Source organism: Amblyraja radiata, chromosome 12 (assembly GCF_010909765.2).
Source record: "Amblyraja radiata isolate CabotCenter1 chromosome 12, sAmbRad1.1.pri, whole genome shotgun sequence".
In the NCBI taxonomy this organism is placed as follows: domain Eukaryota; kingdom Metazoa; phylum Chordata; class Chondrichthyes; order Rajiformes; family Rajidae; genus Amblyraja; species Amblyraja radiata.
Genome location: NC_045967.1, coordinates 35,998,225 through 36,142,403, shown reverse-complemented (window position 1 = coordinate 36,142,403; position 144,179 = coordinate 35,998,225). Strand labels below are relative to the sequence as shown.

Here is a 144,179-nt window from a genome sequence, read left to right as displayed (position 1 = left end):
CAGTACAGTGGCAGAGACCCAGGTTTGATCCTGACTATGGGTGATGTCTGTAGAGAGTTTGTACATTTTCCCAGTGACTGCATGGGTTTTTTCCCCAGGTGCTCCAGATCTTTCTACTTAAGATGCTGAGACTTAATTGTCACACAGAGCAATGTGATGAGAGTCACATCATTCAGCCACTCGGTACCAGTAGCATAGATTTATTTTGGAACTGGGTTCCACCTGCAAGGAATAGAAATTGTAGATGAGAAAGGAATTATCTTAGAACAACTGCAATAAATTCCCCCATCTTGAATTCAGCTTAGAACATTTTCAAACACTTTACACTGAATTTGCATAAGGAGAAGCTGGACGAGTAAACGTACAAGTATCTAAGCTCTTCCATAGAGCAGGGAATAGTTTAGCTCATGGTGCATCAACTAAATGTTTCTTTTTATGACTGGAGAAATAATGATTGAACTGAGATACGTGGTGAAGGTTGTTAAAATAATATAAATGTAGATAAAGATTTATTATTTTTATTCTTAAAGATTTAAGATCTTTGGTGGTGGGTGAAGAAACCAAATAGAAAATTATTAAGCTTGAATAAGGTTAACTATTAACATAATGTTTTTCCCTGCCAAGTCTATTGATCATAAGGCATCCTTCGTTGTTGATTCGTGAGAAGCAGAAAGTAAATGTGCACATACAGTAAGCAATTGGAATGATAAGTGGCATGTTGGTCCTTATTGCAAGTGGAATTAAGTATATAAGTAAAGAATTCTTGCTGACATTATTCTGCACTTTGCTGAGACATACTGTGGAGTACTTTGTGCAGTTTTGTAATCTCAAAGATGTAATCACTTGGATTTGAGTTAGTGGAATGAAAACCCACTTGATTCATTGCTGGTATAAGGTTTGCCTTTACTTTCTGGAGTTCAGAAGAATCTCATTGAGGTGCTTCCTCAAGTTGAAGTATACGGAGCCATGGAAAAAAGTTTCAAGAAAATGCGTCAGATATTTAGGATGGAGATAAGTAGGAATTTCTTTATTGGTTGAATTTTCCGAGGAGCTAACAAAATGTATCAACAAGGCAGTGCAGTAGATGTGGTTTATATTGTTTATATGGGCTTAAATAAACTATTGGCAAATTCTCGCATGGCAGATTGATCAATGTGGGAACAAATAAGGTTAAAGCCCATGGAATCCTGAGCACATTGGCAAATTTGATCCAAAATTGGCTTGGCAATAGGAGAGAGTGTTTATAGAGGTTTGTTTTTGTGCTTTTAAATGGCTGTGACTAGTGATATGTCATAAGGATTGTGCTTACTGCTTGTAATATGCGTGAATGATTTGGATGTGATATGACCCCAAATTATGTGGTCTGACCACATGGTAGACATGACCAGTACATTTGCAGATCATTCAAAGTTGCTGAAGTTGTCGATAGTATTGAATTGAATACATTATATTAGCCAAGTATGTATACAAAAGGAATTTGCCTTGGTGCTTTCCTCGCAAGTAACAACACGATATACAGTAAACAATTAAGAATAAAACATAATAATTTAAACAAGAAGAATGAAATAAAATATCAGAGCAAAAGGAGACTGCAGACATTTGGTTGTTGAGTGGAGCTACTGCTCGTGGAAAAAAAGCTGTTTTTATGTCCGGCTGTGGCGGCTTTGACAGTCCGGAGTCGCCTTCCAGAGTTGTTGGCCAGGATGAGAGGGTCAGAGATGATCTTACCTGCTCGCTTCCTGGCTCGTGCAGTGTACAGTTTATCAATGCAGCCAACAACTTTCTCGGCGGGTCCGAGATGTGCTTTCCCGTCCTCACATGCTGCTTCCTGTCTGACCGGAAGCTGGGATCCACTGTCAGAGGGGTTCAGGCACAGTCAACTGGGAGAGTTTGGAGTGTAGTAGCTCTGGCATAATGGTGTTAAATGCAGAGCTAAAATCCACAAATAAAATCCTTGTATAGGTCCCCTGGTGTGAGGAAAGAGTTAACAGACATGGTTGATTTAGACTAGGGATAGAAATAAAACTTAGAAAGAAATGAGGTGTCAGCAGAAGCCAGACTGCTAGTAGAATAGAAAGTAACGATATAAAGAACAGAGAGAAATTCTAGATAAAAAGTAGCAAGTCACGCTCAACTACGCATGCTTGATGAGATTCCATGAATATGTACACACACCTACTATGACAAGATGCCTAATTTAAATGCACATGCGATGCATGATAGGGGAGGTGTCTTTGACGTTGGGTGGGCGTTCCACGACATTCTCGTGGGAATCTGGGCTTTATGTTATGATTGGAAGAAGCTCAATGGGGAGAGATGAGAATGTGATAATAATGAAAAGAAATGTATAAAGATAGAAGACATCCCGATCCTCGGTGTGCCTCTAGGGGACATCAGCGGAGAGGCACCTATTCTGCAGAATATGAAATTAATAAAAACATTTCTTTGCCTGAATTTGTCTCAAGAGCATTTGTGATTTTTGAATCTCACACCTGGCGTTGGACCTCGCCGTCCCCCTTTTTTTTGTTAAACATCTATTTCCTTCAGGTGTTTTTTTTTAATTTCCCCCTTACCATTTCCATACTTTTTCGATATCTGCCATGACCCGTTTGATGTCATCCTTCGCCCTGCTCCTGGTCTCAGCCCGCACCGATCTGCCAGACATGTTGTGTGTGTGTGTGTGTGTGTGTGTGTGTGTGTGTGTGTGTGTGTGTGTGTGTGTGTGTGTGTGTGTGTGTGTGTGTGTGTGTGTGTGTGTGTGTGTGTGTGTGTGTGTGTGTGTGTGTGTGTGTGTGTGTGTGTGTGTGTGTGTGTGTGGCAGAGTCTGAGGGGAGAAGCACCGGCTCCAAGAGCGAGCAAACGCGCGGACAGACGGACGAAAGCAACGAAAGCGGAATAGGTGACATTTCGGGCCGAGACCTTTCTTCAGACCGACAATCAAGAGAAAGGGAAACGGGAGATATAGGCATATCTTCCATTCATTTGTCCTTAGTATCGTCTATATATCTTGTTCCTCTATCCCCTGACTCAGTCTGAAGAAGTCATCTATTCCGCTCTATGATCGTTGCTTTTGTCCGTCTGTCCGCTCGTTCGCTCGCCCCTGGATTAAGTAGCGCAGGATAAAGCTGCAAATTCACGCACAGGATGGAAACTGGAAACTGAAAAGTAGGGGAACGGCGTCCCCCTGCGTACCCCCCCATTTCCTTCACTGGTTGCTTCTCTGAACACATTCCAATCAGTGCTACATCTTGGCAGGACAAATCAAAATAGGACGTACATGGTAAATGGTAGGGAATTGAAGAATGTAGGTGAACAGAGGGATCTGGGAATAACTGTGCACAGTTCCATGAAAGTGGAATCTCATGTAGATAGGGTGGTAAAGAAAGCTTTTGGTGTGCTGGCCTTTATAAATCAGAGCATTGAGTATAGAAGTTGGGATGTAATGTTAAAATTGTACAAGGCATTGGTGAGGCCAATTCTGGAGTATGGTGTACAATTTTGGTCGCCTAATTTTAGGAAGGATGTCAACAAAATAGAGAGAGTACAGAGGAGATTTACTAGAATGTTGCCTGGGTTTCAGCAACTAAGTTACAGAGAAAGGTTGAACAAGTTAGGGCTTTATTCTTTGGAGCGCAGAAGGTTAAGGGGGGACTTGATAGAGGTTTTTAAAATGATGAGAGGGATAGACAGAGTTGACGTGGAAAAGCTTTTCCCACTGAGAGTAGGGAAGATTCAAACAAGGGGACATGACTTGAGAATTAAGGGACTGAAGTTTAGGGGTAACATGAGGGGGAACTTCTTTACGCAGAGAGTGGTAGCTGTGTGGAATGAGCTTCCAGGGAAGGTGGTGGAGGCAGGTTCGTTTTTATCATTTAAAAATAAATTGGATAGTTATATGGATGGGAAAGGAATGGAGGGTTATGGTCTGAGCGCAGGTATATGGGACTAGGGGAGACTATGTGTTCGGCACGGACTAGAGGGGTCGAGATGGCCTGTTTCCGTGCTGTAATTGTTATATGGTTATATGGTTAGTACAGTCAAAGCAGGACTGTAGGTTGTCCACTTTTTCATTGTTCTGACTACAGGCTGAGCAAATTTTAGTTTCTGCCTGTAGGTTGGAATAAGGTGAACTAAACAATGATCAGAGATTCCCAGAGCCGCACGGGGAACAGAGCGATCTGCGTTCTTGATTGTAGTATAACAATGATCGAGTGTGCTCTCCCCTCTGGTGGGCAGGTAACGTGATGTCTGTAATTTGGAAGCTCTCGGCTGAGGTTAGAGAAGTTGTCTTAGGCTAAACGGTGATGCAAATGTGTTGGTGAAGAATAAGTTCTCAGGAGGAATGGACGGACCTTGTCGGGCTAATCAAAAATCCTTAAAAGTGTCAGCGCAGATAAATAATATGACTAAGTTGGTTGATGAGACGATGGCCTTCATTAGCCAAGGTGTTGATTGAACGAGCAGGCCAGTTGTACTAAATTAATAAAACATTGGTCAGATTCCAGCTGGAGTACTGCAAGCAGTCTGGTCGCCACACTATTGGAAGTGTGTGATAGCGATAGAGAGAGGACAGAGAAGATTCCCCACGATGTTGCTTAAGATGGAGCATTTAAATTTTGAAGAGAGATTGAGGTTCTGCGGAGGAGTGTAATTGAGGTACATAAAATTGTGAAGAATATAAAGGATCTGCAGGAATTCCATCCCAGATCAGGTGGATCATATTAAAGAGGATAGATTTAGGATGAAGGTTAAAAGATTGAGCTCCTTTCAGTAACACATTGGAGACAGGGCAACATAGCCAGCCTGTAGTACAATATTGTTTTACCTCTCATGGTGGATGCAACAAAAGATATGATCAGCAGAAGCTGAAAACCCTTATGTTGCAAATTTAACTCATAAAATATTAGATTGCTATCAAACATTGTACTCATTAATAGAATAAACTTTGCAAATGCTGCCCTTTCCCTAAAGGAAAAAGTGAAGTCTAAATTCTCAACAGAAAGCAAATAAAAGGTCAGAAATGCTAAAAGATATAAACATTTAATTGGTGTAATGTCTTCTGTATGACCCTGTTGTGACTAGCACAATGAATACACGTCCGACATCTTGTAAGAAGAGTTTATTTCCAACAACTAACAGAAACCTCTGGAAGGTCACATGTTATCAGTCACGAGGCACAGGCACACTCGCCAGTTTCTATTCCTGGCCTCAAGGGGCGCTGGCATTTACATTACATTTACATTACAATTGGAAAATATTTGCATGTGGGAACACAAAGACCTTTACCACTAAAGGGTTTTTGGCAGAATCTTGCAATCTGGAGTCTAATGTCCTCCGCTGTACATTCTAAAATAGAATTGTGAAATGTCACAAAGCCTGAGATTGAGGCTAGTGTTCTTATTGAGTCAGCATGAGAGACCATGGTCTGGAGCAGTGCACCATACCAAGCCATGTGAAAGCAGCACTTTCCCTGTGTCACTGGGTTACAAATCTGGCTCAAGAGCTATTCTCTAGTTTGCAATGCTGAGATCTCTCTGGGTGTTATAGACATAGAACTGCAGCACAGGAACGGGCCCTTCAGCGCATAATGTGGATGCCAGGTTAAACTAATATCCTGTCCCTGCACGTGATCCATATCACTCCATTCCTTGCATATCCATGTACATATGTAAAAGCCACTTAAATTCCACCACCACCATCCTTGGCAGCACATTTCAGGCACCCACCATTCTCCGTGTAAAAACGTGCCCCACACATCTCTAGTAACCTTTGCCCCTCTCATGTTAAAGCTATACTCTCTAGTTTTTGACATTTCCAGGCTGGGTTTTGCAGAAGAAGAGGATATGAAATAGACTCAAATGTGGACCAACTGTGGTTGAGTATTTTTAGACCAAGAAATTTAGTTGTCAGTAACTAGGAAAAAAATTACAATTTACTTGTACCTAGTCATTTATTATTACTGAGTAAAAACATACAGCTGAAGGAGCTTAGTGAGTGAGGCAGGGTGATTCTTCAGTAAGTGTCTACTTTGGTGTCCCGCTACTTTGATGCTGTATATAAGGGAAATCCCTAATTCTATCCTATTTCTACTTTTTCTATATTGTTAATAAACATAATCCTCATAAATAAAGATTAAACCCGAAATGAATAAAGTGTTATTTTTTTTTTTGAATTTCCCGATGTTCGATGCCCCGCTCCCGGAAAACCGCATGTTAAGTGTAAAAATTCAAGCGGCATATTTATTTAATGGGGGATCTATCTGAAATTAAAATACTTTTAAATGGTAGGTATTAATAATTAAAATATTAATCACCCTTAAAAATATTCCTCTATTCTTGATAAAATTATAAATCTTACCGTTTTATTCAAAAATGTATTGTCCCGACGAGTGGAGTAATTTACCATCACTCACCTGTGTTGAGCAATCCCTCATGGATTTAAATGGCATAGACGCGCACTTTCGCCCTGAAAAGACCGCGGAATTCAAAAGGCTCTTACCATGTGAATTTCTCCTGATTCTCGGGACGAGAAGCGAGTGAAAACTCTTTTTGCTGCATAACGGGTACGTACCTTTAATCAGCGCCATCTCCGAATGGTGCTGAACTCTTAGAAAATAAAAAAACTTTAGTTCTTTTTCGATTTGTACTGGAGATGTGTTCGTGCCATGTGCCATTCGTCCAAACAATATGGCCAGGCATGGCCTTCCGGCGAGGCCATGCTGGGCTAAATGCTTGGGCCACCATACCCCTCACGGCCACCTCCGTAACTTAACCCCCGATCCCTATCCCTATCTAACTCCATCTCCAGCTAATCTATTCTTCCCTAACCCTAACCCTAACCCTAACGCTAACACTAACCCTAACCCTAACGCTGACGCTAACACTAACCCTAACCCTAACCCTAACCGTCACTTACCCCCGATCTCCCGGACTCCAGTTCCAAGCTCCATCTCCAGCTCCAGCCGGACACAAAGGCCTGTTGCAGCCATCACCTTTTTCCGTGACCCGATTTCCATCTTCATGCTTGGCCCCGGCGGTGGGGCGGGGGTGGGAGACAAGGGCTGAAGAGCGAAAGAGTCCAGGAGCGAAAAAGACTACAAAAAGTTATGACCACTGCCCACTCCATCACTGGTTTTGACCTCCCCACCGTCGAAGGGATCTATCATAGTCGCTGCCTCAAAAAGGCAGCCAAAATCATCAAGGATGGATCCCACACCATCCTGGCCACACACTTATCTCACCACTGCCATCAGGAAGAAGGTACAGGAGCCTGAAGACTGTAAAGTCCAGGTTCAGGAACAGCTTCTTCCCCACAGCCATCAGGCTATTAAACACAACGAATAAACTATGAGCTCTGAACTGCAAAAGACTATATTATTATTTGTTATTTGCACTATATTTGTTATTTATTGAACTTTTTCTTTTTTTTCCCCGTTATCTACAATGTTTACATATTCACATATTCTGTTGTGCTGCAGCAAGAAAGAATTTCAATGTCCCGTCTGGGATATATGACAATAAAACACTATAATGTGTAAAATAATACAACAATTACCATAATTATCAATTGTAATTGATAAATGAACAGTATGCCTATTGTATATTAACAGTGCCTATTGATTTGAAGTTAGTATTGTTTTAGAGGAAGTTGGTGAAAAGTTATGTGACGGTTACCATTATTGCTGATAATCACCACTTTTTTCGGTAGCAAACTGTTACGAAGGTTTAAAATCAATGCGTTATACCGAAAACGTTTTTTTTTTGTGATTTATTTGAGGAAGATACAATAATTTGAAAGACTGCAACAATTTGATTTTATATTCTTAAATCAGTAATATTTTACAGTGTTGTTCATTATGTAAATGCAATGGATATGACCGAATGCAATGGGCAACCTGGAAAAAGAAGAGGAAAAAATAAATTAAATTCTCTAAAAGATTGCGCCAAACATATTTTTCCCATAGTAGAGATGTTCATCTATGTGAAACAACATTCAAAGTTGCAAAAATTTTTATTTTCGGGTTTCCATAAACTTAAAGGTAGACACTTACTGAAGAATCACACGGCAGCATTTGTGGAGTGCAATAGACAGGTGACATTTTCAGACTGAAGAAACATCTTAACTCAAAACTTCATCTGTCCATTTCCGCCTACAGATGCTGCCTGAGCTGCAAGATTCCAGCATCTGCCACCTTTTGTGTCTCTATAATTACTAGGTGATAGCATGACAAGTAAATAAAGATGTAATCTGCTTCATTCTAGCAGGTCAGCAAGAATTTAATAATATTGCTGGTGCTGCAAATTTGAAATAATGGTCTTGGGCTCAGATTTCCATTGGACGGATGAATTGTAATGGAACAGCATGCCCTGGGCAGTGTAATGCAGCACGGGACCTCTACCAATATAGCTGACTGGCTTTAACATTAGCAATTGCTCAAAGTCTCTCAGGGCCATTTAAATAAAAATAATGTTAAAACATTAAACCATTAAAAATCTTAAAAGTTGTAACACTCAAGCTGCTTACGTATTTTAAAACATTCAAATTTACTTAATTCCACCAAGTTAGAAGATCTATTTACTTTTCTCCTGGCATCTGATTTCTTCCATTCAATGGCCCATTGGACTTGTATCAGGTTAACCTAGTGTGGGGTCAACAGATGATTTTCCAGTCGCAAAAGAGGAAAATCTGTGGAAGTTTGCATCTCCTTGAACAACATCAGAGCGGCATAGGGATGCAGCGGTTGAGCTGTTGCCTCACAGCGCCAGAGACCCGGGTTTTATCCTGATCATAGAAACATAGAAACATAGAAATTAGGTGCAGGAGTAGGCCATTCGGCCCTTCGAGCCTGCACTGCCATTCAATATGATCATGGCTGATCATCCAACTCAGTATCCTGTACCTGCCTTCACTCCATACCCCCTGATCCCTTTAGCCACAAGGGCCTCATGGGTGCTATCTGTACGGAGTTTGTACATTCTCCCTGTAACCACATGGGTTTTCCCCAGGTGCTCCAGTTTCCTCCCACATTCCATAGATATGTAAGTTTGTAGGTTAATTGGCTTCTGTAAATTGTCCCTAGTGCATAAAATAGAATTAGTGTAAGGGTGATCATTAGTCGGCAAGGACTCGGAGAGCTGAATGTCCTGTTTCCACACTGTTTCTCGAAACAGAACTAAACTAAGCTAAACTAAACTAAACTAAACTAAACTAAACTAAACTAAACTGAACTAAATTGAACATGTAGTCTTCCTACCAACACCCTGCATTACAGCCTCTATTCATGTGTAGCTCAGTTATCCTTATACATGTCTAAATTAATTTATCCATACTTCATTTTTACTTTAATCAAACTGGATTTTTAATTAAGCCATTAAAGGTTTTGTACGGTTTATACCTTGATGTAAGCAAGAGCTCTGAAATCCTGTTTTCATGGCATTTCAACGTATTATACAAGTTGAAACATTTTCCAGGCTCGTATATCATGAAATATGTTTGACAAGCAACTTTTCACAATCTGGACTGTTCTCCTGCTTTCGCTTTGCAATTAAGGAAAAAGAGGAGGGGAAAAAAAACTGACGTACTCCCTTGCCTATGTGAATTTATCCCTGAGCCACAAAACCATTGATGAGACCACAACTTGACCAAAAACATAGATTCAGTTCTGTAGTGTTTGTCTACATACTGTACACTGAGACATCCATGTATACACACACACATATCGTGAACACCTACAAACATTCTGGCCCCGGATGATCCATAGAGGGTCCTTCTGTGAATTAAAATCACTGAGATGGAATGAATGTCCAGAAATCTGATTCATATTGCAGGTAGAGAGCAAACTTAGTGAGAGTCAAGTTCCTGTGTGAACTAAACTTGTCCAAGTAGACCATGTCATCAACATCACATTAACTCTGGACAAGTAGGAAGAGATGTAGTGAGTTTGGACTTTGATCGAACATGAGTCTGATTGTCCACTAAAAGTGGGAGAACACAGTAATTTCCAAAACACTGGGCAAGGTTTGTTATAGTGAATCGTAATGCATTTTCAGTGAGTCGCTTGAAAAATTCTTGCAGTTCTCTGGGAGATTGGATTGATAGCACCTTAAAATGTTTGTTTTCACGCTATGGTCTTCAATCATGTTGAAGATAACCCAAAAATTTGACAGGATGACATGTTTGCCTCAATGTCTTCGGCTTTATGTTTTCCTTGTGATCATTGATAGTGCAATCTACAAAGTTCCATGGAGATTTCTGAATGTCTGCAGTAGAAAATAATTTTGTGGGCAAAAATGCAGGGAATCTATTTCTCTAAGAGTCATACAACATGGTGACAGGCACTTGGTTCTAACTCGTCCATGGTGATAAAGATGCCCCATGTAAGCATTGGGACATTGTCCCATTTGTTCACGTCTGGCCTATATCCTCTAAATCTTTCCAATCCATGTAGCATAAAGAAGAAAATGTGCAGAGATTTATAAGGATGTTGCAAGGACCCGCGGGCCTGATAATAGGGTATGGTTGAGCAAGCTGGGACTGCATTTTTTGGAGTTTAGGAGGATAAGGGATAATATAATGGAGGTGTATAAGCAGGGAATTCTAACCTTCCTGACCATCTGCTGCCAGGGAAAATATGTTTTGATGGGCTTTGCAACAGCCCATCCCATTATTCCACTTCCATGCAAAATTATCTGTACACTCTTTACATTGAGCTACAGAGTTAAATGGAAAGAAAGAAGAGCAGATTAAATATATGGTGCAATGAAAACACTTGCATAAAATATTTAATTGTTCAACTTAAAATTTACATACAATTATTTTTATTCTGAGATTATACACTCTTTGTCTGAGGCTAGGGGAATCAAGAACTAGATGGCATAGGTTTAAGGGAGAGGAGAAGGATTTTAAAGGAATTTTAGGGGTAATATTTTTTGCCTTTTTTGACATCGGTTCAGATCTCCATCTATACTATTTTCTCCATTGGTATGCAGATGTGTGTCTCTAATGAAGCACTCTATTCATAATGTATATGAAAAAGTATTGAAATAAGAATTTAGGAATTTCCTTGGATTACAGTAAAATTATATTTTGCAGATCTAATATAAATATCAGTGACTAATTGAATAACTAACTGATCGAATAAATTGCAATCTTATTACATCTTGGAACTTGCTTCCATTTAGACAGAGATAATGTACAATTTGAAGATTGGTCCTATCAACAAATATTTCCCCTGGCATCAGATAGTCAGGTAGGTTATAATTCCCTGCTTGCTCTCAGAGAATCATAGATTGCAGTCGAATTATCTTAAACTTAAGTTCCTACAAGCATCTTAAAATCCTAATTTGATTAAACTAGGAAATGCTTTGGAACTGTTTGTGATCAGCTAAATTAAACAACAAGACCTCATAAGAAAATTATAATTTTCTCAAAGGCATCAGTATAATCCAATAAAATATCAAATCCTGTTTAAGGAGTGTTTCATTCGCAACATGGCCTTTCCTAAACATAGTGTCATCAGTGTTAATGCTAGGCTTTGGACAGCTACAGTATATTGAAGGGTGAAATAAACATTGAACATGATTGATGATATAAGGTAGTGGGAAGGGGTGAACAGCATGCATTACACAAGACCATTATCAACCAATAAGCAATGGTTAACTTTTTATTGTTTGAAATGCTTACCAATTGATTAATGCATTAGCTATGACTCAACTAATACAGCTCTCCCCCTTATATCTGTTGTGCCTCCAAAAGAGGTTAATGATATATAAACTCAATTCCTGTTAGTATTTCATATGCCACAATCAGTGAGGTACATACATGGAATGCTAACAGCTTCCACGTTAAATCATCAGCAATGGGCTCAAATCCCACTCCAAAGGCCTGAACACAAAAATCTAGTTACGGCACTGCAGGAATGCTGCATTGTTTGGTGGACGATTCCTCTAGCTAATGCTCTTGCAAGTTGATGTAAAGATCCCATGGAACTATGTTGAAGATAAATGCAAGTTGTCCTTCGTATTCTGGCCAATAGTTACCCCATTAATAATGTCACTAAAACTGTTATCTGGTTATCATTATATTCTCCAAATCTGAGGAAGGACATTATTGCCATAGAGGGAGTGCAGAGAAGGTTCACCAGACTGATTCCTGGGATGTCAGGACTGTCTTATGAAGAAAGACTGGATAGACTTGGTTTATACTCTCTAGAATTTAGGAGATTGAGAGGGGATCTTATAGAAACTTACAAAATTCTTAAGGGGTTGGACAGGCTAGATGCAGGAAGATTGCTCCCGATGTTGGGGAAGTCCAGGACAAGGGGTCACAGTTTAAGGATAAGGGGGAAATCCTTTAAAACCGAGATGAGAAGAATTTTTTTCACACAGAGAGTGGTGAATCTCTGGTACTCCCTGCCACAGAGGGTAGTCGAGGCCAGTTCATTGGCTATATTTAAGAGGGAGTTAGATGTGGCCCTTGTGGCTAAGGGGATCAGAGGGTATGGAGAGAAGGCAGGTACGGGATACTGAGTTGGATGATCAGCCATGATCATATTGAATGGCGGTGCAGGCTCGAAGGGCCGAATGGCCTACTCCTGCACCTAATTTCTATGTTTCTATGTTTCTATTACTATCTATGGGAGCATGCTATGTGTCATTTGGCTGTTGGGTTCCAATATTGGGGCTGTGTCGGAACTTCACAAGTAGTTTGTTAGCCAAAGAGCCTCCTGTGAAGTCCTGAGGCTGTGCAAGATGCTGTAAAAATATAATATTTTTCTTTTTTTTAAATCAACATATTTAAGATGCAAATGCACAAGGGATAATCTATATAACCAAAAGTCTCATCTTGGCCACTTCCTGTCTGCGCTGTATATTGATTTTAGAAAAATCGCTACCCTATATCGCTATGATGTTTGGCCATCTTACTTACAGTCCCGAGGATCTTTCCGATCGATTAAAAATATAAAAGTTATGAGTGTTTAAAAATCCTTGAGATCAGCTGATTGGTCCTTTCGCCTCTCAATCACCATGATGAAGGTAACGCCCCTTGCTTGAAATGAATTGAAAAAGCAATGAATAGTTTGGCCTGCCCTGTGCTTGAAACTGCAAAGGAAATGGAAATGGAAATGGAAATGGAAATGGAAATGGAAATGGAAATGGAAATGGAAATGGAAATGGAAATGGAAATGGAAATGGAAATGGAAATGGAAATGGAAATGGAAATGAAATTAGTTTTTTGGCCTGCCCTGTGCTTGAAATTGAAATGGAAATGGAAATGGAAATGAAATGAGTTGTTTGGCCTGCCCTGTGCTTGAAATTAAAATGGAAATGAAATGAAATTAGTTGTTTAGCCTGCCTGAAACCACTCATTTCGGCCCACAAGGCCCCTAATAGCCGAGAAACCAGTCCCCTTTGCCCAAAATGCCCGTATTAGCCCAGGAGGACCATTTTGGCCCAAAAGGCCAGTGCCAGTCCAGGAAAAGTCCAGAAAAACAGCCTTTCGCTGAGATTTCACTCAGGTTTTTTTTAAAGATCCCCTTTCGGCCCATCAGGCCTGTACTAGCCCAGGAGGAGTCCCCTTGGCCCATCAGTAAGTATTCCCCCTGCAAGTATTAAACCTCACTCCAGTATTTTTCTCCCTCCCTTCATTGGCTCCCTGTGAGATCCAAGCCAGAAAATACATTCCTCCTTCATTGCTGTGACCTGCAGAAAAAGATGAAACATTTCTAAAATGGATTCTCCACCTTCTCCCCCAGTCTCTCACCTGTTTTGGGCAGAATTTCTGGCAGTTTCTGAGCTGCCAGCCCACCAGCCCTGAGTGATTGAACTGCCAGCACACCAGGCCTGAGTGACTGAGCTGCCAGCCGATCAGGCCTGAGTGACTGAGCTGCCAGCCCACCAGGCCTGAGTGACTGAGCTGCCAGCCCAAGATTCCATTCGGTCCACAATGTCCATACTAGCCCTCTGGAAACCAGTCCCTTCGGCCCACAACTCCCATACTAGCGCTCTAGAAAGCCCCCCCCCCCCACTGGCCACCAATGTTGGAATTGGTGGATAGGTGGAATATTGCGTTGGGGTACCAGCCCTCCCGTGTGAACATGGGACCCCACTTAGTCTAGTGTGACTTGAAAGTGACTAATTATCACAGTCACCATCATTAACAAACAACGTTTCAATGAAAGTAGCTCTCACGAACAATGATTTACTATTGACACAGCTGATGATACCTGCAATATTGAATGCCAATAATCCAAATGGCTGCAGAGACTTTGAACTGCTACTGGGAATAAGCATTATGAATAATCAGAATTCCGAGTATCTGCCCATACACATCTCACAACAATTTGGCACAAACACAATTTTTCCAGCTTACAACATACTCTTGCCCTGGTGAGAATGTCTCTTCGAAAGTGAACAAAATGTGGACTTATTGCTCATAAGTGTTACCAGTAAATCTGAGACCTAACTACTCGATTCCGCTGTGCTTCCAAAATATGTTAATGATTTATTAACCTCGATTCCTGTAAGTATTTCATGTTCCTCAATGAGTGAGGTACGTGAAATGCTACAACTTCCACATTAAATCATCAGCAATGTGTTTCTTGAGTTAGTTCCTGGATTGGAGCCAACTGTACCATTCAGAACTTGTACTCAATTATCACCAGTTAGAGTTATATCTTTGTAAACAGAATTCTAGCATGTTCTTGGGCAGCTTTGTAACACAGGGTGAACTACTAAGCAACTGTTTTATTATATTTTATGTGACAGTGCTTTCTTTGGCCAGTAAAAGAGTGTGTAGGGAAAAGAAAAACAAGTTTGTATCTTCCACACACACTATACAGAGAAGATTTTCTCACTTACTTCTGTGGAAGATCACATTTAAGCTTTTGCAAATGTTGTGATCGAACCCATATTTATAATGCTGCTAGCACCTATCGCCCATGAGAACGTTGCCAGTATAGTTTGTCCCATGATGCAATGCCACAGGTCAGGTAGTAACATGTCAGTAGGTGCACAACTCTGACAATTCAGATATATGGGAATCGCATTGTACTTGAGAAAGGAAGGATATGCCTGGAAAAGTTGAAAATCCTTTTAAGGAGGCTGAAAGTAAAAAATGATGCAAGAATAATAATAATAATAATAAATTTTATTTAATGGGCGCCTTTCAGACATCTCAAGGACACCTTACATAGTAATCGGAATAAAAACATATAATCGGAATATAACAAGTAATAAAGACATCACAGAGACACAAATTAAAAACAAAATTCAATCCAAAAACAGAAAATCAAAAACACAGTGTGAAGAGATGGATTTGATGTTCATGGATTAACAATTTTGGAATTAGACTAATCGAGCAAATTGCACAAATTATGGAGAAGGTTAGCCAGGGAATTCACCTCCATCATCAGGACTGCGATTGACATCCCGCTGTAGGCAGGCGTAAGCTTAGCGCTGGAGGAGCTGCGTAATGTGGTCAAAAAACACCAGAGGGCATATCCTAATGCATTCCCCATCATAGACAGAAACTTCAACGGGGCTAGTTTGCAGAATTCACTTCCAAACTACTACCAGCACCTCCTGCAGCACCAGATGATGAAACATTCTCAACAACTGCTACTCCACCATCAACTATGCCTTTCACTCCATCCCTTTCCCTCACAGTGTAAAATCAGATTACCAGGCTGTGCTACGTCTTCCCCTTTTCCCATCAGTTTTATACTGCTATGATGTGGTTACTGAGTATTTCTGATTATTAAATTATTGTATTCTGGATTATCGTATATTTATTTATTGTGTTATTGTGTCAATGGGCCTGAAAAGCTGCAGCAAACAAGAGTGTCATTGTTGCATTGCTGGTACTTGTGACAATTAAACACTCTTGACTCAATATGGAAAGCAGGGGGTTTTGTTTATAGTAACAGTTCACGGGTTATTATACATATATATGTATATAATACACACACACATATATATATATATGTGTGTGTGTGTGTGTGTGTGTGTGTGTGTGTGTGTGTGTGTGTGTGTGTGTGTGTGTGTGTGTGTGTGTGTGTGTGTGTGTGTGTGTGTGTGTGTGTGTGTCTATATAACTAAAAGTCTCATCTTGACCACTTCTTGTCTGTGCTGTATACTGATTTTTGGCCATCCTACTCACAGTCCTCCTACGCTGAGCCAGTCCTGAGGATTTCTCCGATCGATGAAAAATAAAAAAGTTATGAGTGTTTAAAAAATCTCGAGATCAGCTGATTGGTCCTCTTGCCTGTCAATCACCATAATGAAGGTAAAACCCCTTCCGGGGAGGCAGGACTATAAAACCCCGGATGCCTGGACATGAGTCAGTTACAATGGATGATCGCGTGGGAGAGGCCACAAATGTGATTCTAAGCTGTGAATCAACTGAACTGTGAGTCTGCAATATACTTGCAATAAATGATTTGTTAGCCCTTAATGAAAATGCAATGAGCTGTTTGGCCTTCTCTGTGCTTGAAACTGCAATGGAAATGGAAATGAAATGGAAATGCAATGAGCTGTTTGGCCTGCCCTGTGCTTGAAACTGCAATGGAAATTAAATGAAAATGCAATGAGCTGTTTGGCCTGCCCTATGCTTGAAACTGCAATGGAAATGGAAATGAAATGAAAATGCAATGGGCTATTTGTCCTGCCCTGTGCTTGAATCTGCAATGTAAATGGAAATGAAATGAAAATGCAATGAACTGTTTGGCCTGCCCAGTGCTTGAAACTGCAATAGAAATGGAAATGAAATGAAAGCCAATATCTTACAAGGTGGATGATTTTCTGATAATCTTTTGATAAACATTGGTCTACCCCAGTGCCAACACCCAATACACGATAAAAGAAACACTTTCTAGGCTTCTTCTTAATTTGAATAGTTATTGTCTTCAGTTTGGGTCAGAAGGTCTTGTTTATTAATCTTCGTCAGTTGGCTTGAAGCAACCATATTAAATGTAACATGGATACATCATATTACACATTACTTTTAATGAAATTCAAATGTGATAACTAAGCAGCAATGATAGTGGTTTATATAAGCATTTTATGAGAGAACTATTTAACCAAGCATTTTTTATTCCACGGTATTTGAGAAATGTTAAGTGATTTTTATTTCCCCATATCAAGAATCAGTTGGATGTATATAGTGTCTTTAATGCAGTGTAATTCCCAAGGCACAGGGGCACAAAGGTAGCCGGGCAAGAAGAGAAACGTCGGTTCGCTGAACAATCCAGGGGTTCACCTGGATCAAATGTTGGCAAATCTGGTGACTCGTACAAGGAATTTCACTGTGTTTTGGACATTTGACAATAAAGCACTATTGAACTATTGAACACCAAGGAGATAATCTAAAAACCGACATTTTACAAAAAAATTCACATTAGAAAGTCTTAGCTAGATCTAGAAGAGGTGGGCTTTCAAAAGTATCTTAAAGGAGAGGGTATGGATATATTCAGGCTGGTAGATAGACATAAGAGGTGGACCACAGCTTCCAGGGTATAAGATTCAAGGATGGCTGAGTTAATATTGCAATGGGGAAGTCCAACATGACACTCCACTGCCTTGGAAACGTTTTTAGTTTTATTTTAGTTTTAGTTGTTTTAGTTTTAGAGATACAGCACAGAAACAGGCCCTTCAGCGCACCGAGTCCACACCAACCAGCAATCCCCGTACACTAGCACTATCCTAGTGAAGCCAATTAACCTACAAACCTGTACGTCTTTGGAGTGTGGGAGGGAACTGGAGTACCCAGGGGAAACCCACGCAGGTCACGAGGAGAATGTACAAACTCCATACAGACAGAGTGTGTAGTCAGGATCAAACCCGGGTCTCTGGTGCTGTAAGGGGGCAACTCTACCACTGTGCCACTGTGCCACCCAAGTAATGGAATCAATAGTGAAAGTATAATTAATCTGTGTCTTTATTTCTTTTCACAAATGCTCTAAAAACACCAAGGCAGTATTTGAGATGACAGAAGCTGAGGGGAATTCTAAGTTCTTATCATGTTACCACCAGGAAACAAGATACAGATGAAACCAAGGCAGCAGTCAGAGATAGATCCTTCTGGAGAAATTGTTTCTGGGGAGGCTAATAAGAGAGGAACTAATGGGGTAGCAACGTCACCTGGCTGGAATGCACAGCAGAGATTTTGATGGGAATAGGTATGACTGGCATTGTCAAAGGCTGCATAGATACCAAGGAAAATATGGATAGACAAAACCCAACAATGACAAACAAGGACAGAGTCTGAAAGAATAAAATAAGGTAACCAAATTTCTCAGCTGTATTAATATGGTGTTATTTGCTTCTGTAATTCTTCCATCCATCGCTTGACTGAGATAACTAACATTCCTCCACCGCCGACCCTTCTCCTCATGCAAAATGTTAGCTTGTCTGTTCTTTGGCCAGAAGCCGACAGGTCTGTGTGTTTCTTGGTAATGTGCTTGGCAAGGATGAAACAAGGAAAATAAAAACACCTTTCATATTAAACTGTAAAATAATAATTCACAGAACATTTCAAACAGATCTAAGATTCCTACCTATCTGCACTTGGCATAGTTACCAGAAATTAAATATTGAGAGTGGTACAGCCTGTCTCATGGCACCTATTTCCCAAACCTCCCTGTGAGTCTTATCAATGCCCAAGAAATGTGGCCATCCCATATGAATCTGTTTTGATATCACTGGGAAAAAATGTATCCACAATGTACAGGAATCTCAGATCTTCAGTACATTTTTTTCTAAATATTTTTAAAGTTATGCCAATCAGTTTAATAACCACAAAATATCACAGTAAGAGCCAGTTCCAGGCTCCAGGGATTATGCTTTATTGTGAAAGAGGACCCTCTGTTATAGAAGGAGCAATATTGACTAGAGCAAAAACAAAGAACTTCATTCACAATTTTGGACAGAATCATGAGATGTTCCTTTTCTACTGAGCACGTAAATTGGATGTCAATTCAATGACATTCATTTAAGAAGATACATAAATGAACTGGTGTTGCTTAGCAAACATGAAGTGTTTCAATTAATTATTAAACTTCTTTTTTTTACTATAGACAGTTGTATAGTCTGAATTTGTTGTGCTTCTTGTGAACAGGACATACTGGGCAATTTTTCACATTGTTGGGTAGATTTTAGTGTTGCAAATGTACTGAAACAGTCTGTATAAAGGTGCAGCTAGTTCTGGAACGTAAGTCTCCTTGACATTGTTTTGTCCTCCAGTCTTCAGTGAATCCACTACTGTCTTTTCTTGATATTGCATGGTGTGAATCAAATTTCTGGTGACCACATTCTGTGAGGGTGGTTCATTTTCTGATGAAGCCACAATGAATCATGCACTCAGATATCTAGCCCCACATGATTGAGAAATCTTCACCTTGTCTTTACCACCCCCACACTGGGCTCTAACATTGTTAAGAGTGGGGGTGTTTCAGAGCCTCTTACGCATTAACTGTGCAATTATTCATCACCATTCATGACTTGACATGGCACAACTGCAGTTGTAAGATGATATAGCTCTATCTATTGCATTCAGTTTTATATTTGGTGTGGCAAAGTGGTGTAGTTGATAGAGTTGCTGCCTCACAGCGGCAGAGACCAAAGTTCAATCCTGATCTCAGATGCTGTCTGAATGATGTTTGCATGTTTTCCTTGTGACCATGTGGATTTCCTCCAGATGGTTCAGTTTCCTACTATATCCCAAAGACGTGCGGGTTTGTCAGTTAATTGGCCTCTGCAAATTGCCTTGGTGTATTGGGGATGTGAAAGTGAGATAACATGGAACAAGAGTGAGCAGGTTGGTGTGGACTTGGTTAGCCAAATGACTTGGTTCCATGCTGCATCTTGCAATCAATATACATGTGGTCCTGGGTTGCAGATGAAGCAGGTAAGCACCTCATTTTCAGGTACTTTGGGTGCTTCTCCCAGTATGTTATTCCATTGTTCTTATGAAACCAGGGTTCATCCCCTGGCTGGACAGCAACAGTAGAGTGAGCGATATGTGGTGTATAGTTCTACAGCTGTTGATGGTTCACATTTATGCATGTTTGCCCATTTTGTAGCCCATTTCATTGCTCTACCAGGCAATATAGTGGAGGGTGTCCTTGGTTTCGGGAATCATTGAGCCAAAGGTTCAAACATCATTGAAACAAGCCGATTCACATGAATCCACTACTCCTCACATTTCCATCAACTTAACCCTCCCACCCACCACCACCTACCCCCCCCCCCCTTCCCGTCCCTCCCCTGCCCACAGGGATCCTATCACTCAGTTTTGCAGTGGCCAATTAACCTTTTAACCTACGTATCTTTGAGATGTAGGAAGAAACCGCAGCACTTGGAAAAAACCCACAAGATCACAGAGAGCATGTGTACAGACAGCACAGCCAATCAGGATTGAATCTGGTTACTGTGCTCTACTAGCTACACCACCATGCCAAACTACTGACATACTTCCTGACATGGTTCAGGAAGTTCCTAATGTAACATTCTATATAACAATAAATATAGCATCCTTTGGAGACAAGATGCCAGAGGGAGATTGTAGGTTTCTAGTCTGTGCTTTAGAGTACCAGGATTGTTTGTGACCCACCTTGGCGTCAGTTTTCAGCTCTCACCTGCTCACTGGACTCATATATATGGCTGAAAATTATTTGTAACACTGAATTTGCACTATTCCTGTTTTACTACTAACTATTTTATGGGGGGGTCCCAGAGATGTCAGATTATATCAAAGTAAGATTGCAACCATACTTCCCAGTTATATACTAACCCAACAAAAAATATCTTGACTTCCTTAGCAACGGTACACGTATCAGCTAAAATTGACCAGGAGCCTGTGACTGGAGCCAAGCTCCAGGGGGTGGCAAAATCAGTTCTGTCCTGATCAGTAGATTCTTAGGCACGTTTCTCTTTTCCACAGAAGATACCAATTGATCCATAGTGCACATATTTGTTCATCATGTGAGTCATGCATTAATTTTCTCCAGAAATCTCTATGGCAGTTCCTCCCTTGTACGACCACCAAGCTGAGATTGACATAACTATAGAAGTCATCTGCAAGCCACCACAAAACCTATTTAAAGACACAGCTTTATCAACACTGAGGTATCTTCATAAAATGCCTGAGGGGGGAAAGCAATGGACATTATGAGGGAAAAGAGAGAGGAGGCTGAATCTGCAGCTTGAACTTCACCACCTAAATACCTTCTCCTAAATCTGCCACAATAATATTTGCCCCTAAATCTTTAAAATGGCCTCAAGATGCAATCGTCTAAATTACCTAGAACTTCCAGTGAACAGTCAAATACAACTCATGTCATTGCCAGATATCCCATTTAATGCAATAATTCTCCCCATTCATTACACTTTCAGTGCATTCACGTTTATTGCCTCGTGTGAATTATGAAGCTGTCGTCATAGTGTTTTGGTTTGTGTCTAAAGTATTGTAAAACATAAATGTGTGTTTCTCCCATCGATTTAGTCAAGGAGAAGGGAATTGATGGCAGGATACTGATCTGTGAGAGTTTATTGAAACAAACAAAAGCTGGAGGAGGTTCAGCTGCAACAGCAAGTTTCAAATCAAGGCGACTCTTAAAGCAGTACAGCAGCTTAGAACAAATTGCTTTATTTTATTTTATTTTATTTTAGTTTAGTTTAGTATATTGTCACGTGTACTGAGGTTCAGTGAAGGCTTTTTGTTGCGTGCTATCAAATTAGCAGAAATTTGTTGGTGCGGCAGCTTTTTACTGTAGATAGGCACATGGAAGTGCAGAGAATAGAGGGATATGGATCTTGTCCGAGCAGATGAGATCAGTTTAACTTGGCATCTTGTTCGGCATAAATATTGTGGTCCCGTGCTGTACTGTTGTATGTTCTATGGATGATTATCAAAGTGATGGGTTTCACCAAAAAGATTTAAAGTGTTTGAAGGATTTTCAAAGGGAATATGAAAGAATTAGAGCCACAGCAACCAAGTGGGTGAATGGAGGGAGCATGGGCACGAGACCAGTGTCATATGAACATTGGTTGGGGAAGATAGCAAGACAAGACTGTAAGGGATTTAAACATAAATGTTTCACATTTCTGCTGTAGATGCTAATGGAAGTTCACATCTGCAAAATGATGGGTGAATGGAGTCCCGGTGGGGAACAAAACCCAGATGGCAATAGAGAGATGATTAAAAATTGTAGTTGCTTATGACACACATCGTGGCGGTGTCTGTTGGTCAACATTCTCAGAAAGACAACACAGATCCTATCATCTTGAAAGCAGTTGAATGGGGCTAGCAAATAATGAATAGAACAACAGGCAAGAGAAGATTTTGAAGTATTGATTTAAATGTTTTGTTTCTTGTTTGATCATCAATACGACAAATCAATCAACATATTTTTGAAGTTGTCGTTCAATAAATCTATCCCAGTATTGCCTCAATTATAAATTTCTACTCAATGGAAATTTCCATCATTCAAACATTTTAGGCAGGTGGAAGGAAGTATACCAAAAGAAGATGATTCCTTGTGCTGAGGTCTAGTCAGATGAGTGCCATCGTCTATCCTATTTAAGGTGAACAAATGAAATTATGCCATTCTTGCAAACTGTTAACCTAAATGCTGACGTCATTCAGACTTTATGTCACGTCCTGGGTCACTGGATTAGTATTTTTTTATTATCATTGTTAAACACTTCTTTCCTAAAATATGTTATATAATAATTAAGATAGAGTGTTTGATTTTCTAATATCATCACATCAACTCCTTAACTTATTTTATTCTACATTTAGAAGATTTCTGCTGACTATAGCTCATCACCACATTCCTAAAATTTGCCAAGAGCCCAGAAATGCAAACAAGTCATCTCTCAAGCACACCATCAGTTAATTCATTGAAATTGTCATGCAATAAAAGATATTATTATTATTATACATGGACTGAAATGTATACCTGGACAATTTCTTACAATGACAGGCAGATGCCACGTTTGTACTTGTATTGGATACACTTGGATACAAATCTGGGTAGTTCTGGAGCATATATCTTTGGCAATAGATTTGAAATTTCCTTATGAACTTACCCAAACAAAAGATGTGACGTGGAGACACAAGGAACTGCAGAAGATGGAATCATGAGCAAAACACTAAGTGCTGAAGTAACTCAACAGGTCAGACAAAATCTACGGAGGGAATGGTTAGGCGATGTTTCAGGTCGGGACCCTTCTTCAGACTTTTTTACCCTAATCATAATCATAATCATAATTGACACTGACTGCCACCTTCAATTACAGCCCAAGTGCGGAGGGAAATCCACAGTGCCAGTTGAGCGTTTTCTCTTTCCTCTTGTGTTCATTCACCAAGTCCCAGAATATTCCAGTGGTGGCAACATTGGCAGTGGTTTAAAAGTTGAATGATGAATCCGCATCCAGAGATCAGTGAGATTGTCAGGTCAATGAAGTCAACTCCCCCGTGTGGGCCCAATGGCAGTATTTTTACCTCAAAATCAGAAACTCTGAACTGTCCAGGCAACAAGATCTCAGCTGACTCTCAGGTGGAATACTGATGGAATATTTCACTAAGTGTTTCTATTGAGATGATTTGTTTAAGTGAGGCCCTGACTGCTCCATTAAGTGGATGTATAAGATGCTATGACACTTTATCAGAGAACTGAAGTAGCTGTATCTACCTTGGGCTGGACAACATTTATCTTTTTATTAATGTCATTAAAACCTTTGATAAAGAGGCTTGGACCTGAAACATCTTCTCTGTTTTGCTTTCCATAGATTCTGTCTGCCCTGTGGAGTGCTTCCAACACTTTTTCTTTTTTATTCCCAAATTTCCAGCAGTATTTTTTAATTTTTACTGAAACCTTAATTGGTTTATTACCTCTTTGCTGTTCGTTTGTTGCTGCATTTATTTCATTACTGTAAATAAGCAAACTGTACAATCTGGAGTTCAAGATCATCTTTAATCAGTACCCATATTATAGCGGTACAGCAGGTCGTTAGATGTTAGTTCACTGTTACCGCTTCCAAGACTGACCAGTATAGGAAGTGGGTGTTAGTATGAATCATACAGTAAAGTGGGGTTAATGATCCTATTCTACTATGATTGGTTCACATGCAACAAACCAATCTACAATTACAATAGTGACTCTGTTTCAAGATTTAAGAATGGCCAGAGTGTGTGAAAGGTGTTAAATAAACACATGACACGCCTTCCCCGCCTTTTTCTGAATCAAATAGGGCTCAAGGCCAATAACCAGGGTTCCTCACACTTCTCCCTTCATGTATAGGATAAGTTTCAGGTATACATAATGCCATGGTTTTAATCGTGATAAGTAAATTGGCACTGAAATGCATTCCATTTCAATTAGTTGGGTCAGAATTCTAATTGGCAACTATGGTGTTTACATCCAGGGAAAGCACAATAAAGGGAAGCTGGAAGTAAGCTTCTCCCTGTCTTAAAACTGCAGCTCTTGTGTTTTTGTGATCTCATTGCAAGGGCATTGATAAAAGTAGTAGATGTTCGTGAATGTATTGGTGCAGGAAGAACAAATGAGAAACAGTACACTAAGCTAGATATCTATGATCTAAACTGAACAAACCTCATGCATACACTCTCCCATTATGTCATCAGCTCATAAATGATTGCACAAGCTATTTTCAACTTTAACTACCGAGTTTAATTGCAGGGCAGTTCTCACTAGCAAAAAGCCAAGTGGGGAAATAGGTTTATTTCAAAAATCTCTAAATACTGTCTTTCTTTAAGACTACCTTGTTTTAATTGCCACGTTCTGTAGGTAACATTGCATTTACTGTACGATGTTTTCAATGCAAAACAGTGCTACATTTGCATCTTTTTGCCTTAGACACGTGCAATTACTTCATCTATATCCATTTAAGATTTATTTTCTCTCTGATCCATTTAGTCCCTTATTTCCCAAGGAATATGTAGTTTCCTACCTCATTCTACCAAAATGAACCTTCAATCTTTACTATATGAAATTTAACTGATCTGCAGGCTAGTTTATGGTTTTACAGTACAAGAATGACATTACATTACATTAACAACTACATTAACAGTGCAGTGGCTCCTTCCAGAATGCCAATAATCTCTGGTTCAGGTGAAGGACCCATTATCTAAAGCTTTCCAGTCTTAGGCGGTAAGCTAGCAATTCACCTGCACTTTTTCCCATGTGGCCTCCTCTGCTTTGGATTTGCCTCCTCTTTTGAAGATAATCATAACTATAGCATCTCTGAGGCTCCGCGATACATAGCTCCTCTTTCCAGATAGGGACCATGAGACTATTTCCATATTAACTTCCTCATTAAATTTGTGGTATTTCTTGCTGTCATGAGATTACATCTTGCAAATTTCTCCGTCGCTGCCTGTTGAAATTACATCATGTTCACTGATCAGAAAATGTCGCTCTTCTTGCAGATCACATTGGAATTACATTTCCTTTGGCAGCATAGATTTGGTCCATTCATTTATAGTTTATGTATCACAAACTGCATGAGAGCAAAGACCATCTCAACACACAGTATGAATTTGAGATAACTCTTAAATTAATGCATGCCTTAACCCCTTCTCCAGTCCATCCCTGTTGTAATTTACCAACAGCCCCTTGCAAAAATATGACATTATATTGGTAAAGCGAGAAACGATTCCAGCGTGTAATCAATAATGGAAAACATTGATATTTGTAAAACAATTGCAAGGGTGTAAAATAGAGGAATGAATACCTGCCTAATAATTATTAATCTAAAACACGCTGGCAGAATGTCATGTTTGGTATCTTTTGTAAATGCTGTGGTACCTTGATAATGAAAAAAAACTAAATTCTTTACATAACCTGGCGATGGTGCTGAGAAAACCTGATTCCACTGAGATAAATGCACTTCATGGTCTTCAGTGGTTTACATCACATTCCCAGCCTCCCATGACAGTAAAAACAATATTGCCAACTACAAAAATAGCCCTCACAATTGTGATCATGTGACACAGGGGAGAAGGAAGTGAACAACTGTGTCACATTTAAAGCAATTTTCTATGACACTCCCCTCTTCATCTCCTCTGGAGGATCCCTAGAACCAACAGAACTTGTTGAATGAAAGTAAAGATCCTGTTGGCAGTGAGCTCAAAGCATATTTTGAGCGCAATAACAATATTTAACATAGAAACATAGAAAATAGGTGCAGGAGTAGGCCATTCGGCCCTTCAAGCCTGCACCGCCATTCAATATGATCATGGCTGATCATCCAACTCAGTATCCTGTACCTGCCCTCTCTCCATACCCCTGATCCCTCTAGCCACAAGGGCCACATCTAACTCCCTCTTAAATATAGCCAATGAACTGGCCTCAACTACCTTCTGTGGCAGGGAGTTCCAGAGATTCACCACTCTCTGTGTGAAAAGGCATTTGGATAGGTAGGTGGATACAACAGGTATAGAGGGGTATGGGTCAAATGTGGGCAATAGACATGCTGGGCCAAAGATTACTGGGCCTTTTTCTGCTCTACAAGACTGCGACTTTATGACTAGGCTGTTTATCCTGCAATATAACACAACCGCATTCTCTGGAAATGATCCAGAATCCAGATCATAGAACTGTACATCACAATGTTTGTGCCAAAACATGATGCCAAATTATACTAATGTTTTCTGCCATCGTGCGGTCTTCAGTCTGAAGAAGGGTCTTGATCCGAGACGTCCCCTATTCCTTTTCTCCAGAGATGCTGCCTGACCCACTGAGTTACTCCAGCATTTTGTGTCTTTCTTCTGAATATAAATCTGTTGTTTTGACATCCTTTCATGATCTGCCTACATACAGTGTATTTTTCTCTATCTCCCACTGGCTCTTGGTAGACCTATAATAATATAACCACATCATACTGATTGCACCATTCTTAATCCCGAATAGCACCCATATGGCCTCACTGGATAGGCCCTCCAAGATTTCCTCGGTGCATCCATGACATTCTCCCTAGCCAGTCATGCAACTTCCATCTCTCTTATATCCCTCTCCGTCACATCTGAAACATGTGTAACTTCTGCCAATCCTGCCTTTCAACCAAATATCTGTAATTCAGGTCATTAACTCATATGCTTTACCCATAATACTCCTTGCATTAAAATAAATACATTTCAGATCAACATTCCTGCTGTCCTCATTATCCTGAACCTGACTCTTTTTTTCTATTAGACTCCAACTTGTCCTCAATCACTTCACCAGCTGACATATAGCCCGATGAACAACTGTGGATCCAATGTAGTGACCAGTTTGATAGTCATCCTGATCTCATTACAAGTTTTGGTGTTGAATCAACATTTGGATTATTGTGTCAGAAGGAACTGCAGATGCTGGTTTAAAATGAAGATAAACACAAAAAGCTGGAGTAACTCAGCGGGACATGCAGCATTGCTGGAGAGAAGGAATGGGTGATGTTTCGGGTCGAAACCCTTCTTCAGACTGTTTCTGGACTGAAACTCAAAGGAGATTCAGTGTCTTGGTCAACGTTTATTGAATTTAATACTTCAACAAGTCTGCTTTGGTTTCAATTCAGACACAACTTCATAATTGTGTGTTTAAGAAGGAACTGCAGATGCTGGAAAATTGAAGGCACACAAAAATGCTGGAGAAACTCAGCGGGTGAGGCAGCATCTATGGAGCGAAGGAAATAGTCTGAAGAAGGGTTTCGGCCCGAAACGTTGCCTATTTCCTTTGCTCCATAGATGCTGCCTCACCCGCAGAGTTTCTCCAGCATTTTTGTCTACTTTCATAATTGTGTGGTTCACCAATCAGACTTGCTTCATCTGTAGCAAACATTGTTGCATATACACAAATACTTTGGATTTAGACACCAATTTAAATCCAATATATCCCTATGATGCCTCCTTCCACTGTTGTGAGCTCAACTTGCCAGTGAAGGTAGGAACGTGAATTGATCATTCTGTTTGAAACTATATTCCTTCTGTTAGTGTAGGAAGGAACTGCGTATGCTGGTTTAAATCGAAGGTAGATACAAAATGCTGGAGTAACTCAGCGGGACAGGCAGCATCTCTGGAGCGAAGGAATGGATGATGTTTCAGGTCGAGACCCCTCTTCAGACTTCTGTTTCTGTAACAGAAGACTTCAGACTTCTTTCTTCTGATAGTGTCATGGTGATGTTTTGAACACAGCTGTTTCTGTTCAACAAAGGAGAGCAAACATCCTTGAAAAGGGCTCATGCATGTTCCCAATTTTCTCTCCATTTTGAGTTCTGCAGGCATACTTCCAGTGATTCTGTGCTGAGCCTCAGCAGGAATTTGACCAGATGATGTTTGATGCTGACTTTCAAATACCCTTCTTTAGAGAACTTTTTCCACTATTTAACTAAACTCTTGGCTGCTTCCCCCAAATTGGATGATTTGAAAATGCAAGTAGATGTTTGATATCACATTGCTTCATAAAGTTTGTGAACAGTTTGTGAATAAAGTTTGTGAAACAATGGTGTGGGAGGCAGTTGTCAGTAATAAACTATTTAAACAGGCCATAGCATGAAAAGATGCACACCACAGTGACACAGCTGTAGAGCTACTGCCTCATAGCGCCAGAGACCCGAGTTCAATCTTGACCTTGTGTGCTGTCTGAATAGAGTTTGCATGTTCTCCCAGTGATGCATGGCTTTCGTCCGGATGCTCCAGTTTCCTCCCACATTCCAATTTATAGGTTAATTGGCTTCTGTAAAATGTCCCTAGTGTGTAGTGTAGAACTAGTGTGTGGGTGATTGTTAGCTGGTCAGCATGGATTCGATTGGCTGAAGGGCCTGTTTCCATGCTATATCTCTAAACTAAACTTGGGGGAGGGGGAACCTTCAAAACCTTCATAACTTTTGTACTATTTCACCGATCGGAACAAAACTTATTTGACTTGCAGCAGAGGAGAATGGTAAATAAGGTGGCGAAAATTCATAGCGCTATGAGGGATTGTTTTTGCGCAAATTTAATTACAACGCAGACAGGAAGTGGCCAAGGAATGTAATAATATATAGATAGATTTTGTTTGCTAACCAATACTTCAGTCACTGTCCAAACAACTAAGAAACAATGCTACTAGCAATTGCCTTCAAATCAACGATTCCTATTTGTTTAGTGAGAAGTTCAGCCAAAATCTTTTCTCGCAAAGAAGCAGATATTACCATTCAATCCCATGTTTGATGCACTCCCGTTACATGAAAACTCATTGATGTTTGTTGAATGGTTTCAGTTCCTCATCTGTACGCCAGTCAAATTCCATCCATGCTATTAGGTTTGTTCATAAACACTTGGAGCCCTAACATTACTGAATATGGGTTATGATCTCCTCTTAAGGTAAAGGACCAAGTAAAATCTGATAGAATTTCTTGATTCCAAATGCCATTCCAAGTGCTTCCTTCTTGATTTTCACATAATTGTGCTCACTCTTTCTAAATGTTCAAGGAGAAGATGCTTTCTCTTACCAATAACTGAAAGAGTCGTAGTCATATAGCATGAAAACAGGACATTCGGACCAACTTGCCCATATCAACCAAGATGCCCTATCTACATTTGTCCTACCTGCCCGTTTGTCGCATATCACTCTAAATCTTTTCTATCCACGTACCTGTCTGAATGTCATTTAAATGTTGTTGTAATACCCTCCTCAACTACTTCCTCAGGCAGCTCATTCCAAGTACCCAACACCATCTGTGTGAAAATGGTGCCCATCAGGTTCCTATTAAATCTTACCCCTATCACCTTAAACTTATGGGTTTTCATTCTCCTACTCTGGGTTAAAGATTCTGTGCATATACCCTATTTATTCCTCTCATGATCTTATACACCTTTGTAAGATCATCCCTCATCTTCCCATGCTCCAAGGAATGGAGTCCTTGCCTACTCAACTTCTCCCTATAGCTCAGGCCCTAGAGTCCTGGCAACATTCTTGTAAATCTTCTCTGTATCCTTTCCAGCTTGACAACATTTCCCTATACCATGGTGCCCAGAACCGAATACAAAACTCTAAATTCGGCTCACCAACATCTTATATAACTGCAACATGACTTCCCAGCATCTATACTCAGTGCCCTAACTGATGAAGGCCAATGTACTGAAAGCCTTCTTGACCAGCCTATCTAGCTGTGGTGCAACTTTCAAGGACATATGTACCTGCACTCCTAGATCTCTCTGCTCTACAACACTCCCAGGAGCCCTGCCATTCACTGTGAAAGTCCCATGAAAGAAGTTTGACTTCTCAAAATGTAACACCTCTCACTTATCTGTATAAAACTCCATTAACCATCCCTCACCCCTCTTGTCAAACTGAACAAGATCCTGCTGTCCTCCATTGAAAGGTTCACAGTCATCTAATAAAGGACAATTATGTAAAATTGAATCACCAACATTTTGTCAGAATCTTAAAGAGAGCTATTTAAGAGAGCGATTGGCGGCGGATGTACTGGTTAATGAAAGTATGAAATTTAGGCATCATGCCTGAACCATAGTACCGAATGCCGGATGTAAACCCTTCCAATCAAGATAACATTTGGCTGTATGCCAAGGATCAACAAGCAGTTTGATATAATTATCTATGTACAATGGAACAAATATAGCCACCCGGGCCACTGAATATCCAAACAAGTAATCCGTTAAAGAATGGAGGCAAAGGAAGGAATAATTCATACTCTAATCTAAACAGAACAAATAAAAGTTAAGATGTTCTTCTGTCATTGGTCAACATAGGGAAAGAATAGGAACATCGAACATAGAAGAGGACAGCACTGGAACAGGCCCTTCGGCCCGCGATGTCTGTGCCAAATATGATACCAAGATAGACTAATCTTATCTGCCTGCTCATGATCCATATCCCTCCATTCCCTGCATATCCATGTGCCTATCCAAATGCTCTTAAATGCCACAGTCATATCTGCCACTCCTGGGAATTCATTCTAGGCACCCATCACCCTCTGTGTAAAAAACCTGCCCTGCACATCTCCTTAAAACTTTGCCCCTCTCACCTTAACATTATGCCCTCTAAGTCTTATATTTCCACCCTGGGACAAAGATTCTGACTGTCTAATCAACGATCAATGTACACATCGCAATGCTGTTAACTAGACATCATGGTCTTACTTGAGAATGAGTGGCAAGCAACAAAAGTAAAGCACTGGTGAATGCATTAGAGCATTACAAGCACATTGCAATTTGCCTAGAAATAATCATGTTAACTGCTTCTAGTTGTTTACATGCACACAGCAATGAGGGGAATCATTGGATACTTTCTCAATGGAGTTTCAGCTATTGACTGACAGTTATATTTCTGCAGCTTTGAATAACTCAGTTATCAGTCCACGAGTAAAAAAAGGTCGGCATGGAAAAAAATGATACTTTTTACTCGGAGGTAGGTCGTAGGTAGGTCGTAGTAGGTCGTGATGTTCGTAGGTAGTCGTAACTGGTCGGAGGCATTTGAAGGTAATAGCTCCGGGGTGAAAAAAAGGTCAGTAGAAAAAAAAGGTCATTTAAACAGCAGAACGTCACCTATGTCACTCCAAGGCATGTTCATTCATAGCTGGAGAGTTTTTTGGAGAGGAGACTTGTGTTTTAGAGATGGCACCAAAAAGGCAGCAGCGCAGGGGAGGGCACAACCCTAAAAAAAAACGGCCATGCAGGTGTTTCTCACCCAAGAGGAGGAGTGGCAGGAGGTGATGCCACAGGAGGTGATAGTGCAGGAGGAGGTAGCCCTGCATGAGAGACCCCTGGAGGAGGAGACCAGGGTGGTAGTATATGTCTCCACCACCATCCTTCACTGCCTCATTTGAAACATAGAAAATAGGTGCAGGAGGAGGCCATTCGGCCCTTCGGGCCGGCACCGCCATTCATTGTGATCATGGCTGATCGTCCCCTATCAATAACCCGTGCCTGCCTTCTCCCCATATCCCTTGACTCCACTAGCCCCTAGAGCTCTATCTAACTCTCTCTTAAATCCATCCAGTGACTTGGCCTCCACTGCCCTCTGTGGCAGGGAATTCCATAAATTCACAACTCTCTGGGTGAAAAAGTTTTTTCTCACCTCAGTCTTAAATGATCTCCCCTTTATTCTAAGACTGTGGCCCCTGAAGTACTGGAGATGAGGCATATAAGGAAAAGAAAGAGACAGAGTTTGTTGAGCACAATTAATTTGGTCAGGCAGCATCTCTGGAGAAAAGGAATAGGTGACATTTCAGGTCGAGACCAGACTTCTTCAAAGTCGGAAGAATGGGCCTCAACCCTAAAAGTCACCTTTTCCTTTTCTCTAGTGATGCTGACAGACCCACTGAGTTACTCCACCATTTTGTGTCTACCTTCGATGCAAACCAGCATCTGCAGTTCCTTCCTATATAATTTGTTTGGTGCCAGGAAAGGAACACCCACAAGGTGTATCCACACTAAAATAATGGTCCAAAGACAACCAATAACATTTCAATTTGACTCAGGAGCAACCTGGACCTAGACATTGGTTGTGAGATGACATATTTAATCCAATGAGTTATGCACAAGCCATGGACAACAAGTCTACAGATGAAGTGGTTTGGAGATGCTCAAAGAATGAAGAGAGTTATTTCATCACCTGAATGATGTTGTGTTGAAACTTGGAAGCAGTACAGTATAATAGATAGGATTGATAAAAATAATTTACTTCATGTCAAGAGTCAAAAGTGTTTTATTGTCATATGTCCCAGATAGGACAATGACATTATTGCTTGCTGCAGCACAACAGAATATATACACATGCACACATACTCAATAAATAAACAAATATAGTGCAATAATAATAAGTCTGTTACTCCATCAGAGTAACTCACAGAAGTGTACACAGATGTTTTTCAAATAGCGACAAAACTAGGAGTCAAGTACCATCTAATCCTTAGAGTGAGGAAACAGTTGGTAGTAAACTCATCCAGGCATGCTCCAATAACTGTAAAGGAGGAAATCAAAGCCAAATTGGAGAAATTATTCCGCAGTAGACACATCTGCCCCTATGTATTTAGCTCGATATGTCTTGAGAAATCAAGCAGCAAGCTGAGATTTATTGCTCCAAAGTTTCAGATGAATACTAGAGAAAATGCAGACACAGGGAAAATCTCCTAAAATTATTATGACATCCAACCATTTTGGATAATGGTTTGAGATATAAATTGTGGCAAGTTCCACAATTCCAGAGAACCTATCTGTACACATACTAAAAAATATGCTTACAGAAAACGAGAATAAATAAAGTTAACTGTTGCTAGAAGACATGCCTTTCTTCACCCAGGCACACCCCCTTTCCCATTGGATGTTTTTGGTGTATCTGCCAATAATATGTTTGACTTGTTATTCGGCATGTTTTTCAAAAGATGCTTTCTCTGCACAAACTACCAGCTTCATTCAATACCTTTGCTATTGGCCTCGAATAGTACCTAACCCAATGAACATGCCAACTTTGAATAAACCACAAAACCCAAGCCCAAACTTGCTGCCTTGACTCTCCACAGCAAGCAGCCGGAAGTGGCAATAATTCCACCCACGGGTATTGTGCAGTTGGTACTTGCAATCAGTTCTGAAACTATGTGTCACAGTATGCACTCAAAAATAGTGCGCAATTGTATATTTAAAGATACAATGATCTCTTATAAGATATACAGTACAGAGAGTATTTCTCACACCGTTCAGTATATTATAAAATTTATGCATGTGACTCCCATAAATGTAACTGCATCAATAAAGTTTGTAAATGTAAAATGGCAACAACAATTACAAAATACAATCAAACTCCATCCCAATTTGTCACTCGTGTACTTTGTGATATCATTATAAAGTATCTCCATGTGATCGTGGATTATAACCCTTTACTGATGGTGCTGGAATATATAGGGTTTTTTTACAGGAACTTATTAATACAGTTGAGGCATCAAAAATTATTTTGTTCCAATTCAAAATAAACGTCGCCTTACAAAATGGTGCAAGATAAAGTGTTGAATATTAGTTTGTAGAATATATCAGCACAAGATATAAGGATACCTCAAGTTCCTAATGTGGCTTTCTGTTTGAAGGCTTGAAAGAAAGGGATGGGCTTATATTGAAAAACTCCCTCAGCAAACATTATAAAATTAATATATGGAATGAAACAAAGGGCACTTTAGAGGCATTTTTCTTCTCTTCAGCATGATGTGTTGTGACGTGTTCAGTTTTTATGTATCAAATAACTGCCAAGAATTCTCTTATCCAGGAAACCAAAATATACTCACTAGTTTTATTGTCCATTTATGATTTTTTGAGCCAAAGCAGCATTGTGAATTTAATCTTCTCCTGAATCAAAAATTATAGGTCTTCGAATCTTGTGGTAAACATTAACTTTCTTCAGGTCGGAGAATGTGTCATATTGCAACATTTAACCTGAGGTTAAGGAGCATAGAAGCAAAGTTTTATGGGGAGAGATAAGCAGGGTTTTTTTTTAAAGATAACCTAGACTTAAAACGGAATTCATACTGAGGCACCAGATAAAGCACTTATAAAAGGACAAAACACCTGACTCTTTCAAAGTGTCTAGTGAACAGCAATGTCTGAGTTCTGTTTGTATTTTGATAGCTTGCCTTGTAGCAGACTTTACTGCTCTGGTGTTACATTGCACTGATGTTTGGATTTTCCAACTTCACTACTTTCAAGATGTTGTTGCAAAGCATTTGCCGAAATTAATACATTTTAAATATCAATTTATTTTGGGCAGCAACTTATATCCTTTCTTATAGGTAATTCTGAAAATAATATTGAAGGTAAGAAATGGTGCCAGCCTCCAATATAAAAATGAGATCAGAGGTCACTGACAATGAGAAATAAATCTCAGTGGCTATTGAATCGAGTAGATTACAGATAGGGTAGACAGGGATCATCTACCTCCATGGAGATAGATCAGCAATCAATAGGAATGGCCACTCATTGAACCAAAGAGGTTCATGGTCAATTATGACAGTTCTAGACCTCACTGTAGCATTGATGCAAGTGCACAAATAATTCCTGCTATGAAGTTAGCATTTAACTAAGTGTTGCATCAAGAAGTCTAGGAAAAATTGAAACCAAATAGAGGTCTGGATTTGTAGTTCAAGCTCAAAGAAGAGGAAATACCTACCTGAGAACATGAAGCAATGCCATGAGTACAGGAACTTCAGTGATTCAAGTTGGCTCACTACCATCTTCCCAATGAGTAATAAATATTGGCCTCACTTTCTATAAGAGAACATAAAAAGGCTGAGGTGAATAACTTGGTACTTCTTTTGGCATCCAATTATCAATGGCAAAAATAAATGAGATGTAACTTGGTTTAAAATGGTGCTTTCAGAATTTAGGGAAAATATGTTTATTTTAAAGATTAGGTTTGTACGAAGCAGTGGTTTTTGCAGTGCATTTCCCGGGATGTGTGATTCATTTTCATAGGTGTGGTGGAAATAGATTTGTCTTTTTCATATACTTCACTCAAGCTGCCCATTGTTGACATAAACAGCCTGGCAACAAAATTTGTAACGACGAAAACTTGCCAAATCTTTCTGGGTGTTGCTTTTGGAATTACAGAAGAGTATAGGTAATTTAATTGAATTTACATAATGCTTTACAAATTATAGTTAATGACTTAGGTAGAAGCTGATAGGAAACTTTTGATAGAATACCTAACCATATAATCCTGTGACTAGAAACAAAGATAAGACTAGCAATATTGAATGTCTCCTCTCCCGCAACCACCACCTATATCTTCAGGGAATGAAAAAGACTACACCCATGTCTGTTTATACTGTTTTATCTTAACCCTCCAACTATTTTGACATTTATTTTTAATTGTTCTCATGCTATTCCTAGCTGACTGCTGATGATTATGTCTGATAATAGTTTCAAAAGTAGACTGATAAAAACAAGATATTCAGTTTAGATTTTAATCTTATTTAGATTTACGGATCTAAATATTGGATTTTTTTAAACCGGTGCATCAAGTTTTCAGATAGTTGAAATTCCACTGTCTATTATCTCGAGTCCAATGCTTAATGCGGTTTTCATGTGGGATACTTTAGCAGAATTCTGCATTCTTATTGAATGAGCTTGTCAGATGTACTTTCCTACTTCATTGTGAACACTGAATCATTTTCCACCATCTTTAATCCAGCTATTTTAAAAGCCATCTTTATAAATCTCATATCTTATGATGTTGGAACTAGGAATCATTTGGTTTAAATTTGAATCTTGATGATATTGTGAAACTGTAATACCTGTTCAATCACCTGTTAAATACTTCCACTACATTTCTGCCCATTAAAGTCATTAGCATCTGAAATCTGAACAAACCTTTATATTCTATTTCTGAGGATTTTCCAGCCATTATTGTATTAAATGTCACAAATAGGGTTACATTTAAAGTATGGCACACAATTTCTCAGATGTAGTCTCATTATTAAGCTCATCAGAGGCATAAATTCTACATAGTTCTGCCATGTTATTGCAAGATGCCATACAAATGTATTGATTATGTTCATTTTCATTATGTTCGAAAATAGACACAAAAAGCTGGAGTAACAGGCAGCATTTCAGGAGAAAAGGAATGGGTGATGTTTTGGGTCAAGACAGTTCTTCATTATGTTCATTTGAAATATCGTCTACTGACATGTAGGTGAACACAACTCTGGAATTCAAGTAACAATGAACTATGCAATAACTAAAATTAAACTTACAATTTGATACTTCCTTTTTAAATGTATTTTTATTCTCACATTATTATAGCAGGAATGAAATACTTAAAAGACTAAGGTGCCATGGCATTATTTAGAAACAAAGAAGAAATCATATGCCCTTCTTGTTTAGCATTGGTAAATAGCCTACTATGATTGACGCAAACAGCAGCTATTAATGATATACAATGCAGCTTACTCACTCAGCAAACATACCGCCTCATTATCAGCTAGTCACAATCATTTCAGTATCAATATCAATCTCCAAAGCATTATTCATTATCCTCATAAGAAAAGTCACATCTCAATGTAATCATTTGTGGGTTAAATGCTTTGACAGTTTTCTTAAAGTCTTTATGGTGACTTTTAATTGGTCAAGTTCTAATTTACAATCTTCATGTCTGATTCTTTTGATTACCTTTTACCATATAAGTTATTATACGTGCTGTGATTTCCTGCTCATATATTAAGTCTCCTGAAAGATGCAAGAGGGCAAAGTTCCACAAGATTGAGTCATAGAGAGAGAGTCATACAGCACGGAAATAGGCCCTTCAGCTCAACTTGCCCATTCCTACCCTATTGCCTCTATATTATTCCCACCTGCCCGCGTAATACTCTTGTCCATCTAACCTTTCCTATCTATGTACTTTTAATGTTGTTATCGTACATGCCTCAACTTCCCTCCTCTGGCAGCTCTTTCCATATATCCACCACCCTCCGAGTAAAGAAGTTACTCCTCTGGTTCTAATTAAATCTTTCCCATCTCAGCTTAAACCTATGTCCACTGGTTCTTGATGACCCTACTCTTGGTAAAAGACACTGTGCATTTACCCTATCTATTCACCTCACGATCATATGCACCTCTATAAGATCACCCCTTCTCCCTCTGCGCCCCAAGGAATAAAGTCCAAGCCTGCAGAACCTCTCCCTATAGCATAGGCCCACAAGTGCTGGCAACATCCTCGTAAATCTCTTCTACATGCATTCCAGCTTAACAAAACCTTATGTACAGCAGGGTGACCAAAACCAAACACAATACTCTAAATACAGCTTCACCATCATCTTGTACAACTGTAACCTAACATCCTAACTGCGCCTCCTCCTTTTTCCCTGGAGTCGCCAACATAGTCCACCTTGGAAGCAACAGCAGATGAGAGGGGAGAGAGCCCCACGATGATTTCACACAGTCTGTCAGTGGGGTCACACTGAAGAGATAAAACGTGAGCCACAACAACAGCCATGTGAACCGGTGAAGAAGGGCTCGTTGTTGCACATCGGCGCATAGATTTAAAGTGGAACAACGCAAAGTGCTGGTGTCTCAGCCGACTGAATCAGTCTGAGGAAGGGTCCCGATGTCATCTATCCATGCTCTCTAGAGAAGCTAGTACTCTAAACGGGCGAGGGGATGGGTCGGCAGGTCCGTCCACTATATCCGACATCTGTTATAAGGGGGCTGTTAAAACAAGGATTTACTGTATTGCCTTAGACAAGATGGGATGCATAGTTAATTCTTACACGATGGAGGGACACGACAGGAAGGAGCATTCACCGGACGTGTTAAGGTACCTTTCTTAAAATAGACAACTCACAAAAGGTTAGATAAACCAACACAAGCTTTACTGATCATTAGCTGGCGAGAGTGCCAGGGATACAAAGTCAAGTATGCAACAGATACTTAACCCTTTTGAGCTACCACTCTAATGAACAAAGACAGACAGCATCTTTTTATAGTATTTTGGAAACATAGTCACATGTATATACAGAGTAGCAGCAATGATGTTTGATACCAATCAATAGTAAGATTAAACGAGAACTTACCAGTTCGAAGTTTGATCGTCATTTTATGAGGAGTAACGTTGAGGGATTACGTGAAGAACCCGCCTGGACGCATGCGTGTCATTCTTCAAAGCAGCGGTGTGAAATCACAGATAACAGTAATGACTGAACATAATAAGATTAGAGAAGAGGATACCAGTTGAACTTTATGATCAAGGGTGGGAGCGGAGGGCACGTAATCCCTCAACGTTACTCCTCATAAAATGACGATCAAACTTCGAACTGGTAAGTTCTCGTTTAATCTTACTATTTTACTTCGGAGTCATGTGAGTGACTACGTGAAGATTTCAAAGCTCTGTGATTTCATGCCGTGGAAACGAGTCCATGCATCACATCTGCCTTAATTGACTAAGGGAGGAATTGTGTTAACATATTTAAACATGAATCCGACATTGAAAACCCATGATAAATTTATTAACAACAAATTATAGCCCCTATTTCATGGGGTGAAATCATAATGCAGAACTTAAAATTGTTTCTGCAAAAGTTCCAGGTTTAACCACTGGTTTATAGTAGAATTGTTGGAACGTTTTTTCCCTAGACCATCCTGCTGTCTCCAGGATTTGGTCCATTGGTACGTCCAATTCCACAGCTGCCGATGTAGCTGCAGCCCTGGTGGAATGAGATTTGAATATGTTAGTATCCACCCCAGCTGTTGTTAAAACCTGTTTCAGCCATGTGGAAATAGTTTGAACTGACACCTTTTTGTGGGGTTGTTTGTGGCTGTTTAGTAGTGCCATCCCATTGCCTCTGATATTTTTGGTGTTCTCTATGTATAACAATAAATGTCTTACTATACAAAGACGATCACCTATAGGGTAAGCCCTAAATTCTATTTTGAGGCCTGATGATCCCGGTCTGTTCTGTTTGACTAATTCGTGAATATGAAAAATTATATTTCTTGTTGAAGAAGTCATATCGTCCAGCCTTAACTTATGTAAAGACTGTACCCTTTGTGCTGAGACCAAAGCCATCAGCATTACTGTTTTATGCGTCAGTTTTTGCAGGGACAGAGCTGTTGCTGGAGACCAGTTCCTTAGCAACATTAGGACAATACTCACATCCCATATATGACTCACATCCCATATATGAGAGTACCTGGCTCTTGGGGGATTGGTATTAAAAATTCCCCTCATAAGTTTGGTTATCAGGGGGTGAGTCCCAACAGAATGACGCTCTGATCCTCGCCATAGATATGCTGAAAGGGCACTTCTGGCGCAGTTTTTAATGGCACTATAACTGAGCCCCTCGTCATAATGGAGGCCTGCCAGGAATTCCAGAACAGACGTTATGTTCATCGTGCTGTAAGTGATGTTGTTTTTGAAACAATATATCTCCCATTTCCTGATGTATACCAGATATTGTTTTTTGGTGGACTGCCTGTGGGCCGCTGAGATAATGTTCAATGTTCGGTCCGTCAGTCCCAGTTCCAGTAGAGGTTTCTTTAGACTGTACAAATTAATAAGTTTGTCGTATTATGACATGGATGGCTATCCCCCGTTACGGGATGAACCAACAAATCTGGTCGTTTCAGGACGGTGATACATGGTTCTAAGACCATGTCGAGAATCACAGGGAACCATGGTCGAGTAGGCCAATCGGGCATTACCAAAATACCAGATGCCGAGTCTTGTTGTATTTTGCGTAATACCCGACTGATGAGGCAGAAAGGAGGGAATGCAGAGAAAAACAATTTCCCCCAATGCAGCGAAAAGGCATCTATCACTGATGCCCCAGGGTCTGGTTCCCAAGAAACATAGTTTGGTAACTGGTGATTGAGTCTAGATGCAAATAGATCGACATCTGGTGTTCTGTACCGTGCTACAATATCAGCAAATATTTTTTGATCCAACATCCATTCGATGTTTTCATTGAATTTGTATGACCTGGTGTCTGCCACTGAATTGAGGTTACCTGGTAGGTAAGTAGCTGATATCCAAATATTTTTCTGAATACACCATTGCCAAATTGTATTAGCCAGATTGTCACATGATGTTGATTTGATTCCACCCATATGATTAATATATGCCACCACAGTGGTATTGTCAATCTGTAGTCTAACATGCTGGTGATGCATTCCAGAACAGTATGATTTTAAGCCATAGAACGCACCCAACATTTCCAGGTAGTTTATGCCAAGTGTCTGAAGTAATGATGCTTCCTGTGCATTCCATCTACCTCCACAGCTAGAGATGGAGTTGGTAGCACCCCAACCAAGCGCACTGGCATCAGTTTGTAGCACCACTGAGGGGTTGCTGACAATGATAGGGCTGGAACAATGCCGAATGTTGTCCCTCCACCATTTTAATTCCATACTTGCTTTGATTGGTAGCTTCATTGGTCTGTCAAAATGACCAGCATTAATTTTGAGTGCTTGGATTTTTGCCCTTTGTAAATTTTGGTAATACAAAGGTCCAAATTGTGTGGCTGGAAAAGCAGCCACTATTTTGCCAATTACCCTTGCTACCAATCTAATAGATGGTTCACTGATGTCAATGAGGTTGTTGCAGGCCTCAGTTAAGACTGTAGCCTTGTTCTTTGGTAAAGTCACTGACATGTGAACTGGGTCAATTGTGAACCCTAAATAATCCATTATGGTGGAAGGCGTTAGTTTAGATTTAACTGGATGGATGATAAACCCCAGTTTCTCAAACAATTGTTTGGTGGCTGATACAGCTAGTTTAGCTAATTCCAAAGTTTTGCCCACAATTAATATATCATCCAGGTAGGCCATGACCATATGTTTTTGTTTCCGAAGAAACGCTAGGGCTGGTTTCAAATGTTTGGTAAACAGCCTGGGGGCTGATGTTAACCCATTGGGTAGAGCTCTATACTGCCAGATCTGCCCCATCCAGTTGAATTTTAAATAACGTCTGTGATCAGTCCGTATAGTCGCTGAATAGTAAGCATCTTTTAGGTCGATGCTAGCCATGAAGTAGCCTGTGGAAATCAATTGTTTGGCAGTAACAAAGGTTTCCATTTTGAAATGAATATACTGCACAAATGTATTCAATTTGGTCAAATCTATGATGATGCGACAACCACCATCTTTTTTGTTTTTGGTAAAGATATTAGACACAAATTCCAGAGAATCGTGTTGGTTTTTTTCAATAACCCCCTTAGCGTGGAGTCTCACCAGTTCAGCATGTGCTTCCAATTTTTCTTTTCGTGAAAGTACGAACGTTCGGTTCGGTACATGCTGAACTGGGGGGCTATTTTTGTGCACAAATTCAATGGTATATCCCTGGATACTGTTTAGGATATAAGTGTCTGTTGTTAATGCACTCCATGCCTCCCAAACGAAGTGTAATCTCTCACCGATATGTGTATTATCCACACTTCCTATAATTTGTAAGGGACCAGACCCACCTACCTCCATGGTTACCAGTGGAAAGTTTACTTCTTCCTGTGTAGTCTTCGAGGTGGTTGAGGCGCCGGTGTCTGGGTTTGGGTTTGGGGTTTGCGCATTTTCCACGAAGGCCGGTCTGGGCCATGGCCTAAAAAAGACCGCTGTCCTGTATGTCCGGCATTTGAGCTTTCACCAGCTTCTGATTGTCTTGCTCTGCTGGTGGGTGCGTAAGGGTGCTGTCTTTGAGTGTAGGAGATCCTTCCTGTTGTCGCCTTTATGAGCCCCAGGGTTTTTGCCTCCTCATCGAGCTCCTTAACCTGTTTGGACAGGTTGCCCCTAAATAATAATATTGGTGGCTTTGTGTCTCAAGGTTTGCACAGGCCTGCGAACTTCGGATTTAAGGCAGGTCGGATGGCATTCTTTCTGATACTATTGATCTCATACTGCGTATTGCAGAAGAGTGCCAGTGCATCCTGTTGTTCTAGCGACATTTCTTTCTCATCCACTGTGCGAGCGATTGCTGTGATCCCTGCTGTTAGTAATTTTAGTACTTTCTGGAGTTTTTCATCCAGGCTTCTAACTCCTGCTCCGACGTGTTTCCAAATACAATTGTTCACCACTGGAACATTCAGGGACACACAATTTCCTGGTGCCAAATATTTGGCAGTGGTGTCCATCACAGCCTGTTCCTGTAGTTGCTTGAATGATAGGAAATCAATGCTGGATGCTAGTTTTTGTTCTAGATTTTTTCCAGTCTGATCTGGCTGTATGAATTTGGACACCATGTCCAGTAGGTTTTCTCCTTCCTGCACCCCCTGCACACTTGTTGTTTGTTCAGCAAACCCCCCTTCAGGGTCAGCCCAGAATTGACCCCCAGTACTCCCCTCTGACGAGGGAGATGCACTGTGCAGCCCTACGTAAGGTGCTGCTGTGGGTGTTTTGTATAACCCATGGTGACTAGACTCCATCTCCCGGAGTCTGTCACGTTGGAGCATCTGCTTCATAAGCCGCTCCATTCGGCTCCAGCGCTCACGGTCGCTGGCCGCTCGCGGCATCTCCTCAAAGTCGGACTCATCAGAGTCAACGGCTCTGTTAGTTTTCCGTTTTGCCTTCCCGCCCGGCCGCGGTGTTGTTCTGGCCGGCGCGGGGGCGAAGTCGGGCACAGCTGATCCCACTACTGGTGATTCTAGTGCCATCAGCCGCTGCTGGCTGCCCGCAACTCCGCGGTCCTCCCCAGCCAGCTTTGTCGCAGCTCTAGTCGACTTTTTGGTTTTATCCATCGTTTTCCCACCTGTGAAACAGTACGGGAAATAACAACGACCGCAGAGTAACTCGCTTACCTGTCGGTCTCGGCTTTTAAACTTGCCGCTACGGGGGAACGTCGTTCCACCCCGCCTGTCGTTTCGCAATGCGTGTAGCGATATGACACGCATGCGTCCTGGCGGGTTCTTCACGTAGTCACTCACGTGACTCCGAAGTAAAATCACAGGCTCTACCCATTCAAAGTATACTTGTCACTGATACAATACACTTGTCATCTTGTGGTTCTATCAATCACAAACTGTTGATCACATTAATGTCAGCTACCCACAGAAGTTCCTGTTTACAGAGACTACCAACTCCAAAGGAAATACATCCTCTCCCACCATTGTAAATGTCTTTTACTTGGGCATAACAGGAAGCAGCTTGAATGTAGGCCTCCAATTTCATGATTCCCACATCTTTGCAACTTCAGCTTACTCAGAACACAAAGAAAGTCAAATTATTCCTTACTTAATAAAATATCTTACATTATAATTTATCATTAATTAGGATATTCTCAGACGTAAAGCCATCTGTGGCCGCTCATGGAATTTCAACTGAGCTCTTGTAATTTTGGCGGACCATTGGCTGCCTGAAAATCGGTGTTCAACCTATACTTGTGTTTCATCTCAGTCAACGCCCCAATAATTCTGATTCAAGCAAGACTTTCATTCCACCTATATCGCCCATACTTGTGCTTATGACAATAAAGTTGACTTGATTTATCCAGTCCTCTGTAGAAATCAGCAACACAGATCATAGGTTAACTATGAATAATAAAGCCATTTAAATCATTTAACTTGTCCAGTGAAAAAGACCCTGGAAATCCCCAGTTACTTGATTCCATTAAAAAATACATTCATTCTTTTGTTAAAATAATTCCTAAGTTTCTCCCACCACTCTTTTAAGTAGAAATCCATTTGATGTATTCGTCATTATGTGAATCATCTGATGTTCGCAACACAGTTACCCTTCACTGGTTTGAATCTATGTTCTACTCCTAAATATTATATTGCAGTAATTTTCCATATTCACCTTTGCTATTTCAATAATCACACAAATATCTCAAATACAGGAAGATTATGAATGGCTTCTTCTGTTTGGTGTCATGACTCACATAACTGGTATTGAGAGTCAGATGAGGTGTTCTCACTTGTGTCCTGTAACTCTGACTGAATAGCCATGGAAACTAGAACATTTGTGTGGGCAATAGAAAGACCGCATTCACAGATTTCTGCAATATTTTTGGTGATATTCTAATGTATGAGAAGAATGAACTGTGGAAGATTAACATATTCTTTAGGGAAAGCCAACAATCCAGTTTGTTAGATAACTGCACAAAAGACTATTCATTGTATTTGATATAAAGTAATCCTGCCTTGCTTTGGCTGATGAAACCCATCAATGTTCAATGTACAATGTTCAAATCTACATCAGTTTAGTTTAGTTTAGTTTATTATCACAACTTGTACCGAGGTACAATGAAAACCTGTTTTGTAGGATGCTATACAGTCAGCGGAAAGACTGCACATTGTAGAATCAGGTTAAAGCATATAACGGTTAGTGCAAGATAAAGTCCAGTAAAATCTTACTAAAGATAGTTCAAAGGTCTCCAGTGAGGTAGATGGTAGGTCAGACGGATGGAAAAAGAACATGAGCTCCAAATGAGAGCAGAGAGGAGAGGTGAAGATATTTTATGAAGCAGGCCTGCTGTCAAACGTTTGTTGCCTCTGACTCTCCAGTATTGGACCAGGTAAAGTTGGCCTCTTGATCTAACACGGAATCTGGCCTCAGTTCTCCATTGAAACCTAGCTTCTGTGCGAGAGACCCACAATGGTTGTAGACCTCCAATGCATAGATAAATCCAACAAAGGAGAAGTCAAAACATGTGATACAAACCATTTAATATCACTACATGAACTCTGTAGACTCCGCATTTACATGCATCAAATGCACGGATGACTCAAAACAAAAATATACACGCAGAGATCCCAATCACTATTAAGACTAATTATCTTCATCCAGTGCAAAAACGTCGCAGGATGCAAAATAATTTGGAGTCTCAATCCTTTATTCTATGAGTTGTTACAATATGATAGGAAACATGTCAGATATTAACAAATGTATGTACAACAAGTAGTTATAAGATGGGATGAAATGCATCCAGAAATTTGAAATGCCTCAAGCTGCTTCAGTTAAGAGATGAAATGGATTGTAAAACTGAGATAACAGATAGAATGTCACAAACACTGCCTCAGATCCTTGTTCATCTGAACTTCAATATAATTGAGTAAATGGTTTCCTACCATCTGCCATCTGTTCAAATATTTATACATAAATAATTATGACACCATAAAGCACAACAAACAGAATGTCGTTCATTATGGGTTTATGCCATGAACTGAAAAAGTTTAACATAAATGTGGATTAGAAGTAAAGTATTAAGTGCCAATTATTATTTCAGAGATATTATTAAAGCTCTATTTTTAAGTGGAATTGGGTGCACTTGTTAATACTGTGGATATCTAAGTAACCAGATGATTGACAAAGCTTGCTTCAGGTTGATCGTTAAGCAAAGATATTGGAAGGAAAACAAAATCAATTTAAAGAAAATCCGCAGGAGAATAATGAACTGAAATAAATTGATATCAATCAGGATCTCGCCTAACACGTGTAATAAGTTCTAACCCAGTGAACTGGAGTGGGGATAGGATGAGCATAAATAACCTTTATTTAATGATAAAAAATTACTGACATCATCTGTTACAGAAAGCAGCAACGAATGGAGTGCAAAGTACAACTTGCACATAAAACATGAAAGCATCTTGCTGCATGTTGAAGAAATTAATTTGTCTGAATAGTTGAAATTAGAACTGAACAATTGGCTTCATCACCAAATAAAGTAGTTAATCATCACCACATCAGTCTGAAGAAGGGTCTCGACCCGAAACGTCACCTATTCCTTCACTCCATGCTGCCTCACCCGCTGAATTTCGCCAGCATTTTTGTCTACCTAAAGATTTTAAAACCTATGTTTTCCCAATTATTTCTGTTGGCTAAATTATGTTATCTAAAACAGGTTTAAAAAAAGAATCACCCTGAAAAATGCTGTGTTGTTCTGTGCCCTTTTCTGTCAGCAATTACCTCCTCAAGGATCATCGAGGTCACCTGGGCCACAATTAATTCAGGGCCAATGAGAGCGGATGACTTCTCAGATGCTTACCTGTTTGATGCAGTTTAAAAATATATTGCTTGATCCCATAAGGTGGTTCCTTTTAATGAGAAGACAGACTCAAAATGCTGGAGTAACTCAGCGGGTCACACAGTATCTCTGGAGAAAAAGAATGGGTGACATTTTTCAGGCAGTCTGAAAAAGGGTTCCGACCCAAAACGTCTCCTCTTCCTATTCTTCAGCGATGCTGCCTAACCCGCTAGGTTACTCTAGCATTTTGTGACTATTTTCAGTATAAATCGGCATCTGCAGCTCCTTCCTACTCCTTTTACTAAGAGGTAAGTTAATAAGAGCAAGTCAGACTGACTACTGATAACAATTAGTTATCCAGTTATGACCAAGAATTTGATTCCAGTTTGAAAGTGGCACAGACATACAGTGAGAAGCATTCTTCCATGGAGAACGTTACAGACCTCAAGACAGGTGCCCTCAAGCAACAAATTCACTGCCTGGATTGCTCGGGAGAACATGCAGGCACCCAGCTGAGCAGTGATCGAGATCTCTGGCAAAGTTTTATATGCTATACAAATAGAGCACTTTTACATTCAAAAACATCATGTACTGAAGCCTAGGAATGAGAAGAGGGGGAGGAGGAGGAAGCAGCAAGAACAGAATGTGGAAGGTAGGGTACACATTGTCAGCTCCATTATGTCAAAATCCATGTGATGAAAAATATAACATGGAAAGCAAATAACTTCAATCTTGACTCCCCATTGACCAAATGACAATTTCTTTACATTTCTTCTGGCTTTTATCAACACAATATCCTACTTTCACCAATGAAAGGAGTGGGGTTGTATCCCTTTTCCCTGCACCTGTAACTGGGACATGGCTTCCCTTTTTCCCCATGGCTTCTCTCCAGCCAACACATACAAAGGACCACCCTCTGCATTTGTTTACATGATGGTTCCACTAAACACATTTTCTCCATCTCGCAACCTTCAGCATTCCAAGGAAACTATGGCATAAGGAAACTGGAGTACTGTGTCCAGTTTTGGTCTCCGAATTTGAGGAAGGACATCCTTGTGATTGAGGTTCACGAGATTGATCCCTGGGATGGCGGGACTGTCATATGAGGAAAGATTGAAAAGACTAGGCTTGTATTCACTGCAGTTTAGAAGGATGAGGGGGCATCTTATAGAAACATATAAAATTATAAAAAAGACTGGACAAGCTAGATGCAGGAAAAATGTTCCCAATGTTGGGCGAGTCCAGAACCAGGGGCCACAGTCTTAGAATAAAGGGGAAGCCATTTAAGGCTGAGGAGAGAAAAAACTTTTTCACCAGAGAGTTGTGAATTTGAGGAATTCCCTGCCACAGAGGGCAGTGGAGGCCAAGTCACTGGATGGATTTAAGAGAGAGTTAGATAGAGCTCTAGGGGCTAGTGGAGTCAAGGGATATGGGGAGAAGGCAGGCACGGGTTATTGATTGGGGACAATCAGCCATGATCACAATGAATGGCGGTGCTGGCTTGAGGGCCGAATGGCCTCCTCCTGCACTTATTTTCTATGTTTCTATGTTTCTCCCTACTATGTTAATCTCTGCTGCACAATTTCTGCTCACAAATGACTGCTGCCATTTCCTGGATCAGTAATTTACCTGTGTAATGAAGGTTGCCTTTGAGTAGCACTAGTCACCTGTGACATCCTGTTGAAAAACTGTCCAGATAGTAATGAATGCATGCAGCAAACATTTAAAACAACAGCAGCATCAATTTAGCATACAGTTTGCATTACAATTAATGAATGTGAGTTAATCATATCATGTGCAGTAATAATTGCAGGTAGACACAAAATGCTGGAGTAACTCAGCAGATCAGGCAGCGTCTCTGAAGAGAAGGAATGGGTGATGTTTCGGGTCGAGACCTTCGTCAGACGTAAAGCAGACTTCATTTTAAACCAGCATCTGCAGTTCTTTCCTACACATGTAATAACTGCAGCCCATTTCAGTTAATATCTGTGCATCCCCTTGATAAATTTGTGTTTCTGTTATCTGACTTTACTGGGCTGGTCCCTGAAACTTTTTTTTTTCTATTCATGTTATAGCATTGTAACACAGTGTTCTCAGGAGTCCTCTCACCAAATGATATCAGCTGGAATATGCCAGCCCCTGGGCAAAGCTTTTCACTGTACCTCAGTACACGGGTCAATAAACAAAACTAAAACTAGTCAAAGCTTTTCTGAGGACCCAACAAAAGGACTCCACAAGAATGATTAGTTTAGTTTAGTTTATTGTCACGTGTACCGAGATACTGTGAAAAGCTTTTGTTGTCAACGGGAAGACAATACATGATTACAATTGAGCTATCCATAGTGTATAGCTACATGATGAAGAGAATAACGTGCAGTGCAAGATAAAGTCCTGTAAAGTCCAATTAAAGATAGTCCATACTGATTATGAAGAAACTGCCTCTAAATTAAACTTTGTGAATGCACTGGGTAGAAAAGATCCCCTCATATTCTAGGGATGATTGGATTGTAGATAATCTTGACACATTGCCAGCAAATGCAAAGTATATTTTCATTGCAACATGATCTATGTATTTCAGGAAGAGGAAGCCAAGCGCACCTCTGAATAACAGTGCAGGTACTAAAACTGCTGCAAAAAGACAAGAAGGATTTTGTTTGAATGTGGGAAATTTCATCATGCTAAATAGGAAATGCCTTTTCCTCTCTTTTACAAATCCTCAAATAAATGTTCTGCTTGTGGTGTAGATGCCGAAAATAGTACTTATCCTTTACAACTGATACCTTAGATTATGAAATGAGAAGCAAATTATGCTCCTGACATCCAAACAACATCCAACTATGTAGTATAAAGAGTCCTAGTAAAATGATGGCGAACAGCTGCTGGCTGCACTGCATTTGTTGCAGCATTCCAAACGCCCATGGAGCACACCAAAGGGCCTGTCCCACGAGCAAGCGACTACATGTGGCAAGCGCGACCTAACCAGAAGCGGGGGCCGCGTGGAGGTCGAGTGAGTGACATGAAGTTCGAGCGAAGTCCGCGGGAAGTTCGCGCGTGACGTACGGCGTTGAGGTGGCTGCGGGCCGGCAGGCCGTTGCCGCGCGGAAATTTTGAACACGGTCAGTTTTTCGGAGCCCCGCGCAATGTCGGGACCAGCTCCACACAACTCCATATGGCTCCGGCGATCGAAGTGGGACCAGCCCCACGAGGCCGTACGGCTCAAGCGACCACGTTAAGTCGCGCTTGCCGTATGGAGTCGCTTAGGTCGCGCTTGCCGCATGGAGTTGCTTACTCATGTTAGTCTGCCATCTATTCCATAACATCATGAACTGAAGGTTCAGGTACATTTCATATCTGGACCGTCGGCAGTCATAGTGGACACATCAGTATGTCCCCATTCACATGAACTCGGTTACTGACTTTAATAAGAGTCCAGTCCAGTTTTATTGTCATATGCCCCAAAACGGAACAATGAAACTCTTACCTGCAGTAGCAGCATAACAGGCTATAAACACAGTACGCAATAGATAATAGAATAAACAAACAAATAAATTAAAACAAATATATACAAATGTGTAGAGACCTGACTGAAGTTAGAGCCAGCCGAATAGAGCATTGCCCTAACTTTCCCAGGGCTTATAGGCTGTGTGTATGGTTACAATATGGTGGACGCAGCTGACTGCCACAGCAGTAACAAATTGTGCAAGCTTACTGGCTATTTTGAATTATTTAGATGTGGTCATATATGTTTGGCAATAAAGAGTGAAATGCCTATTTATTTCCTTTAATTTCATGGAGTTCCCAATGTGATGCAATCCATCATCCCAGCACCACAGAGAACTCCCCTTGTGCCAGTGAAACCTGTAATCAAACTACCCACTTAATGTACACCAGAAGAAAGAGATTCATTAGCTTTGCATTAACATGCTTGATGCAGCAATAGGCTTCATACTGAGAGGCATTATTATCACTGCCAGCTCCAGTTAGAAATAACAAGTCAAGGAAAACCATCTGTGGCTTTGACAGCCATTGCCAGAGTCATCGAGGCAGTTTGGAAGTTGCTGCTCGGTTTATAGAATGTGGTGAACATCATTGCCACCTCCATGGATAAGCTGAGATTCTACACATGTTGGTCCTCTTGGTGGTGCAGATAGCTCATGTGCTCTCTTAGCATTTTGGTAAGAGCCTCCCCCTATCTCGTCTGGCTCAATGAAACAACTGAAAAGCTTTTTTTTTTTTTTTGCAATCATTGTGGTTCACTTTGAGAGCAGACAACAGAAAAGCATGCTTAATGGGCCTGTCCCACTTAGGCGACTTTTTCGGGGACTGCAGGAGACTGCAATCGCCACATGGTCGCCACATGGTCGCAGGTGGTTGCCTTCATGGTCGTGTGGAGTTCCCGCATTCTGGGAACTAGTCGCGGCGTCATTATGGTCGCCGTGAATCTTTCAACCTGTTAAAAAATTAGCATCGACTAGAATGAACCGCCATAGAAAGCAGCGAGAATTCTCGAGCCGTAGGTGGGTTGCCAGGAGGTCCTAATGGGTTGCCAGGAGGTCGAAGGTTCTCAGAGGTTCTCATAGGTTGTAGCCAGTGCTGAGCGGTGAATTTCATTGGCTCATTGGGGGAAAAAAGGTAAGCAGTAGTTTTCAAAACCAAGTATAACCGACCGGTAATGTTAAATGTTCACCGAACTTCACAGCCGTATATCTCTGGCTTCTTAAAAGTTGCCCCCACACCTTCTCCCCCCTTCTTCCCCCCCCCCCTTTCAAAGGACTTACCGTACACTGTGTTTTAGCCGTCCTTTTACAGCGCCAACCTTCCTGTTCATCGCGGTGTGTGTCTGTTTCATCTTGGCTTTGCACCGTGTTAATTTTTTAGACAGTGCTTCCCCCACTTGCCCTGTCCCCCGCCTGCATAATGGACTTGTGAAAGAAGCGATGTGTTGGTGTGTGTGTGTGTTCCACTCTGACAGTTGCAGTTCCAGTTGCCAGTTTTTCAGGTGATTGCCGGCAACTTGACAGTCGCTGGCAGTCCGCTGAAAAATCGCCTAAGTGGGACAGGCCCATTACCCTTCAAGGGTTTTGCCAACAGTGTTCTGGTGACCTAACTGAAATTCTGCTGAAAATATTAAGGCTCTCTTCATATAACATATGCTGACGTTGCAGAGAATTAATTTTTTCTGGCAGCTAAATGCCAAGTTTCAAAAGTATGATTAACATGTTTCATTAGCTGGAACATTTCTGAGCAATTTGATGGACGTGGCATCAAATAAACATTGAACAAAGATTAATATCGCCAAATAAACCACTTTATAGCAGATGAAAGAAATCCATGTATTATCTTGCAATCAAGTTTCTCATGTTTTGTGTTTGTGAGTCATGTTCAAAATTATAAAGACATTGACTTCCAAAGGACCATGTCTTAGATGAGCTATTTTCACAACCTTCCTCTTCTTTGAGATAAACATATTCACAATCATTCAGGTAATCTCCAGATTACAAATGTCTAATTTATGCTTACCCCTACAAATGACCAAACTCTGATAATATTGTCAAATTCAAAAGTATTTCCAGAATTGTCAGATTATTGATACTTTAGTAAGTTCCATATCTGATGATTGTATGCATTGAATGTGGACACAGAGCTATTTCATGATTAGTATATACATTCTTAGAGAAAGCAATCGTAAAACATCACCCCTAACAATCTCATAGTTGGTAAATGAAACACTACTGCAAGAGATCTGGAGGTGTTTATTTAACCAGATAACATATTAATTGCCACACAATATTTGAAAGTGAACAATGGCGAGAATCTTCAATCTATCTCTATCTCTGGCAACGGTTCCCAAGTGCCTGAAAACAGCCACCATAGTGCCGGTGCCGAAAAAGTCCAAAATCACCAACCTCAACGACTACCGGCTGGTTGCCCTGACTCCAATCCCCATGAAGTGCTTCGAAAGGCTGGTCCTCTCCCATATTAAATCCAGCATCCCTGCCTCACTGGACTCCCATCAATTTGCATACAGGGCAAATAGATCGACAGAGGTTGCCATCTCTCTGGCCCTTTACACTGTCCTGACTCACCTGGACAGACAGGGCACGTATGTGAGGATGCTCTTCATTGACTATAGCTCTGCATTCAATACGGTCATCCCCACCAAGCTCACCACCAAACTCCACCAGCTAGGCCTCAGCTCACCGATATGCGCTTGGATCCTGAACTTTCTCACGGAGCGACCGCAGGCAGTGAGACTGGGCCCGCACCTGTCCTCCACCATCACCCTGAGCACCGGCACACCACAGGGTTGTGTACTAAGCCCCATGCTCTACTCCCTCTTCACTCACGACTGTGTCCCTGCATTCGACACCAACACCATCGTGAAGTTTGCAGACGACACAACAGTGATTGGGCTGATCACCAACGGTGATGAAACAAACTACAGAGCGGAGGTGCAGAACCTGGCGGACTGGTGCGCCAATAACAACTTGGCACTAAACACCTCCAAGACCAAGGAGCTGATTATTGACTTCAGGAGGTCCCATTCTGGAGAATACGCCCCAATCTCCATTTACGGGGAAAGTGTGGAGAGAGTGTCCAGCTTTAAGTTTCTGGGCACTCACATTTCAGAAGACCTCACATGGTCCACAAACACCGCCGCGCTGGTCAAGAAGGCACAGCAACGACTGTTCTTCCTGAGGACATTAAAAAAGACTGGTCTGCCCCAACAGCTGCTGACAACGTTCTACCGCTGCACCACAGAGAGCATACTAACGTATGGCATCTCTGTGTGGTATCTCAGCTGCACGGAGGCGGAGAGGAGAGCTCTTCAGCGCGTCGTCAACAGAGCGCAGCGGATCATCGGGACAGAGCTACCAGCCTTGGAGGGCATCTACCACACGCGGTGCCTCAGGAAGGCCCTCAGCATCCATAAGGACTCATCACACCCCTGCCACGGTCTGTTTCAACTACTTCCCTCTGGCAGACGTTACAAGCCCTTCTACGCCCGAACCTCTAGACTCATGAACAGTTTTATCCCAAGAGCTATAGCGGCTCTGAACCGGCCCTAATGAGTGCCCCCCCACCCACTCCCTTTGGACAGTCTCCCTCAGATGGTCACGTCAATCAGTTCAGCTTGCTTATTTATGTATTGTATTTATTTACCTTTCTTGTACATCAGTGGAGCTGCACACTAAATCTCGTTGCACTGACGTGCAATGACAATAAAAGATATATTATATTATTATATTATGTTCTCAACAGGTTAGAAAAACAATCTTGATCTGAAATGGAACAAGTGTACCATTCTGCAGCCTTAATTTGTGTGTCTGAGCTTCAAATTTGATTAGAATTTTTAAAGGCAGGCATAAGAAAAGATAGTGACTGTACTGAACTCAGGAGCACAGACGAGCAACAGCAAGTTTCAGTCCTTCTTCAGGATTCTTCACTTGAAATTCCCACAAACTACTTGGCAAATGATTACATGGATAGGAGCTCCAGCACTGAGGTAAAGAGCAAAATAGGCCACGAAAGCTGCATAGAATTACAATCAGCAATGATTCTTTTCTTGTCCTTTGCAATTTGCAAACTCCTCCAGCTATGGGTTGGACATAGTCATTACACATGTAATGGTATTGAGGTATGAGCCACTAATTGCAGATGCATCCTGAACTCTCACTTCCTGTGAAAAAAAAAGCTACACATAGATCAATATAGAGTGATCCCTGGTGGACAAGCCTCACTTTAGTTACCCATGATAATCAGTTGTTGGTACGTTTTGGACTAATCAACCATTCCAGTAATGTCAAATTACACTAATTTAGAGATACAATGTGGGAATAGGTCCTTCAGCCCACCGGGTTCACCCCAACCAGCAATCCTTGTACACTAACACTATCCTACACACTAGGGACAATTTACAATTTTACCAAACCTACAAACCTATACGACACTGGAGTGTGGGAGGAAAGTGGAAAACCAGGAGAAAACCCACGTATGTTCTCACTGTCACAGACAGTACTCGTAGTCAGGATCAAACCTGGGTCTCTGGCGCTGAAAGGCAGCAAATCTACCTCTGTGCCACTATGCCACCCTTGCAGTAGAACACTTGTCAACACAAGTCAACATGCATTATACACACGTACAAAAGTGTATGGCACATAACCCAATGCAGAAACTGATTCATCAGGGCAGTTAAATCTAGAGTGAACACTTCAGTAGTGATAGATACAACTTTGCAGTTGAAAGAATCGTAGTGGCCAGAATAGTAAGTAGACTGATAGAATTACATTTACGCATATTGTTGACTGTATAGGAAAACTAATGCAAATGCAGACACTGAAATCTGAAACAAAGAGTCTTTGACCTGAAACGTTAATAGGTTCCTTGTTTGATGCTGCTTTACTGGCTGAGTTCTTCCAACATTTCTTGTAACTGATTGTAACTGACTGTATAATTTCATATATGTTCGTAAGCAGTTTACTTTGTAAGTTATATCGATTAGCTAAGTGCATATTTCGATTTCATTTTCAAAAGAGAAATAGTATAATATAAACGTGGACACAAGGTTAAAGAGCAAGAGTTCATCATGTTATACAACTTTGATATAGCATTGTACAGAAATTGCTAGTTGATTCCTTGAATAAAATCTTAACTCTCCTAATCTTTAACTCAGCAAAATGCATGTTTATAGCAATAGATTAAAAAATAACAGGGCAATATGTGTATTTATACACCACACATTTTGAGATACAACCTAAAATGCCTTTTCCTATTGCAACATGCATTCTCTTAACTTCTTTAATAATGAGCAGAATAATTAGGAGGTAAAACAATGCAATTTTCTCAAGGAAGATTTTGAATATTATAAAAGAGCTAAAAGGCAGGATTGAGTGTGAAGAAGCATCCAATAAAAACATCCTTCATTCAGCAATGCACATTACCTTTAAGAGTTTCTGTTTTTATAACTGTGAAATATCTCACAGCTTTTATTGGTATAATTTTGTTTTAATTCCTGATACCTTTGAACTCCATCTCAATTTTAATGTCCTTTTTATTTTCTTATTCTTTCATTTTGTATGCTTTTACTGAATATTAACATTTTAAAAAATAGATTTATTTGCAGTCTAGTGTGTCGATTTTAGTTATCATGCTCTTAATCTATCTAATCCAGTCTAGTCTTTCAGTTTTTCTATTAACTTTTTACCTTGTTGTTGAATCATAAAGTTCATATTGTGGTCCCTGCTCCCAAGGTTCTCATTGCATTTAGCTTATCAACCAATCTGTTTAATTGCTCTTAACCAGATTGAGAGACGCCTTTGCCCTCGTTGATCCATTAACTGACTGCATTGTCCAGTTCTATTATCATTTTGCTTTATGAACAGCACATTCATGTGCCTACACTTTTAGTGGGTCTGTGATATCATCAAGATAAGGGAGATGTACCTGTATGCTCAATGGCATATAGCCAGATCTCCCACTATTAACAACATTCTTATTGTATAGAAAAATAATTGTTTAAATTCATCACAAAATTTATTTTAGCGTGAAACTGAAACCACTTGGCATGTATACAACATATATAATATGCCTTGTCTACAAAATTAAACCCATGCCTTTGTTTCACATTGTTACCAGTAAATCACTCTTTAGTCATGGATAGTGCAGAATATATTTGAAGTCAACTAATAACTTAAAATATTCCAATGAGTAAGGATGATATATTTCCATATATGCAGCATTCAAAAAATAGATTAAACAGCAGTTGAGAGCTTAAACAGATTAGGTTTATATTCATTTGGGTTTAAAAGAATGAGATGTGATCTCACGGAAAAATACACAATTCTTAAGGCTTGACAGGGTAGATGCAGGGATGATATTTCCCCCACATTCGTTCCACCCAGAAACAGTATTCACAATCTCAAATAAGAGATAGGCCATTCAGAACTAAAAAGAGAATACATTTCTTCATCCAAATAGTGAATCTGTGGAATTCTCTACCCATGAATGCTGCGGGGACCCTGTTGCTGAGTACATTCAAGGTGAAGAGAATAGGGTTTCATGAAAATGCCACTAAAGGATCAGCCAAGACTTTACTGATTGATAGAGCATGGATAAAAGGGTCAAATGTATAATTCATGTTTTTCTTACATTTTTATGTTATACTAGACTAAGTGGGACCCGTTGGGTCCCAGTCATACGTGAGGCCTGGTCCCCCAACGCAACCCATCCCCAATGCAATATTCCACCACTCACCTGTTCCAACGCAACAGCGGGAGCGTTCTGTAGCCGGGGGACAGGGACGACTTCAGGCGGAGAGCTTCCTGCAGCCAGGGGAGGGGGACAGCTTCAGGCGGGGCCTGTCGTGGGCTGGTGGGGTGTGTGTGGGGGAGGGGGGTGGGGGTGTGTGGGGGAGGGGGTGTGTGGAGAAGGGGGTGGTGTGTGAGAGGGGATGTGTGGGGGAGGGAGGGTGTGTCGGGAGGCGGTGTGTGGGGGGAGGGTGTGTGTGGGGAGGAGGTTTGTGGGGTTGTGGGGATAGGAGGGTTGTGGGGTAGGGGAGGAGGTTTATGTGGGAGGGGGAGGGGTGTGGGTGGTAGGAGGGAGTGTGGGGAGGGGGTGTGGATGTGGAGGAGGGGGTGTGTGGGAGGGGGTGTTGGGGAGGGGTGTGTGGGGAGGGGTGTTTGGGGGGGAGGGGTGTTTGTGGGGGAGAGGGTGTGTGTGGGGGAGTGTCAGGGGTGGGATGTAGGGGAGGGGGGTGTGAGGGGGGGTGGTGTAGGATAGGTCAAGGGGGGTGCAGAGGAGGTGGATGTAAGGGAGGGGGTGTAGAGGGGGGGTGTAGGGGAGGGAGGTGTAAGGGAGGGGGGTTGCAGGGGAGGGGGGGTGTGTGGCCTCACCAGTTCCCTGCCCCGGCTCCAACCCCGCCCGCGAACACAACCTGCCCCTGCCCGCGGAACACAGCCCACACTCCGCTGCTTCAGCTTTATTCTCGCTGGCTTCTGGACGGGCGGCTTCTGGATGGGCGGCCTCTGGACGTGCTCCACCTCCGGGGCTTTATTCTCCAGCGGGTGCCGGAAGGGGCGTTGCCTTCATGGTGCATGACAGGCGAGAAGACCATTCTGCTGATCTCACAATTTTCTAAACCTTCATAATTTTTGTAATCTTGTAATCGGAACTTGGTGTGCTTGGAGCAGAGGCGAACGGTGGGTAAGGTGGCAAAAAATCCGAGTGATATAGGGTACCGTTTTTGCGTAAATTTAAAAACAATGCAGACCGGAAATGGTCAAGATGAGAGTTTTAGTAATAGTATAGATAGAAGATGGAGATAGATAGAAGATGGAGATAGATAGAAGATGGAGATAGATAGATAGATAGATAGATAGATAGATAGATAGATAGATAGATAGATAGATAGATAGATAGATAGATAGATAGATAGATAGATAGATAGATAAATAAATTCATATCTGTTGCCAGCCCTGAATTGGTCTGGCCTTTACTTGCTTCCAGTTTTTCTCTCCCCCCCACCACCTCTATCTTTCAGTCTGAAGAAGGGTTCCGACCCGAAACATCACCTCTTACTTTTCTCCAGAGATGCTGCCTGGCCGGCTGAGTTACTCCAGCATTTTGTGACTATCTTGTGGTTTCCTTGCTGGATAAGCGACCATGAGAGTTTTTTTTCCACTACTGTTAAGATTGGGTTATATTGTATTATTTATGGAATAATTATAACTACCTATCACTTATTCCTAACATTGCACATACTGCCTGGTGTAAAATCCTGTCAAAAACATTGATCGTACAGTATCTTGTAATGAAATAGCGAAAGCAAAAAAAGTTTCACAGCAACATAGAAAAATAGGTGCAGGAGTAGGCCATTCGGTCTTCGAGCCAGCACCGCCATTCAATTTGATCATGGCTGATCATCTAAAATCAGTAATCCATTCCTGCTTTATCCCCATATCCTTGATTCCTTTGGCCCTAAGAGCTAATTCTAACTGCATCTAGCCTGTCCAATCCTTTAAGAATTTTATATGTTTCTACAAGATATCCTCTCATCCTTCTAAGTTCCAGTGAATACATGCCCAGCGACCCATTCTTTCATCATATGTCAATCCCGCCATCTTGGGAATTAACCTGGTGAACCTATGCTGCACTCCCTCAATAGCAATAATGTCCTTCCTCCATTAGATTAAAATTGCACACGATACTCCAGATGCGGTCTCACCAGGGTGCTATACAACTGCAATAGGACCTCCTTGCTCCTAAACTCAAATCCTCTTGCAATAAAGGCCAACATGCCATCAGCTTTGTTCACTGCCTGCTGTACCTGCATGCTTACTTTCAGTGACAGATATACAAGCGCACCCAGTGTTGCACATTCCCTTTTCCTAATCTGACACCATTCAGATAATAATCTGCCGTCTTATTCTTGTGACCAAAGTGGATAACCTCACATTTATCCACATTATACTGCATCTGCCATGCATCTGCCCACTCACCCAAACTATCCAAGTCACCCTGTATCCTCATAGCATCCTCCTCGCAGCTCACACTGCCATCCAGCTTTGTGTCATCCGCAAACTTGGAAATGTCACATTTAATTCCCTCGACTAAATCGTAAATATATATTGTAAACAATTGGGGTCCCAGCACCGAGCCTTGCGGCCCCCCACTAGTCACTGCCTGCCATTCTGAAAATGATCCGTTACTTCCTACTCTTTGCTTCCTATCGGCCAACCTGTTCTCTATCCATGTCAATACCCTACCCCCAATTGCATGTGCTCTCATTTTGCACATTGATTTCTTGTGTGGGACCTTGTCACTTTTTGAAAATGCAGATAAACCACATCCACTGACTCTCCCTTATCCATTGTACTAGTTACATCCTCAAAACAATCTTTCCTTAAATGTTTCATTGCACAGTAGGGATGAGAACAAGAAACCTGAAAGCTTAAGGGATGATTCATTATGTTCTTTTTTCATGTGCTTCAGTTAATGATAACAAGTGAGTCCAAAACCCGATGGCTTTCTGACATCCACTGACTCAGTTCTTTCTAATTTACATCTTTGTTGAGGGAGACAATCTTTCAAATATTGTCTTTGCTTAAGATTCCATGCTATGTTTATTCCATAATTAAAAAAGAAGAAATTCCTAAAATAAGCTATTTTTTTGCAGTGCAAATTGAACTTGCATTACAAGAGTTAACAATGTTGTTGAATAGGCTGCTAAAGCAGAGATTCTTCGTCAATGCAGATGTAGCTGTTGATAGTTAAACACACCAGTCAAACCTGTTTTGTAAATGATATCACTTCTTAAAAAAATCAACACAGATATTAGTACCTTTTTTGTCCGCTTCAGAACCACCCATTCAGACTTCCTTATTTCAGGAGATTGGATGATTTTGTTCGCTCCATAACACACTGACAAGTTTATTGAAGGCACAAATCTGGCATTAACTTTACTGACTGCTGGTTTGTGTTCAAAGCTGTTGATTTATTTATTTTGAGCTTGACATATCACCTTTAAAAAAAAAATCTACTTTTCTCTTGTCTCTGCAAAAATGGTGATGAACCTGAACGTAATATGACCATAGCTAACCTGAATGGATTAGGTTCTCCTGCTTATTATTTTAAATGGAGGTTTGCCAACATGCCCATTGGCAAGATTCAATGTGAGGCAGGAGATGGGTCGGTTAGGCTTGAATTCTAAAATTCTCTTTGTTGGTGCAAATCCGTGAAATTAATATTCTCATCATTGAGTCAAAAGATAATAGGTTCAAGCCTCACTCCCGTACTTGAACAGAGGATTGTAACTTGCAATTCAGTGCAATGCTAAAGATGTAATTACTCATATTTTAAGCTGAAGTTCCCGCTCCCAGTTCAGCTTTCATTGCATTGATTAAAGGAAAGCAAAACCTTCCTCCAATATCCAAAAGCAAAATACTACAGGTGCTGTAAGACTGAAAACAGAAGTGCTGAAGATACTTTGTACAACATTCAACATCTATGGAGAGTATCAAAGCGAAGGATGATAGTATCAAAGCGAAGGATGATGCGTACAAATTAGCCAGAAAAAGCAGCATACCGGAGGACTGGGAGAAATTCAGAGACCAGCAGAGGAGGACAAAGGGCTTAATTAGGAAAGGAAAAATAGATTATGAAAGAAAACTGGCAGGGAACATAAAAACTGACTGCAAAGGTTTTTATAGATATGTGAAAAGAAAGAGATTAGTTAAAACAAATGTAGGTCCCTTGCAGTCAGAAACAGGTGAGTTGATCATGGGGAATAAAGGATATGGCGGACCAATTGAATAACTACTTTGGTTCCGTCTTCACTAAGGAAGACATAAATAACCTGCCGGAAATAGCAGGGGACCGCGGGTCAAAGGAGTTGGAGGAATTGAGTGAAATCCAGGTTAGCCGGGAAGTGGTGTTGGGTAAATTGAATGGATTAAAGGCCGATAAATCCCCAGGGCCAGATAGGCTGCATCCCAGAGTACTTAAGGAAGTAGCTCCAGAAATAGTGGATGCATTAGTAATAATCTTTCAAAACTCTTTAGATTCTGGAGTAGTTCCTGAGGATTGGCGGGTAGCAAACGTAACCCCACTTTTTAAGAAGGGAGGGAGAGAGAAAACGGGGAATTACAGACCAGTTAGTCTAACATCGGTAGTGGGGAAACTGCTAGAGTCAGTTATTAAAGATGGGATAGCAGCACATTTGGAAAGTGGTGAAATCATTGGACAAAGTCAGCATGGATTTACAAAAGGTAAATCATGTCTGACGAATCTTATAGAATTTTTCGAGGATGTAACTAGTAGCGTGGATAGGGGAGAACCAGTGGATGTGGTGTATCTGGACTTCCAGAAGGCTTTCGACAAGGTCCCACATAAGAGATTAGTATACAAACTTAAAGCACACGGCATTGGGGGTTCAGTATTGATATGGATAGAAAACTGGCTGGCAAACAGGAAGCAAAGAGTAGGAGTAAACGGGTCCTTTTCGCAATGGCAGGCAGTGACTAGTGGGGTACCGCAAGGCTCAGTGCTGGGACCCCAGCTATTTACAATATATATTAATGATCTGAATGAGGGAATTGAAGGCAATATCTCCAAGTTTGCGGATGACACTAAGCTGGGGGGCAGTGTTAGCTGTGAGGAGGATGCTAGGAGACTGCAAGGTGACTTGGATAGGCTGGGTGAGTGGGCAAATGTTTGGCAGATGCAGTATAATGTGGATAAATGTGAAGTTATCCATTTTGGTGGCAAAAACAGAAAAGCAGACTATTATCTAAATGGTGGCCGACTAGGAAAAGGGGAGATGCAGCGAGACCTGGGTGTCATGGTACACCAGTCATTGAAAGTAGGCATGCAGGTGCAGCAGGCAGTGAAGAAAGCGAATGGTATGTTAGCTTTCATAGCAAAAGGATTTGAGTATAGGAGCAGGGAGGTTTTACTGCAGTTGTACAGGGTCTTGGTGAGACCACACCTGGAGTATTGCGTACAGTTTTGGTCTCCAAATCTGAGGAAGGACATTATTGCCATAGAGGGAGTGCAGAGAAGGTTCACCAGACTGATTCCTGGGATGTCAGGACTGTCTTATGAAGAAAGGCTGGATAGACTTGGTTTATACTCTCTAGAATTTAGGAGATTGAGAGGGGATCTTATAGAAACTTATAAAATTCTTAAGGGGTTGGACAGGCTAGATGCAGGAAGATTGCTCCCGATGTTGGGGAAGTCCAGGACAAGGGGTCACAGCTTAAGGATAAGGGGGAAATCCTTTAAAACCGAGATGAGAAGAACTTTTTTCACACAGAGATTGGTGAATCTCTGGAACTCTCTGCCACAGAGGGTAGTCGAGGCCAGTTCATTGGCTATATTTAAGAGGGAGTTAGATGCGGCCCTTGTGGCTAAGGGGATCAGAGGGTATGGAGAGAAGGCAGGTACGGGATACTGAGTTGGATGATCAGCCATGATCATATTGAATGGCGGTGCAGGCTCGAAGGGCCGAATGGCCTACTCCTGCACCTAATTTCTATGTTTCTATGTTTCTATGAGAGAGAAACAGATAGCTTTTCAAAATATTCCCCCAGAAAAAAAAGTCAAAAAGACTTGTTTTCCCTGGAACGAGACTGAGAGGTGACCTGATAGAGGTAAATAAAATTATGATTGGTGTACATGGGGTAGATGGTCAAAGTCTATTTCCCATGATAATCGTATCCGAAACAAGAATGCAAAGGTTTAAGGTAAGAGGAAGGAGCATTTTGAGGGAAAGGTATTCTGCACAATGATATCTGGAATGTGCTGCCAGAGAAGGTGAAACAATCACTACCTATAAGATATTTAAAGAAGACAGATGGTGAAAGGGTATGGAACTAATGCTGTCAATTGAAATTAATGTAGCTCAGGGAAAAGGTTAGCATGGACATGGTGGGCTAATGGCCCATTTCGATGTTGTATGACTATGACTCATGTTATTATAGGAAAATGCAGGTACATAATTCTTATCAGAGCAATTATTCAATTCTTCAAAACACTTTTTTTCCCCATACCCTCTGCTTTCCACTGATGTTTCTTTTGAGCCAATGTCTAAGACAACACAGAAACAGGCTGTTTCGCCAATAGAGTCAACTCGAATCATCAACAACCATTTCACACCAATGCTATATTAATCCCAGTTATCTTCATCTTAAATTCCACAACTCACCTACACAAGAGGCAATTTGCAATAGCCAATCAATCTTTGGGATGCAGGAGGAAACTGGAGCCTTCAGAATAAATCCATGTGGAATAGGAAAATATGCAGACTTTTTTCTATTGAGTACTTTAATAGAATGATTATATAGAATTGTATAGAATCCGCCTCTAATGAAGCAAATCTCATCAATCATTTCACTATTGTTTGAGGTGCATGGGATATAATCTTCAGACATTTTCAGTACAATTAAAAACTGAAGTACCACTTCACCTAATAGGTTAGTACATTGTTTTTTTTTAAATTAAAACTATGGGTAAAGTTGTAAATATCCAGGAGAATTCTGTTTAATCACCTTTTTATGTTTTCAGTTACAGAGTCGAACTCTATACTTTAGTTCTTTCAGTCAGACAAAACTTTGAGGGTAGTGTAATAGATTGTTGTTGAGGTTTCAAAGCACACTATTTATGATGCGCCAGTGAGATTTCAGTTTAGACTGATCGGCATTCGTGGTTCGGCTAGCTCCAGAGAAAAATAATACAAGACTTATAACGTGGCAAAATTGTTTTACTGGTTTTGCATATCTTTCATTCATTTGTTCCATATCACCGTCCGTATCTCTCGTCTCCCTCTCCCCTGACTCTCAGTCTTAAGAAGGGTGTCGACCCCGAAACGTCACTTATCCCTTCTCACCGGAGATGCTGCCTGTCCCGCCGAGTGACTCCAGCGTTTTGTGTATATCTTCCAAAAAGTATTTTTTTAAAGGATTTCGTCGCGAAAAAAAAGTAAAGTGCTCCAGTTTCGCAAGGACCGGAATTGCTCAAGGAGCAATGGGAGCGAAGCGTCCTTGCTCCGCCCACCTGCGCCGAGCCCGCCTAAAGCGGGCCACCATTGAGCAGCGCGCTGTCCATCAGCTACCGGCAGCACAGGTATAGTTCAGGTGAGTGACAGATGAGCCCAGATCGCAACCTGGGCGAGTAGCGCGCGCGTGGCGTCGCTGCGGGGAAGTTTGGATTTCACTTCATTTTTTTAATTTGCCTTGTTATTCATTCTTTTAACGCGAATTGCAAACGCACACACACACGTATAGAAAGTAAGTAAAGGTGCAGAGCACCATTTCAAGTCAGTGATGTCGAGCAGCGGGCTAGCCATCAGCGTCCCCCACGCTGAAGAAATCGCTGTTTTTGCCCAACTCAAGCCGGTGGCCATGGCCGTCGGCGCCTCCGAGGAGCAGTCGGTGTTTGAAGACATCAAACCGCCGGTCAGGATGATGGAGACTCAGCACGAAATGGGCCAGGTAAAACTCGAGCAATCGGCTGATCTCTTGTTGTTCGTCCTGCATAAAATGTGTCCAACTTGTGCACAGCTGACCAAGACTCACTTCAAAACAGTCTCATTATATATGTAGTGAAAAGGGGATCTGTGCGAGTTTGTGTTGTTTAAGTTTAGTTAAAGGTCAGTTCACTTTTCGTCCGGTGGCGGCAGTGATGCGGTCCGGTGTGTTTGGCATTCATGGTATCGGCGGGTCGGGGTGAGGAAGGAAGGAAGGAAGGGGGTGGGAGACGAGAGAGAGGTGAGGGGCTGATTCACCCCCAATGCAAGAAAAACATCCCAGGTTAAGAAGGCTTTCAAATTGCGGGATACGCTCTTTAAACCCGGGACAAGGGAGAAGGCGGTCTTTCATTCAGCCCAGCGCTGATACCTGGGCATTGGGGACAGTGACAGCGTCCTGGCTCCATGCGTGCTGCCAAGTAAAACGCAACGCTGGTTGACTGCAAAAACAAAACACCTGAAGGGCTGTGCAAACTGGTTCGCCATCCACGGGTTTTATTTTTCGTTTCTGTATGAAGTTCTCCAATTGTCTCTTCCGTATTTTAGTTGTAAACCTCGTGGCAATTTGTTTTCGAGCTTATTCAATCTGAGTTGTTGGGAGTTTTCTCCCTCTTTTTATTTGCATGGAATGAGATTTGATACTTAGATTGTGTTCTGTCAGAGGGAGGAAGTAATGGAAAGTAGGTCAGCCAGATATTTATAAACAGATTGGTGAAGGGGGTTGCTTTTCTGCCATTTATTATCCATACCATAGGTAATTTCGTACTTTATTAACATTTTATGGTTTAAAGCTATCAGTTCCAAACTGATAAGATTCAGTTGGAAACTTCACATAAAGTCTTATCTCGAATACTAGGAAATGATCGAATATGAATTGAACTTTGTTCAATAAAAGAAAAGAAAACAAAGAAGTACGTTTTGAAGAATATACGATTTTGGAAATTTTAAGTCTCTGGCTGTCTAGACTTCTTATCTCCCTGCTGCAGGCATTCAGGTGGGAAGCATTAATGACTTCAAAAGTTTGTGTCAACTCTTGAAGTCCGTTGAGCATTTCATATAATTAGCACGATTACGGAGGTTTTAGACTATGAAAGCCATTTTATTTTTAATTAAAATGTGATCCTTATCCTCCACTCTCATGGCTCAGAATAATAATAAATCTGAAAAGATAGTTGTGTAACAATTTCAGGTTTTGAGACCATTTTTGAAGTTTCAAATATTGAACTGAATGTTGCTTAAAAACACTACTAAATTGATGTTGATGAATGTAGTAGAATTCATTGAATGAATCCAATGGATTGTTCTACAATCTACCTGCTGTCCAATTTGCATTTGCTGAATGTAATATGAATGTTATTATATTGGGGAAAACAGCAAGCAATCAATATTTACAACTGCCTTGTATATCCAGTTATTAGTGTTCTTGTGTTTTACATGTTTTACATGCTACAATGTTAAACTGCTCCTCCAAATTTTAAGATTGTAGATTTCCCTTGCTCAGGAATGGACAGTCTATCTAAGTGGGATTTTTTTTTAAAGTCACAGAGTGCTCCATTACTTACATTCCTCCACAGTCATAGACCCAATTGTTATGGTCCATTATTTGAGGACCACGCATTCATTGACATGGACCAGATCTATAAACAAAACCACTGTCAAAGTTTTCAATCTTTCATTTGATCCAGTGTTTTTTTGTGAAATATTATATGGAAGAACATCAATTTAAACAAGAAGGCTAAAAAAAAAAAGTATTTTAAGATATTGTTTTGGAAAAAAAATTTTTTTTGAATTGCATTGCCTTGCACCAGATTTACTAATAATAAGGATACATATTTATTTTACTTTATTGTATCAAAGGGATAAAATAATATTCAGGAGGATTTGTATAGAATGAATGGTTTGCCATGCTTCATTAAAGGTGAGAGCTATTGAACATGAGTGGTAGCATTTTTTAATTGTGTATCTTTATCTGATAACTGGATCATATGAAATAATATCCTGGACACAATCATACTTTGAAAAATAAAAGATTCTTTTAGCACAGTCAGAAACTTTTAACGAAAGAACAGTATTTTTGTATTTACCACTTTTTGTATATACTACTTTTAATTTTATATGTTTATATCTGTGTGCACATGCACCTGTTAAATGTGTCATGTATACACATTTATCTTGTGCATAAACACTTCTGTCAATTAATGATAATAAAGAAGTCACCTTGAAGATATTCATTATAGCAAACCTTTTTGTTTGAATTAAGCAAATTATAAGGTAAAAAGCTGGAAGATAAATGGGAGTGGAGCATTTAATTATTTGTTATTTAGTATTTGTCTGGTCAAGTGTCATATTCATCTAATGTTAATCAGACCATAATTATAAAAATACAGTGAATAATTACTTAAGAATATGCTTCAGTTAATTTAAAGTTTTATTTAAATGAGCATATTTCTTTGTGGATAATATTTAAACTGCTGAAATACAAAATCTGTCAATTTCCAATAAAAATCCTTCATTTACACAGTTTCACCAACAAACCTTGTATTGAAAGTTTGTGGTATTAAAAATACAATTTAGCTATCGATTTAATTTAATGTTGAAAATTAAGAGCTTTTTATCTTTTGCACTCCAGAAAAGTATTGAGCAATAAATGTTTCAACTGAATATTCAACGGAAATAGAACTACGAAACTAATTCTAAAATTAAACATAACATTAATGTGTTCTTATCAATGTTAATGTGGATGGGACTTTCGATTTGAGTTGTTCTGTATTATCAACACTTGATGGAGCAGTTGCCTTTTGTGCAGACTGATTAGAATGCCCTTAGGCATTGAGGATAGGACATATTTTTAAATTATGTCCTGGAATATCTTCATCAATGTAAACACAACCTTTCAATATAAAATGCAATATTCATCTTGAAACCCCGTCCACTAATCCTTTTGATTGATTGTTTATAAGTTTGTGGACATCGGATTCAGAAGAGAAAATACTGGTATCCTCCGATGCCTGTATTTCTAGTAGTAGGAAAAATAATGAGCGGTCAAATCCAAGTTGATTTGCGATATCAAAACACAGGTCTATTTCCATTCCCTTTTGTCTTATTGTTTCATGAAAGATTAAAAAATATATAGAATGTCATCAAAGTAAATGCTTACAGTAATATTCTGCAGCATTAATATTTTGACTATTTTACACTTAATTTTTAGGTCTTAAATTAAATTAAAGTTACATTTCCTTATGCAACTGCAAATAATAAAATTTCCACACGTGCATAAGTTTGTGCTTTTATGTCCTAAATGACTGAAATAAATAGATAGTCATCACTTTATGTCAACAAAAAAGTTATTTTATTTTGTGAATAAAATAATCGGTAATATTTTTGAACTTCCCCCTCCCCACTGCCACCACCGCCAGATATAGATGACAATAATTGAGTCGTTCTCTGTTGGATTTCTATTGGGCATTCTTTTCCATTCCCTTCCAATTAGATCCAACCAATATTTATATAGTTTCAATTTCAAAAGATAAGTATTTGATTAATCTTTTATGCTAGTTAATAAGTGGTAAATTGGGTATAAGCTGACGATAATGCAAATGTTTAGATTTGGGCTTATTTAGCCCATGTTGATATCCAACAAATATTTATAATGTATTAAAATAAATTATTCATTTGCAATCATAGGCCATTTTGTGACCATGTGAAATTCCAGGTTTTTTTTCTTGTGCGCTGTATCATCAGTTAATGCTGCTAATTATTTTCTTTCTACTGCATCTAATCTTAGTCAAAATATTGAGCATTCAGATGGCTTAACTGTATAAAATGCCGGCAACTAGAAAGACGTGATGCCACATCATTCAAAGTGAATTATATTTTATTAGCAAGGTTTGAGTGGGAAAATGTTTGGTGCACGTGATATTTATTTTTTGTTTTCGTTTAACTGCTCTACAAGATTCCATTGTCGGCATAAAATATAAACTGGTTTTGCTGGCAACTAGTGGTTATTTTATTCAAAAGATAACCTAATTTACATTGAATAAACCATTTGATGTCGTATGATGCCCGAGTTCACAAATAACTGCTTTGCATCTGGACTTATTCTTGTAATAGATCATAAATTTGCTGGTCTGAATCACAATTTAATTCATGTTGAATGTGCCAAACTTTTGCTGTATGTCACAAAATCCCCCTGTAATTTACCCAAATGTAGTATTTTGAAAGGCACTGAATGGCAGTGAATGCAGTCCATGTTCAAACTGATTATATGATAGGACTCATTGGTAATGGCTTCCCTGTCGCAGTGTACTTAGAGACCTCCCTACAATGTGATTATTTTTTTACCATTAAATTGCTTTCTCTCCTGTTGTAACTAGATTGTGTCAGATGATTCACATACATTGCTCGCCTTTTTTTGAATAAGACAACATACTGAGTGCAAATACTTTGCTCAAACAGTGCAGTTACCGTGGCTGTTAGTACCATGTTTCTTGATTGATTGTAAAGTATAATTTCTAGGTATTTCTATCAATATTAAAATATATATATAACAAAATGATTTTAATGTTTTATCACATATTACATTTTTGAATGTTTATGCATTTGGTAGAAAAAATGTCCTAATGTAAACAATTGCAGGAAAAAGTCTGGTTACAATCTTTACTCAGTGAAAATGACAACAACGTTGGAATTTAAATGCACATGTAGTTTAATGCTGAAATCAAGCGCTGCTGTCATAATTCTAACATGTCCTTACAGGCTGTGCTATTTGCAGCCTTTTTAATCACAATCAAGCCGTAAATCATGAACTAACATGATTTTAAGCTATTTATGCACACTGTTTGCTGAGCAAACTGTCTAGCTCTTTATTTCATATTTATTTTCATTTTCTTACATCAATGTTTCAAAATATTATGATTTCTTTAAAATAGGAACTAACTGCATTATTCAAGATCTTTCATTTTCTGCTTCCAACATAATTCAGGTTCTATCTAGCATTCTGGTTGACATGTGAAAGATTACTTTTAAATTATTTTCTGGTTTCCTATTGGAATTAAACCAACAATTAGAACAATTGGTTTGCTCCATTACCTTAATGGCATCAGAGTTGTTGGGGGCAGGGACAGCCCTGAACTGAGTGAGGCTTGGCAGTAGAAAGGAGAAGTTTGTGCCAGAGCTCACTTTGTTTTCACACAGGAATGTTTTTCTAGATCAACCAGAAGTGCTGTCACTTTATCTTGGCCCTAAACTCTGGAGCATTATTTTTCACTTGTCACTTCAGAAACAGCCCAGTTATATTGTTTTTGTTTAGTACTTGGTTTTCCAGTAATATAAATCAATGTTTCTGGAATGAATTACTGGGTTAATAGATTTTGATTTGGCTTTGGGTTGAACCAGATAGGCTGTAGCAATTTCTTCTCTTTCTCCCTATACCTGTCTTCCAGCCATTGTAAATATACTTTGAACATGAGAAGAGAACGTGAGAAGTGTTCCTTTGAAACTCCACCATCAGATCTTCAAAAATATTTTCTCGTGGACATTGAAAAGTCATGAAGTCTTGAGAAAATGTTTAAACTGAAGTTCACTATTGTAGCCAGTCGTAGGAAGGTATTGTCAATTTAGCATCCGTGTTCCAATAATCACAGAGGTAACTGATTAGAGGGTTATATGACTTGGTACTTCATCTCTCAAGCTCAAAGAGAGACTTTACTTCAATGCCTTTATTATTACATAATTACAATTAGTTTGAATTACTTGAAGACGGTTGAAATGACAGCCAGGGTTTCTTTAATTTTATGTTAATCATTTGCGGTCAACTATCCTTGCTCAATAATTTTTCAATAGATAAACTGGAATATACATTAGACATTAGTCTAACGCACTGCCCATCTGGTGAGGTCACCTGAATTTACATATAGTTGTTTCATTATTGAATTTGTGGTTTCTTGAATTTTGAATTCTAATGGTTAAAAATTAATCCATTAATCCCTGTGATTACGGCAAACAATCTTCATTAAAAATCAATTTATTCCATGTGATATCAGGAAATGGTGAACACTGGATAAAGCAGAAGCTCTAGAAAAGGAATCATGCTGATATAATGCTGTAAACTGCAGAAGTAGCTGCACCTCTATCCAAGCTGCTGAAGTATATTTACAGTGCTGCTGCCAATGCGCAAAATTGTCCAGTTATACCCTGCCCAGGACCTAGGAGTCATTCTTTCCCCAAGCAACTTCCAAGTGTTTGGAAACAATTTAAAAAAGCTTTAAAATTGAATAATATACCACTATGCCTTCCCATTGTAAATAATCCCTTATTCAAACCATCCTTTTTGGATAAGGGTTACACACAATGGAAAAATTATGGAATTAAAAAGATTGGACATCTTTATGGGAAAGGCACTTTTCTTTCATTTCAGGAGTTGCAACAGAATCATGGACTGCACTCAAATAATTTCTTCAGATATCTACAAATTAGAGATTATGTTAAATCTAACACACAAGTCTACAGGAGTAGGGAATCAGAAATCCTTGATGAATGTTTGAACAAGCATCCTAACACTGAAAAATTAATAGCTTATATTTATAACACCCTCCTAAACAACGAGGTACCACCGACGGAACCATATAGACACACATGGGAAAATGAATTAGGTCATCCTATAATGAAAGATCTGTGGGACGAAAGTTTACAACATATACATCAATGTTCGTTAAATGCCAGACATGCTTTAATACAATTTAAAGTCTTACATAGATTACACTACTCTAAAATAAAACTAAATAGAATCTTCCCACAAATCTCTCCTATTTGTGATAAATGTCTACATCTAGATGCTAATTTAACACATACGTTTGCAAATTGTATAAAAATTAAACATTTCTGGACTGATATTTTTGAAATAATTTCAGAAGTTATTAATACAAAACTGGATCTAAACTCAAAATTAATAATACTTGGAATATCAGAGCAAAGTTTAACACTCACATCAAGCCAAAGAAATTTCCTCGACTACAGTATAATAACCGGGAAAAAATTAATATTAAAATTTTGGAAAGGCCCTACGACCCCCACAATTAAAATGTGGATTGTGGAAATGTCGGAGACCCTATATCTAGAAAGAATTAGACTTGTCTTAATGGACAAACAAATTTTTTTGATAAAATATGGGCTCCATTCATTAATTATCTGACGGGATAGATTGGCCCGGCACGAAAACCCAACTGAAACTTGAACTCAGGATTAGATGAAAAGTCATACTTTATAATCTACGAACCTATCTCCAATGACGTATTATAAGTAATCCATTCCACATTTTTTGTTTTTTTTGATATTTGTAACTTTTTTCACTCTTTCTCTCTTTTTCTATATAAATAAAAAAAAACACTAGAAGTAGAAGTAATCGACAATTGAAAATTTTAATAATGTATGATTGATGTATATGAAATGTTTTTTTACTATAATATGCAACTATACTTTATAATATGTCTACTTCTAATAAAAATTAAAGAAAAAAAAAAAGAAAAAACTTCCAAGTGTAAATCTATCAAAAGATATAATCCTCTTCCACTTGTCACACCTCTTCTATAGCCTTCAATACACATCACAGCCTTTGTTCATCTTAGGGAAAGGATGTCAGAAGATCACACTTGACACATAACTAATTTTGAGGCTTTTGAGATGTGACTACTTACAAAGGCAACTAAATTCTTTGGAAAAACACCACCAGCACTGTTAAGATCCTTAAAATTCCCTCGAAGCAATAAGTAAATCAACATCTCCCTTCCCTTGGGTGATGGCCTTGGTTACACTCGGTTGGCTTCAATGGACTGGCTATGTCGTTCCCACATGTAACACCAGATTTATGAAATACATACACTCTACTGCAAGAGAAGGCACAAAGTGCTGGAGTAACTCAGTGGGTCAGGCAGCATCCGTGGATAACATGGATAGGAGACATTTTGGGTCTTAACCTTTCTTCAGACATGGAATGAATTGATTTCCAACTTCTTGTGCAAAGTTAACCGTCTTGACTTCTCTGCTGCCCTTAGTCACTCCAATCTAATCGTCACTGAATGCAAAACCCATTCACTCGGCAACAAACCCCTCATTACATCATTACTGTTAAACATGATGACAATAGAGGTGAAGTTGAAGCCTATATAATTAAGAAGATGGGTCCCAACCTGAAACATCACCTATCCATGTTCTCCATGCAACAACCCCCTGACTGTTGAGACTTCTGCCCCATGACTGCTCCAAACATGGCAGTTGTTTTTGAGTACTTCGAGGCATCTGAATGCTGAGAGACTTTTTTTTAAATCATTTGTTACAAGCCGATTACATTTTCATGGTAGAGCTAATTTTCCATCTGTTAAATTTGTGTCTCGGAATGCTACTATACCATGTACGAGATCTTATTTGCAGTTCTCTGGAATTACTATACATTTTGAGTGAAGCACACTGAAGATTTCAGTTCATTTGTACGTGCAGCAAGTTTTTTTCCACTAGCTTCTAAACCAGGATACACATTTTATTATGTAAAATAGGTACAGTTTGGGATGAACTGAGATATTTGTCATAGAAACATACAGCATAGAAGCAGGCCCTTTAGCCGACCAGGTCTGCACCAACATCAACTACCCATTAACTCTAATCCCAACATTCATCCCAGTTTTGTTTTTAACACATTCTCTTCAACTCCACCAGATTCTTGCACTCACAACCTAAGGGGCAATTTACAGCAGGCATTTAAACTAACAACCTGCATGTCTTTGGAATGTGGGTGGAAAGCAGAGCAACTGGAAGAACCCCAGACAATCACAGGACAAATGTGCAAACTCCACACAGACAGCACCCAAAGTTTGGTTAGACTGCATTTGAAATATTGTTTGCAGTTGCAGGAAGGATGTGTTGGCTTTCAAACAGGTGCTGAAGAAGTTTACCAGAATCAGAATTAGGGAGGTTGGACAAACTTGCATTGTTTTCTTTCGAATGTCGGAGATTGAGGAGAAACCTGACAGAAATGCATATAATTATGAGAAGCATAGACAGGGTAGGTGGTTGGAATTTATTTCCCCCAGGGTGCCAATGTCTAAGACTAGAGGGCATAGCCTTAAGATTAGAGAGGGAAACTATAAAGGAAAAATGCTTGCCGTTTTTATTTAAAGAGTGGTGGCTGCCAAGAGTGGTAGGGGAAGCAGATACAATAGGCCATTTAAGAAACTTTTGGATAAGCATATGATGTGAATCACTTGCAGGCAGAGGAGATTTGTTTTTGGCTGCAGCCAGCCAGGGGTCAAGTATTCTTCCCAGGTAAGACTTTGGGGTCATGGATAAATTGCATCCTCATCATTTCTGTGTGTTCTGAGGTAGCTGATGAGATTAATTTGGGACCATAAAACTCTACCACTGGTGGGGCAATTTAATTTAAAGGGTGATAAAGTGGTTAGTTAAGGAGATGGTGTGCTCCATCTGACATTTGTACCAGGCTTTCACGTGTTCCTGACAATGGGACTTGAAGTTTTCCGTGCCATCCTGAATGCTTTTGCTCCTCTTCGAGAAGTCTTGGGCCAGACTTTCCTACATGTTGATGGATATGTTAGCTTTTTTTTAACAGACTTTGAAAACATCCTTGAATCATTTCTTCTGTTCTTCAATCAATCTTTTGCAATGACCTAATAAGGAATATAATAACTCTTTTGGGAATGTATTAATAATAATAATAATACATTTTATTTATGGGCGCCTTTCAAGAGTCTCAAGGACACCTTACAAAAATTGAGCATGTAGAGGAAAAACATGTAAGGGGAATGAAATAAATAGTAGAGACATGACTAGTACACAAAGTAAAGACAGAATTCAATACAAAACACAGTACGAGGCAATTAATGCACAGATGAAAAGGGACGGGGACGTGGGGCTAAGGATAGGCAGTGGTGAAGAGATGGGTCTTGAGGCGGGACTGGAAGATGGTGAGGGACACGGAATTGCGGATCAGTTGGGGGAGGGAGTTCCAGAGCCTGGGAGCTGCCCTGGAGAAGGCTCTGTCCCCAAAACTGCGGAGGTTGGACTTGTGGATGGAGAGGAGACCATCTGATGTGGATCTGAGGGACCGTGAGGGTTGGTAGGGGGAGAGGAGGTCAGTGAGATATGGGGGTGCCAGATGGTGGAGGGCTTTGTAGGTGAGGACCAGGATTTTGTAGGTGATCCGGTGGGAGATGGGAAGCCAGTGAAGTTTTTTGAGGACTGGAGTGATGTGATGCCAGGATTTGGTGTGGGTGATGAGTCGGGCGGCTGCGTTCTGGACCAGTTGGAGTCGGTTGATGTAGGTGGAGCTGATGCCAAGGAGAAGTGAGTTGCAATAGTCCAGTCGGGAGGAGATGAAGGCATGGATGAGTCTTTCAGCAGCAGGCGGTGTGAGAGAGGGTCTGAGTTTGGCGATGTTGCGGAGATGAAAGAAGGAGGTTTTAATGACATGGCGGATGTGAGGCTCAAGGGAGAGGGTGGAATCAAAGATCATGCCAAGGTTGCGGGCCTGGGGAGATGGGGAGACAGTGGTGCCGTCGATGGTGAGAGTGGGGTTATTGATTTTGCTGAGTGTGGCTTTGGAGCCTATGAGGAGGAATTCTGTCTTATCGCTGTTGAGTTTGAGGAAATTATGTTGCATCCAGGTTTTTATAGCTGACAAACAGGAGTTGATATGGGAGAGGGGGGGGGGATTTGGAGCCAAGGTAAATCTGGGTGTCATCAGCGTAACAGTGGAAGTCCAGATTGAAGTGGCGGAGTATCTGACCAAGGGGGAGGATGTAGATGATGAAGAGGAGGGAGCCTTGGGGAACACCTTGAGTGACTGCGGCTGTAGCAGAGGTGTGGTTGTGGAGAGAGATGAAGTGGGATCTGTTGGAAAGGTAGGAACGGAGCCAGCTGAGTGCAGAGGTCTTTGAGTCTGGTGAGCAGGATGTTATGGTTCACTGTATCGAAGGCTGCGCTCAGGTCGAGGAGGATGAGGATGTTGAGGGAACCAGTGTCAGCAGAGGTGAGGAGGTCGTTGAGGACTTTGAGGAGAGCAGTTTCTGTGCTATGGAGGGGGCGAAAGCCAGATTGGAGGGGTTCAAGTAGGTTATACGCAAGGAGGTGGGAATGAAGTTGCGACGCAACGATACGCTCCAGGGTTTTTGAAAGAAAGGGGAGGTTTGAGTTTGGGCGGTAGTTAATGAGAGAGGAGGGATCAAGACCAGGTTTCTTTAAGATTGGTGTAACGGCAGCAGTTTTGAAAGCGGAGGGGACAATTCCTTGGGACAATGAGGAGTTGAAGAGATTAGTGAGGTAGGGGCAGAGAACGGGGAGGCAGGACTTCAAGAGGGGAGTGGGGAGAGGGTCGAGGGAGCGGGTAGTGGGTTTGGAAGAGCTGATGAGTATTGCCAGGCATGCAGATGACGTGGCCTTCCCATAATTACTGAATGATTGTAAGTAACAGTTTGATATTGTGGTTGTTAGCCTGGGAGAGGATGCTGACATAGGTTTGCTTGTCCATTTGAACATTTTTGCTGAGACATGTTGCTGATATATTTCAACACTGAGGTTCTTGTTGTATATGGTACATGTTTCAGAAACAAGCACGAAGACAAAGATAACTGCTGTTTGGTAGACCATGTTCTTTGTGTTGGGTTTGAGGTCTGGATCTTCAGATGTTTTTCCTTAGATAACCAGAGACTATCCTGGCATGGTGATTTCTCTATAGCTGTCTGTTCCCACAGATGGGTGGGTCACATATGGGACGTGGTCCACATTTTCTAGGTGTAATCTTGTCAGAGGAGGTTGCTGTTCTTGTTGTTCAGCAGCAGTTTGGGAGAAGAACTTTGTTATGTGGATGCTTAATGTGCGGTCAGTGATCAAATCAGTAGCAAGTTGGAATTGGACCTGTGTATATGTGAAGGTAGACATAAAATTCTGGAGAAACTCAGGCAGCATCTTGGAGAGAAGGAATAGGCAACGTTTCGGACTGATGTCGCGGGGGGGGAGAGAAAAGAAGTAGACAGAGACAGTAGGATGTGGGAGAACTGGGAAGGGGGAGGGGAAGGAGGGAGAACACAAGGGCTATCTAAATATGTGAGCTTTGTGTACCTACTGCAATGCAGTGATTTGAAGTTGGACTGATCTTAGTCTTGGAGTGAAGGCACCTTGGATTGATCAGTCCCATTTGTCCTAGGGATTAGCATCACTCCAACAGGATTTTAATTGTGAGTGGAGCAGTATAACAGCAAATATAATAAGGAAAAGTGTTGGCATGGTGATGCAGTCTTGCTTGACCCCAGCCTGCATGGAGATTTAGTATTTTCTTCTGAAGAAGGGTCTCGACCCGAAATGTCAACCATTCTTTCTCTCCAGAGATGCTGCCTGTTCCGCTGAGTTACTCCAGCTTTTTATGTCTATCTTTGGTATTTTCTCGATGCGTTGGTCATAGCTTGCATGCCATCATGTAGCGCATGAAGTCAAAGGATGAAGACAGATTTTTGAGGGCAGCAAAATTTGAGTAGGATTCTCTGGAAGGAACATTTCAACAAACTCTGAAATTTCCCAAATATTCCTTTTCAGGAGTGTTCTTGACACTGTCCCAAATCAAACTGTCTACTACAACCCAGACTGACAGGAAGTCCAAAAGTAAAACTTTAGCTTCAGGTGCAAACAATATCCCTGTGGAAATGTTAACACTTCATGTAGAAGAACTTGAAATTAAAGTTTATAGGCTCTTCTGTGGGACAAGGAGGGCATGACAGGAAATCTCAATGGTTGTAGTCATTGCCATGACCATGATCTTCACTGATCAACAGATCTAGACAAAAATGAAGGGAGCAGCATCAACCACTGCATGATCTTTATTAACCCAGATCAAAGCAATTGGGAATGAGGGAACACACTTTGTGGCAGGGACCAAATTTAATAGTATTGTCATTCCAAAATTTATTGGAGAAAATTTCCAGTCATTGATGTGCTTTTACTGTAATATGTAAGTGATGCATAAAAGTTTCAGGTACTGGAAGAGGTTCACATTCATTCTGTGGACCTGATTGTATAGATGAGAATGAAACCATGTAAGTGAGATTCCAACTGGCTGCATGACAGTGGAATTGTTTGGGAGGAGGTTGGTTTGGTCAACTGTGACAAAGGTGCAACCAGTTTAAGAAGGAATAATTTACCCTTGAAATAGTGTGTGATGTTAAGTGGTAACTTTTGTACTGGTACTGTGCTAAGTGGAGAAGTTTGCTTTGGAAATATTCAGACAAAGTAATTAGAGAATGTTGTTTTGACAATATTAAAAGGCAAATATATATAATACTGGACCAAGTGGGACCGCTGGATCCCGTCTCCTCAACACGCGGTTGCGGGGGGGAGGGGGCGGCCTGTGGCGTCACACACATACTAACCAACCCCTCACACACACTAACCCCCCACACACACACACACATACACTAACCACCCCCATTGATATTATATTAATATTATTCATTCACTCCTTTACACCATCCCCTATCCACTCACGTATAGCCCCCAACTCGCAGGCATGACTAGAGAGGGAGGGGGGTAGAGAGCGAGAGGGGCACAGGGAGGGACACAGAGGCACAGGGGGGGGGGTGACAGAGGCACAGAGAGGGGGGGGGGAGAGAGAGGGGAGGGGAGAGGCCGGGGGAGGGGGGAGAGGAAGAGGAGGGGGGAAGAGGGACCCGACCTGCTCTTTCTTCAAAGCCCGGGGAGAAGAGAGAGCTTGGGGGGAAGAGAGAGCCTGGGGGAGAGAGAGAGAATGCGACCGAGGAGCCGAGAAAAAGCCCCGAGAGAAAGCGATGCCCGAGTGTCTTTTTAAGGGGGTGGAGGAGGAAGAGGTGGGGGCTGACATCACTCGCAGCGCGAGGAAGACAATTGCAGCGCAAGGTGGCAGCAAGCAGAGAGGGGGGGAGGGGGGAGAGGGACCCGACCCGAGACGGACCTGAGAGATCTAGTACACGGCCCGACTTGCTCGTTCAGTACTCGCAGCGCAGTCTTCAGCTCTGATCATTGGTCTTCAGTTGACGAACCGATTGTTGAATAACGGGGGGAGGAGGGAGGGGTGGGGGGCTGACGTCACTCGCAGCGCGAGCACACGCAGGCAGGCAGATCCATTGTGACACCATCAGGGAATAAGGAGTTATACTTTTCCAAGTTGCTTCAGATTTGTGAACATTTTGATTAATAACTCAAGAAATAATGCATTAATTTTTCAGATAAGGCGATTTTTGATTTCACGGGATAAATCTCTATGTAAAAATGTTACCGTTAGCACGTCGTTTCTTTGAGTAGATGTGATCGCACACAAACAAATAAATACACACACACATCCAAGATCAGAGTTTTATAGTTATATAGACTAAGTGGGACCCGTTGGGTCCCAGCATCACACAGGAGGGCTGGTCATCCAACACAATATTCCACCTCTCCACCAATTCTAATATTGGTGGCCAGTTGGGGGGGGGGGGGGCTTTCTGGAGTGCTAGTATGGGTGTTGTGGGCTGAAGGGACTGGTTTCCAGAGGGCTAGTATGCAAATTGTGCGCCAAATGGATTCTTGGGCTGGCGTCTCAGTCAATCAAGCCTGTTGTGCTGGCAACTCACTCACTCACGGCTGGTGGGCAGGTAGTTGACCTACGGCTAATCCTTGAAATTCTATTTCAAGCAGGGTATAAGGCCACCAAATTCAAGTGCAGTTTCTTACCACTTCTAGCAGGGTGCAAGGCCACCAAATTCAAGTGCAGTTTCATACCATTTGAAGTAGGGTGCAAAGCCACTAAAGACAGCGAGTCGTGACCTCTCCCTCCTCCATCTTGCAGAGACTGAGCCACACCCACATTTCCGGGTTTTATAACCCCTCCCCCCCCACCGGAAAAGGTGTGGCTTTCATGGAGTGATTGACAGGAGAGAGATTCTCAACATTTTTTAAAAAACTAATAACACTTTTATTTTTCATTCATGGGAAGAATTCTCTGCACCTGTTCAGCGGAGGGGGACTGGGTAAGATGGCCAAAAATCACAGCCGTAAGTGGTATCGTTTTATCTAAAATCAATATAGAGTGCAAACAGGAAGTAAGTGCAATTACAGTAGTGCCTTTTAACTTCAAGCCAAAGCACCCAAGCCGCCATTTGCAGTAAGTAGTGCCTTTTAACACCAAGCCAAAGCACCCAAGCCGCCATTTGCAGTAAGTAGTGCCTTTTAACTTCAAGCCCAAGCACCCAAGCTACCATTTGCAGTAAGTAGTGCATTTCAACTTCATGCCACCATTTGCAGTAAGTAATGCCTTTTAACTTCAAGCCATTGCAACCAAGCCACCATTTGCAGTAAGTAGTGCCTTTCAACTTCAAACTACACCCAAACCACCATTTGCAGTCAGTAGTGCATTTCAACTTCATGCCACCATTTGCAGTAAGAGGTGCCTTTCAACTTCAAGTCAAAGCAACCAAGCCACCATTAGCAGTAAATAGTGCCTTTCAACTTCAAGCCAATGCGCGCAAGCCACCATTTGCAGTAAGTAGTGCCTTTCAACTTCAAGCCAAAGCAACCAAGCCACCATTTGCAGTAAATAGTGCCTTTCAACTTCAAGCCAATGCACCCAAGCCACCATTTGCAGTAAGTAGTGCCTGTCAACCTCATGCCACCATTTGCAGTAAGTAGTGCCTTTCAACTTCAAGCCAAAGCACCCAAGCCACCATTTGCAGTAAGTAGTGCCTTTTCTACTTCAAGCCAAAGCTCCCAAGCCACCATTTGCAGTAAGTAGTGCCTTTCAACTTCAAGCCAAAGCAACCAAGCCACCATTTGCAGTAAGTAGTGGCTTTCAACTTCAAACCAAAGCTCCCACACCACCACTTGCAGTAAGTAGTGCCTTTCAACTTCATGCCACCATTTGCATTAAGTGGTGTCTTTCAACTTCAAGCCAATGCACCCAAGCCACCATTTGCAGTAAGTAGTGCCTGTCAACCTCATGCCACCATTTGCAGTAAGTAGTGCCTTTCAACTTCAAGCCAAAGCACCCAAGCCACCATTTGCAGTAAGTAGTGCCTTTTCTACTTCAAGCCAAAGCTCCCAAGCCACCATTTGCAGTAAGTAGTGCCTTTCAACTTCAAGCCAAAGCAACCAAGCCACCATTTGCAGTAAGTAGTGACTTTCAACTTCAAGCCAAAGCTCCCAAGCCACCATTCGCAGTAATAGTGCCTTTCAACTTCAAGCCAAAGCTCCCAAGCCTCCATTTGCAGTAAGTAGTGCCTTTCAACTTCGTCAAAGCTCCCAAGCCACCATTTGCAGTAAGTAGTGCCTTTCAACTTCAAGCCACACCCAAGCCACCATTTGCAGCAACCAGTGCCTTTCAACTTCAAGCCACACCCATGCCACCATTTGCAGTAAGTAGTGCCTTTCAACTTCATGCCATCATTTGCAGTAAGTGGTGTCTTTCAACTTCAAGCCACACCCAAGCCATAATTTGCAGTAAGTAGTGCCTTTCAACTTCAAAGCTCCCAAGCCACCATTTGCAGTAAGTGGTGCCTTTCAACTTCGCCACACCCAAGCCACCATTTGCAGTAAGTAGTGCCTTTCAACTACAAGCCAAAGCAACCAAGCCACCATTTGCAGTAATAGTGCCTTTCAACTTCAAGCCAAAGCTCCCAAGCCACCATTTGCAGTAAGTAGTGCCTTTCAACTTCATGCCACCATTTGCAGTGCCTTTCAACTTAATGCCAAAGCACCCAAGCTACAATTTGCAGTAAGTAGTGCCTTTCAACTTAAAGCCACAGTTTGCAGTAAGTAGTGCCTTTCAACTTCAGGCCAATGCACCCACGCCCCCATTTGCAGTAAGTAATGCATTTTAACTTCAAGCCATTGCACCCAAGGAGTGCTAGTATGAACCATTTTAGAACCAATAGACATTTTTGTTGCAAGCTTTAGAACCAATAGACATTTTTTGCAAGCTTTAGAAACAATAGTCATTTTTTTTGCAAGCTTTAGAACCAATAGTCATTTTTTTTGCAAGCTTTAGAACCAATAGCACAGAGAGTGGTGAATCTCTGGAACTCCCTGCCACAGAGGGTAGTCGAGGCCAGTTCATTGGCTATATTTAAGAGGGAGTTAGATGTGGCCCTTGTGGCTAAGGGGATCAGAGGGTATGGAGAGAAGGCAGGTACGGGATACTGAGTTGGATGATCAGCCATGATCATATTGAATGGCGGTGCAGGCTCGAAGGGCCGAATGGCCTACTCCTGCACCTAATTTCTATGTTTCTATGTAATAGTCATTTTTTTTGTAAGCTTTAGAACCAATAGACATTTTTGCAAGCTTTAGAACCAATAGACATTTTTTGCAAGCTTTAGAACCAATAGTCATTTTTTTGCAAGCTTTAGAACCAATAGACATTTTTTGCAAGCTTTAGAACCAATAGACATTTTTTGCAAGCTTTAGAACCAATGGACATTTTTTGCAAGCTTTAGAACCAATAGACATTTTTTTGCAAGCTTTAGAACCAATAGACACATTCTGCAAGCATTTTAGAAACACTAAGGGCACTTACATTTGAGTAGACATGTGTTCAGTGTTATTCACAGCTCAAAGAAACGTGACCCTCTGCCTTCCTCCATCTTGAAGAGACTGTGTGGCACACCACTTCCTGGTTTTATAGTCCCTCCCCCCTGCCGCCAGCGGGGGCAGCAGAGAGAATGGGCAATTTTGTAAAAACATTAATATCTCTGTCATTTTTAATCAACGGGAAAAATTCTCGGCACACATGCGGCGGAGGGTGGCTCTGAGCAAGGTGGCCTAAAATGACGGCCGTAGGTGGCGGCGTTCTCTCGGAAATCGCAGCACAGATGGCCAAAACCGGTCAAGAACAGACTTTTAGTAATATAGATAAGGATAAGGTATTGATAAATGTACAGCACTACAAAACAATCAAGGGCTGAAATCCAACAGAGATTACTGTTTTGGAGCAAATAAAGTAGGGGGACATTATAGCATTTAAAAATATGAAGGATTTTGATTGATAGAATAAATAGGAAAAGAAGGTTAACTTAGGTTGTGCATAACTAGTGTACAAACTATTTCATCTTTTAAAGAAAATTTGTAAAATATAAAGTAGGATGAAATGTAGGGTAATGGATAGATTAATTTGCATTGTTTAATCAAAAGCAATCAATGGTACAATGATACAATTTGATGAAATGTCTCCCCCTTTGCTGTAAGCTTATAATCATGTAAGTTATGATTTACATGTAAGCCATAAATCATGGAAACTATTGTAGTTTCAAACCAAGATTTGGAAAAATGGTATTGCCTTTTATGAGCCAGATCATCGACCTACATGATGAGTGCCTCAGCTCATTGGTGTTTGTCTTCAACTTCTGGTCTGATGCATTAAGTACAACAAGGAAAGTGACCGTAGGAAGGGGACAGTCAATGTTAAATTGAAGTATGAAAAGTCTTCACTTGACCAACTGCTATGTCTCTTAGTTGGAGAGGTCTGTCTGTAGGCTTGTATCTAGCATGGGGTACTGAGAGGTCAATGAGAGATACAAAGGAATGATCCTGAGCATTTATGTCTTTTCTCGGTGAACAAAGTCTTTTTTTTATTTTTAAACATGGTATCTCAACTTATTTAAATATCCCTTTTCTTTTGTCTATAGGCCAATATATATCTGAGCGAAGATGCCATTAAGCCAACAGGCTTACTGAAATCACAGTTATTGCAACTGCTGCAAACAACTACATCTCCAAGTCAAGTAAGTTTAAGCCTTTTGTTTTATGTTATTAGATACACATAGAAAACGCTCACATTGCAAATATCTGACAGTTTATGAAATTGATAAGACATAGAGTTCCACCCACTTTGACCTAATGGTCTTGCATTAATTTATTCAGTGTTCAGCTCAAAGACATAATATGAGAAAAAGGAAATGAATCAGAAGTGATTACAAATGATAAGATAAAACCAAAGACACAGTTAATTTGTGCCATTATAATTCTTCCAGCAATCACCAATTGAGCTTTTGGAATAATTTAACAAAATTATCCTTTCAAAGGTGGCAGCACAGTGGTGCAGCGATAGTTGCTGCCTTACAATGCCAAAGACCCGTGTTCGATCCTGATCTCTGGTGCTGTGCTGTGTGTACGGAATTTGTACGTTCTTCCTGTGGCCGCGTGGGTTTCTCCGGGAGTCCAATTTCCTCCCACAATCCAAAGACTTAAGCTAATTGGCTTGGCAAAAATGTAAATTGTCCCGTGTGTAGGATAGTGCTAGTGTACAGGGATTGCTGGTAGGCACGGACTCGGTGGGCTGAAGGGCCTGTTTCCGCACTGTATCTCTAAACTAAACTAAAATTTGTAATTGAACGAATGTCAACTTCAGAATTGAATAATTTGAATCATTGGATCATTATAGTTTACTTACAGTAGGAGAAAAGGAAAAAGCCTTTTAAATAATTTGCGATGATAAATGTATTTGTCAATTGTAATAAGAATTTGTTGACTGTGTGTATATCTCTGCAACTCTTGTGTTATTTTCTATCACGTGCCAACGAGAGCCATGAACAGACATTTTGGCTGTTTTGCTGTGTCACTATGTACTTGATGGTTTTTGTTTTGTGTTAAGTATAGTCATTGATTGTTGACTGTGGAAAACACAACTGCCTGTTGATTGTTCTTCAACTGGAGGGCAGCATCAGACTGTTTATGAACCCTTAGTTATTCTTTTCGTAGTGAGTGGATTAAAGTTGATTTAAATATTCTCCCTGTCTTCAGTTTCTCAGAAAATCCACCAGTATCAAATGAACTTTTCCAAGGATCAGATCTAACAGTTTGAATCTTGTGGGAACTATTGAGTTCAATAAATATGAAATTCATTTTGTGGCATTGCTACAACAGTGAATAAGTTCTCATTCAATGATGCCCGGGCAGTTCTGTTTTGTTAAATGCAGTACAATATTTATGTAGTTTATCTTTTTTTGTGTGTAGGATCTCTGTGTTCAATGAATGGATCAAAATTAATAACATTTTTTGCTAAATAATTGAATTCATAATAAATTCATCAGATATGTATCATCTGATCAACTGGTCAATGATAAGTAGTGATGCTCCAGTCTCTCATGCACAGGGTTGGAATCTGGCCTATAATACATGATATAAAGCAGACTTCGACCATTCTTGACAACATAACACATCCTAAATGAATCAAGCAGACCTATGGATATCAAATCTCGAATCTGAAGGTGCAGGATTGAAGCCCTCATTCGATTCATTCTGGTGAATTAAAATAAAAGTATACACCTGTAGAAGTTCAAGAGAGTATATGTCAACATACCAAATCTCCTCAATCTTGTAAGAAATCGTTCTGTCTTGCTGGCCATCACTTCTCCCATCTGCTTGGGATGGTACAATTTAATGCAGAAATTGCTGGGGATGACACAACATTCTTCTGCAGGATTCCATGTTGTGTTCTCCACCTACCCGATTAATATAAAATTAGTGATTCTTTGTGAAATTAATTAGCATTACTCTTTTCTCATTGCAAACCCCCTTAAAAGCATTAACATGCTGAATGAGGTTTAACTGAGCTTTTAATATTTTAAGTTGTGCTCACTGCTGAATAACTTTACAAACACCGGCCAAAAATATAAATGTGTATTAACAAATTATAATACAAACGTTCTTTGATTTTTAAAGTAATTATGTTGCTTATGATATAAGATGAAGATGGTATCCCTAAACAAAATGGGGCGGCAAGGTGGTGCAGCCGGAGATTTGCTGCCTTATAGCACAAGAGACCGGAGGTCGATCCTGGTTACGGGTGCTGTCTGTACAGAATTTGTACGTTCTCCCCGTGACCTGATTGGGTTTTCTCTGGGAAGCTCCAGTTTCCTCACACACTCCCAAGAAGTACAGGTTTGTAGGCTAATTGGCTTGGCATAAATGTAAATTGTCTGTAGGATAGTGTTGGTGTGCGGGGATTGCTGGTCGGTGCTGACCCGGTGCGCCAAAGGGCCTGTTTTCGCCCTGCAAACTAAAGTTTGTGTTGCTTCTGCCATTGTGGCTATCCATACAACATTGTTTGTGAGCATAGATATTTTGCAGAGGCAACACCTATCATCCAGGTTGGACTATAAGGGGAGGGTAAAACTGCCATCAAGTTTGTTACTCGAGGTTAGTAATAAATTATCGCATGTAAAAGCTGAAAAGTAATTTAAAACTGTCCCCCCTCCACCACCCAATATTAGACTGCAGAACTCAAATGAATAATGATGCAACATATGATATTAATAATGATGGTAATAATAATAACTGATCATTTGTACTGGACTTCTTGAGCAATGTAATGATGCAGCAAAAACTGGATTGTCAGCATGAACCACAGAGAACATATTACTTAAGGAGTAACTATTCCTTTCCCTGGTTTAAAGGAAGAAAAACCTATCAATTGTAAATGAGCATTAAAAGAAATTGTCACAGCTTGTTGGAAAACATATAACTTGCTCAATTGCTTTTATTCAATAGCGTAATCTCATTATTTATAGAGGTATTTGTGGTATGACACTGTAACTGTGGGCTCCTGGTACGACCACCAGATGACCTTAAACTCCCTTCCATTGAGTTGTTAGTTAAGCCTGGTAAAAACTGAATGGGATCCAAGACATTTAATAGTGAAATCCTTGAATTACTCCCAATGCACAGAAGCTATTAAAATAAAGCAGTCAAACGAAGACTGTCTATACTTTTGAAATATGAGGCTAGAATTAGAATATGATTAGAAGATTATCTAATATTTCCCTTGCAGAAAGCACAGTTCTGAATGAGTCAAGCAATACATAGTCAGTTAGGACCACAGCAGCAGACTTTGCCTTGATTTGATTTATACATTTAGTTAATTATACTGCCTTTTATTGATGAAAATGCATTTGAATCCATTAAACAATTGTATCTTCATGATGTCATGAAGCAGCATACTAAACAACAGTGTCTCTTGCATTATTTTATTTGCACTGTCAGACAAAACTGAGAAACTAGAACACAACGTTCAATGTAGTTAGGTACAGTGAGAATTAAACATATTATTCAATGATCGCTTTCCTCCTCAAAAGTGATAAATATGCTGCAAATTAAATGCATGGGCAATTTCCATCATTCCAATGCTTCTGGTGGCATGATGGCAAGCTGTATTTTTTTTTATCAGTCTGAGACAGAGCATGCCACAGTACCTTCAACTAGTTAAGCGAAAAAGTCATCTTTAAACATCTGGAAGAGGAATTTTCAACAAAAATAAAGAACAGCATTGAGCGATCACTTTAGTGATTGATATATTTTAATCATGAGGAAAGTTCCTATTCGTGCCTCCCTATTGAGGTAGATATGTTGGGATATGTATTCTGCACACTTACAAGTAATGACTAAGTTCTCTTGCTGAAAACCCTCAGTGGTACATACTGTGTTAAAATGCTAATAAAAGGGAATAATTAATGATTTTTATTTTGGGATGGACTTTGAAATCTTTGGATTTTCAGCATTAAAAGCTGTTTAATGTTAAATTGAAATTCCCAAATAAAAACATTTTGGGCTATGTCTCTACAGAATTAGGAAGTTTGGAACAGTCAGCATCCTTGCTTGTTTGTCAGCAAAAAACAAATAACTATTGATTTTGTTTTTAAGGTAAAATTGGAAATGGACAAGTATCTGACACCGCTAATTCCACCACCTATGACAATTCTGGACCAGAAGAAGTACCGAAGAGAGAGTGCCTCAGTAATAGATGAGTTCTTTGAGGAGCAGATTACATCACCATACAGCTTGAATATCAACCTAATTCTGCCTGAAATCACACACCTGAGAACAGGCCTTTACAGATCTTCAAAACCAGTTCTCCCACAAGTAAAGACAGAACAGGCCACTAACTTCACCCAGTCATGCACATCCAGTACGACAAATGCCCTGCCTGAATTCACCAGTGTGTTCAATGTGCCACAGTCAGTTCCTGTGAATAATATCTTCATCAAGCAAGAAGCCCTGTCCCCAGAACTACCACTCCCTGTCAGTTCACATCAACCTCAGATGTACCAAATGCCAATGAATACAGATGTTGTCAACATGCCTTTGAGCTCTAACCAGTCACTTGGCAACACTACAGTTATTCATAGTCGTAACAGTGTTACCATGTCAACAGGCATGGGTAGACCAAACAACCTGTGTTCTCAGTCTTCAATTAAACATTTTCAACCCGTTGTAACCACACCAAATGGCTATGTTGTGCCAGCCCATTATTATCGGCAACAGACTTCATACTTGCCACCCTCACCACCAAACTCCCAACCTGGCAGCCCAGAAAACCAGCCTGATCTTATCAATACACTCTCGCCACCACCATCATATGCTGCATCAGTGGCATCAAAGATCCATCATTCACAGATTCATAATCTTCCGACTACTTTGCAGTCCTGCCAATCTAACTTCCAGCAAGCAAAATACAGTCGACGTAACAACCCTGAGTTGGAGAAGAGACGCATTCATCACTGTGATTTTCCAGGTGCTTATCTCTATAAAAGCTTCCTTTGCTATAATGTATAGGAGAATGCATATTGTGCCTTTAAAATTGTTGCCATTTCATTTGTTTTCTCTACTTCCTCTTACATTAAAGACATTAATTAAAGCTGAAATACATTATTCTGTATGTTGCCCATGTGGCCTTGCTTCAGGTATAAACACATTAAGGTTTGAAAGCTTTTTTTGAGAACACGAATGGACCATTATCTCCTTTTGAATCTACTTTGCCACTTAGCAAGATGGTGGCTGACAACCTGACACATTTACCCATATCCCTAACAACATTTCTCATAGAAAATATTTCCAAAATTTACTCTTGACTGCAATATCTAGACTCTACCACTTGGTTGTAGGTTCCTCAAATAGCAGAAGTAGCCATTCTCCAGCTATCTTAGCAGTTTGTACTCGTGGTTTGAAGACTTGAATCACCCTGTAATCTAAATTCCAAGAAACACAATTCTAGTTTTTCCAATTTCTTGTCATAATTATAAGTTTTGAAATTCAGATATCATTCTAATATCTATTTAGCACTATCTCCAAGTTTGGTGTATCTTTCCTAAGTTGTGATGTCCAAAAACTGCAGATAGGACTCCAGAGCTTTAAATAACTCTAACATAATGTCGCATTTTTGAAAATTGTGTTCTAGTTGCCATTCTATGTATGTTTGTAATTCTCTGCTCCTGTTTTAACCATGCCCAGCAACAGATTTGGTCATTCAATTCAACCATGGTCCAATAAATCATGAATAAATATAACAACTAGCTGAGGCCCCAATACAGGTCCTTGTAAGACACCATCTGCCAATTAGACAATATGCTCTTGTACTCTTTTCACCTGCCTCTCAATTTCCTTTAGGTTATTAACTTTTAATTCTATGACTGCAACTTTGTTGACTTTCTTACCATACACTTTTAAAAGTTGCTTTCATATAAATAAACCCCCCAAACTGTTTTTGTCATCTTTCAAAGATGTTGGCATATTCCTGTTTGACATTTTTTTTAAATCATTGTTACTAGTTTAAGGAGGTGACCCTCTTATCGCCCTCTCTTCCCTAATATTATATAAATCATTAATTTAATTTCAACCAGAGTTGCCAGGACCAGTGCTAGTTTCTGCATTGTTGTTCTTGGTTTATATCAACCTTAACTTTTTGGCTACAGATGGCTTCTTTTGGCAGGTAGAGCTCTTGCCCTTTGTCAATTATAAAGTATTTTAAACCTACTTGTTTCTTTACACTCAAGTTAGCCAAAAGTTTTTTTTATTTGTACTGGAATCCTAATATGTGCCCTGCTCTGCCAAATTGAAAATCTATTCTAATTAACACAACACCAAATGCAATCCAAATCATTAAACATTAACTCTTAAAATACTATTCAGCTGATAACTCTTTTTCAAGCACCTAAAATCCCATCTTAAGGTATCCTTGTAAAAATCACCCTCTATTAACTACAATACCACATTTTTTTTTCTCCCTTTGTTTGTTTGGTTACTCCTCACTCCTCTGCTCTCATTGACTTCCTCTTGTCAATTCTCTCAAATCTATCCATCACTGTTTTCCATCAGATTAGTTCTGTCCCACTCTCAGCTGGTCAACTTTTATGTAGAACGGAATACGATGCACACTAAACCAATTGACAGTTGTACTTTTCAGGAGAGGATCATAGTTAGGAGTATGTTATGATGACTTATTTGCATTTTTTCAGCAATCTGTGTGTATATAAATTTAATTTAGTCTTTAGGTTGAAGAAATGTAACTGTTTCCTTGACGTGCACAGAGTTTACATTGTCAATGACTTCAATCATGGCAAGTTTCATGACAATAGTTGTAACTTTGCATGTAACCAGAGCACCAGTCTGCTTGTCAGTTTACCAGTAGCCAGCTGGTATAACCAGCCATTCTCTTTTGAAACAATTTAACAAACCATTCTGAAATAATGAGTTAATCCAGTTGTTATTCATAAATCTTGGACACACATGAACACGAAAATAGGAGCAGGGGTAGGCCAATCAGCCCCTAAAACATGCCCCACCATTCAATGTTATCATGACTGCTCTACCCCTTCCTTCAAATCTTCCCCTATGCTACATCCCAATAAACCTCCATATCGAGACATTTTAAAAAATGTATCTACCTCTACTTCAAATATTTCCAATGAGCTCCACAACACTCTGGAGCAAAGAATTCGAGAGATTCACTACCCTCTATGAGAAGAGATTTCTACACAGCTCTGTTTCAAATAACTGCCCCCTTATCTTTAAACTGTTTTATCATTTGAGATGATTATCTCATTATCTCAACAACTATCCTGCCATGCCTCCTTGGGCTCTTTTGTGTTTCAATAAGATCATCCTTAATCTTCCAATAATAAAGGCCCAGCCCTTTTGGCCTCTCTCCTTTGAACAATCTTTTTTTCCCTGGAATTAGTTTGGAATCTATTGACTGCTTAGAAATACAGCTATATCCTTTCTTTGGTACGGGGACCAAAGTAATCCTCAATTCCAACTTTCCAAGTGTGACTTTACCAACACTCTATATAGATGTAATAAAATTAGCCTATTTTTAAACAAACGTCTACAATAAGGGCAATTTGCTATGGTAACCACCTTGTTGCATCTACCTGATAATATTTTGTAATTCATGCACAGGAACGTCCAAATCATTTACACCCCTTTTCCTCTTGGATAATAATCTGCTTTTAACTCCTCTTGCTGAAATTCATGATCTTGCACTTTCCACATTAAACTCCATTTGCCAAATTTTGAACCACTCATACAATATATCCACATCCCATTGTTGATTCACAATATCCTGATCACAACTTTCCCTTCCATATTTTTGCTGAACAGTTAGATTGCTATGTTATTTTCCCTTAGAAACAAGTATTGATACGTTTGTAATAATGTTATTTGTCATAAAAAGAGAATTTTGTCAGTCACTAATTTGCTTCAATGTTTTGAAAGTCAGATTCCTCACAAGTGAAGCAGTATAGCGAAAAATGTATAACAATCTGGGGTGAATCTTTAGATGGGGTTTATCTACGTGTCTGTCGTGGCTTTGGTGGAAGACCTATAGAAAATCCAGAAAAATGGCGTCAACATTAGTTTTGAGGTTTCCACAGTTCCGATACTGAAGTCACCAGCAGACCTATGCTAAAGCTCTTCCAGAGATTCTGTATTTTTGGGCAATATTCACAAATTTATAACGCTAGAAAGTTTATCGTACTCAAATGGTTTGTTAAGAGCAGATAAGCAGCCTGTTGTCAGATTTATTTTTGCCTGGAGTTTCTCAGTAATACATAAGAGCCAATCTGATCTGTTCTTAAATCCAGATATGCATCGCAATTTGTAAACAATTGTAAAAAGCTCAAATGTATACACATAAAGAGGCGCTTTTTAATTCAAACAAGAAGTACTGATCCCACAGGTTTTTAATGATCTGGAAATTAATACCTTAGGTCCTTGAAGTGACTTTTAAGCAGTCCAAAAACTCTCCGCTCCATTTTTGAGGTTACTCATCAAACTAAAATGAATACATTTAGGTCTTTTTTCAGCATCCAGGATGGGAAATCAGAAATGTTCTTACATTTTAAATTATTTTTGCAGGTTGTGCTAAAGTTTACACCAAGAGTTCTCATTTGAAAGCCCATCAAAGAACCCACACAGGTATTCTGTTTTGCTTGGCTATCATATAGCAGTGTCCACAATTAATGTATTTATTCCAGCAAAATGAGTGCACGATGTAATAAATCAGATCGAGCCACTGTGTTTAAGAATGTGTTCACGAAAATAGATCAACGCTCAGAATTTTACAAGATAATTCCTTGCTATTTCCACATTTAAATTGCTAAGCATTTAGTATTTCAGCACTTTTTACTACTAGCCTGTGTAACCAATAGAATCAGAGAACTGCAGTAATAAATAAGAATATGAAACATTTGACTGTGAATAATTTAACATGTTAGAACATGCTCTAGCAAATTTTGGCATAAACCTGATGGGTCAAATGGCCAATTAGTCTGCTGTAAACTCTCATACTTTAATACAGAATGCATCTTATTGAGTCTTTTTGGTAGCCAATTTTGCCGCATAATCAAAAATAAGGTAACACATACAGGCACTCAATTCCAATATCCCTTTCTAACACAGGGATTATCTCCAGTATAAGGTGTAAGTAAAACATTGGATATCTAATTTGGCTGAATTTAGATCTTGATCGTATTCTGTCCTTTTAATACCATGGTATAACTCTGCACAATGACTCTTGTTTGTTTTCCTAGACTGTTAAAATATATATATATTGTCACTTCTGATCAATTTAGATCTCAGACCCAGTTTGCTGGTCACAGTAGAGAAGTGTGTCAGCTGTCTGACCATTGATTCAACAGCACGAAAAAGCTGAAAATGAAATAAATATTCTATAAAAACGGATCTTGGAATTCTATTATAATCCATATAAAATTCCAACGGTTTGTATTATCAGGCAGGGAATATAAGATTAATCATTTAACACAATTAGACTATTTGGAAGTACAATTTACCTTCTTATCAAAAGACTAGCTAAATAATTCCTCTGTTCACTATTTGTAGGATACTTGAAACCTGAAACTGTTCTTTCTACTTCTCTTTGGAAATCCATCTTGAATAGTAATCAAGAAATAAAATGGCCATTTTTATATTGTTTTATATGCTGCAAAAGTAAATTGCTCATTTAGAAAATAATATCTGAAGAGGATACCCATGATTTTAACTGTGTGGCACCTGTTTAGAAAATCAGGTCAATTAATATACTTATAATTCAAGTTATAATTCAAACGTAGCTGATGTAGCAAAGTACCTGAATATTTAATATTCCATTGAATATACATAAAACACATATAGCTCTGGTTTTCATCACGATATTTTCATTAGTGCCTGATATTGTATATGAATTTAACAAAGCAATTCCTCACCTCGTGTATGCATCAGTATTCACCAGTAGGAAATTAGCTACAAAGTTACAAGCACTTAACGTATTTGTCTGAAATTTATGTACTCTGCTGTTTTAACAGAGGCACTAACCCATTTATTTTAATCTTGCCTTTGTTTCCCACTGCAGTCTTTTAGGACCATATTGTAACAATCCTTTAGTGTTACATGTTTTTAGAAACCAAGGAGAACTGCCTGTGGCACAGCAGATTTTCTAAACAAATGGCATTTGGCTGATGGATCTAGATATCATATTGCTTAAAGCAGATTGAATGAACTAGTGTACTTAGCTATGTAATTCTGAATTCTGGACAAGTTCCCTTGTTCGTTCTAATCTCCAAATTCTTTGTCTTTTGCATTTTTCCTTTTCATTGCATGTTTGACTTTTTTTACCTGGCTTTTAAAACATTTAACTCTTAGTTATTGTAATGAATCAACTCGAACATACATCAAGATACAACACAAAATCGCCATATCTAACGGGTGGCCTGCAAACCCGTCCGGCCCGTGTGCGGTACGAGTCCGCCTCACCTCCTTTCACTGGAGAAGATACCGGGGAGGGAAATGGGGAAACGACCGGTGACCCGACAAGCAGAGAGGGTGACGAGATAGGCGAGCTAGACGTCAAATGCCGCGGGGAAACGATAGGTGGCAGTGGGGACGCGGGACTGACTGTGGGAGGGTAAACGAAACGCGAGACATCCGGATATGGAGTCGGAGTGCTGCTGGGACCACTGCTTTGTGGCCCTTGACAATAATTCCGTCCTGTAATACTAGTTCGTCGCAAACCAGGAAGTATGGGCGGATTTCGAGCCGGGTGTTGTGTTGTTTGTCTGGCCAGCCGCACCAGACAGCAATTGTAAAGTCTCATCAGCAGCCGTGTGTTCTGCTAGGCTGCTCAAACAATCAGTTGGCACAAACAAAACCTTCATTACTGAGAATTGGTCCTGTTCAGAGAGTTGTTGTTCTTTAGTTTTGCGCGGGGCTCTGGATAGGTGTCGGCTATGTACATGTCTTTGCCTTTCTTATAGACGATGTTGAAATCAAACCGTTGCAGTTGCATCATCATTCGCTGTAGTCGTGCTGGGGCAGCGTGGATGGGTTTGTTCAGAATGGTGACCAGCGGCTGGTGGTCAGTCTCGATAGTCACAGACTTACCAAAGATAATGTCCTTGAATTTAGTGCAGGCGAAAACCACTGCGAGCAGTTCCTTTTCGATCTGAGCGTAACGCTGTTCAGTGTCAGTTAGCGTACGGGAGGCATACGAAACGTGCTTGAAATCTCCATCGGTAGTGGTCTGCAGGCACGCTGCGCCTAGCCCGTACTGGGACGCATCGCAGGTGAGCGTTACTGGTAACTCCAAAGCAGTAGAGAGGCACACACCTCGGGGGGGGGGGGGGGGGGGTCATTGCGATGAACGATGCGAGCATAATGAGTGTAGTCACGCTCAAAAAGATGCCAGGGTTCAGCAATGTCAGAACCGAAGATCAGAGGATTTGGACGGCGACATGAATTTGCCATGATAGAGATGATAAACACACAAAATAATCAAAATAAAATAAAACATGAGCGGAGTGGGCAAGATTCACTCTCTGACACCATGTAATGAGTCAACTCAAACACACATCAAGATACAACACATGTTTATTAAATCTACTTATAGCAAGGATCTGCAGACACTACATGTCCGAGCTGCTACTCAAACTAACTAGCATAAGCAAGCCCTTGATAATATGAAGCACATAATAGGTGGAGTCACTACTAACAAACACTATAATTGGCTAATATAAAATAGCCAATCTACAGTTACCATAGTCTTTCCGTCCTCTTGCATGTTTTTAAAGGTCCAAGCCAAACATGATCATACCTCGTCTGATTTACCAAATGCACTTTGTTCTGTTTTGCTGATGTCCAGGATTATCTGCCCTGTCCCATTCCCTGATATTTAACAATAAAAATAGCTGAGAGAATGTGTAATGAAATGCCAAGGAAATGGGTATCAGAAGATAAGTTTACTGCCAATATCTCAATCAATATTACAGTAAACAAGGATATCCAGTGTTTAATGGAAATTGTCATACAGTCATTTAAAATTGGGTCAATAGCCATTCAACGGTCAAGGCAAGATGACATTCTTCCTATTGTTATACAAGCCAAGAGTCAGTTCTGGCTGTGCCAAAAGATTATTCATAAATCATATTTGTAACTTCATAGTTTTATACTGGAGTGTTTTTATTAGCATTAAGGCACAACACATAATCCTTTGACCGCATCCGCCCTCAGAGTCTTCACATGTCCTAGCTTGCTCTCCAATGCTAGATAAACAAGGCCACCCACGTAAACACCATTCAAATCCTAACAAGCATGACTGACAAGCAGATCTTAGAAACAGCTTTTTAAACATAATTTCATTGCATTATATCTTTGATTTGATTTTTTGGCATTTGGACATCAAAATATAGATAACATAAATGTAGATATTGGGTGGAAAGCAATTTGCTAAATAAACACATCAATATATTTGAAGATTCCTTAAGAAATAACTACCATTGGAGGCTAGAAAAATTGAAAGGTGCTACATTCATGGAGAAATGCATAATGTAGTAAAAATGTATTTAAAAAAAAGGTTCTGTAAGGATATGCAAACAGAAATGTAGAAGGTATGTGTTAAATGTGTGTGGGCCTATATTTCTGTATGTCCTCATACTTGCTGCATTAATGTTTGGGGCATCAATGAGTTCATTTCTCGCTCTTCTAAACTCGAGACAGTATGTGTTCAGTTAGTTTCGTTTAGCGATACAGTGCGGAAACAGGGCCTTTGTCCCTGCACATTAACACTATCCTACACACACTAGGGACAATTTTACATTTATACCAAGCCAATTAACCTACAAACCTGTATGAGTGCGGGAAGAAACTGAAGATCTTGGAGAAAACTCACGGGGAGAATGTATAAACTCCATGCAGACAGAACCCATAGTCAGGATCGAACCCAGGTCACTGGTGCTGTAAGCACTGTAAGGCAGCAACTCTACCGCTGCACCACCGTGCCACTCTAAGTTTACTTAACTTCTCTTTGTGCAACAAATGCACCATCCCTGAATCAATATGGTGATCCTTTACTGTAATTCTACATTTACTAGCATATAATTTCTTGGGTAGGACAAATAGACCTGTGCAAATTACCCCAGATTCACCAAGGTAAACTCTATTTAGAGCAAGACGTCTTTACTTTGGTACTCAAATCCTTTTGCAATAAAGACCAACATACCATTTGCCTATCACAATGCTTGCTATACCTGCACATTAACCTTCAGGAAACTTGGGTTCCTGTGAATGACAACACTTTTCAATCTCTCATCATTTCAAAACTACTATCTGTTTCTGTTCTTGTACCAAAGTGAATGATGTTGCACTCTTTTGCACAGTTTCCTACTGCCATTCGCATAACTCTGCATTCCCCTGAAATAGAGGTCTAATTTTCCACTACAGCACAGAAGTTGTATGGTAATGTGCATTTTCCAGCGAGCCACAGTATTCAAAGGGGCTTTGACAATGTTTCTGCATTCCAGAAACCATATTTCCACAGATTAGTAAAATCAGATTAACCGCGCATTGACTGTCATCCTCTCTCAGGCTATCAACATTAATAATCCTACTCTACTGCTTCACAAAGATCCTTGCAATTGTTCAATTGATCCATAACATAACCACCCATTACATGATGGTACGATCAAAACTTGACTACCGAAGCTGAGAGCTGCTTGATATTGACATCGGCAATCATTTCCCCTGCATGTGATGAGTATTTCATCAATTTGACTGCAGCCATTGGGGGAATACTGTCTCGGAGTAGGAAAACAAGAAAAGCCTTTAAGGCTATCCACTAATACTCATTTGATATTTATAAGCATTTGATCAGGACTGAATATATAAATATAATTTGGAACATTGTTAGGTTCTTGGATGGGTGTCAGATGCTAAGATAAGCATCTGCAGAAGGGAAATCAAATGATAACTGTGGTGAGAATCTTTTTTGTAGTTATCTTTATTCACTCCTGGTGTGAGTTTCTGTCATGGACCAGTGTTTTCTGTTTGTCCCTCGTTGTCATTGAAAAGGGAGTAATGGGTTGCCTTCTTGATGTGCTGCAACGGCTGTGACAAAGGTTAATTTTGTAAATCCTGACAGGCAACAAGGAATAAAAGCAAGGATATTTTTCTAAGCCAGGAACATGGGTGTATGCTTTGTCAATGACATGTGCCATGGACAAAGTTGCTGCAAATGATGATGTACCCATGTAATTATTGTCCTTTTCCTCTTGGCAGAGGACATGGACTTTCAGATGCTGCCTTAAAAGCCTAGCAAAGTATTTGTTGGTGCTGTGTGGAATGTTTGAGGTGTTTAATGAGGATACCAATCAGAAAGATTACTTTTTCCTGGATTATATCAAACCACTGCATGTATAATGGAAGTGTTACCGCTCTAATTCCATTAGCTACAAAACACAAGTCATGTTAAAACTGTTGTGAATTGCAAGTGGAATTCCAAACAGATTGTCACATGTTGAGTAAATTGAAACTGCGTCAAGCAGCTCAGTGTGGTGAACACTCTCTTTTCTGATACCTTGCTGTATGTTACACTGAAGGCATGACCAGGAGTCACTAATCAAATTGGTAAGGTAAATCCAGAAACTAACCATGATTTGTTCCTGTTAGCTGTCACATCCATATGTACAGCCAGTCAAGTAAAAAGGCAAGAATAATGAATCAACTCATCCACCATGTCAATTTGCATTCCTTGTACTTCGATTTTGAATGCCCTGCTGCCATTTCTGAGATTATTTTTTGGTCTTGGGTGCAAATGTTGTCTACTAAGCAATATTTATTGCACATCTGCATTTGCCCTAAATTAAAATGATGGTGGTGTTGGTGATAAGCCTTTTTGAACCTTATCCGTCCATTTGGCAAAGCTAATCCCAGTTTTGTTTTTTTTAGCCAGGACCTTTGACCAGCAATGATGACTACATGTTAAACATCAGCAGCAAAATGTAGGCCAGTATAGCATTTCAGTCAGGCTGGCAAATTAATTATTGTACCATCATACTTCAGTTCAAATAAGTAACATGCAGGACAAAAGAAGAAACTGTCTTGACTTCATGTACGGCATCACTAAACTGTCTAGGCTTTACAGTACTGGTTAAAGTCGGGATGCATTTGTGGCAAACAATGTATTACTTGGAGTTGATTTAAATGAATGACCAGTTTCGGGTTGCAGTTTCAGTCCTGGAGTAATAATCACGTCCCCTTTAGTCTGATGCCAATATCTCATACCATGTAAGACAAACTGGCAGGCCTCACTTTAAAATGTCCTACAGGTTTATTTTAATTAAAACAGTAAATACCACCTGACAATCAGACCAGAACTCACTTCTTCAGTGTGCTGTTGAAATTTGTGTCTGAAACCTGCTAAACCAGATTTCATTTTGCCTCATTCATGTTATTTCAGGCAATGCTGCAATGTCAGTGAACTGTTGACACTGAAGTAACAGAAGTGGTTGCGCTTTGTGGAAACCCCAACTCACCTGGGAATAGAGGCACTGATTACCTCACGTTTTATTCTGTTTTTACCTGTTCTCAGTGTGCTGCTTTCTTTTCGTACATGGTCAAAACAGAAATGTTGGTTGAAAAATAGATCTCCAACTATCGGGCAATTTAATTAACTATTGACGCATTGAGTATAAATTACTTTCACAATGCCTCGGATTCCAGTCTGATAATCTCTTATAAATAAATAGAAAGTGGAAAACCTTAAGGGAGTAACATTGCAGTAAACCTAGAAAAACACCTTACTTTTGCAATTGTAGTGGGGAGTGAGTAGTTGAAGGGAAAGAAAATACCTCTTTGGAAACTTTAGATGTTCACAATTTCCATTGATCACACAGTGTTCTGTTTGTTGTAAAACATAGTGAAATGAGAGATGTTAATGGGAAGAATTCCTGCACAGTTAACCCTGAATACAAACTTTGAGAACAAGACTTACAGACATGAGTTTATACCTTTGGAATTAGGAAGTCACCTCTCATATAACATCTCACAGATAAATTAAAGCAAACATAGGGAACATTGGAAGTATGCACAAAATCAGTCAGCATCTGTGGTGCAAAAGGATGCATTTTGATTTATTTTCTACATAAATTAAATATAAAAGGTGGAGAAAACTGGTGGAGTACATGTGCACAGGAAAAAAACAGTCTGAAGAGAAGTGTGTAATTTCTCACCTCGGGCAATTAATAAATGGATGCAGTAAGAAATTAATAAAAAACAAAGGCTCGTTTGGCGAAACCTTCAATTTTATAGGGTACAGTGAGTACTTTATCTGCCCAGTTTGCTTTTCATTAAAGAAAATGCATAAAACTTAATCGGCATTAAATTCACAATTAGTTGTTGACTCAGACTGCAAAAAAAATATTGAGTGCAATACATGAACATTTAAAATTAAACAAATAAATGGACTTTTAAAGGAAAATCTAGGTATTGAACCTATCCTTTCTCTTTGCAGCAGCTGGGAGATTTGGTGAATTTAGTTTCTAATCAAATGGAAGTTATTTTGATGAAGTCATGAGAGTAGGCACTGCTTTAAACCTGCTGCCTTTTACCTGAGACTAACTGAGTTTACCAAGAATAAAAAGCGGTTGAAACAAAGAACTTCAGGTTTAATATTGAAGTGGTGTGCAGAATTGGGGTATAGTTTTCCTTTGCATATCATTTCTTCTGAAGATGTGTAGTGTACTACCTGGTTTGCAACAGGATACCGAGTTGGATGATCAGCCATGATCATATTGAATGGCAGTGCAGGCTCGAAGGGCCGAATGGCCTACTCCTGCACCTATTTTCTATGTTTCTATAATGTTGTAAGATTCTTCAAGGACTGAGGGAGGAAAAGCTCAGGTTCTTGGGCACTGATAATCCTGGTAGAGAGGGTCCAGCTGAGAAAAAAAGTATATTTCTGTGGTGCAGATGGATAAACATTCTCACCTTCCTCTCTTTCTCCTGGTCCTTTTCTTTGTAGCAACAGCTGCTGGCCTCCCTAACTTTATCTTCCATTCTTTCTACAAACCAAGGGAAATCCCCTTGCAAAATCTCTCTGACCAAGCACTTCCTTTCTCATAGAAAGTCGTCACAATGGAAGTATAGTTTTATCTCTTTTTACATGAAATCCTCAGATTTTTCATGAAAACTTGTGATAGAGCTTTCCAATTAACTGGACTTCCAAAATGGCTTGGATTCTTGCTGGATAATTTCAGGTGGAAGTTGAATTGTTCCCAATTAAATGAGTACATACACAAATGCATTTCCAGCAATGAATATTAAACAGTTCTCTAATTACAGAAAAGTTACTGTAATATTACATAGGCATATGTGCAGAATGAGACACTGTTTCAGTGCATGAGCATTGAAAATGTATTATGTGGAATACTTTGAAGATATCCCTTCAAGTCAAAAAATATTTAGTATATTGAAAGCTTTTTACAGTTAGTGAAATTAGATATATTATAGCACAAAATATTATATTAGGCTCTGGAGCTTGACCGTGACATTAGCTCAAATTTGGACTATAATAATAATGGTGTAAAAATTATAATTGGCCTTTATCCTAAAAATGTAAACTACCTGGGAGAATTGAGGAAATCTCCCAAGATTATGCATGCTGTAATCTTAATACAAATGCATAACAAGTTTGGAAAATTTCCCCAATTTCTACCTCTAATCTGAATTTGAATTCACGGTGAAAGAATATTGCCACTTTTCCTTTTTTTTTTTTTTTTTTGAAAGTCTGTCAATACACATCTAATCTTTGAAATGTAGGAGGGATTAAACCCCAATTCTAGGCTCAAGAATTGTTGTGGTTTCGATCAGTAAATTAATTCATTAGCTGAAGAACCATTAACTGTGTGGTTAGCAATCACATTTCAAAACGTTTTTGATTGTCTATGTCTGGAGGGTGTACTTCTAGAGAGGATGAGTTATTATCAACAGACCTGTCAAAAGAAACAAGAGGTCTAATTAGTTCAAGGAATTCTCGAAAGAATGGAGGTTGGTAATGGTTTTGTAAGCACCTAATGAAGCTTTAATGAAGCCTGCTGAAGTGAACGAACAGCTCTTAATCACACCGTTAGTGCAAGACCCCAAGAGACAATAAAGGAATCCCTTCTTTGCAATACTTTTCCCCTTAGATTGTACTCTATAATTATCCCATTGTAGTTCAATGCAATAGAATCAACATGACTAACAATGTTGAGTTCAAAGAGTTACGGTTGCAACTACAAAATGATTTTGCTCTGGAATACCTAGTGCTATAAAGCTTTTATAGTGTTTATCAAATTTTATCATACTCTTAATGTTTGCTTCGTAAGTACACAATTTGTTAGATACAACGTGACTTGTCACGCAACCGTTTTAATCTCACTTTGGTGCAGTGGAATCGCTTGTTAATACAAAGTTAGGAATTTAACTTTAACAGGAGATTAAAAAGAAAATTTTGCTGAGATCAGGTGAATCTTAACAGTTCTTGGGTAAAATATTGAATGCCAGAAGATAAGGGAGTAGAGGAATGAGAGGAAAGTAGATTGCCCATTTCAGTGGCAAGAGGCCACCATTGGCATGGGTCTCCATTGGTGGAACATGTGGTACGGTGTGATGGAGGATTGGTGGAGGCCACAGTCACTGATGATCAGTCAGCCACTCCCCCATGTGTTACTACTTCTACTTGTCAACTGTTTATGTAATCTGTTGTTTGGATGAGTCCTTTAAACCTTTCCTTCTGATCTAGCACATATTGGCACATATAAACAGTACCAAAGTTGTCTTGGACCTTTTGTTGGCCATTTTTATAATTATTTATTGTTGCTGAAATAATTGCTATAACACATCAAAAATGGATAAAACCTTTTATGCAAATTATTATAAAAAACCATGTTTGGTTTTAGAAATGTACAAATGAAACTTGCCTCATTCTTTACAAGTAATAATAAAAGAGCGTGGCAAGGAAGAGTCAGATAAAACATTTTTTACCAGACCTGCGGTTGCCTATTGATCGGACCATACGACCGGCCGAACCCTCGAAACTTAGCCGATGCACCCATCTTCTGACTTGAAATTAAGATAGTTACAGCAGGAGCCTCCAGCTTGTAAACACACTGGAGGTTATAAGCCATCCATAATTAACTTTCAAACAGATTATTCAGTTGAGTAGGAGAAATGGATATTGCTTTGCACATAACATTATATAAACATGAAACTGATCAATTTGAAAAATTCTTGTAGAATTGGGACAGGACGTAAACTAGAAGGAGCTTTGTACCCATTACAAAGGTGGCAATTATGATGGCCACAACAGTGTGCTTTTGTTCTATCATAATCCAAAACAATTCTAGATTAGTTTCATATTCATGGTTCAGAATCTCCTTTCCCCAAAAAATTTACCAAGGCTGCTCGGGTCTGATCTCATGGAACAAATTTATTGGTGCATTATACAAAAGTCTGAATGAAATGGACAGCTGTGACTTACTAACTTACACAAAACAATAGCGAGCATAGCCTGTAAACTGGATCATGTGGAATGATGTTTTTTGTGTGCTGTGTGATCCAATTTCAATGAAAACTGAAATGTTACTGAAACTCGTATCTCATGTGAGATTGCACAAAGTCTGCATTTTTTTTTCATTCCAGTTCCTCTCTGCATCTAAAACTAATGCATGAGGGATATCAAATACTGTGATGCTCAAGAACTCTGGGTAATTTATGCAGAGGAAGCCCATGAAGATTGCTCTGATGTGATTTACTGGTGTGACCTCAAGCCAGTTCCAGGTTGACACTAAGAACATGATCGGGTAGTTCCACTATAATCTGCCTATTATCTTGTGGACCCCATGCCTGATGAGTAGTGTTTCACCCAAATCACTTGTTTCGTCATTCAAGGTCTAAGCATATGTGCAAACCTTTAAAAAAAAAAAACTCAACTAGACATTTTGTTGTGAGAATGTATCCCAAATGGTTTTATGTAAAAGTTTTAGGTTTTAGGTAAAACTATTTGGGAAGATCAATTATGAGATACATTCTCACCATAAAATGACAATTCAAACCTTTTCACCCCAAAGCATCAATAGGGTGGTTGCATTAGGATGGATGGGGTCAAATCAGTAGTTGGAATGGGGTAAATGAAGGTTGAGTAGAGACGTACCATCAATCATTACGGAGTAAGATCACTAGATGTGCAGTCGATGAACATCGGAGCGGGATTGAAGGTCGGTGGTGTGACAAGCGGTCTGGATAAAACGTCACTAATTAGGTATGGAGTCCACAAGACAGTAAACAGCTTAAGGCAGAACTACCTGAATCAGGTTGCTCTTGTCAACTTGAGCCCGCATACTGAAAATTAGATGGCATTTTGAGCAGCTGTCTTCAACTGCACTAATTCCTTGTGAAAGTTTCAAACCACGTAGTACATTTGAAATTTCTGCAACAGATTAAATTTATGGTGTACTTATTTTCCCAATGGATTGCCTTGAGCAATGGAGCAACAGCAAGGTACCAATGATCATTTGGGTCATTAGTCCTCCACTGAAGACATCCATTCTCAAGGCCTTGAGTGAAAAATAGAATGAAAATATTCTGTAAATAACCTTTTTCTGAGGCCATGTTCAGAGACGTGGAAAACAACAAAACACACTACAAACAGGCTGCAAACACTCATTAACACCTGCCCTAGGGGAATACTTAACATCTGGTAGAGAGACAAATGTGGACCTGTGGAAAAGAACAAGCCAGTTCTTGAATTTGATGTACAATGAATTTGACGTACAAATTTGATGGAGAAAATGGAGTTGGATTGGACACGCCATCAGAAAACCTGCCACAAACATCACCCGGCAAGCTCTAAAATGGAACCCCCAAGGAAAAATGAGAAGAGGTCACCCCAGGAACAGCTGGAGAAGAGGTGTCCAGACAGAAATGTCAGAGTGGCCTCAACTGGGGAGATCTCGAAAGAACTGCCAACAACCGAGTGAGGTGGAGGACATTTCTCAATGGCCTATGCTCCCTAGAGGAGCAAAGGGCTTAAGAAGAAGATGTTCAAGAGACCAGCAGCCACGTGACAAAGCTGCAACAAGAGATGGGGGTAAGAGACCAGCTCTTGATGTTGTCAGAGAGATGGGAAGAGAGAGACAGGCAGACAGACATGGTATTTGGCAGGATTGGGTCCAAGAGACTGGCAGACACACTGTGTTATATTCATTTCTCTGCTCTTTAAATTGTCTCCTGGAAATAAAATGAGTTAATTCTATGGCAATGATGCAGGAACAAGAGCATTCTTGTTTAGTTTAATACAATGAAATCAGGGTTTCTACTCCCTATAATTAAACAGTCATATCTCCTCAGCAACAATTTCATAGCCAATAAATTCTCATTTAATAGGAGCTGCACCTCCTGCTAATGTAGCAAAATCATTGGTTAAAAATGAAAGGAAGGGATACCTATGACTTTTTAAGGGGGATGACCAGCCTGCGGCCCCAAGTTTCGGTAATCAGACGTGAATACCAGCTACTCCAATCCATCTATGCTTACAAATTAAGCACAATTTAATGAAAACAATGAGCACTCAAGACTCCATGTCACGGATCTGTCTGATCCACAAATAAAAAAGTTTTGAGCCACCTGAAACCACTGAATCCCACTTAAATACCACATCAAACATAATCTTAAAATTAGTGCTATAAATCTTATTTGTTTTGTTGTTGAATATTTGCATTATTACTAATACTAGGAGGACCTAATTAATCATACATGATTTGAATAGGACTTCCACCACCACAAATATATATTAATTTAATTTGTATGACTGCTCTGCTACAGTCATGCATTAAACTAACATATTTCACAATAGTAAGCATGTAAATGCAGTTGGACAAAGCAAGAAGTTTCAGAATAAGTTGTGAAATAATTAATAGGTTTGTTGATAACAAAATAACCACCTATTTGGTCATCGGTGGTTCTTTCATGGTAAATGGGTGAATATAGAGGAGCTGAGGCGAGATGGATTCTCCTTGTCACATGCACCCCCTAGGAGTGGGCTGTAAACTATAATAGGGACTCGGTGGTGACTAAACCTCTCCCATAATGGCCCTGCAATGTCCTCACAGTCTTTGACAGGAGACTAGGCTTGTGGCAGAACTTTTTCTCCTCTCAAAGCTGGGAACATCCTGGTTAAATGTTTTTGAAGGTTTGTTTTTATATTCACATATACTTAAAATTAATTGCTAATTAATTTCTATAAATCATTTTTAAGCTATTCAAAAGTATTCAAACCTAAAAAATAAAATGTTTTAAAACACACATTATTTGAAACAAAATAAGAAAAAAAAAACTCTTCCCCATAATCTTCAGTTGGGCATACCCATTCAAAGAATAGAGGTTTTGATTTCATGCCAAGTCTGGTGGAAATCCCAGCATGGTCATACTTCCTCTCTGTACACCATGTAGTCCAGTAATGGAGTGGAGTGACCTGAGTGCCAGCAGCTATCACTCAGCAATACAGGGAGCTCATGCAAGTCCAACATTTGCTTATTGGGGAGCAGCTAAATACAGCTAGTTCCCTTCTAAATCATTGGCCACAGTAATATGATTTGTCTCCGTGCATTTGATGGTCATTCAGCTCAACCAGTATGTTCTTTTAACCTCTCACAGCCCTGACACCTCATTTGACAAATATCAAATCTGTTTTTGGCAACTCGTGGTGGGACAATTGTATTGTCTTACACGAACTAGAAATGTTACATTCACAGCTCCTGCGGAAGTCAGAAAGTGAAAGTTCGCGACTTTCAACTAATTGCAGAGTTCACTTCAACAAATACAATGTGGATTCCACACCAGATTCAATTCACCTGCTTTAAGTGAGTTTGAGTAATTAAGAGTTTTTCAAATGTTATTCAATTTTTCTTAATACATCTACATTCTGGGATATTACTATAAATATTCTGGACTGATAATGTATTGTTGGATAAATCAGTACTTGCATTGCAGAAATCAAATTGCATGGAAACGGTGTTGCCCTGAAGTGCTCGTATCAAGCACTCATACCAGTCTGACAAGCTATCCAAATTAGTTGCAAGCCCAACAAACAGAAAGAATAAAACAAGTTTATTTTTCCCTCATTCCATACTTACTTATCTAGTACTGTTTGCTTTATTTGCTGATAAGCTTTAAGTGCTGGGCAATGCTGAGCCATACTGACCAGTGTTACACTTGGGTCTTGTGAAGGGCTTATCTCTCTGATGATTTAATAGCTGATTTAGTCACGCTTTGATAACATATTGCTGAAGTATTAAAGACCTCTTTATACCTCATCAACATTCTGATTGCAGAAAAGAATCCATGAATAATTTGGAGTACAGTTTGTGCTAATTCTAGAGGCTACACTTCATGCCCCATCTGCTGCTAAACCTATGTTTGTCTCTAATTACTGACATTACTATTCTTCCACATGTGTTGCCAAATGCAGATTTAATATTTGCTCATGGTGAGCAACAGTTTCTTAAAAATCAGTAACCCTTCAAATACTTCATGGACAGCCATGTGTCAGCATGATCAGTGAAATATGATATTAAGGATGTTGTAATCTCGCATGATCATCACGTCCACAGCCATGCATTTTCCAGGGGAGCAACACTGGATTGAAACCAAAAACAAGTGGCTGAAAACTCACTCCCAGTTAATAATGTTCAGAATGGCATATAGTCATATCTGGCTATTCAACTCTCCAAAATGCATTCCATTAGCTAGTGGAGCTGATGCCTCACAGCTTCAGTGACCTGGATTCAATCCTAATCTATGATGCTAATTGTGTAAAGTTTGCAGATTCTCCCTTGAAACGTGTATATTTCCTCCAGGTGCTTTGATTTACATTTAGCTTTATTATGGTCACGTGTACAAAAGTACAGTGAAAAGCTTTGTTTTGCATGCTATCCAGGCAGATCAGATAATTGCCTCCCACATTGACAGCTAGGTGGGTTGGTAGGTTAATTGACCACTGCCAATTGGTTGCAGTGTGTAGGTGAATGTTGATAACTGGGGGAATTGATGGGAATATGGCAAGAATAAATTGGAATTTGTACAGAGTAATGTTGATGGTCAGCATAGATTTGGTAGAACAAAGATGTTTTTTTGCATGAGCCTGTAACCATGATAGAAGCAAAGTACAACCCACTGATGTGGTTCAATGGTACTTTATTGGTCACAAGTACAGTGCCATTTTTTTTGCATACAATTCAGTAAAAAATCTTACTGTACATTAGAACAATCATACTTCGATCCAAGAGTGTACGAATATTAGATTACACTCAGTCAGTGCACATACATTGTACCAGGGATGAAACATGGTCTCTTGATTCTATTTAGTTAACGCAAAATAGAGGATTTTATTGCAGAGGTTTCAGAGGAACCAGGAAATGGGTGAAAGTAATCGGTTTGCAGACAGCCTGTTAATGTTAAATTTTGCAAAGTTGAGAATAGCCAAGTCAAGTCAAGAGAGTTTATTGTCATGTGTCCCAGATAGGACAATGAAATTCTTGCTTGCAGCAGCACAACAGAATATGTAAGCATAAATACAGTTCAGTGTGTCTATATAGCATAGACCATATATATACACCTATGTGGGTGGGTCCTTTATGATGTTGGCAGCCTTTTTCAGGAAGCAACTGCGATAGATCCCTTCGATGGTGGGGAGGTCAGAGCCGATGATGGATTGGGCAGTGGTCACAACTTTCTGCATTCTTTTCCGCTCCTGGACGCTTTTTTAACCAAGCCATGATGCAACCAGTCAGCATGCTCTTCGCTGTGCACCTGTAGAAGTTCGAAAGAGTCCTCTTTGATATACTGACTCGCCGTAATCTTCTCAGGAAGTAGAGGCGCTGATATGCTTTCTTTATAATTGCATCAGTGTGCTGGGACCAGAAAAGATCTTCGGGAATATATGCATGCCAAGGAATTTGAAGTTCTTGACCCTTTCCACCATCCTGTTGATATAGACGGGATTGTGGGTCCCTGTCCTACCCCTTCCAAAGTCCACAATCAGTTCCTTGGTTTTGCTGGTGTTGAGAGCCAGGTTATTGTGCTGGCACCATTTGGTCAATCGGTCGATCTCACTTTTATACTCTGACTCATCACCATCAGTGATTCGTCCCACAACAGTGGTGTCGTCGGCGAACTTGATATTGGAGTTCGCACTATGTCCAGCTATGCAGTCATGAGTATAGAGTGAGTACAGCAGGGGGCTGAGCACGCAACCTTGAGATGCTCCCGTGCTGATTGTTATCGAGGATGACACATTTCCGCCAATATGGACAGACTGGTCTGTGGATGAGGAAGTCGAGGATCCAATTGCAGAGGGATGCGCAAAACCCCACATCTGGGAGCTTGGTAACCAGCTTGGAGGGGATGATTGTATTAAATGCCGAGCTGGAGTCAATGAATAATGGCCTGACATATGAGTTTTTGTTGTCTAAGTGGTCCAGAGCGGAGTGGAGAGCCGGTGAGATCGCATCCACCGTTGACCTGTTGTGGCGGTAAGCGAACTGCAGTGGGTCGAGGTTCTTGTCGAGGTAGGAGTTGATATGCGCCATAATCAACCTTTCAAAGCACTTTATCACCACAGACGTTAGTGCCACTGGTCGATAGTCATTGAGGCACGTCACCTTGCTCTTCTTGGGCACCAGTATTATTGATGCCCTTTTAAAGGAGGTGGGAACCTCAGACCTCAGAAGTGAGAGGTTGAAAATGTCCGTAAAAGCTCCAGCCAGTTGGTCCGCACAGGTTTTTAGAACACTGGGTATACCATCAGGTCCAGATGCTTTCCGAGGGTTCACCCCCCTGAAGGATCTTCTGACGTCGACCTCTGTGACTGTGACTGAAATACCATCACAGCGAATGGGGTCGCGGGAAGGCACATCAGTGTTCTCCCTATCAAAGCGTGCGTAAAACGCATTGAGCTTGTCAGGGAGTGATGCTTCGCTGACAATTAAGCTGCCTCCTGATTTCGCCTTGTAGGAGGTGATGGCATTCAAGCCCTGACACAGTTGCCGAACATCCGTCTCATCCTCCAGCTTGGAGCAGAAGTCCCTTTTGGCCCTTTTGATGGCCTTACCAAGATCGTATCTGTACTTCTTGTAGACGTCTGTATCTCCAGATCTGAATGCCTGGGATCTGGACTTCAGAAGAGTGCGGATCTCATGGTTCATCCAAGGCTTCTGGATAGGAAACACTCAGAAGGTTTTTGATGGGATGCAGCCCTCCACACATTTCTTAATGAAGCCTGTGTTGACTGGCGTATTCATTCAGGTCTGTTGCCGAGTCCCTGAACACTGCCCAGACTACAGACTCCAAACAGTCCTGAAGTTTTTGATCTCATAAATCCATAAATACCAACATCATAATTGTATGGAATCCAACACAAAACAAATGGATGCTTATTAATGTTGTTAAAGTTCTAAAGAAATTAGTTAATTATCGAATCCCTGAGTGAATGGATACTGGACAAAACACTTTTTAAAATATAACGATAAATGATGTAATAGTATAAAGGTATTCTCTTAGGTTAGTTCTGTGAATGACCTTGAGCTATTCAAACACTTGGAAATCAACCCTCTATTTAACTATACATGTTTTATACCAGTCAGTTAGAGTTCATATTGATTGTGTATGTTTTAACAGGTTCTTGTTTGCTTCCTTCTCATTTTGAATTTAACCTCGCTCAATATTTGGGCTATTTTTTTTCTCTCTCTCACTGTTGACCTGTTTTTTGGTCTTTTGGGTGTACCAAATAATAATGAAGAAGAACGCACCGCAGAGTCATTGTTCTGCTTAAAACCTATGTCAGAGGAACAAATAAGGGGATTCAAGTTCCAAGATTTGTCTGGGGGAAGGTCATTAACTAATTAATTTCTTCTGGCAACAGTCCAGAGCACAGAACATTGTTCTCTTTTTTTAAATTTAGTGCTTTGATTGCACCACAATTTTGGAATCTGCTTTAGATCGAAGATCCATATATCGATCTTAGGGTCAAAGTGGAGATAATTGGATGGACAACTGCTTGAACATTACTGTCGGGGAATCGTAGCTCCATTAATAATTATGGTTGCCTGATGGGTGAGCTTGCCAAATCTGATCAGGCATAGAGTGCTGGTACACAAAATTGCTGGAGAAACTCAGCGGGTGCAGCAGCATCTATGGAGCGAAGGAAAAGAGTGCTGGATTGTGTGTGATATTTCAAAGGTCAAGTGTTTATTCATAAAATGCAATGGATATGAACTGGAACAATGACATTCTTTCTTATTACAACTTTACAGTCACATTAGATGCAACAGCACCACCAATAAATATATAATTAGTTATTCTGATGTGCTATTCTTCAACTTAGAAGGAACAGTTCTCAGGCTTAAATACCTTCTTCCCAATGATACCAATGGGACAAGAGATTAGCCATGGTAGTGTGGGTCATTGCTGATATTAGCCGTGTGCGGACGATAAACTGAAGCCATGAAGTGGAAGCCAAGATACAGAACGGAAATGATGGCGAAAAGCCAAATTACAGAACGGACACGACGGCGAAAAGGCAAATAACCGGACGGGCTCGACGGCGAAAAGGCAAATAACCAAATGGGCGCAACGCCGAAAAGCCAAATAACGGACATGACGTCTCCGGGGACAGGATTTGTCCGAAACCTTGTCAGCGATTGCTCCAGACCCCCGCGTCCATCACATCACTGGCCAGGGGAGACGGGAGGGTGGGGGGGATTTTTAATTTTCCTTTGGCGCTTTTGGACTGCCAAAGATCATATAGCGGATTATTTTTGTAAACGTTGATATACCACGGTGCTTGGGGTTATGAGGCTGGAATATTTCTCCCCTCTCTCCCTCCCCCTCTCTCTCTATCCCCCTCTCTCGCTCTCCCCCTCTCTCTCTCCCCCTTTCTCTCTCCCCTCTTTCTTTCTCCCCATCTCTCTCTGCCTCCCCCTCTCTCTCTCTCTCCCTCATCTCTCTCTCTCTCCCTCTCTCTCCCCTCTCTCCTCTCTCTCCATCTATCCACCCTCCCGTCTCCCCCAGCCAGTGATGTGATGGACATAGGGGCCTGGACCAATCGCTGACAAGGTCTCGGCCAAATCTCGTCCCCGGAGAAGTCATGTCTGTTATTTGGCTTTTCGGCGTTGCGCCCGTTTGGTTATTTGGCTTTTCGGCATCGCGTCCGGTCGGTTAGTTGGCTTTTTGGCGTCATGTCCGGTCGGTTATTTGGCTTTTCGCCGTTGTTTCCGTTCAGTATCTTGGCTTCAGCTTCTCGTCCTTCGATGCCCCGTCCGGGTACCAATATTAGCTGCCTTCCTGAGGGAGCGCCCCTTGTGGTGGGAGCGCCCCTTGTGGATCTTTTACACGGTGGGGAGGTCAATATCTTTGCTGGACTGGACAATATTCACCTCTTTCTGCAATCTCTTTTGTTTTTAGCATTCAAATTTTCCAACCAAAGGCATGATACAACCTGTCAGTAAAAAGAAAATGCCTCTAATAAGAAACAGGATTAAAAAATGATTGTTAAACTTTCATGAGTCATGGTCATAGAGATATACAGAACAGAAACAGGCCCTTCGGCCAATCTCATCCAAGATAGTTTCAGGTCGTCCCGTTTGCTTGCATTTGACCCATGGAGTTTGGGAAAATCAATACTTCTAGCCTCCAAAAGAGCCCAGATCAATTGATTAAAAATAAATAAATAAACTGACCAAAACAGTTTGTGATTAAGTAATGTCAGTGAATATGAAGCAATAGTAAATAAAAGAAACCAATGGTATTGATCATCTGCACATTGAGAGATGAAAATCGGAGTAATTGACGAGATTTATCCTAAATGGAATTATAAGCATCTAATGAGATTGCACTTTGTTTGTTTTCAGTCTTTTGTTCTTTTTACATAATGTTGTATGTGATTTACGTATAATTTGTTTCTGTGTGTTTGTTTGAATGTGTGCGTTTGTGACGCTGTTGCAGGCAAGATTTTAATTGTACCTGTATTTAACCATTCTTGTGCAGATGACAATAAATTCTACTCAACTATTTTACACTGTGTGGGAGCAAAATCAACACTTTCCAATTTTATTTTATTTAATCATTTAGCTCTGGTTAGGCTTTCATTTTCTATTCCACACCAGATGCATTTCCATTTAATTTAGCTGAGCAACATGTAAAATCATGTGCCTGAGATTAAATGCAATGAACTAAAAATGAAATGATCCTAAACCCTAACTCTTGAGGACTTCTCTCAGCAAGAAGACCCCTTGTCCAGGTTTAGAAATGCCATTAAATAGACACAAAATGCTGGAGTAACTCAGCGGATCAGGTAACATCTCTGGAGAAAAGTCTGAAAAAGGGTTCTGACCCAAAACGTCACCTATTCCTTTTCTCCGGCGATGCTGCCTGCCCTGCTGAGATACTCCAGCATTTTGTGTCTATCTTCTGTGTAAACCAGCATCTGCAGTTCTTTCCTACACACTCATAAATGCCATTTATGTGTTAACATTTGCTTGTGGGGAAATGGTCAGCAACAAGTGTGCTGATGACTTTCCTCCACTCTTCACCCCACCATCTCCACCCTTCTTATCCCAGGAAGCACTGTCTGCAAATCTGGGGCCACATTAATGTTTTGCCTCAGTTAAGCCATGGTGAGAGCTAAAAATGGCATGTGATAGTAAGTGACTGGACTGCTGATTTTAGCCATATTTTTGTGTTTCATGTGAGAATGCAGACACTGCCCTGCAGCTATTTATATCACCAAGAGGTTAATTTTTTTTTAAATTCTATGGTACATATTGAAAAAGGTATTCTTTTAATAAAGGATATAATACAAGGGGCATTTTTAAATTAGTCAACAAAAAAAGCAAATATTTGAGGTCAAAGTATCTGAATTTTATTCACTCGGCTTTATATTTCCACTATCAGAAAAAGTGTGCTAATATTTGGACCACACCCTGGTGCAAGAATCAATTCAGCCTGGCAAATTCTCCCACTGATAAAGTATTTGTTAACTTGTGCAGAACCTTTTGCAAAGAGACTGATTATCTGACCCTTGTGTAGTGGCCTCTCTAAGTAGGAGGCAGAGAAGCCAGATAGATTTACTTGCTATTGTTCCATTGTCAGAAATTTCTACCTCTCAGTGCTTAGTAGGTGGCACAAACAAATGTGATGAATGGGGAAAATCTAATTATGTCGAAGGAGATTAATAGCCTATCCAAGCTGCAAATACAAGCGTTTCTATGTGTGATATCTGAGAAAGTGAGAAAGAAAAGTGGTGCTAAATTAAGCATCAACCTATTTTAAAACACAGAATGCTAATTAATTTTGCAATTCCCTTTTTGTAGACACATACAAATATGTAATTTATGCATTTGTGCTATTCTTATGCTTCTTCATGGTAGAAATGTATGCAGGGCAGTGCTGGGAAATCACACCAAACACCTGCTCCCTGCAGCATCCAATATTTAATTGCAATGAATGCAAAATAAATATCTGCATTGTATATAATAAGCAGTCAGCTCAGTTTCTAACACTGCCTGAGACAAATGGCTATCCTGGGTTTCAAGACTCTATCCATACCACAGAATTACTAGTTTTAATAAATGAGGGTGATACACTATCGACCAGCTAGGGTGTACAGAGATCTCATCCTGAAGAATCTCTCTGTCCCTTTCTTTCAAATGGTATATAACAGTGTCACTAGTCATAATTTAAATCGCATTTGTTATCTATTATTTTTTAGAAATATTTGCATTTGCATGAAAAATAAATGTGCACATACTGTAAGTGCTTAATAAATGTGATTGGTGTTAAACAAATCCACTTAACCCAGAAATAATCTGAAATTATTTTTTCAATATTCATATTTCTAATAAGGACCTCTCTAATTATTTCCACAGTATGTTAGTTTCATTCGCAAACTTAGAAACCTGACACTTTGTTCCCTCAGCCAAGTTGATGACATACTGTAGATGGTGAATTGATGGTCTCTCGTTTGTCAAAAGTGCCGATCCCTCCAATATCTCATTGAGCACAGCCTGCTAAAGATATGTTTGTGCTCCCATTTGTGCTTTCTGTGCAATACCAGTTCTCAATCTATGTCGGTATATTGGTTACAATATGTGTACCCTAGCCTTGTTAACCATTTCCTCGTGTGACACCATACGAAAAGCAATCTGAAAATCCAGATGCAACATTATCAGTAGTTCTTTCAAAGTGACATCCTCTGAATATTATTCAAACATGGTTTTCCATTCCTAAATGCATACTGATTCCCATAATTCCTTAAAAGGTGCTCTGTTCTCACAATCTTCATTATGTGTTCCACCATTTTTCCAACCACTAATATTAGGGTAACTAGTCAGTGGTTCCCTGTTTTCTCTCTTCCTCGTTTAATGAGATCACATTTGCTCCCCTCCAGTGCAAAGGAACACTTACAAAGTTCGGCAATGAACTCTTCATCTTCACAATATTACCAACAAATATGTGTTAAGAATGTTATCACAGAAATGTTGTCACTTAGAACAACACAAAGGCATTTTAGCTCTGATCTATTAAAAATCTTCAGCAACACCAATGTGTAATGTGATAAGCAATGGAAACCATGATTCATCAATCCCCCTCTTTTATCCTTATTAATCCAATCATATCGAGTGCCCTTCCATGTCCTCAGTTTATTGATTTTCATTGTTTGTACTGTTTAGGAATAATGTAAGTCTACATTTTTTTTAATTCCCTTTATTGCATTACCTTGAAAGGAAAAAATTGCTTCCATTTTTGCAGCATTTGCCATAACTTTAAGGGAACATAAAGTTCTTTATAGCCAATTAAGTACCAGTGATTATGTAGAGTCTGTTGTAATATAGAAGAAACAGCTATTCTAATGCAGCGAAGGATTTAGGTCATGATATCATGTTTGGGACATGATATCCAATATGTGTTGAGCAAAGCCTCGTGATCAACAATGAAATAATAACTAGAATTTGTTTTAGTAATATTGATGGAGACAAAATGTAGTCAAGGATGTGAGAGGATCTCATCAATTCAAAAGGATTCCACATCAACGTCAGCGTGCAAATGTAGTTTCAGTTTGATGTTTCATCTCAATCGGTGTAGCAGTCCCACAATGTTGCACTGGCCAGACTTGTTTTTGTACTGGAGTAGGATTAGAATCTACAATCTTCAGCGTTCAACCACTGAACGACATCTAACAGCATACAAGTACCACATAGTCACACTGGTTTAATCAAGATCTACACAGACTATGTATTAAAAGAAGGCTTTCTAATCTGAATGGCAAACATTTCCCTTTACTGATGTGTTTAGCCTCCAGTATTCTTGTCTGATAATTCAAGACAGTATTCAGCAATAATTATTCAGCCATCAGTTTACTTGTTAATCCATCTCTAGTTCCTTCTCCAATGGAGAAGTCAACTGTGTATGCTTTCCTCCATATAATGAATTACATTTCAATTACAATTTTCCTATCAGGAAGTGTACTTAACAATACTGAACAAGTGTTGTTGTATTATCTGAAATGTAACATAGACAGTTTAGCACATCCTCACTTGACATTAGTGGACTAGCACTAGGCCAGCACGTACTGGTTGGCTTTGGCTGGTTTAAATGCCATACGCACCTCAGCGAGTCAATCTGCCAAATCAATAAATGGCGTTGAGTTACTCCTGCTTTTTGTGTCTATCTTCAAATCCATAAATGGAATAGGCAGACTTTCTTTTGTATGTCGTGCAAATCAACCAGTATTCAAATCTTGTTTGTTTGTGTTATGTCTAAAGACAATTCTTTAATGTATTTTGAATGCATCGAAGAAATGTATCTGTTCCATATGTACAATATACCATAGGTTCATACTGTGGTTTGTGCAGATTTAATTCCTCTTAACCTAGCACTGTTAAAAATTGTACATTTTGTTTGTATTGTCTTTAAACAAAGAAAAATATGTTGGTTTGGGAATCTCATGTCTAATCGCTAGACTGCAATGCCTGAAAATGCATACCCATTGATATTGGTGAATGATAGGATCTAACACATCCAAACAGTCTGGTTACTTGACAACACCTACTGGAAAAAATTAAATGGGTACATTATCGTTTTTAAGCTTTAAGTGTTAATGATTTGTTTCTCCTGTTGAACAAAATTGTGGTGAAACTGAGATAAATCCCCACTCTAAAGTAGTTTATTACAACCAACCTTTCCAATATAATGGGTTAATGCTTTGATTTAAAGACTAGTAGCTACCAGTGATCAGGTCCAATGTTGCGTGTGTAGCAGGGGCACTCTTCTTGCTTTATTCCATGATTTATTTCCAGACATGAACAAGAAGAGTAGGAGGATCAGGAGAAATGTTAAGCAGAATGAGCTTCGTTGTGGTGTTATAATTAACTGTGGGGCTTCAAGTCCGCAGTCAGTTGTTAGTAGATGATTGATATATGCAAAAGTTCTTTTTTTTAATGGAAGATAAGGTAGCAGGAACAATGGATCACTAAACCATGTTATGGCCTGATGAATCATAATGTTGAATGTATTCAAACTCAATATCTTGTGCTTTTAGTGGTGTTGCTTCAGAGGATACACGCCAAAGTGATTAACTGTTGCTAACAACCATATCAGTAATTCCTGGCACACCTTTTTGCAAAATGTACAGCGGAAGAGTAGTGAGTGAAATTGTTCTGTGTTGGTGGCATGGAATAGGCCATAATGAATGAGAAGTACATTTTATACCGCAGGCAAAAATCGTTTGAGTCTATAAAATTAACAGCCAACTTATCATTAACCCTTCTTGCATGCCATTGAAAAATAGTTTTAATGTCTTCACAATGTTAAAGCCAACATAAGGATAACAGACTCCAATTAACATCTACAATTCCTTTGGAGTAAAAAGATTGCAGATCCATTACAAATAATGATCATTGATTACAGCTCTACTGGCATGAGGAAATGTTTATCTTTAAGGGGTGATCAGTTATTGGTACCACTACCAAAATGCCCCAAATTATAAAGTTTACTCTTCCAATTTTAAGCACTAATTAAAAATAGAAACAATCATATTTCTAATATAATTATGAGAATAATTGTAGCACTTTTCACCAATGGCATGGGATACTAACTATTCAAAAGTTGCAGAGTATAATAATTCTCATTTCTATCTGTTTCCACTTTTCTATGGTTGATTTCATTAGTAGCTCAGGCAATCATGTTTCGTACAGGATCTAAATTCTTATTAATAATCAATTACAACAATAATCAATTGCTGCGTAATTTGGAGGCACCCTGTACATGAATGTTCTCTCCATTAGTATTAGGGATTGGTCAACATACCAAATAATTCTTAAAGGGTTACTAAAATAATTATATATTAACTCACACCTGAACAGATTTTTGAAGAGCCAGTATAATGCTAACAGTTTGTCAATGGTATTGTCAATCTGGTCTCCAATTATTTGGGCTAATCAGTGGATTGTTCAGACAGAAATGTTTTTGTCCACAGTTTGTTAATGAAAAGTAGTTGCCAGTCACTGGTTTTATGCATGTGACATAGGTAATATAGTATTGATCAGTATAATTTTGGTAGACGCTGCTTTTCTTGAGAATGTGGATTTTTACAGTGTTGCAGCCCTGTATAGGAGGCAATATATTCACATCTATCTGTTTCAATTGCAGGTGAAAAACCATACAAGTGTACATGGGATGGTTGCGATTGGCGCTTTGCTCGTTCTGATGAACTTACAAGACACTACAGAAAGCACACGGGAGCTAAACCTTTCAAGTGTATTGCCTGTGGTCGTTGCTTTTCACGTTCAGATCACTTGGCTCTTCACATGAAGCGACACCAGAACTAGACCAAGTGGCACATGTGTGACGGACTGATTTCTAAAATATACAGATGAACAAAGTACTGCCATTTCACACGTAGAAATACAGGAGATGAATAGCTGCATATTTTTGAAAGGATATATTGTTAGTAGCAAAAAGTTGTTTAACTGGAAAATGATTATTGAAAGCATTCAATTCACAGAAAAAGTAAATGTTGTATTATTTATTTGTATTTCCTGATAGCAAGCTTGAAATGTTGTAGAAAACATGATGAGTATGTTGAAGAATAACAATACATTTCTATTCAATGTATGAATTAAATTGTTGGAATGTGAACTTGGAATTTGATTAGCTAATAGTCATGGTTAAATAGCCAGATAATTAAGGGATGAGACAGCACCCGATGCACCTGCAGCCTGGAAATTACTGAGAGCAGTGTTATCATACAACTAACACTATCTGACCTTAGCATTCCCTCCACTTTTTATTAACAGAAAAGTTTAATTGTTTTGAAAATAAGTTGTCATCCAGTGAAGAGAGGAGTTTAATGAGAAAGATACAGAGAAGCTCCAGGTTGAATTGGACTGGTTGAAAGAGTGGTTAAATATGTGGCAGATGCTGTATAATATTGATCACTATGACCTTCTCCAATTTGGTGGCAAAACGTAAAAGCAGATTATCTGAATAACGCTAGACTTGGAAAGGTGGTAGTATAGTGAGCTCGGAATATTTTCGGTGCCATTTGCTGAAGTAAGCTTGCAGGTGCAGCAGGCGATTAAGATGACTACTTGTACGCTCCTTCATTGTGAGAGGATATATAGAGCCTTGGTGAGACGATATCTGTGTGCAGTTTTGGACTCTTTATCTGAGGAAGGATGTTCTTTCAATGCAGACAGTTCAGCAAATGTTTACCAGGCTGATTCCTGGAACGGTAGGGCTGACAAATGAAGAATGGGTCCACTAGAGTTTAGTAGAATGAGAGAAGATCTGATAGAAACCCATACAATTCAAACAATTTTGGACAGATTAGATTGCAAGAAAGATGCTCCCAATAGCAGTCTGGGGGTCACAATCTAAGGTTAAGCCACTGCAATAAGAAACGTCCTCTTCACAGGGTTCTGACAATGCAGAGTTTTCTGCAACAGAAAATAATTGAAATCAAAACATGAAATATATACAGTGAGGAGTTATACAGTGTATACAGGAACAAGGATGAGAAAGATTTAGAGGGATATGGGCCAAATAGATGGGGCAGCTTGGTTGGCATGGACAAGTTGAGCCAACCGGCCTGGTTCCATGCTCTAAGACTCTATGACAGTGAGGAGTTAGATATTGTTTATCAGACACGAGGGATTGAGGCATATGGGAAGAAAGCTCGAAACAAATACCACATTAGGAGGATCGCAATGATCATATTGAATGGCAGAGGAGACTGGAAAGATTGAATAACCTGCTCATCTTTTTATATGTTTCTAATATGAAAATGTTAAGATGTTTGGACAGTCATCTGCAACCTCCCTGGGTGAATAGCCTGTCCTGAAGGGAGCTCTGCTGAGAGAATCTATGCCAGAAAATTGAAACTATATCCATCGATTACACACAGAGCACTGGACTACAGAATTGCCCCTGAACAGTTAATAAATGTAGTATGTATACATTAAACTTTCATGTAATGGCGTAATTTAGCCATTTATCGGCTTATTTTGGCAAAAACAATATTTTAAGGACATCAGGGAAGATAAATAGAATCAGATGTCATTCATAAAGTCAAAGATAAGGCACCTCATTTTAGATAACGACATTGCTCACATCGACATGGTTTGCCTGCAACTAATGTACAATGGGTCGATTCAGGAGAGCTTCTCTTGTCAACTCTGCATTCTTTCATGCGATTTGAATGGCTGTGACTATCCCAGGCTTTACATCACACCTGAGACTTAATTCCTTGCTTATATTTTAGAAAATAATGTTAGTGAGTTTCTCCAACAATTATTATAGTGGTAAAAGTTGAGAAAGATGTCACAGTTAGCAACTTAACGCCGGGATTAATTCCTGCTAAATATTAGCTCTATGTTTTGTGCCAAGACTCTTGCTTAAAATATGATGTTACTTTTTTATTATTTTGGTGTATATGAACTGCTGAATATTAACTGCATTGACAAGGGCCATTTGAATATGGACAATTTGCCTTAAGTACACATGTCCTCTACTGATCATTGTGGGACAGGGAATTTTTAGAAAGCATTGGATTTAATGCATGCTAAAAATAGCTTTTTATTATAACTACTAATGGCCATTGGCTAATCAAACTATTGTAACCTCATGAATTGAAGCACTATGTGGGATTTGCATCCAACTATTTCTATGCTGACTATTGTAATATTGTTAAAGATTTTAAATCATTTCTACATTCTGATTTTATTCAAGGATAATTTGATCTCTTTAAATTTTCCTGCTATTTTAAATACCAGTTAGCTAGCTTTAACATTGATCGTTTGAAATTTGTCATGACACTGAACTGATCAACATTATGATCAATACATTTATTCACTAGCAAAATTACACATATGCCCCTCAGGTAATCGTGACACTGCTTTAACCAGGTTTAACTGGATGCTCACATATACATAATGTATGTCCCTGTGGACATATCCTAATATTTTTCAGCACTTCATTTCTCCAAAAAAACTTAATGGAAAATATTAGAAATTATATACTATATGGATATCTAATAAATTGCCGTAAGTAAACTGAAAATAAATTAATGACGTGCTTCTAACTGTATTATTTTTTAAAGTACACACATTGTTGATCACGTTTGTAAATGTAAATGTGTAACATACTGCAGTTATCAAAGTTTCTGAAAGTGAGAAGAGAGTTGATCAGGTATGAAAGTGAGAATCAAAATGGAGGGATTTGGGGAGAATGAGAGTGAAAAGACCTGTTTTCACTCGCCTTTACCCTTCCCCAATCCCAAATGGACCCATAATAAAGGAAGTTGATTCCGAGGCAATTTAGCTGCTTCTGGCCTGGACATGAAAAATGGCTCTTTAGATGAGTTATCTAAGGGCGACTGCCAAGTAAGGGACCCTGTGTCAGGTCAGACTTTCAAGCCAGGAAATGAGATAATTATAGAAGAAACATCAATTTTAATGAATCAACTTACAGAGAAAGTGATAGGGTTTAGACAGACCTCAACGTTAGTAACAACACTGATAACATTAATTGAATGATCAGCCGTTTGGATTGCTTTCAATTAAGATAATTAGCATAGATAAGCTGGATTTACACTGAGGGAGTAAAGAGCAAAAATTCCTCAACCCATATGAAAGATTGCAAAATATGACATTTGGGGGCACTTAATTAAGTATAATTAGCCAACTAAATCCACATTCATTCGATGTTACACAAGAAGCATGCAGCGTGATTATTACTGTTGAGTTGTGTGCCATTGGATGAAAGGTTTACAACTTGTGGAACGACGTTTATCTTTTTTTTATCAAGTACCCAAAGAAACAATGGCATGTAAATATTGGGATATTTTGCATTGTATATAATTTTTATAAGTTGTTAAAATAATGTTTATATTCAGAACAAACGGGAAGAAAATGGTGGTAGTTTTAATCTGTTATCACGTATTTTTTATAATGTAGCATTTCACAGAATCAAAAGAATTAATGTTTTGAAATAAATCTTATATACAGTGATTTGGGATTTTGTTAAGATCTATATTGTACAATATGAGAAAAGGAACAAAATAAAAACTGTTTATAGTTTGAACTGTAATCTGTCAATGAGTCTGAGTAATTCATTCTGTGTTGATGTTTCTATATGGGTTAATAAAGTTAGAAGCAAATGGCATATATCAGGGTACTTAAAATGTTACACTTTGGACAATACACCAGACTGGACCAGGGAGAAGAAGGAATGACTGTGATGGGACAAGTCATTGATTAATTTGGATGCCTCACCGAGGAGTCGGCGGTGGGGGGTCTGGTCTATGTGATAGGTTGCGCTACATCTACAACTCTCATGTGAGTTCATGTGGTCTTGGGCAGCAATTTCATGTGGTCTTGGGCAGAGTTGTTACCAAACTAGGCTGTGACGCAAGCAGACAGAATACTTTTTTTTATGCTGCATGCATAGAGGTTTGTAGTCGTTACTGGTGACATGCTGAATTTCCTCAGTTTCTTCAGGGAGTAGAGTTGTTGGTGTGTCTTCTTCGCTGACACATCAATATGGTTGGTCCATGACAGGTTGTTGGTAATATTAATGCAACGCAACTGGCCACTCTCAGCCATTCCCACTTGGGCACCATTGATGCTGATGTACTCTACCACGTTTCCTGGAGTCGATTACCAGCTCCTTTTGCTGAGATTGTTATCCTGACACCTTGTTACAACGTTCAGTCTCGTTATTGTTCATGATTCAGCCCACTACAGTGGTGTCCTCTGCAAACCAATAGATGAATTTACTGATTGAGAACACATCTGTGGTTCGGAAAGTAGTGGATCCAGTGGCAGAGTGGAGTGCTGATTCTTAGGCAGTAGAGTTTGGACATCGTTTCGGTCGTCGCTCCGATCATCGCTGCAGTCGTCTGCGGCGAGGTTGTTTGGCGGGTGCATAGGGCGCGTGCAGCTCCCCGGGACACTCCCACCGTGCATGCAGCTCCCCGGCATCATCATGCATATCTATCCCTTGTATTACTTTGATATCCAATGCATTATTGGTCAAATTGATTAGAATTCAGATGGTAAAGTTTGACTACCAACATGTCAGCTGGAGGATTTAAATTTAAGTATATGAGTGGTAAAGCTAGTTATTAGCTATTACAGTCACCATGAAACTATGGACTTTGCTTCAGTAAAGGATATCTCCCACACATACCAAGTCTGACCTTTTTCTGATTTCAAGTGCACTTCACTTACTGAATGGACAAACAGGCAACAATTCATGGTGAATTAGAGTGGGAATGATCACATCCCATGAAGAAATAAATTTAAAATCCAGGCTTCGATTCATAGAATCATAGAATGGTTAAAGCACAGGAGGAGGAGATTCAGTTGCCTCATCCACACCTCATCGCCTCATCACCAGAGTGATTCTCCAGATCCACCCACTGGCCCTCTCTCAGTATTTTTGCAAATCTTCCTTTACCATATGCAATAACAAATCTCCGGAATTCACATCTCACTGCTTGGGTCAAGTACTGCTATTATGTTCAATGAAGCTAACATCACCTTTGTTGAGACAATTATCACTTTCTTCCACTGTGATATGAACCCTTTGATGTCAGAATTCATCAGAACCCAAACTGAACATGCTAGTGAACAGTGTTGTTTTATGAATGATTAGGAGTTTGATTGCACAGTGTTTGTCTAGTTTGTTTGTGTGGACACACCTGAGCAGTTTCTATAGGCTCAGGAAGGTACCAGCAGCATTGCTGTTCCAGAGCACCTTGATTTACAGGAGCAGCTATTTTTTTTTATAGCATGAGCTATTGATCTTTATTGAACCCCTACTAATAAGCAAGTATAAACATTGATTTATCTAATCCCAAGTAATTCATGGATTCCCTCTCCCCCCCCCCCCCCCCCCCCCCCCCACCACCACCACCACCACCACCCCCCACTTCCCCACCCTAGTCATCCTAACAGTTCCACAGTTCACATCTCTGCATCCCTTCGTTATTGCCTCTTCCCCAGCCAATTATGGGCTCCACCCTTCCATCTGTGGCCGGCCCTGATTTGTTCTGGGCTTTGCCTACCTCCAATTCCCCGCCCCCCACCCCCCCCACACTTTAAGTCTGAAGAAGGGTTCTGACTCGAAAAACATCACATCCATTTTCTCCAGAGATGCTACCTGACCCATTGAGTTACACCAGAACTTTGTGCCTATATTCTTTCACTTGAACTTTCCTTGTGACATCTCCTGCTCTGCCATTTATCCGCATCATCTGTTGTTAAAGTTTTCGGATTAACGACTCAAACAAATCTGCACCCCTTAGCTTAGCTCTGAACGTTAAAAGCAAACAAGATGAAAGCCAAGTATGTTATTAGATTACTATTATTGAATGAACATTATTGTTAAATTGAAACTTCGGAGTTAATTCCCCACCTGGAGTTAAGTTGGTCGGCACTATATATTTACAAAATGAACCAACACAAAAGCAAGTTAATAATAAAGAGGAACTGGAACATTATCTGAAAGAAAATTATATTTTTGTTATCAGGTTACTGGCAATTAATACAATGATAATAAATCCGATACTTTTGTTGTTAACAAAAGTCTCAGTTGGCTAGGGTTTGTTCACCTCATTTAGATGTAGCAACTTATTTTTTTAACAGTCTTCTCCACAAAACAGAGATCACGTCAGTATCTAATTAGAAAATCCTGGGGATATTTAATCTACAAAGAGTAATTTTAGCCTGATATCTAAATGGATCACATTATGGCATCCTAGAACCCTGAAATCCAATTCATTATACAACGTTGTTACTTTCTGACATAGTTAATGCACAATAACCACTAATAATCTGTCTATCAATTACTTTCCAGCTTTATTGATAGTGGAGGCATGAATCAGAAAGTTGTAGGTTCAAGTCTAACTACAGGATTTTAGTACATAATATGGATGAGCAAATTAGTGCAACACTGCGGGAGGGAGGGCTGCCTGGCCAATGCTTTCTTTTTGATATCTTTGGTGGACATAAAACATTTAATGGGACTGTTATGGAGATAGGAATTGTCTGAGCATCTGACTAACATTACCAAAATAATTTAATTGGTCACGTACTTTTATTGTTTTTGTTTCTAGAGGTTCATAGCTTATTTTTCTTTTATATCCCACGATACAATTGGGAAAGTTTAAGTATATTGACGTTTGGTGGAAAAATTTATTAATTAGCAATCAAGATAGAGAATATAAATTTAATTAATTTAATAATTCTGCTCCAATGGGCTACATCTGTGCAACTAACACTGCGTGATCTATGTACAGTAAATCAGGTTGAATAATAGGAGAATTTTCGGTCATCTATGAAACTACTAAGATTGAACTGTAACAGAAAAATTAAAATAATTGCAGACTACAGCTCTAAAACCAGAATACAATTCCTGAAATCCAACATAATACTATCTATCTATCTATCTATCTATCTATCTATCTATCTATCTATCTATCTATCTATCTATCTATCTATCTATCTACTATTATAAGTCTCGTCTTGTTTGTCTATGTGTCTGACTGTGAGATCAACGGTACACAATAGCGCAAAAATGTTTGCAGAATCTTACTCAGGTTTTCCCTGTGGTCATTAATATATATATTAATAATAGAATCTTAATCTAAAACCAGAATACAATTCCTGAAATCCAACATAATACTATCTATCTATCTATCTATCTATCTATCTATCTATCTATCTATCTATCTATCTATCTATCTATCTATCTATCTATCTACTATTATAAGTCTCGTCTTGTTTGTCTATGTGTCTGACTGTGAGATCAACGGTACACAATAGCGCAAAAATGTTTGCAGAATCTTACTCAGGTTTTCCCTGTGGTCATTAATATCAAGTTTCTTCACATTTGATGTTATATTGTACGTTATTGATATTTAAAGTTTTAAAAAGCCAACTTTGAAGAAAATAACTGCCTGCGAGTGGGAGACTTTTCTCGCAACTTCACAGTGATGATGTCACAATGGTATCTCACAGTCATCCCATCACAATGGGATCTCATTTACACAAGCTGCCGTGAAGATTCCAAAAACTGAAAATGACATCACAATGTGACCTCTGCTGCCAATACAGAAGCTATGAGAGTTGACGGGGTGGGAGGAGAAGAAATGTTATTTAAACATTGTCTATAGTGGGGGAGTGCGAAAGGGGCGAGGTGAGGGCGGGAGTGACTGAGGGTAGGGAAATGAGGGAGGGAGAGGTGACAGAGACAATGGGTTCAGCAGCTTCAAGGGGACTAAGGAGAGAGTGAGATTTTTGCCCCCTCCCCCCCACCCCTCCCCAGTGGTGGTCTGTGGGAAGGATTGATTGGCTCTAGGGAGTGCCGACACCGACTCAAAAATCGAGTGCATTCATTGACTCTGGGAAGCGCCGACTGTCACCCCCCCACCCCGCACGTGGGAATGATTGATTGCATTGGGGAACGGGTTGCTTTGAGGGAACGGATGAGTGGTGGAAACAGGATGCGTTAGGGAAACGGGTGAGTGGTGGAATATTGCGTTGGAGAAACGTGGCCCAATGGGTCAGGGTGGTACGGAGGGGAGAAGGGTTATGGAGGGTGGGAGGGAGTGACTGAGGATAGGGTGTGGCTGAGGGTAGGGGAAATTAGTAGGAGGGAGAGGTGAAGGAGGGAGTGGAGGAGGTGAGGGGAGGGAAGAGGGAGGGTGAAGAAGAGGAGTGTTGGGTGATGAGGGGAAATGAGCCGTGCCTGCACAGTTGGGGCTTATGAGTGAGTGGCGGAATATTGCGTTGGGCGAACGGGTTACGTTAGGGGAATAGGTGGTGGCGTTGATTGGCTCCGGGGAGCGCCTGTCTCCGGGGTGAGCGCCGACACTGCGTTCAGGGACCAGCTCTCCCATGTGATGCCGTGCCCCCCCGAGTTGGGGGATGGGGCCCAACAGGTTGCACTTGGTCTAGTATCTATCTATATTACTAAAACTCTGTTCTTGACCGCCTTTGGCGATCTGTGCTGCGATTTCCGAGAGAACGCCGCCACCTACGGCCGTCATATTGGGCCACATCGTTCAGAGCCCACCTCCGCCGCATGTGGGCCGAGGATTTTTCCAGCCGATGAAAAATGACAGAGATATTAATGATTTTACAAAATTCCCCATTCTCTCTGCTGCCCCCGCTGGCGGCAGGGGAGACGGACTATAAAACCAGGAAGTGGCGTGCCTCACACACTCTTCAAGATGGAGGAAGGCAGAGGGTCACGTTTCTCTGAGCTGTGAATAACACTGAACACATGTCTACTCAAATGTAAGTGCCCTTAGTGGTTCTAAAATGCTTGCAGAATGTGTCTATTGGTTCTAAAGCTTGCAAAAAAAGGTCTATTGGTTCTAAAGCTTGCAAAAAATGTCTATTGGTTCTAAAGCTTGCAAAAAAATGTCTATTGGTTCTAAAGCTTGCAAAAAAATGTCTATTGGTTCTAAAGCTTGCAAAAAATGTCTATTGGTTCTAAAGCTTGCAAAAAATGTCTATTGGTTCTAAAGCTTGCAAAAAAATGTCTATTGGTTCTAAAGCTTGCAAAAAAATGTCTATTGGTCCTAAAGCTTGCAAAAAATGTCTATTGGTTCTAAAGCTTGCAAAAAATGTCTATTGGTTCTAAAGCTTGCAAAATGTGTGTCTATTGGTTCTAAAGCTTGCAAAATGTGTGTCTATTGGTTCTAAAGCTTGCAAAAAATGTCTTGGTTCTAAGCTTGCAAAAATATGTCTATTGCCTCTAAAGCTTGCAAATCTATGTCTATTGCTTCTAAAGCTGGCATAAAAATGTCTATTGCTTCTAAAGCTGGCAAAAAAATGTCTATTGCTTCTAAAGCTGGCAAAAAAAATGTCTATTGGTTCTAAAGCTGACAAAAAATGTCTATTGGTTCAGAAGCTGGCAAAACAAATGTCTATTGGTTCTAAAGCTGGCAAAAAAAATGTCTATTGGTTCTAAAATGGTTCATACTAGCGCTCCAGAAAGCCCCCTCCCCTGGTTGGCTTGGCTTGGGTGTGTCTTGAAATTGAAAGGCACTACTTACTGCAAATGGTGGCATGAAGTTGAAAGCCACTACTTACTGCAAATGGTGGCTTGGGAGCTTTGGCTTGAAGTTAAAAGGCACTGTTACTGCAAATGGTGGCTTGGTTGCTTTGGCTTGAAGTTGAAAGGCACTACTTACTGCAAATGGTGGCTTGGTTGCTTTGGCTTGAAGTTGAAAGGCACTACTTACTGCAAATGGCGGCTTGGGTGTGGCTTGGGTGTGGCTTGAAGTTGAAAGACACCACTTACTGCAAATGGTGGCATGAAGTTGAAAGGCACTATTACTGCAAATGGTGGATTGGTTGCTTTGGCTTGAAGTTGAAAGGCACTACTTACTGCAAATGATGGCTTGGGTGTGGCTTGAAGTTGAAAGACACCACTTACTGCAAATGATGTCTTGGATGTGGCTTGAAGTTGAAAGACACCACTTACTGCAAATGATGGCTTGGGTGTGGCTTGAAGTTGAAGGACACCACTTACTGCAAATGGTGGCATGAAGTTGAAAGGCACTACTTACTGCAAATGGAGGCTTGGGAGCTTTGGCTTGAAGTTGAAAGGCACTACTTACTGCAAATGGTGGCTTGGGAGCTTTGGCTTGAAGTTGAAAGGCACTACTTACTGCAAATGGTGGCTTGGTTGCTTTGGCTTGAAGTTGAAAGGCATTACTTACTGCAAATGGTGGCTTGGTTGCTTTGGCTTGAAGTTGAAAGGCACTACTTACTGCAAATGGTAGCTTGGGTGTGGCTTGGGTGTTGCTTGATGTTGAAAGACACCACTTACTGCAAATGGTGGCATGAAGTTGAAAGGCACTACTTACTGCAAATGGTGGCTTGGTTGCTTTGGCTTGAAGTTGAAAGGCACTACTTACTGCAAATGGTAGCTTGGGTGTGGCTTGGGTGGTGCTTGAAGTTGAAAGACACCACTTACTGCAAATGGTGGCATGAAGTTGAAAGGCACTACTTACTGCAAATGGTGGCTTGGTTGTGACTTGGGTGTTGCTTGAAGTTGAAAGACACCACTTACTGCAAATGGTGGCATGACGTTGAAAGGCACTACTTACTGCAAATGGTGGCTTGGGTGTGGCTTGAAGTTGAAAGGCACTACTTACTGCAGATGGTGGCTTTGTTGCTTTGGCTTGAAGTTGAAAGGCATTACTTACTGCAAATGGTGGCCTGGGAGCTTTGGCTTGAAGTAGAAAAGGCACTACTTACTGCAAATGGTGGCTTGGGAGCTTTGGCTTGAAGTTGAAAGGCACTACTTACTGCAAGTGGCGGCTTGGGTGCTCTGGCTTGAAGTTGAAAGGCACTAACTGAAAATGGTGGCTTGGGAGCTTTGAAGTTGAAAGGCACTACTTACTGCAAATGATGGCTTGGGTGTGGCTTGAAGTTGAAAGACCACTTACTGCAAATGGTGGCATGAAGTTGAAAGGCACTACTTACTGCAAATGGTGGCTTGGGTGTGGCTTGAAGTTGAAAGGCACTACTTACTGCAGATGGTGGCTTGGGTGCAATAGCTTGAAGTTAAAATGCATTACTTACTGCAAATGGTGGCATGAAGTTGAAAGGCGCTACTTACTGCAAATGGTGGCTTGGGAGCTTTGGTTTGAAGTTGAAAGGCACTACTTACTGCAAATGGTGGCTTGGTTGCTTTGGCTTGAAGTTGAAAAGCACTACTTACTGCAAGTGGTGGCTTGGGAGCTTTGGCTTGAAGTAGAAAAGGCACTACTTACTGCAAGTGGCGGCTTGGGTGCTTTGGCTTGAAGTTGAAAGGCACTACTTACTGCAAATGATGGCATGAGGTTGACAGGCACTACTTACTGCAAATGGTGGCTTGGGTGCATTGGCTTGAAGTTGAAAGGCACTATTTACTGCTAATGGTGGCTTGGTTGCTTTGACTTGAAGTTGAAAGGCACCTCTTACTGCTAATGGTGGCTTGGGTGTGGTTTGAAGTTGAAAGCCACTACTTACTGCAAATGGTGGCGTGGGTGCTTTGGCTTGAAGTTAAGAGGCTTCATTGATTGTATATTGATTTTAGATAAAACGCTACCACTTGCCGCTGTGATTTTTGGCCATCTTACTCAGTCCCCCTCCGCTGAGCAGATGCAGAGAATTCTTCCCATCAATGAAAAATAAAAGTGTTATTAGTTTTTTTTTAAATGTTGAGAATCTCTCTCCTGTCACTCACTACATGAAAGCCACAACTTTTCCGGTGGGGGATGTGGGGGAGGGGTTATAAAACCCGGATATGTGGGTGTGGCTCAGTCTCTGCAAGATGGAGGAGGGAGAGGTCACGACTCGCTGTCTTTAGTGGCTTTGCACCCTACTTCAAATGGTATGAAACTGCACTTGAATTTGGTGGCCTTGCACCCTGCTAGAAGTGGTAAGAAACTGCACTTGAATTTGGTGGCCTTATACCCTGCTTGAAATAGAATTTCAAGGATTAGCCATGAGTCAACTACAAGCCCACCAGCCGTGAGTGAGTGAGTTGCCAGCACAACAGGCTTGATTGACTGAGACGACAGCCCAATAATCCATTTGGCGCACAATTTGCATACTAGCCCTCTGGAAACCAGTCCCTTCAGCCCACAACACCCATACTAGCGCTCCTGAAAGCCCCCCCCATAATTTTTTACTTTAGAAATTCAAGTATAAGAAAAATTTAGCAGCTAAAATCCTTGCTCGCCCAGCTTGCAACAAAGTTTCAATCAACTAACACTCAGTCCTTCCAGCAAGAACAGGAGGCGGTGGGGGCAATTGCATTCTTTTTTAAAGCTCGAAGCAAGAGGAGGGGGAGGCGGTGCTGGGGTATACGCCCCTGCACAGTTGGAGCTATTGGTGAGTGCTGGAATATGGGGGAACGGGTGATTGGTGGAATATTGCGTTGGGGGAACAGGTTGCATTGGGTAACCAGGCATCCCATGTGACAGGGACCCAATGGGTCCCAATTGGTCTTCTATATTACTAAAACTCTCATCTTGTTTGTTTCTATGCGTGTGTGCATGTCTATAATTGTGATCCCAGAACTACGGCAAAATGGTACACGATAGCGCTAAAAGATTTGCACTACCTTACTCACCATTGTCCTGTCATTTGTGTCAAGTTTCTTTCAGATTGATGTTATATTTCACAAGTTATTGACATTTAAAAATTTACAAATTCAAGTTTAAGAAAAATTTAACTGCTATTGTGATCCAAATCCTTGCTGGCCAGTTTGCAACAGTTGCAATCGAGGAACACTCAGTCCTTCCAGCAAGTTTTTTGCTGAACAGGAGGAGGAGGGGGCAATTGCATTATTTTTTAAAGTCATGGAAGCACAAGGAGGGGGAGGCAGTGCTGGGGGAAATGCCCCTGCACAATTGCGGGCTATGGTTGAGTGCTGGAATATGGGGGAATGGGTGAGTGGTGGAATATTGCGTTGGGGAACGGGTTGATTTGGGGGACCAGGCCTCCCGTGGGGGCTATGTGTGAGTGGTTGAATATTGCGTTGGGGGAATGGGTTGCTTTGGGGGACCAGGCCTCCCGTGTGCAGGGACCCAATGGGTCCCACTTGGTCTAGTTAATAATAAAATGTTAGCTTTGGGCATGAACATTTTTCTTTGGGCTGTGTTCAACTGTATTTATTTTTGTATGGTATTTCATGAGTTTTGACCCTAATCCATCATATATTTTCTATTGCACCTGCATCTTTTCAGGCTAATACCTGCCGCCCCCATTAGTTTATGAGAGTTGATGGACTCGCGGAGACTTCAGAACTAGCTCTGGGTCAAAGTCCAATCCTCTAAAGCTGTATTCTCACAACCGTTGTTGCCAGTGAGTTTGTATCTCATTGGAGTAAATAGCCTGAAAGATCTTGGGTTTAAGTAACTGCAAATGTTTCCAAGTGTGTCCTTCCTATTCAGGCACCCACAGTTAAGGATGAATGCTGTCAGAGTTATTGGCTCTTTATCAAATCATGGTTTAAGGTAGGATTTTATCCTTTGTAATCCCAAATCAAACCCACGATAAAGCAAAGATTGATAAAAGCGCAGACACCCAAAGACAAAAGAAATATAATTCATCGTGAGAATATCACACATTTGTAGGCTGCTCTTGTGACATGGTTTACATAACACATTTGTTATTTCCATTAATCTAAAATGACTGTTTTTTCTTAGTTATCAACTTACCCATTGCCAGAGTTGAGCAGGTTTCCTCATTTTCTTGTTAACAAACTCTATTTGCAATGTCTTGCAATTTATTGCAGAGCTATGAAAACCACATCAGATTAGCTCTCAAATTAAACAGAAGATCATGGGAAGAAAAATATTAACTTGAGAGATTCAAACACTGACCAAATCTGCTTTTATACTTCAAATAAAAGTGTTAGAGATTTACAAATTGCATGCTTCACAATAGGCATTTATGACAAAAGGTCATAATTCTCCAAGTCACTTATTATTTTAAGTTATTTTAAAATTTAACTATGAAACATTTCTTTTAGAGCACAAGCATCTGGAAGCATCACAGTCTCCAGCATTCTCCATCTTAATTTGGGAAATACCCTGTTGACTGACTAGGCTTACAAATGAAGAATGCCTTCTTAGGCAAAGTATAGGATTTTATTTTAAGATTATAAGATTTTATTAGGAATCATCAAAATTCAGCTAGTAATTATGCATCTGTCATGAACAAGTGCAGAGAATTTCAGAGGAGTCGAGAGGATATTGCTTACTCACAATATCACCTATGCGTGTTCTCCAGAGGTGCTGCCTGACCCGTTGAGTTACTCCAGCGCTTTACATCTTTTTTGTAAACCTCGTGTCAACATTTCTGTTCATGCAGAACGATATTGCAGCAAAGTATTGCAAAATAGATTGTGTAGACGCACAGAGTCTCTTGCCCAGAGTAGGGTAATCGGAAACCAGAGGACATAGGTTTAAGGTGAAGGGGGAAAGGTGTAATAGGAATCTGAGGGGTTACCTTTTCACACAATGAGTGGTGGTTGTATGGAACATCCTGTCGGTGGAAGTAGTTGAGGCAGGTACCATCGCAATGTTTAAGAAACATTTAGACAGGTACATGGATAGGACAGGTTTAGAAGGATATGGGCCAAACACAGGCTGGTGAGACTAGTACAGATGGGACATGTTGGTCTGTGTGTGCAGATTGGGCTGAAGGGCATTTCCATGCTGTATAATTCTATAAGTGCAGTCAGCTACTGGACAACGCAGATGTGTTTACAACAAAGTGGGTCAACCATTTTGATACATAAAACCATACTATTACATTCTTCAGGACATCCTTTACTTTGGCTGCCAAAAATAAATTAGAGGGTTGAATGCTAACCCATTATGTTAAAGTCAAAGTCTGAAGAAGGGTCTCGACCCGAAACGTCACATATTCCTTTTCTCCAGAGATGCTGCCTGACCTGCTGAGTTACTCCAGCTTTTTGTGTCTATCTATGTGAATTTTGATATTGATGCCCTCCTAAAAAGGGTAGAATATTTTAGGTGGATAAGGTAAACAGTCTTTCACTTACCAAGTGTTGCTACAGTTAATCTTACCCTTGTGAAGACAATAGATTAATTACAGAAAATAAGCTTTTAAACCATTTCTATTAGACTATGGCACAACTGAAGTTAAACGCCCTTGGAAACTACCTGTAGCACATGTGTAGTGCGGGAGGCTGTTAAATGGGACTTCATACAATTTGCCAGAGACATGTAAGAAAGGAGTTGAAGTGCTGGGCAACCGGGAGATCAGGTTGGTTCGTACGGAGTGACTGGAGGTGTTGGGCGAAGCGGTCGCCGAGCCTACGCTTGGTCTCGCCGATGTAGAGAAGGTGACACCTACGACAGCAGATGCTCTAGATGAGGTTGGAGGAGGTGCAGGTGAACCTCTGCCTCACCTGGAAAGACTGTTTAGGTACTTCGATGGAGTCGAGGGGGGGGGGGGGTAAAGCGACAAATGTTGCATTTCCTGCGGTTGCTGGGGAAAGTACCAGGGGTGCGAAGGGGTGAATTAACCAGGGAGTTACGAAGGGAACGGTCTCTACGGAAAACAGAAAGGGGAGGAGATGGAAGATGTAGCCAGTGGTGGGATCTAGCTGGAGAAAATGTCGGAGAATTATATGTTGTATGCGCCGGCTGATGGGGTGGAAGGTGAGGACAAGGGGGACTCTGGCCTTGTTACGAGTAAGGGGGTGTGGAGTAAGAGCGGAGCTGCGGGATATAGAGGAGACCTTGTTGAGAGCCTCATATATAATAGAGGAGGGGAACCCACTTTTCCTAAAGAGTGAGGACATCTCCGATGCCCTGGTCTGGAACACCTCATCCTGGGTGCAGATGCGGCGTAGATGGAGGAATTGGGAGTAGAGGATAGAGTCCTTACAGGAAGCAGAGTGAGAAGAAACATTTTAATATCTGTCTATAAACAAAATGTAGCAAACTTTCTGAAATGTAACATAGCTAGCCCATTTAATATAAAACGTTGGTTTATGTCATCTTATAAAGGTAATTAAATTGAACCTGGCACTTGTTCTGCCAGTTGGTTATTCTGTTTATCAAACTGCCTGTCAATAATGTTTTGTGTACCAGCTGCCTTGCAGAGAAACCTTGTGTTGTGGTACATGCAGCAAACAAGAATTCATTATGAGAAGTATTCTTCATTGTACCAGGCACATGACATTATATGCATTGTGTGCCCATACTAGTCTGAGGTCACAGTAACCAGTAAAACAAGTGTGGCATGCTGAATATATTGAACTTGAAAAAAAACAAGCTTGGTTGCTTGGAATTCCAGTGAGCTCTGCAGTACTATATAAATCTAACAAGTTAAGCATGAGAATGGCTCATTATACAGTCAATAAATTCCCTTTAAAACACAGTCACCATTGCCTTTGCTTAGACAGTTTCTCAGGATCCAGGATGATGCTTCCACTCCCTTTCTCTGACAACTGGGGTCGGTGAGGAGGCCAAGGTGGGGCCTGCAGACTAAGACACAGATGGAGCAGATGGATGGATGGCTTCAGCTGTGGCAGGGGCAAATCTACTATGAAACTAATGAAGCTTAAGCTACAGGGCCCCTAATCACAGAGGGGCCCCAGAAGCGACTTTAGTCCAGATATTCTTCCGATTTAAATCGGATTTCCATTTTTTTTTGTTTTCCTAGAAATGAATCTAATTTTTCACCTCGACTGAACCCCTCGCCTCAACTAAACTTCACCTCACACTTAGTCGAGGCGCGGATTAGGTGGAGTTTAATCATGAGGTGAGAGGTTTAGTTAAGTTGAGATGGGGTTAAGGTGTGAGGTTTATTAGAGGGGCGAGGTTTAGTGAGGTACGGTTTAGTCGAGGCGAGGTTTAGGTGTGAGGAGAAGTTTGGTAGTGAGGTATCGTCGAGGCGAGGGGTTTAGTCGAGGTGTAGGTGTGTAGGTGAGGGGAAGTGAGCGTAGGTGAGGTGAGGAGATGTGGATGTCTGAGCTCAGGAAGGGAGACCGATGTGCTGCTGAAGGAGACGAGACCACTGCCTTCTGTGGCACAGAATTCCACAATTTCACAACTCTGGGTGAAAAAGTTTTTTCTCATCTCAGTGCTAGGCAAAGAGACATTTCAGGTAACATTTTTTGTAAAGATTTTTTAGCTGTATGAGGCCATTTATTAAGGGTTTGGACACGCTAGAGGCAGGAAACATATTTCCAATGCTGGGAGAGTCCAGAATTAGGGGCCACAGTTTAAGAATAAGGGGTAGGCCATTTAGAACAGAGATGAGCTAAGAAATTTTCACCCAGAGAGTTGTGAATCTGTGGAATTCTCTGCCTCAGAAGGCAGCAGAGACCAATGCTTTCAAAAGAGAGAGAGAGATAGAGCTCTTAAAGTTAGCAGAGTCAAGGGATATGGGGAGAAGGCAGGAATGGGGTACTAATTGTGGATGATCAGCCATGATCACAGTGAATGGCAGTGCTGGCTCGGAGGGCCGAACATCTATCGTCTATTTCATGAAATATATATCTTTTGGGGGTTGTTTTACTGCTTTGGTGTTAGAAAAGTTCTAAGATTCTGTTATGTAAACGACCAGCAGAAAGCTTGAGAATCACTTTCAATTTATTGAAAATTCATTAATATTGAATTATTGAAAGTATTGGTCGGGGGCCTAGCCAACCTTCTGGACTCCCGGCCAATACTTCCTACTTTTTTTCTGGAGGTGAATATCATGCTTACTCCACAATGCTTAAAAATTTCGGGTCTACTCTATGAGAAGGGGTTTAAAAAAAAAATATATTAATAATATAGTGTCATTCAATACAAAATAATAGTTAATATAAAAATTAAAAGGTATTAAAAGTGTAATTTAGGCTAACCGTAAACAAAAAAAAGTTCAAATTAAGGATGTTTCATTTTAAATATATTTAATATAAAATAATTATAAATAATTTAAAACACTATTAACATTTATGACAGAAATTAAAATTTGTGGTAATCTGTCGTGGAACAACCCCATTGAAGAAGATAACAGTGAATACTCAGACCACGTTGCTGGTTGCGAAGGAGCCTCCATATCAGTTCAATCTTCAGGGCCCCAAAAATGTAGGCCTGCCACTGAGCGGTGGTGTTCCCCTTCCACTATTTCAGGTTGGTCTCCTATGTGTTCCTGACAAATGGATTCAAGATTATCAATGCCAACAACAAAGTTCTATCTCCATTGTAAATGGTCACAAGCTAGTATTTGCGCAAGTTGATGAGGATATCACAATTTCTCACTGAAACATTTAGCACATCTCTTGAATGGTATCCTTCGTTCACCTGTAATCTTTTACTATGACAGAATTCAGAATACAGTGACATTTAGGAATCCAGGATTACCCCTCCCCACCCCCATCCCCCCAATTTACTTTGTTGCAGACATTGCACTTTTTAATCTGCACTTTCTCCGCACTCACTTTCCTTTCTCTTTGCACAAGTGGTTGTGTTCTACTATAGGTTTTGATTGTACCCATGTATGGTATGATTTTTTTTTTACCTAGAGAGCACACAAAACAAAGTTTTTCAATGTTCTCTCAGTACACACGGCAATAAACCGATACCAGGAATAGAGACCAATCAAATAAAGGTTAATGGTTTCACAAACATATTCAAGGTCAGTGAATAGATCAAGGTCCATCGCTCGATAGCCTTGTACTGCTTCATCTCTCACCTGACAGCAATCTCTGCCAATCACGATTAGTATCAACTACTCATGTGCCAAAGCACGTGATCATATACTTACCATATATGCAAACACTTGCCTGCACTTGTTGGCTTATAGATACTCACAGTTATTCAACCAGGAACTTCATAAGATCCTCATTAACATAGTTGCAGCCGGGGTGTGACCATACGTATCAGCTAGAGGAGAGAGTGTAATCAAAGATGGAGTAGCTACCACGGTGTCCATGGCCAGGAATAACATAGAGATCACTGAATCTGACAGCATTCTCACATCAAATCATCCTACCACCCACATTCTTCTCATTTCACCATCATTTCTGAGCAAGAAGATAATAATAATAATAATAATAATAATAATAATAATAATAATAATAATAATAATAATAATAATATATTTTATTGTCATTGCACGTCAGTGCAACGAGAATTAGTATGCAGCTTCCATCCGATGTCAAAAAAGTAAAAGAAATAAATAAACTGTGCGACGTGACCATCCGAGGGAGACAGTCCAGGGGGGGTGGGGGGCACTCAGCAGGGCCGGTTCAGAGCCGCTATAGCTCTGGGAATAAAGCTGTTTCTGAGTCTGGAGGTTCGGGCGTAGAAGGCCTTGTAACGTCTGCCGGAGGGAAGTAGTTCGAACAGTCCATTACAAGGGTGTGAGGAGTCTTTATGGATGCTGACGGCCTTCCTGAGGCACCGTGTGTGGTAGATGCCCTCCAAGGCTGGTAGCTGTGTCCCAATAATCCTCTGCGCTCTGTGGACGACGCGCTGAAGAGCTCTCCTCTCCGCCTCCGTGCAGCTGAGATACCACACAGAGATGCCATACATTAATATGCTCTCTGTGGTGCAGCGGTAGAAGGTTGTCAGCAGCTGTTGGGGCAGACCAGTCTTTTTCAATGTTCTCAGGAAGAACAGTCATTGCTGTGCCTTCTTGACCAGCGCAGCGGTGTTGGTGGACCATGTGAGGTCCTCTGAAATGTGAGTGCCCAGAAACTTAAAGCTGGACACTCTCTCCACACTTTCCCCGTAAACGGAGATTGGGGCGTATTCTCCATTATGGGACCTCCTGAAGTCAATAATCAGCCCCTTGGTCTTGGAGGTGTTTAGTGACAAGTTGTTACGTGCGCACCGGTCCGCCAGGTTCTGCACCTCCGCTCTGTATTTTGTTTCATCACCGTTGGTGATCAGCCCAATCACTGTTGTGTCGTCTGCAAACTTCACGATGGTGTTGGTGTCGAATGCAGGAACACAGTCGTGAGTGAAGAGGGAGTAGAGCATGGGGCTTAGTACACAGCCCTGTGGTGTGCCGGTGCTCAGGGTGATGGTGGAGGACAGGTGTGGGCCCAGTCTCACTGCCTGCGGTCGCTCCGTCAGAAAGTTCAGGATCCAATCGCATATCGGCGAGCTGAGGCCTAGCTGGTGGAGTTTGCTGGTGAGCTTGATGGGGATGACCGTATTGAATGCAGAGCTATAGTCAATGAAGAATATCCTCACGTACGTGCCCTGTCTGTCCAGGTGAGTCAGGACAGTGTGAAGAGCCAGAGAGATGGCATCCTCTGTCGATCTATTTGCCCTGTATGCAAATTGATGAGAGTCCAGTGAGGCAGGGATGCTGGATTTGATGTGGGAGAGGACCAGCCTTTCGAAGCGCTTCATTGGGATTGAAGTTAGGGCAACCGGGCGGTAGTCGTTCAGGTTGGTGACTTTAGACTTTTTTGGCACCGGCACTATGGTGGCTGTTTTCAGGCACTTGGGGACCGTTGCCAGAGATAGAGACAGATTAAAGATTCTCGTGAATACCTCCGCCAGCACAGTCTTTTAGTACCGTAACAAGATCATAAAGGAGCAGAATTAGGACATTCGACCCATCAAGTCTGCTCTGCCATTTGATCATGCCTGATCTATTTTCCCCTCTCAATACCATTCATCTACCTTCTCCCCATAACCTAGGAAGTCTTTACTAATCAAGAACCTTTCAATCTCTGCTTTAAAAATACACAATGACTTGTGGCAATGAATTCCCCAGATTCATCAACCTCTGGATAAAGAAATTCCTCCTTATCTCCATTCTAATGGTACGTCCTTATATTCTGAGGCTGTGCCCTCTGGTTCTACTCTCCCACAACTGGAAACATCCGCTCCATATCCACTCTATATAGGCTTTTCATTATTTGGTAGGTTTCAATGAGAATCCCCCTCATCCTTCTAAACTCCAGTGAGTACAGGCCCAGAGACATGACAAACTCCTCATATATTAACCCAATCATCCTCATAAACCTCTTCAGGACCGTCTCCAAGTTGACCAGGGTTCACCATAATCCCACTCAATTGATGGAGTCAAAAGCTTTTATGCAGTTGACAAGGATTGGTGCTGCCGTTTATATTTCACCTTGGTGTGTGACATTGTGAATATCATTGTGGTGGTGAATATCATGTCCCTTGCATCTAATAACGGACAGAATCAGCATTAGACAATAGATGCAGGAGTAGGCCATTCAGCCCTTCGAGCCAGCACCGCCATTTAATGTGATCATGGCTGATCATCCACAATCAGTACCCCGTTCCTGCCTTCTCCCCATATCCCCTTACTCCGCTATCTTTAAGATCCCTATCTAGCTCTCTCTTGAAAGTATCCAGAGAACTGGCCTCCACCGCCCTCTGAGGCAGAGAATTCCACAGACTCACAACTCTCTGTGTGAAAAAGTGTTTCCTCATCTCCGCTCTAAACGGCTTACCCCTTATTCTTAAACTGTGGCCCCTGGTTCTGGACTCCCCCGACATCGGGAACGTTTCCTGCCTCTAGCGTGTCCAAACCCTTAATAATCTAATATGTTTCAATAAGATCCCCTCTCATCATTCTAAATTCCAGAGTATACAAGCCCAGCCGCTCCATTCTCTCAGCATATGACAGCCCCGCCATCCCAGGAATTAGCCTTGTGAACCTACGCTGCACTCCCTCGATAGCAAGAATGTCCTTCCTCAAATTTGGAGACCAAAACTGCACAAGATACTCCCGGTATGGTCTAACTAGGGCCCTGTACAACCGCAGAAGGACCTCTTAACTCCTATACTCAATTCCTCTTGTTATGAAGGCCAACATGCCATTCGCTTTCTTCACTGCCTGCTGTACCTGCATGCTTACTTTCATTGACTGTTGAACAAGGACCCACAAATCCTGTTGTACTTCCCCTTTTCCCAACTTGACACCATTTAGATAGTAATCTGCCTTCCTGTTTTTGCTACCAAAGTGGATAACCTCACATTTATCCACATTAAACTGCATCTGCCATGCATCTGCCCATTCACCCAACCTGTCTAAGTCACCCTGCATTCTCATAGCATCCTCCTCAGTTCACACTGCCACCCAGCTTTGTGTCATCTGCAAATTTGCTAACGTTACTTGTAATCCCTTCATCTAAATCATTAATATATATTGTAAATAGCTGTGGTCCCAGCACCGAGCCTTGCGGTACCCTAATCACTGCCTGCCATTCTGAAAGGGACCCGTTAATCCCTACTCTTTGTTTCCTGTCTGCCAACCAATTTTCTATCCATGTTAGCACTCTACACCCAATACCATGTGCCTTAATTTTGCCTAGTAATTTCCTATGAGGAACCTTATCGAATGCTTTCTGAAAGTCCAGGTACACTACATCCACTGGCTCTCCCTTGTCCATTTTCCTAGTTACATCCTCAAAAAACTCCAAAAGCTTAGTCAAGCATGATATCTCCTTCGTAAATCCATGCTGACTTGGACCGATCCTGTTACTGTGATCCAAATGTGCCACTATTTCAACTTTTATAATTGACTCCTGCATCTTCCCCACCACCGATGTCAGGCTAACTGGTCTATAATTCCCTGTTTTATCTCTCCCGCCTTTCTTAAAAGGTGGGATAACATTATCTACCCTCCAATCTACAGGAACTGATCCTGAATCTACAGAACATTGGAAAATGATCACCAATGCGTCCACGATTTCTAGAGCCACTTCCTTATGGGCCTGTCCCACTTAGGCGACTTTTTAGGCGAGTGTAGGAGACTATGCAGTCGCCACATGTTCGCGGGTGGTTGCCGGGGAGTCGCCTTCATGGACGTGAGGAGTTCCCACATTCTGGGAACTAGTCACGGCCTCATTATAGTCACCGTGAATTTTTCAACATGTTGAAAAATTAGCGGCGACTAGAATGAAGCCGCCATGGAGAATAGCGAGAATTCTTGAGCAATTATTCTGCACTTCTGACTGAACATGATAATGAGTGTTTTTCTTTTAACATTCACATGCTGGGCCTTGTCATGTTCTTGGAGCCTCCTCATTCTGCTAGCTGTTTAATTGTCCACTTCCACTCTTGACCAAACGTGGCCATACGGTAGAGCTTGGAGCTGGCCCATTGTTTCTGAGATCACTTAGCATGCAAGACTATCTATGTTCCAGCTTCACAAGGCTGCCACCTCAACACTTTTATTTATGCCTGCTGCTCCTCTCATTAACACTCCTGCATTCCTCAGTGTGTAGACTTGATCCCCAATCTTAAGAGTAAGGTTATGATAAGGACTATGACAAGCCGAAAGGTTACAGATTGTGGAGGTGAACATTTCTGCTGCAGATGGTCGACAGCACCAGATCAATGCCCACTTTCTGAGCTGTCAGGCATCCCATTTGACAGGTTTGTCATGCCAAACAGTGTGGCAGAGAATGTCTTTAATTATGAAGATTTAACTGAATCCACAAGGAACATACTGTACATTGATCACTTCTGCCAATCCTCAGACTGAGAGACTATCTGTAGGATGCATCAACCACAGATAGACTGATAAGAACAAGATCAAGTAAGTTTATCCCTCCTGTTGGTGCACCCACTCTATGCCAAAGACCCAGTGTGGCAGCTATTTACTTCAGGCTTCAGCCAGGTGGTGTTACCAAGGCAATCTTGGTAAAGTACTTCGCACCGTACATTTTGCACCTTCCTACTTCTTTCTACCAAATGTTGTTCAGCATGAAAGGGAACTGATTTATCATCTGAGGGAGAACAGAAGTTGGTAATTAAAGGGAAGTTTCCTTGCCTTTGTTTGAACTGATGCCATGAGACTTTATGATGCCATGAGAGATGAAATGAGGATTCAAAGGGTCATTCCTCCACAGCTGTATACCACTATGCAGCCACCTATGTGGGGTAATCCCACCAGTGAGATAAGACATACCCAGGGATTGTACTGGACCCAGGGACATCTCTCCTAATTCGAACAGCATAAGTGGACTAAGTGAACAATGTGTCCTGTTCCCCCAGAGCAGGAAGCTGGAAATTGGAAGGTCTAATCTCTGCCGAATATCTGAGTACATACACTTTCCTTTATACCAAAATTGACCAGTCACTGTATACACATTGCCACGTTGAACTTCGTTATTTCCTTATTTCTGTAAACTTACTTACCATTGTATAGATATTTTAGTTGTACTCACACTAGTTATAGTCTGCCATACTCCACTACAGTCCCACTCATTTTATGTATTAACTAGACCATGTTGGGGGGGGGGGGGAGGTGGCCTGCGGCATCACACACATACTAATCACCCCCCCCACACACACACACACACTATCCCCCCACCCCCCACCACACACACACTAACCCCCCCCACACACACACACTACCCCTCCCCACACACACACACTACCCCCCCACACACACACACTAACCCCCCCACCACACACACACTATCCCCCCCCACACACACACACACACTATCCCCCCCCCACCACACACACACTAACCCCCCCCCCACACACACACACTACCCCTCCCCACACACACACACTACCCCCCCACACACACACACTAACCCCCCCACCACACACACACTAACCCCCCCCCACCACACACTATCCCCCCCACCCACACACACATTAACCCCCCCACCACACACACACTAACCCCCCCCCCCCCACCACACAACACTAACCCCCCCCCCCACCACACACACACTAACCACTCCCTTGATATTATATTAATATTATTAAATTGCTCCTTTTACCCCGTCCTCCGCCCTATCCCCTCACGCATACTCCCAACGTAGGCGCAGCTAGAGAGGGCGAGGGAGGGGGGTAGAGAGAGAGAGAGCAGAGATGGAGGGTGCAGAGGGAGGGGGAAGAGAGAGGGGGGGAGAGGGGGCAGAGAGAGGGGGGAGAGACAGGGGGGACGAGGGAGGGGGAGAGAGAGGGGAGCAGAGAGAGGGGAGCAGAGAGAGGGGAGCAGAGAGAGGGGAGCAGAGAGAGGGGGGCAGAGACAGGGGGCAGAGACAGGGGGGACGAGGGAGGGGGAGAGAGAGGGGGCAGAGAGAGGGGAGCAGAGAGAGGGGGGCAGAGAGAGGGGGGAGAGACAGGGGAGAGGAGAGAGAGGGAGGGGGGAGAGAGAGGGATGGGGAGAGAGAGGGGGGGATTGGGGGGAGGGGGAGAGAGGGGAGGGGTTGAGACCTGAGTCGAGACTCGAGCGAGTGTCGACCAAAGGAGTGCCGGTTGGGCCAATGCAGTCTTCAGTTATGATCTTTGGTGTTCAGTTGACAGGGCGACTTTTGAACAACGGGAGGAGGAGGGAGGGGTGGGAGGTCCTCAGTCGCAATGCTAGCAGACGGCAGGCAGATCCATTGTCACATTATCAGCGAAAAACAGGCGTGATTTCAAAGTTAGATCGGATTTGTGAAAGTTTTTATTAATAACTCAAGAAATAAAGCACAACATTTTCAAGTAAGCTGATTTCGAGCTCCAGGGGGTAAATCTTTACCAGAATATGTAATTTTTTTCTGGTTCACGCATCGTTTTTTCGAGAAGATGTGAAAACACACAAACAAATAAATACACACATCCAAGATCAGAGTTTTACAGTTATAAGGATATGGATATATCTGCAATGTTCTCCAACCAATGCAACTGGGCCTAGACTCAGTTGACACCACTGTAGACCCAACAAAACAATCCTCAACACCAAACTTCACTCCTCAAAATCATGGCAGGAGAAGAGAGTAGGGAGTGGATGTGAAACCTAATGGCCCATCTCAAAATGGCTACTCTCAAAATGGCCACTTCCAAGATGGCCACTCCCACTCTAGTTACCTCTCGCAGACTTAACAGATTTATCTTGTTCCCTCTCATGATCTCTAGAAACAGCCATTCTTGTGAACTTTTCTAGACCTTACCTTATTGTCTTTCACTTCGTCTTGTAATATTCAGATTTTGGGAGGAAAACAAATTGCTCTGAAACAGAACTGAGATGTAAAAATATGAACATCATCTGATGAATA

General features: G+C 40.5%; 1 protein-coding gene and 1 long non-coding RNA gene across 2 annotated transcripts; one reads left to right on the top strand and one right to left on the bottom strand.

The window, feature by feature from the left end:
- The first annotated feature begins 64,067 nt into the window (after window positions 1-64,067).
- Window positions 64,068-121,724, top strand: LOC116979075 (Krueppel-like factor 5). Its single transcript, XM_033030523.1, has 5 exons — window positions 64,068-64,410; window positions 83,132-83,227; window positions 87,144-88,014; window positions 91,635-91,694; window positions 117,786-121,724. Exons 1-5 carry the CDS (start codon window positions 64,243-64,245, stop codon window positions 117,962-117,964), a joined length of 1,374 nt encoding a protein of 457 aa, XP_032886414.1. The 5' UTR covers window positions 64,068-64,242; the 3' UTR covers window positions 117,965-121,724.
- Window positions 121,725-130,323: 8,599 nt separating this feature from the next.
- Window positions 130,324-130,954, bottom strand: LOC116979397. Its single transcript, XR_004413709.1, has 2 exons — window positions 130,921-130,954; window positions 130,324-130,411 (listed from the first exon to the last, which is right to left on the bottom strand). It is a non-coding gene; the product is annotated as an uncharacterized LOC116979397 (long non-coding RNA).
- Window positions 130,955-144,179: the final 13,225 nt, after the last annotated feature.

Coding starts and splice junctions, on each gene's coding strand:
- LOC116979075 (XM_033030523.1), top strand. CDS start 64,243: ATGTCGAGCAGCGGGCTAGCCATCAGCGTCCCCCACGCTGAAGAAATC. Junction 88,015..91,634: donor TCATCACTGTGATTTTCCAG/GTGCTTATCTCT, acceptor TTATTTTTGCAG/GTTGTGCTAAAGTTTACACC. Junction 91,695..117,785: donor CCATCAAAGAACCCACACAG/GTATTCTGTTTT, acceptor TTTCAATTGCAG/GTGAAAAACCATACAAGTGT.